This window comes from Adiantum capillus-veneris, chromosome 20 (assembly GCF_014529385.1).
Source record: "Adiantum capillus-veneris isolate H3 chromosome 20, ASM1452938v2, whole genome shotgun sequence".
Taxonomy (NCBI): domain Eukaryota; kingdom Viridiplantae; phylum Streptophyta; class Polypodiopsida; order Polypodiales; family Pteridaceae; genus Adiantum; species Adiantum capillus-veneris.
Window position 1 is genome coordinate 147,583,128 of NC_140950.1, and position 144,179 is coordinate 147,727,306.

General features: G+C 44.5%; 1 protein-coding gene across 1 annotated transcript; it reads right to left on the reverse strand.

Moving 5' to 3' along the window:
* Positions 1–303: 303 nt before the first annotated feature.
* Positions 304–97,121, reverse strand: LOC147433380 (uncharacterized). Its single transcript, XM_086492971.1, has 6 exons — positions 96,965–97,121; positions 22,375–22,414; positions 22,178–22,258; positions 21,894–22,083; positions 763–1,030; positions 304–662 (listed from the first exon to the last, which is right to left on the reverse strand). The coding sequence occupies exons 1-6, from the start codon at positions 97,019–97,021 to the stop codon at positions 453–455; spliced, it is 846 nt and encodes a 281-aa protein (XP_086349097.1). The 5' UTR covers positions 97,022–97,121; the 3' UTR covers positions 304–452.
* Positions 97,122–144,179: the final 47,058 nt, after the last annotated feature.

The window sequence follows — 144,179 nt, forward strand, 5'->3', positions numbered from 1 at the left end:
AGTTTCATATAAGTGAAAGCAATCCTTATCACAAAAATGACGCATGCAAAGCAGTTGAGAAGTACTTGCATGAGTGAAGACTTCCAAACCTACCTCCCAAATTTCTCATGATCACTATCATTTGGCATACACATGGTGACCCCAAAAAAGAAATAGCATACAACGATGTGCTGCAGGTAAAATGAATACAGTAAAGTCTCCTTTCCTCAAAAGAATGCAGTGCCAATCTCCACATTTGCAGCCCTTACAAAATAGGCCCTTCCAACATAGTAGGAAAAGAGCACTAATTGCTAACAAGGTGCGTTTGCCTTTATGCTCCAAATGTTAAGAATTCCTTTGCACATGCCTGACTTGCTGCTACCACTACAACTTTGTCTCAATCTGCCAGTAAGAGCACCAAAATCTGAAGAGCACATATACTAGACCCCTCGCCAACAGTATCATCTCAGTAGCTAATCAAAGAGCGAGGTGAAGAAATAAAGCTTTAGCACTAATGCCATGCCCAATTGCAGAAGGAAAGTGCCTGTCACAAATAACAGCCATCGATCACTCTGGCTCTTTATATGTGACCTCATGTTGAGCGCAAGAAAAGTTGCAGACGCAAAGCCTGCCAACCCTACTATCACCCATCTGAAAATTTCTATTGGAACTGCAGAGAGAAACTGCAAAGAACCACAAAACAAGCCCTTTACATACATTATAAGAGCTTTAAAAGCATCCATTTCCATTTTGCATACAATGTGAGCAAAATCACAGACTCACCGAAGCAGGAATGAAGATGAACAAGGAATATCCATACAAACACCAGAGCTGTACCAGACCAGATGCGACTCCAAAGTAGTTCAGCAGAAAATAGAATGCCAATGGAACCACAAACTCATATCCGTAAAACATGCCCGCTGACCATGTTACTTTGTTGATGTCATACTTCCAAGCCTCGTCTTTCAGCTTGTGGGAAAGATACGATGCAAAGTTGCCAAGCGCTGCCGCAACAAAGATCAATGTGGTACAGATCCAAAAAGGCCCATATCTGTAGTTCACATTCCAAAGGATGTCTTGTGTTTAAAAAACACAGATTTTCTCGCCCTCCCCCCCCCCCCCAAAAAAAAAAAAAGAAAACACTTTCGTCTTACAAGGCAGAATATCATAAAGGGCAAAAGAACTTTGGGAGATGAAGTGATCAATACAATCAAAAATTGCATCTGTAAGCCTGATGGAATGTCAAGTTGCTTCCAGGGTGGGCAGAAGAAAGAACAGCCAAGAAGGGCAAGGCACGTGCAGAATAAGTGCCTTCGGTTATGACTTCCGGGGATTTGCAGAATCTCTTTGTAACTTTATTTTTCAGTAGAAAGTCAAGTACTTAAACGTTGAGACTTTTGATTTTGTAGCAGTAGAAAAGTTGCAGTGTGTAAAAACCTTTTGAATGAGGTACACAATAGAATTGAATTCAAGAACGTCCAATAATGTAAGCAATAGGTGCAAGTGAAAGAAGATTCCGGTAGTAAGCTACTGGACTTCAGGAGTTCAGAGAGGAATCTTCTAGACTACGGGATGTATTGATGGACAGCCACTGCGAACCAAATGGATGCTCGTAGAGCGAATGGCTGAATATGCAAACGTTGATGTCCATGAAGGTTACTGGCCAGCCTATGCTACCCCTACAAGAGTAGATCGGTGAATGGGAGATGAAGATGGATATGTCCTTTGGAATGCCCACGAACCATGGCAAGTCCTTTGTATGATGTCTCATGAAACCGCCAAATAACTCCTCATAGATAGAGGCTCCTCTTGGAGCTTCGACTACATTGACTACCAGAGCAGAAGACCCAATACAATCAGATGTGTGATCTCTGTGAGATGAGTCTGTGTCTGCTACTGTTGAAGAAAGCGACAGTGGGCGTCTTCCTGCCGAAGTGAAACCACGATAGGCTTGACGGACGGACAACAAGAAGAAACAATCGGCGAAGAGAAACAGAAAAGGCGAGGGGGGGGGGGGGGGGGGGGGGGTTGCTTAATTGGCTTTATCTGACACGAATTTTAAGTGAGAGGGTTTTCTCAATGGAGACATCCGAGTACAGATATTTTTAGTGCGTCATTCAGAGTAATGACGGGAAGTATTCGACCATCCGAGAACGGACATCTCTGATGCGTCATAGGATGGGCGACATGAGCATGGCGAAGGAGATTGTACAGATATTTTTAGTGCGTCATTCAGAGTAATGACGGGAAGTATTCGACCATCCGAGAACGGACATCTCTGATGCGTCATAGGATGGGCGACATGAGCATGGCGAAGGAGATTGTATCGTAAGTTTGGTAGGAAAGGACTAGGTGATGGATATTCCTGATGCATCACAGGGTGGGTGACGGGGACATTGGAAAGGGAATATTCTATAGTCGAGAGGAAATTCCGAAAAATTTTAGAATTGTGCAAGATGAGCAAGCACTTGAATGAAGATGGGTTCAGAGAAAACTTAAAGAAAATACAGTTGCTTTCTTAGAAAGCAGGTTGCTTTTCACGAAAGCAAATGCTTTTCCGCAAGGAAGTTTATGTTTGCATTGCTTCATGCATGTGGTTGAATCAAGGGACGCGTGGGAAGTGCTATGTAAGCATGGTTTTCAACTTATAAGGTTTTATTGAGTTTTTGGACAGGTTCATACCATTTTTTAAACAAAGGTCGGCCGCCCACTTAATAAGTGGGCAGACCCTCAATTAAAATAAGCCAAAAAAACACAGCGCTGCATCTACAAAGCAGAACGTACGATCCTCTTCTCTCTCTTTCTGGCTGAAGATCGGCGACCTCTCTCCCTGTCTCTACGCCCCTCTCCCTCCCCTATTCCTGCTAGTGGCCGGGAGCAATAAAAGGCGAAGCCTCTCTCCTTCTCAGGAGGAGAAAACAGCTAGCGTTGGAAGAAAGGGGATGCTGCTGCAGAATTCCAGCGGTGAAGATGATGCCGCCGGCAAGTCCCATGGCTGCCCCGAATGTACCAGATGTCGCCAAGACCATGTAGGCGGTGTGGAGGAGCAGGAGAGAGAGCCCACTTGCTACTCTATGCAATGAGAGTGAAGGAGAAGGGGAGAGTGGCGCAGAAGAAGCTTACGTAGAGAAAAAACGTGAGAGAGAGAGAAATCGTAGAAGATTGGGAAAAGTCACGATTGTCCCATTTTGGGCTTAACCTTTGAGTATATGAGTAAGTGACTAGGGGGCCATTCACACTTGGGCCCCCTCACTTATAAGTCTTTTAACTTATAAGTTAATAAGTACAAGGCACTTAGGCCTTTATTCCCTAACAACCTCCCACCTAAAGGCAATGTACCTTGGGAGATCAAAGAATCAGTTAACTATGATACATCAGCTGATCATGCACTTACTCATCCAACACCCATCATCTGACGGCAATATGCAAACCGCTCTGCTGGAAGACTCTTGGTCAAAAGATCTGCAGGATTGTCATCTGTGTGCACCTTGACAAGTGTAATGCTCTTGTCATCAAGCACACTCCTGATAAAATGATACTTCACCTCTATGTGCTTTGTCTTGGCATGAAAAACAGGATTCCTTGCAAGCATAATAGCACTCCGACTATCACAGTGTAGCACAGGAACCGGTGACTTAATGCCAAGCTCTTCTACCAAACGCATGAGCCACAAAGCTTCTTTGCATGCCTCAGTGGCAGCCACATACTCAGCCTCAGTGGTAGACAAAGCAACACATTTTTGCAGTCTAGAAATCCAAGAAACTGCACCTCCTGTGAATGTAAACACATATCCAGAGGTAGACTTCCTGCAATCTGGATGTCCAGCAAAATCTGCATCTGTAAAGCCATGCACAGATGTCTCACTCTTCCCAAAACAAATGCACAAGTCTTTAGTGCCTTTCAAGTATCTCAAGATACACTTCACTGCTTCCCAATGCTTTTTGCCAGGATTGCTCATGTACCTGCTTACCACTCCCACCGCAAATGCAATGTCCGGACGTGTAGCAACCATAGCATACATCAAACTGCCAACGGCTGATGCATAAGGAATCTTGGCCATTTCAGCCCGCATATCATCTATGTTTGGGCAGTCATGTGCAGTCAGTTTTACATATGGAGGCAGCGGAGTACCAAGTGCCTTTCCCCCATCCATATGAAAACGATGTAGCACCTTATTAACATAATCTCGTTGAGATAGATACAGATGCCTGTTAGGTCTATCTCGAGAGATACGCATGCCCAAAATATGATTAGCATCACCAAGATCCTTCATGTCAAAGCGATTCTTTAAGTTTTGCTGTAATGCATCCAACTCCGTGACATTTTTACCCGCAATAAGCTTGTCATCAACATACAAAATCAGCAATAGACGAGATCCATCACTTGCCGTTTTGATATACAAACAGTGATCAGAATTACTTCTTTTGTATCCTTGAGACCTCATGAATGTATCAAACTTGTGATACCATGCACGGGGAGACTGTTTTAAACCATACAAGCTCTTCAAGAGTCTACATACTTTCTCTCTTGCCCCTTTGACACAAAACCTTCTGGCTGCATCATATAGATCATCTCAAGCAAATCGCCATGCAAAAACGCTGTTTTGACATCCATTTGCTTTAGCTCCATATCTTCAGAAGCAACCAGGCCTAAAACAAGACGTAATGTGGCAAGCTTTACAACAGGAGAAAAAATCTCATCAAAATCCACACCATGCTTTTGCTTGTACCCTTTAGCAACCAAACGTGCCTTGTACTTAGAAGAAGCATCAGATGTGACCTTGGTCTTGTAAACCCATTTACATGGCAGAGCCTTATGCCCTTTGGGCAAATCAACCAAGTCCCATGTATGGTTTTTCTCCAAAGACTGCATTTCCGAAACCATTGCTTTGAACCATTTCTTACTGTCTTCCCGTTGCATAGCCTCTTTATAGCAAGACGGCTCACCACAATCAGTAAGCATGACATAGTCCAAAGACGGTTCATATCTATCGGGGGGCCTTGTCACCTGAGTAGACCTACGCACCCAATGATCCATAACAGGTGGATTTTCAGCCTGTAAACCATCAAAAACAGCAGGCTGTTCAGCCGGTTGCATCGCAACAACGGGCGGTCTAGGAGCATCAACCTGTTCCCCTACCTGTGGTGCATCAATGGCAACTTGTTGGGGCTGATTTTCAGCAGCTAATGGCTGATTTTCAGCACCATTTTCAGCATGTAAAGGCTGCTGAACATTGGGCCTTCCTGGCTGTCCATATGTAACATCTTCACGAAAAACAACCCGGCGCACTTCGTCGACCTTTGTGGGCTGTTTGTGCATGCAATTCTCATTGAAGATGACATCATTGCTGCGTATGATTTTCCGTAATGCGGGATCCCATAATCTATACCCCATTTCACCATCCTCACCATATCCTAGGAAAATGCATTTATGAGACTTTGGTTCTAGTTTGGTGCGCAGTTCACTCCGGATGTGAACATAGGCCTCACAACCAAACACTCTTAAATGTGCATATGAGGGTGGCTTGCCAGACCACACCTCCTCAGGCACCTTTCCACCCAAAGCCTTACTAGGTGAGCGATTAATCAAGTGAATAGCTGTTTGCACAGCTTCTGCCCAAAAACCATGAGGTAATGCAGCATGTGACAGCATACTCCGAACTTTCTCTTGGATAGTCCGGTTCAACCTCTCTGCAACTCCATTCTGAGAGGGATTAAAAGGAGCCGTGAGCTCTCTTTTAATACCTTTAGTGGCACAAAAGTCAATAAATGCTTTTGATACATACTCCCCCCCATTGTCTGAGCGCAAAGACCTAAGCTTCTTGTCAGTTTGATTCTCAACAAACGCAAGAAACTTCTTGAAAGTATCCAAAACATCGCTTTTAGCACGTATTGGATACACCCACACCTTACGTGTAGCATCATCGATAAACGAGACAAAATATTTCTTTCCCCCTAAGGACAACTGTGGCATTTCACATACATCGGAATGCACTAAGTCTAACCTGTCAGACTTCAAAGAAAGAGACCTTTTGTGCGGTGTTTGACTGTGCTTACCATAAATACAGTGCTCACAATGAGAAAAATCAACATACCTCAAACACGGCAAATAACCACAACGAGACAGAGTTTCCATTCCTCTTTTACTCATGTGTCCCAACCGACCATGCCACAAAGAAACACTTGGCTGCTCGGTTACGGCGACAACATGGTCTCGCACACTAGATACATGCAAAGGATACAAAGTGTCCGATTTACAACCCTTGGCTATAATCCGGGCCCCTTTACAAATTTTCCACTTGCTATCACCAAAAGTGGTGTGATAGCCTGCATCATCTAGCTGCCCTGTACTAATCAAACTCTTTTTGAGTTGTGGCACATGGCGCACTTTGTGCAAAACAAAAGTCATACCATCTGCAAAGGAAAACTGGACACTGCCAATACCTGCAATGTCACATGCATAGTTATCTCCCAAATAAACAGTGCCCTGCACCTCACCTGAGTACTGTGTAAACCAATCCCTATGAGGTGTTACATGAAAGGAGGCACCTGAATCAAGAATCCAAGTATGCATGTCCACATCAGAACCCATAGCAAGGGTATGTGCATCCACAGAAGAGGCATTGAGTACATCAGTGCTGCTGTCACTGTCACAACTACTAGCAACATTGATTTCCTCAATCAGCACAGTGCTCTTCTTGGCATTTCCCTTGTCCTTTGCATCAGTTTCAGCACCCTTGTTCTTCTCTTTCTTCCACTCATAGCATTCCCGTTTATAATGCCCTTTCTTTCCACAATGATGACACACAACATCTTTCCTACGAGATTTGCTGCGTGCCCTGTCCTTACTGTCAGATTTCTCCCTCTGTTGAGACCTGCCTCTCAAGTGCAATGCATTAGAAGACCCACCTGTGGTGTTCTTCCTGTTCATCTCTTCCATCAAGAGAGAACTCTCTACATCTGCATACTTAAGTGACGCACTTGAGTTACTAAGAGCTGTCCGGAATACATCCCAACTCTCGGGCAATGTGCATAGCAGAAAAGTAGCTTTGAACTCCTCATCAATCGTGAATTTCAGCTCTGTCAGTTGGCTGAAAATAGAATTGAATTCATTGAGGTGCACTGACATGTGCGTGCCCTCCTTCATGCGGAGATCCATAAGCTTCTTAAGCCAATACACTTTACTGGCAGCACTCTGCTGTGCATACAACTCGTCTAAACGCTTCCACATACCCCATGCTGTCTGCTCATTCTCTACATTGAAGAGTAAATTGTCAGACACCGAAAGCATGATCGTGGAGCGAGCCAACTCGTCCACTTCTTCCCATTCTTCAACCTCCATATCAACCGGTTTCACACCCTGTAACTTAATAGGTTTCGCCTGTTTCTTCTGCAACATCACATTATAACATTGTTTCTTCCATATAGCAAAGTTATGGGCACCTTCAAGCTTGCGAATGTGCAACAAATTGCCACTTTCACTGCTAGAAGCCATTCTGAGTGATTGCAAACACTGAAACCCTGTTTTGCCGACCTAAACACGCCCAAATGTGCGCAATCGGGCAAAAAACAGCTTGCTGTTACAGAAAAACAGCGAGCAAATTTCACGCGAAATCACCCCAAAACGGCGTACATTCACTGCCAAACCCTTACCAAAGGTTTCCACAAGGTGTATACATCATTTGCTTGCTGAAATTCCCTGTTTTGGGGCAAAAATCAGACCTGTAAACACCTGTTTTGCTGAATTTTCAGAACCTCGTTGGTGGAAACACCTGTAAGATTGACCTGTGAGGCTTGCCCTAATGAAATTGCATCAAATTGACCCCGAAATTGGTCAATTTCAGCAGAAATAGGCTGCTGTTCGCTAGTTTTTGAAACCCTAATTTTGGGGAAACTGTCACCGGAGGTCGATTCTACACGGTGAGAGGATCCCTTCGCGACAGAGTTGATCGAAAACGGTTGAATATCCTTCCCGCAGCGAGCAAGAACAGAATTCTGATCTGTGTTGCGAAAATGGCTCTCTTGGAAACCCTAAAGCTCTGATACCATGTGTGGAGGAGCAGGAGAGAGAGCCCACTTGCTACTCTATGCAATGAGAGTGAAGGAGAAGGGGAGAGTGGCGCAGAAGAAGCTTACGCAGAGAAAAAACGTGAGAGAGAGAGAAATCGTAGAAGATTGGGAAAAGTCACGATTGTCCCATTTTGGGCTTGACCTTTGAGTATATGAGTAAGTGACTAGGGGGCCATTCACACTTGGGCCCCCTCACTTATAAGTCTTTTAACTTATAAGTTAATAAGTACAAGGCACTTAGGCCTTTATTCCCTAACAGGCGGGTACCATCATGAAGAAGCACCTAGGAAGATCAAATCCATCGCAACAAGCTGCTTTTTTTCTCTGTTTTCAGCCCATAAACGACGAGGACGGGGCTGATTTACGAGAAGGAACCCGAGAGCACACCTCTTCTATGTGTAGGATTGAAGAGAGGATTCTCCGTGCAAAGATCTCTTCCGCGGAATTGCTTTCCGAGAACCGAGTTGCATTTCGAGCGTCAAGACTTTGGAGGTAACGTTTTTCATGTTATGATCTCTAAGTATTTGATTGCAAGTGTACTTCCTCTTAATGAGGGAGTAGAAGCAGAGGAAGGTATAAGCCTCTGCATGAGAAAAGCACTCTGAGGAACTAGAGCCAGATCAGCCCAAGGGTTTCGTACCCCGAGTTTGGGAGTAGATCCACGGATCGGAGAGAGGTAGTCTCTCGAGTTGTGATCCAGAAGTTGAGATTCCCAAGGAAAGGACTTAGTGTCCAAGAAAGCAGAGTTGTTCTGCAAGAAGAAGACTCTGGGAACAGAGTCGGAAAAGAGTTGCAAGGATACCATGCACCGAGTCTGGAAGGTGAAATCTAGAGGTGAGAACCTTGATTCTTGAGGATTCGGAGTGAGGAACGAAAGTTCCTTGGAATAGGGTTTTGCGTTAGGAATAGGAAGCTAAGGCTTCCAGAAACCATGGAGTCTCATTCTAGAACGAGCGTGGTAATACGTTCCGTTCGAGTGCTTGTATAGACTTCTCCTCAGTAATAAAGATACTATTACAGGGAGGGACCAACCCATCTGTCCCCCATCTTCTGGTCCCCCGTATGGTGTCAATCTTCTCACTCTCCCTATCTCTCACTCTCTCTCTATTTCTCTCTATATCCTCTGGCTTCAATATTAAGTGATAAATTCTATTTATCCTAGTATATTTTATATTGCTATGCGCTCCCGATTGGAACGGGGGGGGATTGAAAGGTGGAGAGGGGTGTCGAGAATAGGGGCGAGCAAGGCAGGCGAATTGCGGGAGGGAGGGCAGCGGACAGTGAAGGGACAGACGGCGAGGGGGGCCGCGGGGGGGGGGGGTGCGCATGGATGAGGGGACGGGAAGGGGGGAGCGTGTGCAAGGGGGGAGCGTGTGCAAGGGGGTGCAAGCGATGGAGATGGTGAGCAGAGGGGAGAGGGCGCAGTACCAACGAACTCTCGTGGGGCGAGCCATGTCAGCGCAAATTATAGAAGTTTTACAGCAACTGCCACATCAACACTTTTTACGCATCTTTGTGTGTGTCCTTTAGTTTTAGGCCCCTCGGCAAATGTCAGTAAGTTGGTAGGGTTTGGATTATTAATTCCTTTCACGTGCACATGGCTTTGTGTAACAGACTTGGACACTCCAAGTCAAGAATCTACCGCAACAGCACAAATAACCACTTCAAAACAGTTCACAGTTCACAATTGATTCGACACTGGCCCGGCGGATTTCCATGCCTAGAGATATTGGCCCCAAAGACTGGCGCCCCTTTCCGTATTTCTTTTTGTATTGATCTGTGTTCGAAGTACAAGAGTGCGTGCAGGCACTCACACTCAGACTCTGCGTCCAGATGCTCTGAGTTGTGAGAGGCCTGCTCACATATTTAAAGTTACAAGGGATGCCAAAAGCAGAGCTCCAAAAGCTGAAAATCAAAAGCCCAAAGGCTTCTTGCTTTCCACAAGCTCTCTGAGCCAATAGAAAAATAAAGCAAGGGTTCTCTCTCTCTCTCTCTCTCTCTCTCTCTCTCTCTCTCTCTCTCAATAAAATAAAGCAAAAGGCTTTTCTCTCTCTCCCAACATGCGTAGGAAAAAGCAACATCCCAAAAGCTGTCAAAAAAAACTGTCGCCCTGCTGCCGAAAATCACACCGCAATTAGCGGGGGTCCGTACAGCTTCCACGTGTCAGTTCTGCCACGTCAACAAATTAGGGTTTTTGGTTTTCTGCAGTTAGGGTTAGGGTTTCCTACAGTTAGGGTTAGGGTTTCCTTCAAAGGGTGTTTGTGTGTATAGCGGGCAGCCACGTCATCACTTTGTGACATACCCCCCTCTTGAAAGCATTGTAATCGCCCTCGATACGCCTGCAAAACAGACAGAGGCCATAAACTGTCTTAGCAGACACTGACTGTTAGTACGACGCACTAGGAACACACATCTAGCACATGTACCAATCGACAATCACATCACATGACATTCAACCTTCATTTGGATCTTAAACCATGATTTATCGGCAATGTAGCTAGCAATCGCATCTAGATCCAGTCGGGACCTCATAGATGTCCGATTGACTAACCCCTATTGCAACCATGTCTATTCAAGATCAATTAGACCAAAATGCTGTAGTCATTTCATCTATCAGTTCTTGCACTTGAAAACAAGTCAAGAACAAATCAATTTCATATTTTTTCGAAATTCCAATTCATAAAGTCATCTAGCAGAATACTGTCAGCTCTCAGTATCCCTGAAGCTCAAAGAGACATCAGTGACTCTAGTATTCAAAAATCAAGGCATCTGTTGACAAAGGAGCAGAGTAACTCTTCTCTTGTGCAAACCCACTGCACCATATCTCCGGCCAAGCTGAATTCTGGGTTCCATTTGGAGTAGACTATGCTAAACCAAAAGCTTCAAGGTAAAGATTCACATTCCGAGGAATATCTGCTAGGTCTTCCTTCTCCATTCGCTTCGCATTCATTGCGAAGTAGGTCTTGCATTTAACCAAGAACCGTCAGTTCGCTTTACCTTCTTTCTTTCTTTCTGTGCCAATTTCTGTTCTAGAACGAGTAGTTGCTCGTGTTCGTCCAGTTCGGGTTGCGCATCTAGCTTCCCATCATCGGGCACATCGCCTTCAAAAGGCTTTAAGAGACTCACATAAAAGACATTGTGAATCCTCCAAGTACTCTGGCAGCTTCAGTCCAAAGGAGATATCATTTATCTTTTCGGAAAATCTGGAAAGGTCCACACTATCTCATGCTAAGTTTTTAAAGAAGCCGCTCCTTTCCCTTTTTTTCTTTCTCGGGCGTGCCTTCCCATAATGTAAGAGCACCCAATCCTTCTCCTTCAATTTCAAATCGCGATAATGGCGATCTGCTGCTTTTTTCTGTCTTTCCTAAAATTTCTGCAAAGCCTTTTGGACCAAGTCCCTCGTGAACTGATCGGCTTCAAAGAAAAATCTTACCTTTCGCGCTACCGAAGGGTAGAACCTTCGTAGCAAATTAAAAATCTCAAAATGGCATCTTCCCCATCAAAGAGTTAAACGTGTTTCTGTAGGCATATTCCCAAGTAGTCTTCTGATCCAACCAAGAAGATTTCAACAAATCCAGTACCACTGAATTAGCAATCTCTGATTGCCCGTCAGTCTGTGGGTGAAACGATGACGAGAACTGCAACCGCGTGCCTATGTTCTCCCAAATAGCCGTCCGAAACAAACTGGGGTCCCTGTGGGAGACAACCGTCTCAGGCATGTCAAAGTAATATGAAAACCTAGGCAATAAACAATCGTGCCTACGCTGTGTTCTCGGGAGAGATCTCCAGCCAAGCTAAATTATGGGTTCCATTTGGAGTAGACTATGCTAAACCAAAAACTTCAAGGTAAACATTCACATTCCGAGGAATATCTGCTAGGTCTTCCTCCTCCATTCGCTTCGCATTCATTGCAAAGTAGGTCTTGAATTTAACCAAGAACCGTCAATTCGCTTTACCTTCTTTCTTTCTTTTTGTGCCAATTTCTATTCTGGAACGAGTATCTGCTCGCTTTCGTCCAATTTGGGTCCACTGACATATACCCTCTGATTCCTACCCAAAAACAATAAATTCAACACGCTGTATTTACTGGTTTTTGCCGTGTTTTCAACCCCAAACAGTCCCCTAGCTATCCTCTGCCCAATAGGGCACGATCCCCAATGGTTCTGGCGTAGTCAAATTATTGCGCATACACAACGCTGAAAACGCACCTGTACGGTGAGGTTATAACCCTCGCCGGTGCCTGCTTTGGAGTAGCAGTTAGCTACCCATGTTCCTGCTCAAGGAGGCTCTTACCTCAGCACAAAAACATGAACCCACACAATTGTACATCAATCAAATGAAGAGCCCTCTTGAGGGGCATCACATAACTGCACGTAGGGGAGAGAGAGAGTAGTGTATAGCGTGTAGGGCATCACTCCTAGCACCACACTGTACATGAGAGGGAAAGAAAGCACTCCATAGCTCTTAACCTGTGACAGGTTCTCAATGAAGCATCCCCCTAGCATAAATTGAGCGCCCCATCTTCTGCGCTTGACTTGTAATGCATCTGTGAACAAATAGGTGCAAAAGGGAAAGATTTCCATGGCTGCCAAAAGCTGCGTATCGCTGAAAACGCAGCAAAACAGCCCTGTAAACACGCATCCGATGCCTTCCAATGCTGAAAATGAGCTCCTGGTCCTAGGTAAAGTCATGGGAAGCTAAAAAATGAAGAGAAATGGCTGAAAATCAGAGTTATCAACCTCCAAAACTGCTCCAAACAGTCAGTTACGAGTTCTGTTCTCCCAAACTTAGTAAATTGGCCAAAAAGTGCCACTTGGCACTCATACATGCAATTTCTACGCATTGGGCTTCCTGCTTAAAAATCTCTTAACTGGTGCATCAATTGACTTTGCAGCAGAGTAATAAAATGTTCCCCTTGTCATTCTGAAGCTAATGACGCGAACAGATTTCATGGCCCAAAATAGCAGTTCCCTAAATTTTAGGAAATGCTTCCCTTGGACTCCCATTGGTCATCTGACCATCAATGCCCACTGGGCAAAAATGCAATGTAGCCGAGCTGTAGAGTACTTTCCTTTGGTGACCCCACCTTGACATTGTACCTTTATTGAGTTCACTTCCTAGTATCCACCAACTTGCTAAGTGCGACGGGGGGACCTACATGATCTTGAACTGAGCCTAGACATCCTTTTACTGTACGAGTTCCAGTGCCAACTTCCTGTCTGCAGGTGAAACTACCATTCACATTGGCCATTCAATGTCCGACCATTTGCAACTTCAAAAAGAGGGTCTCAAAAATAAAACAAAAATCATTGGAAAGAAACCAACAACTAAGGTTAGCAGTTGCCACGTCCTCGTGACATTAGTACCGGAAATTTTGTGAACCTGTTCGCAGGACTTGCATGTCCAAACGAGTCCATTAGGTTAGGTTTTCCAGTTTTGGAACCCTCTTGCATAAATGGTTTGTACACGCGTTTTGACATATGTTATTACACGACAGTGGGCATGTGACATGACGTGCATATAGCTTTCAGTTAGAGGAATCCAACGAGCGCAGAATATATTGAGTATGGGCGATACCTGATAGACGTGGGCACCGCACATGGACTGGCCATCTTGAATGGCCTACAGAGGTTTCCTACTTCGGGATGCTTCACATGCTTCCCACACAGACATGGAGCCAGCACAGTGGACTATGTCATGGCACAACCGAGCCTCATCTCTAGTATCCAGGACCTTACGGTTGGACCCAGACCTGTTGGTGTGGCAGTGGATCATGCTCTTGTATCGCTGACCATTTCTTTTCAGTTTAGCGTAGCGCACAGGCTACGGGCAGCAACCCCTACTCGCTACACCTTCACGCGGGAGACGGACTTTGTATACATAGATGGGATCTACAGACGCTTGTGCACAAAGGAGCCAGGGCAACCTCTGGAGGAGCTTACTACCATACTGACATAGACACTACATGATGCAGCAGCAGAGGCATACCCACATACCCAGCCTGAGCAGAGACGCCGTTCGGGGAGCATGCCCCAGAACAGTTGGTATGATGAGGAATGCTGGGACACTATAGCTAGACTTCAGAGGGAGGTGCTTTTGGGGGACATCACTAATAGGCAGTCAGATTGACTTCCGACGCCTAGTGCGACGGAAGAAGAGGGCATTTTTGGCTCGCCTAGAGCAGGATCTATACGAGCTATTCTTGAGTGAGGACTCATGTGAGGCGTGGAGGCTCTTTCATGAGCACTCCCCCCCCCCCCCTTGCCATCACTTCTACAGAGGCTTGGGGCCAGTATGCATCATCTTTGTACACAGTTCCTGAGCAGCCCCCCTTCCTGACCCCCCCGATCCATGCCCACACACGTGTTTTTTTCACCGCTAAGATGATGAGGAAGGCCATTGACAGGATGAGGACTGGGAGAGCATATGATCATGACGGCTTAGTAGCTAAGCATTTCATGCATGCCAGAGATTTACTAGCAGGGCTTCTGGCAGTTATGTTTAACCGTGCCATGTGTGAGGGCTTGCCTGATACCTGGAGCCTATCTACTATTGTACCTATCTTCAAGTCGGGAGACCCTATGGAGCCTGGGAACTATCGCACTATCATGATTGAAAAGACGATGTCAAACTACTGTATGAATGTAGGAGCTCGGTGGGTATCCTTATAGCCTAAAAACGTATCAAACTTGAGTGCTTGTCTACCCTCTTTAAAATACTTGGTCTTCTCTTTTTTCTTCTCAAGATGGTCATATTGGTTCGAATGGTACCAGTGTCTTCTCTCCTTTCCAAACATTGACTCGTCTAAATCAAAACTATCAAAGAATGAGGTGTCCTCATAGGAACTCTCAAAATTGTTTCCAATGCTTCCAAGATTTTTTGTGGGATCTGCTCTTCTTGGTTCGCTTGTTCTTGCTTTTCTTGCTCTTTTGAGTCTTTCTCCGCTTTCGATGCTTCTCGTCCCTCCTCGAAGGAGTCGGAGGAAGCCTTGCTAGAGTCGAAGGAAGAGGAACTCTCTGAGCCATCAAAAGGTGAAGATAAACTAGGGTCATCCTCTTTTCGAACACGCTTCTTGGATTTGCTAGCTGCCTTGAAAGTATATTTCCGACCCAAATAGACGGGATAGTCTGTTGATCGACTCTGCGTAATCTTCATCAATTTATTGACTTGTTGCTTAGCAGCATTGTCAAATTCATCCTTCAAGTACATCTTCTGCTTGTCAGCACTCGGCTTGGCTTTCTATTTCATGGCCGACTTGAGAGGTGAGTCTGCAATTGTGAATGGATCTTATCAAGTGGGTGATTTGTCAGGAACTTTGCATATTGTGGATCCTTACAGTACTTGAGCATCTGATTTGCACAAGTGTCAACTTGCAATTGACACTGCAACTCCATTTTGTCAAGATCAGTTGGCAAAAAAGGACCATGTTGTGCTCCCGATTAGAGGCTAGCTCCCGCTAGAACCTCCATTGGTCTCTTCACTCATGTGAGTAGGTGGAACAATGTCCTCCCTGCCAAATTATCCATGTGTGCTGCAAAAAAGGGATCGGATCCTTCATAAATTCTATCTCGGCTATATGGATAATGTGTGTGTGTGTGTGTGTGTGTGTGTGTGTGTGTGTGTGTGTGTGTGTGTGTGTGTGTGTGTTGTTGGTTGGGGGCAGGGCGGGGCCTGCCGGCGGGGGGGGGGGGGGGGGGGGGGGGGGTGGGGGGGGTTTATGCAACGAAAGCTGAAAAACCCTGTTTTCTTATTTGTATGGCTGCCAGATGTGTTTCAGCACTTCCTAGCCAGCTGAGATGTTTCGTATACTATGAGGAGCCGCCGAAGTCCTTGTTGAGGGTAGTATGTGATCGTGAAGAGGCAAAAATCAAAAATTGGCTGTGTCCATCCATCTAGTGGGTGCTTGCCAAATATGACGAGTGAGCAAAGAACAGCCACTGAACCATCAATAGATATTACAAGCTTTAAGTGGATAAATCTGTGTTGGTATATGATAGCCTGAAGTGCTTGGACATGTAAGGGTGGGGTAGAGAGCTATAGCTGACTGAGGGCAAGACAAGACAGTCTCTTGTCTAGGTAAAAAAGTGTAAGTGTGTGTGTGTGTGTGCGTGTGCGCGCGCGCGCGTGTGTGTGTGTGTGTGTGTGTGTGTGTGTGTGTGTGTGTGTGTGTGTGTGTGTGTGTGTGACAGAGAGAGAGAGAGAGAGAGAGAGAGAGAGAGAGAGAGAGAGAGAGAGAGAGAGAGAGAAAGAAAGAAGAAAGATTTTTAACGTCTATGTCAGGCCGAAATCGGCCTATGAGACAAATCAAATGTACATTGTGTGTATGTCATCCGTCTATCGGAAAGACAAATGAAACAAAATTGATACAAAACTGAACTGAATGTAGGTAGTGGAGTATCTGAGGAGGGATGGAGCTCTATCTCTAGGGGTATATGCATGTCTGTATGCTCAAGGTAGTACAATCATGAGAATGCATCAAGCTATCTAGCTCCATCCTGTACTAATGGGGGGATGTAAGATGTGGTACATGGGTGGGTCTGGTGCCAAGGCTACCCGGATGAAAGCTGTCGGGTCGGCCCTCATCTGAGCCACTCGCTCCTCAGTGACACGGCGCTCCCGGGCTCGGAACTCCTCGATCTGTCGGTGGTGGGAGCTCGCGCCCCTGTAGCCTGTGACTCGTGGTCGTCGTCTAGCTCGGTTCACCTCCGCCTGTGGGAGTGTCACTCCCCTCTGAGTGTCTGGTGAGGGGGGGGGCGGAAATCCTCTGAAAGAAGTCTGTGAGCTGCGACTGTCTCCCCTCTGTCTATGTAGCTGTGTGTGGCTGTAGTAGTGTGTCCCGATGGCTCTGTATCTCTAGTAAGAAACGTCCGAGCTGTCTCTGATCTCGAGATTCCATGATCTCTCGGAGAGTGGGCTGTCCTCTAAATAGGGCCTCATACCTGCCTCTGATCTCAGTGTATGCTCTGCATCTACATACAAAGTGCTCCTCACTCTCCACCTCCTCTGTGCAGGCTCTGCAGATTCGCTCCCCCCTGGGAACACCAGTATGTCTCCCGATCTCAATCTCTAACCTGTGTGAAGCCACTCTCAGCTGACCAATCGCCACCCGTGAGCTATGTGGCATATATGTGTCCATGTAGCGTGGTCTCTGTATGAACCCCCCAGACAATATGGTGAGAAACTGGTCTCTGTAATCTGGCATCCTCGTCCCCAAGCTAGGTGCCTCCCAGACTCTCCTAGTGTATAGCTGCCACAGATCCTGTCTCAATACCAAGTTCCTCTCACTGCGAGAGAGGTGAACATATGGTGAGTGGGGGTCGTACTGGAATGGTGGTAGGCTCTCCATGTCAAGACCGTGTCCCTCAAACCATGCTCTGACCTGTGAGTACCATGCTCTCTCATGCCCACTCTCTGATAGCTGTATAGCTGCCTCAAATGCTCTACGGGTAAGTCTGTCAGGAGGTAGCTCTCTCATCCTCTGGATGAAGCAAACTGTCTGGAATAGTGCCTCTACAACCATAGGTGGTGTGGCGAGCTCGGCTCTAATAATGTCATGTGGCACTGTCTTCTTGCTGCGGAGCAAGCGTGAGATCATATATACCTGTGGTCTCTCAAGCAGTGTCCACTGGTCAGCTGTCAATCCTGGTGTCCATACTGCCGCCGAGTACATCAAGGCCGGGGTGACTAAGGTGTCGAAAAGCCACCCCTTCGTGCGAGGCTCCTGAAAGTGTGCCTGGTGGCACCTCCGCTCTAGCATGGCCAGAGCTGCATATCCTCGGGTGAGCCTGTCAACAGTAGCCTGCCTCATAGTGAAGGGTCCTGGTAGGCTGGTGAATGTGATGCCAAGGTAGACATAGGAGGTGACTACATCAACCTGTCCTCCTGCTGCTATGAAGGTGGCGGCGCTCCTCACTGCACTGGATGTGTGAAAGATCATAACCTTGGTTTTGCCAAGGTTCACAGTCAACCCCCTGTGTGTGCTGAATTCGTCCAAGGCCTCAAGATGGCGTTGCAAGCCCTCGGGTGACTCTGAAATCAACACAATATCATCAGCATATAACATGATGTGGACCGGAGTACCTGCCAAGTCGCTCCCCTCTCCCCCTGCTCGCAGTATGTAGTCGGAGATCTCGTCGATGTATAGCCCAAAGAGTGTCGGGGAGAGTGGGCATCCTTGCTTAACACCAATGGTGCTAGCAATGGTCTCTGAAAAACCGCCTGGGCAACGAACCCGACCCGTCACCCTCTCATAGAGAGCATATATGGCCCAAATCATCTCTGTTGGTACCCCAATGCTGTGAAGGCGCTGGAAGAGTCTCTCGCGTGGGACTGTGTCAAAGGCCTTGCGGAAGTCCACAAAGCAGCAGTAAAGCCTCTTCTTCCGCGCCTTTGCCCCATCAATGAGGCAGCGCAGAACGAAGATGTGGTCAATGGTGGAGAAAGCTCGTCTGAAACATGCCTGGCCTGGAGCTCGTAAACCCTCGATCTCTGCGTAGCAGCTGAGCTGTGCCTCAAGTACTGCTCCATATAGCTTGGCCATCGTGTGGCCAATCATGATAGTCCTGTAGTTCCCTGGGTCCAGGGTGTCGCCAGATTTGTGGATAGGCACTATGGTGTGCTGTGTCCACTCCTCTGGGAAGCCCTTCCCTATAGCCCGGTTGAAGACATGTGCAATCAACGGGGCTATAGTGGAGGCCGCATAAATGATGTGCTCACTCTGTAATCCAGTATGGTCAGCTGATCGTCTGTGTTGCATGCGGCGTATGGCCCTCTCTACCATCTCTGCTGTAAAGAAGGAGGAGCACGTGGGGCGTGGCTCGTGTGGTTGTGGGATAGGAGGCTGCCCTGGCACTTCATAAAGTCGCTCTGCATAATCATGCCATATCTGTGGATCCTCAATAGCTGTAGTCGGACGTGGCTCGCGCAGGGTGCGCCATGCCGTCGCGCTATTCATGCTCATGAATAGGCGGTATAGCTCAAGCTCCTGTGCCTCTTCGAATGCTCGCCGCTTTTGGCGTGTCAGCGTCTTCATATGCCGTCTGGCCTCTCTCTCTGTGATCTCTCCTAAGGCTCGCCGTGCATGGAGGCGTCGGTATAGCTCTCTGCACTCATCATCATACCAACGGTTCTGAGGCATAGTCCCGGGGGGGGGAGTGCGTCCTGTGTGAGTGGTGTGTGGAAAAGAGCTAATAGCTGAAGTGTGGAGAACGGAAGAGATATGTGATGTGAGAACTGAGAGTGGTGTGGATGGGTGGAGGAGACATAGGCCATGTTCGACCTTGGCCGAGTAAATAGAGGCTAGCTCATGTGTGAAATGGATGGTGGTGTGTGGAGTGTGTGTTGTGGAGCTGTGTGGGATGGTATCTCCGGTGATGGAGAAAGAGAGGTATGTGTGGTCGGCTCCGATGGGTATGGGTGGAATGGTGAAGGATGTGATAAGGTGTGTAGCCTCCCTGGGTCCCAGAATATAGTCGACTGTACTCCCCCCTCCTTCTGCAACTCCATGTGGCATACAAGTCAGGCCCCCTGAGGTGGGCCACTGGACCATCCCGTTATAAATAACGAGACGGTGCTGGGAGCCAAGTCGAAGTAGATGTCGTTTGTAAGCTGTGACTGGAGCTCTGTCTGCTGTGTCTCTCATAGTAGCCTCCTCATCTAGAGTGTGTAGTGTCTCTGGGTCCTCATGGTCATGTGTCTCACACTGCTCACTGCGCGTACGAGCATTGAAGTCTCCCATAAGGAAGACTTCACCCAGTCTGGAGTACTCCATAATCTCCTCCGTGAGGCATGCGTACGGTGACTCCTGCTCAATAGGGGCGAATCTGGAGCCTGTGGGAGCAAAGTAGCAAAGGGCAATGTAGACGATCCTGTCTCATGAGAGCTCGAGGCGAATCCACATGTAGCGGGCCTGTGGGTCCCGGGCAACAATCTGTAGTCTGCTGTGAAGCCCCTGTCTAAAGAGTATGGCCACTCCTCCTGAGCCGCGAGTGGTGTGCTGGCGCATACATCCTCGATGTAGAGACTCCCACTGGAATCCCTGTATCCGTGGTAACCCTCTCTCCGGGCTCTCGTGTGTCTCTGTAAGTAGAATGATGTCTCGACCTCTCATCACCTCCTCAAGTCTCTCTGGGTGTGTCCATAGGTCTCCATTGCAATTCCAAACCGTGACATGAATCTCCTCGTGTGTCCCACAGGCCGCGAGTCCCTATGCGATGGTCTTGCCATCAATGATAACCCTACCATCCCGATATACTACCTTCTTCCCTTCTTTGCGGGCTTGGTGGACTCGAGGCATGCACGCGCGACGGTGATCTTGTTGCATCTTTGTGAGGTCATCATCAAGATAAATCGGGGGGCCGTCTATCCCTCTCAAGATGACCCTCTTTCGGAGGAAGGAAGTTCGAGACTCCTCGGAGGCGAATTGGAGGATGAGAGCTCTTTTCTTTGGATCTTTGCCGGCTCTCCAAACTTTGGAGAAAGGGATCTCTTCTTCCTTGTATCCCACTTTCTTGCATAAAGCTTTCCCATCGCTTTCGGGTGTAGACCCTTCTTCTTCTTTGATGCCGGTCACTCGCACATTGAGACGGCGAGCTTGTCGCATCTTCTCCTCTTCGATGGTTGTGTGTACTCATCTTTTTGGGCTTCCTCTCTTGCTACCTTCTTGATGTTCTTTTTGACCACTTCGACCCATCCTTCTTTGGTGGCCTCTAATTTGTCCTCAATGCTTGCGGTGAGGGCTTTGGTGATCTCCTCCTTGAGGGCTTCCTTAGCCTCCCCTTTAATCTCTCCTTCCTCGGGGGTGAGGGATGTGAGGGAAGCATGAAGGAGATCGATTTGTGCCTTCATCTCTTCTTGCTCTTTCCTCCATCTCTCCCTCTCCTTCTCGTTCTCCCGTTCCCTTCTCTCCTTCTCCTCTTTGAGATTTTGGATTTCCACTCTCATGTCCTCCTTCTCTTCGTTCCATAGCTTGATGAAGGTGGCTTTCTCCTCCTTCCATATTTCTCTCTCCATCCGCCATTCTTTCATGTCCTTCTCCAATTGTGCAAGCCTCTTATTCGTGAGCATGAAGGACGTTATCTTCGTTGTCGGTGTCGGCGTCTTGATGATGGGGGAAGACATGGTTGTCTTCGTAGCTACCCTCTCTTCATATTGTGAAGAAGAGGGGAGAAGGGGAAGAGAACACTCAGCTTGTGTGTATGCAGGGGGCAGCGGGCAGGGGATGGGGATGGGGTGTGTGTGTTCAGTGGATGGGCTGGTCGTCTTGGCGTGCAGGGAGCAGCGCACAAGGGGGGGGGGGGGGGGGGGGGGCAGCGCGCAGGAGGGAGCAGCACACAGGGGTGGGGCAGCGCGCAGGAGGGAGGCAGCGCGCAGGGAAGCAGCGCGCAGGGGAGGCAGCGCGCAGGAGAGAGAGAGAGAGAGAGAGAGAGAGAGAGAGAGAGAGCAGCGTAGGGGAGGGCAGCGAGCGGGAGCAGGGCAGCGAGCAGCGAGCAGCGAGAGAGAGAGAGAGAGAGAGAGAGAGAGAGAGAGAGAGAGAGAGAGACTTAAGAGTTTTATATATAACTAGATGAATAGTAAAAGCCCAAATTCATGCAGGTTACCTGTGGGAGTCAATCACAAGATAATATAACCATCGGCTCCAACATGCATAGTATTGGCTAGATATTATTGATGTATCCATGCCCACTTATGAGGGCAGAACTACGTAGCCATATATGGGCCTCTATACAACATACACACACGAGAAAACATGAATCCAAAGATCTGCATATTGAGTTTTTATCAGCTCCATACACACACAGCAGATTATGATCTTTCTATGATGTTCCTCGTGGAAAAAATACTTACATGTCTGGATTGTGTCCCACCTTCTCCACAAAATCCCCTTTGTAAGGAAGAAGAGAATCGCGTATTCTTTCTAAAACATCAGATGTATCCACGTTGAAATAAGGACTAAAACGTGAGATAGTGAAAAAGCCCTGCCATCCTCTTGATTCTCCCTCTTGAATAAATCCTGAAGCTGGCTTAGAAAATGAATCTGCCAAAAAAATTGAGCACTGACAACATTAAACATCAAAGAAAAGAGGCAGTCATAAACTGAAACTGTGTGCAAGCATGGAAGGAGGCTTTACCATCAGCATCTGTTGGTGGCCGATAGGTCCCAGTGAGCTTGCCTTTTGTTTCACCTGGTGAATATGTTTGTAGTTTTGATTCTGCAGATCAGCAACAGTCGAAAACATCTTTTTGTGGGTGTGACTTAAATACCAGATAACCAGAATTCAAAAGTCCTAAATGCCTCAAGAAAAGAGATTAGACTCTTATTAAGTACCTGGAAAAGGCAAAACCATGTGGTCACCCTCTGAAGCAACCTGCAAGCATATATTCAAAAAGATAAGCTATTTTTCGCAGTCTCATATTGCAATATCCAGCACAAACAAAGCCTTGAAGAGTAAAGCACATTGTTGTAACTTTCCCATTGATCCCTCCGTTTCTTCTTCTTCTCACTCATCCACGTCTTAACCCGCAATCTGCACCTTACTCAAAGCCAGGCCACCCTCACCGCTGCCTTTCCTCACCTCTTCCCAAACCTTTGCTGCGGCCTCAAAAAGGCTCTCCCTTCCGTAAGTACAAGGAGCCCTTGAGCAAAGTTCGGAGCACTCATCCTGAGCACTATCACCATTCACTTCCGTTGATCTTACATTGGTATCAGAGCTCTTTAGCAGTGTTCTGTATAACTCAAGAAAAAACCACATAATTTTTCTTTTGCTTGTAGCAGTCGCACGTAACCCAAGTCCACTTGAGTGTGTCGATTCCTAATCATGTTTTTGAAGACTGGCGGGTAACCCAAGAAAGAAGGGCTTGTCCAACCTCCCTTTGTTCCTCTTTTCACTCACTGAGAGCGGACCGTGCACTTAGCGGCCGGCCAATCGACGTGAGGTGGGAAAAAGCAACTTTGGTGTGAGGGCAGGCCGCCAAGGGGTGCGTCCGCAAGGAAGAGTCGAGCTCGTGTAAGAGAAAAGCCTTCTCAAACACAGATTGCAAGCTAAGAACCCAAGTACCCCAGATCTCAGTGTATGGTCATCACCCGAAGCGGAATAGATACTTTGCGTGAAGGTGATCAGAGTGGAGTTGGAGAAGAAGTTTCTACACCAGAAGGATTGTTCCCTCATCCTCCCCCGTCCCCATCTACGCCACGGATTGCACCAAATCCTATGGAAGCTTTGATCAAGTCAATGATGGAGATGATGCTACAACAGGAGGTGCAACGTGCCGTCTTAGACGAAAGAAGGGCAGCCATGGAGCGTGAGCGTGAGCAAGCGCGCAAAGCTCAACCGATAGCGGCCGAAGGAAAAGGAAGATGGAAACGCCAAGTGTTGGGGGTGTATGGCGAGGATCACCTTGATGAAAAACGCCAAGGATGGGATCTTGCTTGGAGGGGAAACCACCAAGGTTCTTGCTTGAGAAGTTGCCTGTTGAGCTTGGCTCCAGTTGCCTCTTCTGCCATTTAGTGCTAGTCTAGGTTTGCTTATATAAAAACTTACTCATTTTGCCCTACCTACTTTCCACCAAAAGTCACTTAAAAATAATAAGTGAAAAATGTCAAAAATAGGTAAAATAGGCTAAATGCATTGGAAAATTCCCCTGAAGGATTCTGATGAGAATGCTTACGATCATGCTGTGTGCAACCAGAGGATATGCATCTACACTAAGTGCCTGGACATGCATGGTCTGCGAACAGACTCACAAAAGTGTCAAATCACTTCTAAATCTAGACTGACGGGACTCATTGAACCCTTATCGTGATGTAGCTTGTCCACGGACACATAGGGTTGGATGTGTCACCTGACATCCCCTCCTTTTCAAAGTGAGGTACTGGTACCGAACTGTATGGCGTCGAGGGAGATCACCAATAGCATCCGGAATCCTGGAAGGGACTCTTCGCCGGCCCACTCTGTTGTGCGGTACTTGAACTTCATAAAGGTTTGCAACGCTTGCTTCTTTGGGCCGCGCCAAAAGCAACACAAAGTCTTCTGTGGCTCCTTCAATGCTTCGACTTCGTCAAGAGTCATGCTTCTTTCTTCTTCAAGAATCTCCATGGCTGAAAATTCTTGATACCATTTCCAACACAAAACCATGAACATACCTATTCCATGTAAACAGACACACCTCAAGTGCTTGCATTGATGCTGGGCCCACCTCTTGAACAAACATCACAACACATGGTCCCTAGGGCCCAAAAGATTCTTCTTCGCCTCTCTCATGCTAATCACCTCTAAGCAAAGTATCCATTCCGCTTTGAGTGATGACCATTCTGAAGTCGTGGGTTCTTGTGGTCTTGGGTTCTTAAGTTCACGAGGAACTTGGGTTCTCGTGGGTCTTGAGGTTCTTGAGGGTCTTGGGGTCTTGAGGTTCTTGAGGTTCTTTTGCTTGCAATCTATGTTCGAGAAGGATCTTCTCTTCACCCGAGTTCTGCTCTTTTCTGCGGGCGCATCCCTTGGCGGGCTTGCACCCACACCAAGGTTGCTTTTTCCCACCTCACGTCGATTGGCCGGCCGCTAAGTGCACGGTCCGCTCTCAATGAGTGAAAAGAGGCACAAGGGGAGGCTGGACAAGCCCTTCTTTCTTAGGATTCCTGTCACTCTTCAAAAACACGATTAGAAATCGATACGCCCGAGTGAACTTGGGTTCGTGCGACCGCAACAAGCAAAAAAAATTCTTGTGATTCTTGTGGTTCTTTCCTTGAGTGATACAGAACTCTGCCAAAGCTCTAATACCAATGTTAGGTGCAGCGGAATGAATGTTTGAACTTTGCTCAAGATAAGTGCTCCAAACTGTGCTCAAGGTTCCTTTTGTTCTTATAGAAGGGAGAGCCTTCCGTTCTTAATGAGAGAGTGCAATGATCACAAACAAAGTGAATGAACACTATGCGTGCAAGTGTATGAGACTGAGAGATAGAGAGAGAAGAGAATGCGACACCAGAGACGTAAAACCCTCCTCCAAAGGCCCCACTCTCATCAGCGAGAGTGGTCTACTTATGATTGCACAATCTGGTACAAAGTGAATGCATGTGACTGATGCAAGTCTGGGCTATGTCGGAGTCGACGACGGTGATGGCGAGACCGACCTAAGGGCTGAAATCTGCAATCTTTTATCTGCTGTCCAAAAACGGTATGGGCTGAAATCTGCTGCAAATCCAAAACGCTGGTTTTGGGGCTGATTTCTGTTGATCTTTATCGCTGAAAATCTGCAGGTTTTAGGGCTGAAAACTGATGTTCTTAAGGGCTGAAACTGGTGGTCTTTCCGGGCTGAATCTACTATTGCTTCATTGCTGAAAAACGCCAGCCAGAAGGGAGGGCGATCTGGGTTGAAAAACGCTAGGGCTGCAATCTGGAAACGCTAGGTGCTGGGACTTCTTGCGGTGAAGATCTGCTGCAAACGCTATGTATCTGTGATGCTAGGCGATGAGGAAGATGGAAACACCAAGTGCTGGGGGTGTATGGCAAGGATCACCTTGATGAAAACGCCAAGGATGGGATCTTGCTTGGAGGGGAAACCACCAAGGTTCTTGCTTGAGAAGTTGCCTGTTGAGCTTGGCTCCTGTTGCCTCTTCTGCCATTTAGTGCTAGTCTAGGTTTGCTTATATACAAACTTACTCAATTTTCCCTACCTACTTTCCAACAAAAGTCACTTAAAAATAATAAGTGAAAATGTCAAAAATAGGTAAAATAGGCTAAATGCACTGGAAAATTTCCCTGAAGGATTTTGATGGATTCTTATGGGAATGCTTATGATCATGCTGTGTGCAACCAGAGGATATGCATCTACACTAAGTGCCTGGACATGCACGGTCTGCGAACAGACTCACAAAAGTGCCATTATCACTTCTAAATCTAAACTGACGGGATTGACTGAACCCTTGTCGTGCTGTAGCTTGTCCACGAACACGTAGGATTGGATGTGTCACGTGACACATGTATCTTGCCGTTGATGCCATTAATTGGTATTACGCATGGCAAGAGGCACAGTTGGCCGCGCACCTGATGAAGGCGTGTCCCTTTCTTTCAATCCGGCCGACTTCCAAGACAAGCTCAAGGTGCGGTTCATGCCGCCTCAGTACCTAGCCGGTTAAAAGAAGATTGGCGTAACCTTAAGCAAAATGGTACTCCAATTATGTCTTTTTCAACCGTGTTTTGTAGCTCGGAACCCAATTACGCAAATTGGATGCGGAACGCAAAGAGGCCTTTCTTTTCCGGTTGGACGAGTATATCAAGTTCGATGCCGAAGTCCTCGACCCAATAAACCTCAACAAGGGGGTAGCGATTGCTCTCGTGCAGGAGATGAAGCACAACAAAGGAAAGCCTAAGAAAAACAAGTCTTCTCACAGTACCTCTCAGAATCCTCAGAACCCAGAGAATGGTAAGAACGGTAAGAATGGTCATTCTTCTAACCCATCTTCCTCTACTCTTACGGAAAAAAACTCTCAAAATGAATCTAAGGGTAAAGCAAAAACACCTGCTAAACTTAAGCTAACCCCAAATGAAAGAGTTGCACAAGGAATTATAGGAGGATATATAACACCCCAAGAATAACTCACTTATGCGAAGGAAGGTCGATGTTTTCAGTGTCACGTTAAGGGTCTTATGAAAAAGGCATGTCCTAAGACGACACCACCTAGAGAACCCACAGCTACCACAAGCACTTCAGTAAACCACAATGATTCTCCACATGTCTCTGACACACACATTGATGAGTCTCTCTTTAAATGCTATGGTCATGTGAAGGGTCAGCGTCTTGTCATCTTGTTTGATTCAGGCAGTATGCATGATGTGGTTAGTGATTCTCTTGTAGAAAGAGCCCGCTTGGAGATTAGCCGAACAACTCCTGTCGAGGTGCCTGGTTTCGTTCCCGGTATGAACTCTCCTCATTACACAAGAGTACCTTGATGTGTTAGTCACAAATCAACAAGCTTCCTTCCGTAGAAGATTTATTGTGTCTCCTCTCTCAGGATGTGATATGATTTTGGGCATTCGATGGTTTCGTGAACATAACCCTCTCATTGATTAGGCAGACAATACGCTCACTCTAAATGCCAAAAGTGACTCTTCCATGATCATTCGTGGTGAGGATGGTCTTCATTCTTTACCTCTTATTTCTCATGTGCAAGCGAAGCGTGAATTATGAAGAGGAGCACAAGTGGCATTCATTTATGACTCAGAACCTCAAGGCTCCAGAAAGGTATTCACGTTTGTTTACAAAGTATGAGCACCTCTTTTTGCAAGATGATCTTCCCTCCAGTCTCCCTCCCTAGCAGCCGGAGGACCATTGCATAGAACTCACGGCGGGGGCACAGCCAGTCAGTAAGGCTCCCTACCGTTTGAACAAGACTCAAGAAGAAGAGTTAGAGCGGCAACTCACGGAGTTGGTGGCCGAAGGATTCATACACCCTAATGTAAGTTCTTTTGTGGCTCCTATTTTATTTGTCCGAAAAAAAGATGGTTCATCTTGTTTGTGTGTTGATTACAGGGCTTTGAACAAGATGATCGTCAAGAACAAGTTTCCTGATGCGAGCAATGTCGCCATAGGTGTTGTGCTTCAATAGCATGGCCATCCATTGCATTTCTCAGTCGGAAGCTAAATAGCACTGTTAACCCTCACGGCTCACGGACACCCCATCACCTATGACGGACGTGTATTATGTATTTGGTAGAGTCAGGTACCGGGCTTGTCGGACCAATAGGAAAAGGGTAAGAGTGATCGCCGATGAGAGGCGCACTCTAACTGGGACATTCAAGGGATTAGTTGGCTAAGCATGGGCGCCCAAGTGTGAATGGGGTGAGCTCATATAAAAGCCAACTAAACCTAAAATTCACTGATTCTCTCATTTGTGCAATAGAAGAGTGCTCTTGCTCCATCTCCATCTCCATCTTCTTCTTCTTCACCTCCTTGTGTGTGTGTGTGTGTGAGAGAGAGAGAGAGAGGGAGAGTGTGTGTGCGATCGAGCATTACGACGGCACGACGGCGGCAAAGCGGTTGAGCGCAGCACGACTGCAGCTTCTTCTTCATCGCGGCGAGGAATCCACCACGAAGGCGAGCGTAGAGCGGTGAGTGACACACCCTTTGCTCTCTTGAGCTTGCTAGTTTAGGCTTGTTGTGTGCTTGGAGCCATTTGTGGCTCGCACACGGTGTATCGGCAACTCCCTTGCTTCGACAGTGCGGCAAGGAGCGCACATTTTTGGCACCGTTGCCGGGGAAATGCCCTACACTAAGCTCGGTTAAGCACTTTACGCTTTCTTGTGGTGCAATTTCTATCATAGGAAAGGCAGGGAATGAGTGTGTGTAGTTGTGTGGAGATTTCTGTTTGTTTGCATTTTCTACGTTTTCTGGTTTGCACTGCACAGTTAGCATTTCTTGCGTTTTTGCATTTTCTGCATTTTCTGGTTCTGTCAAGTTTCAATTTCTGCATTTTTCTGCATTTTCTGTGTTTTTTCAATTTTCTGCATACCTAGGGTTTTTTTCAATTTCTGCATTTTCTGCATTTTCAATTTTTGTGTTTTCAATTTCTGCAATTTTTTTTTTTAATTTTAAATTTTTCAAAAAAAAATCTTTAAAAAAAATTCCGAAAAATAAAAGCATGAGTGAGGAGGAGGTTAAATTTTCGAAAAATAAAAACGGAGGTATAAAAACGGGCGGGTTGGTTTGTATAAAAGATAGATCGGGATCGGGATCATTTCCCCAAGCCCAAGCCCAAGCCCAAGCCTAGGCCCAAGCCTCAGTCCTCAGTCTTATGATATATACTAGACTCACTCTTATATATATACCCTACTCCCTCAAGAGGGAATGAGAGCATGTGGGACAAGTCCTCCACTCTCCTCCTTTCTCTTCCCACTTGCACCCTTAGACTTTCTAGTTTGGGCCTAATTCCCTACTGGAAATTGACAGTTTTAGGGATTCCGAGGGCATAGAGTGACCAAACGGAGGGCTGTAAAGCACGGCACGACCCTCTGACCGAGACGCTCGTTTTGAGCTATCATACGCTCTATTCTATAGCCGGGTCAAAAAAAACGGACCAAAAAGTCAAATTAAGGAAAGACTTGGGTTGCAAAACACCCAAAAATACTAGGTGAGCAGCCTTCACGGGCACTCACTGACACTTCTAAGAGATCAAGTCATATGAACTTACGCTCTGGACGTGTTAGAGCACGATCACATTGGTAGTGCCTCTGTTCATACGGACACCCATTACCCATCCACGATAGGCTCTAGACCCTCAGCGGGGACACAAGGTAGCACCACCCAAGACCCTAAAATAGCCGCTAGTGATTCCTCCTCCGACTCAGAAATCATGGAAGCATACCCTACCCAAAACACTGAGAGAGAAGGCCATGCACCTCCCGAAGCTCCACAGCCTAGTACTAGTATGTTTAGCCGTTTCATGGAAACATTAGGTAGAGCTACTCGCTCGGAACCTGATGCAAATGAAGCACACGAAGGGGGTGGGGAAGTGGACTCTCCTTTCACATCGCACGTGGACCCCACACCCCAAAAGAGTGTCCATGTGGATATCCTGCCAACTTCTTACCAAGAAGGCCCTGTTGAGCTGCCTCCTTCAGAAGTTCTCTCTAGAGTACCGTTGGTGACAAGTAAAACCACGGGGAGCAACATTGCTTCTACCTCACAAGAAACCGTTAACACGTCGACTCTAGAAGGATTGTTCATTAACGATCATTGGACATACGACCTCCACACTGAGGTGTTGACGGATCTACACTCTGGCCACGCCTACCATGTAGGATGGATAGAGATTGTACAATCCACCTCTAGTGCCACGAGCATCGAAGATCAACAGAAAATGATCTGTAATGTTATCCATGGCATTATTCAATCAAAAAGGCAAAACCGAGGGGTAAATATACTCTCAACTGGCCCCATGAGATTTCTGGATACGAGCAAGGCTCAACAGCCTACTCTATCACAAATGGAGACTCCTCTAATAAGTCCCATGGACCCATCTTACGTCATTTCACCTGGGGTCTCTATGCAATCTGAGCCTCCGAGCGACAACTTTAGCTTCCCTAACTTGGCTCAACTCTCTATTAAGGAAAACACAGTGCTCACTCCAGGGATAGGCCTGACAGAGAATGTACCGATGACATCTACGGTTAGCGCAGTGCCACTACCTAGTGTCGTAGTACCTAATATGGGGCCTCGATCGTATGTGCCTCTAGCCCCTTATGCACACATGGTCCCCACACCTCCAATTGTACCACTTGCTTATGCTCCTCGAGTGCCGCTCCCTAGCCCTTATCCGAGTGGACCTATGCCCGGTTATGTTCCATATCCTGCATCATCCACACATATGCCAAGACCGGTACCCGTCCCTCTCCCACTTATGATTCCAAGAGTACCTCCACCAGCCCTGCCTCCTCACATAGGTGACTTGGCAGCGTTTGCTCAAACCATAGGTCGATCTATCGCGGAAAATATGCGTCATGCATCTGATAGAGAGCCTAGAAGTAAGGCAGTACAAATTGCCAAACTCACGCAAAAATTCAATGGGGACGAAGATGCTAGAAAACACATTGAAGTGTTTGAACAAGTACGTGATTCCTTAGGGGAACGCAACGATCTACATAAGTGCAATGCCTTAAGCTTGACATTAAGTGGGAAGGCTGGAGATTGGTATAGAACCCTAAGGGTGGACAAGAAAACAATCTACCCTACCCTTCGAAGGTTGTTTCTAAAGGAGTACATACGAGAAGGTGTGCTTTGGGGTGTAGCATCTCAGCTACAGAAGGCCGAACGTAAGGAAGGAGAGTCAGTAAGGGACTTCATTAGTCGTCTAAAGCACTTAAAACTCTCGTTGCCCTGTAAATGAGCGCTTCAACAATAACCAACTGCTTGATCGATTCATTCGAGGGTTGAGGAATGAAGGAATCTATAATGGACTAGTGATTAGAGGTATCACAACCTGGGAAGATGTCACTGCCAATGCAATCCAATTAGAGGACAACTTGATGATAGCAGGCATGAGGGTGTCTACTGACACGAGATCCACTAGCTCACAAGCCATTGAGTATGAACCCATGACTGCAAAGCCCATTGCCAATGAGCCAAAGGTATTTGAGACATTCTTGACAGACCTCACCAAGGCAATCCAAGAGTCTCTTAAGGATAATCGATCCCCTCAAAATAGTCACATGTATCCAAGAAGGGAGCAACAATGGTGTTCCATTTGCTTAGGTCCACATAGCACTAGTGAGTGCCCTACGTTTAGAGTAAAATTTAATGGAACTTACAACTCATGTGGTAGGTATGGTCACCAAGCTAAGGATTGTTTAATGATCAAACGTATGATGGCAAATAGACCACCTGTAGCCTGGACGGATGCACCTCGAGCTCCTGTATTGATGCCTGCTCCACCTGTTGAGCAACTACCACAACACATGGTCCCTAGATCTCAAAATGTTGTACAAGCTACACCGCTACCACCTCCTGTGCTAGGACCGCAGCCCCCGCATCCAAGAGTCGCCCCTATGAACCAAGTGGGTTGCGAGCCATCAAATGCTTATGCAGATGGCTGTGCGGAGGAAATAGACACTAGTATTGCCTACGGACTTGATACATTGGAAGAGAGTCCCATATACTACATGGAAGATTGTTGGGGGCAAGTCAAGCCGGTTTATCAAGCTGCTGCTCTCGCATCCAGAGGTCAAAATATCAACACCCAGGCTAGGAGGCCACCTCTTCAATGCTACGAGTGTGGTGGACCACATCGGGGAGCGGAGTGCCCTATTAGGCTGCAAAAGAATGCTGCACAGATGCAAATGAATCAAGGGAGCACGTCTGCAATGCCAATACTCACATGTAATCGTTGTGGCATAGATCACTTGATTGCCCAATGCCCCTATAACCCAAATGCGCCTAAAATCACACCCCTAAATTTGGTCAAAATTTCTAGTGTGACATCGCCAATACCACCCGTCGCACCCGCTTATGCGATTACACGGTCCATGCTTCAAGGGCCAAGCCATATCCTCGAAGAGAGAGATACCGCGTCAGTTATCCAAGCAAAGAAAAAGAAGACACGAAGGAAGAGATCGCAGAATACGGGAAATTCAAAGCCAAGTTCCAAAACAAACATAGGAACAGGAGATGACCCCGTGTATATGAATGACCTCGAGGATGATTCACATTCAATCGAGACAATGGAGACTAGAACCAATACCACAAAGAGAAAGACCGACAAAGAAAACCGTAACATGGAACCAAATGAAAACCGAATAAGAGAAAACCATAAAGAGCCTTTGAAAACACCACAAGTGTTTCCAAATCCAATCCAAGATCCCCAAGATAAACCGCAGGGGCAAAAAGGGAAGAATCGTAAAAAGAAGATTGGGACGTATCCAAACCCAGTAGACGAGATTGAGCAGGTGAAACATCTAAGAGGTTTAGTGGAGAAGACTCAAAGGAAACTAGAACCAGAACCCATGCATGTCAAAATTCATGACACAGTGTTTCCCACGCAAGTTCATCCACCCCACATGAACCATAGACCGTTAGCCATATCTAGTATCATCCAAGAAGGGAGTGAGGACGGGACATCAGAAAGTGAGCATACACCCTTCTTGTTGGAAAGGATGTTTAACGAAGGAATACCTGATCCCATTGAGAAATATGAGATTCCATCCTCACCAATTCCTAGTCAAGGACCTACACCCTGCAAAATGCCAATGAATGTTGCCAAACTAGTGGACTTCATGTCTTCTGAGGTCCGAACCATGATCATAGCAAAGTTGTATGGAGATCCTGAGTTATTCCTTGCACTTCGAGCATTCCTTAACGGAGAGCTACGAACGGGATTATCGCAGTTTGCGCAACCAAATAGGCCTGACTCGATTATCATTGATGAGGAAAATCATGTGCAATCACTTGACTTAGATGGACACGAGTCTGTGATCGAGGTACCCATTAACGAATTAGGGCAGTATTTTGAAGGCGACAAGTCTAATGCGACCCTACCCATCACTACCAAGGGATTAACTATAAAGGGAATTCTTGATGGTGGTGCGGGAGTTAGCATCGTTACAAAAGATTGTTGGGAATCCATGGGAAAACCCCGCCTCAGTGTTACTAACATTGTGGTAAAGATGGCAAATGGTACCATAGCCAAACCTATGGGGATGCTCAAGGATCTTAAGATCAAAGTTCTAGGACACAAGGTACGACATACGTTCATTGTAATGGATTTCTCTAAACACCTTATGTCATATGAAATGATTTTAGGACGACCATTCATGAGGGAAGCACAAATGGTTCATGATTGGTCTAAAAATCACGTCTATTTGCAATTCCAAGACTCTGTCCTTAGAGTGGATTTGGTGACTGGTAAGGTACACCCCTTAGGGAGTAAAACCATTATTGATCATCGCTCTGACACCACAGTTCACTCGGCCCCACTACAATATTGTTACACTTGTAAGAAGGATACAGACATTGGCCAAGATTCTCCTTATATGGATATCCTACCTGGGATGACTGAGTCGGACAATGTGGATTGGGTCCACCTAGCAGCAACCATAGACACTTGGGGAAATAGGGGGACGACCTGGGTAACACCTGAGGGGGATAAAATGCCTGTACCCTTAAATATACTACAAGCAATGCATATCGCTTCCAACAAGACTCATCCTAATGTAACGAAGAAAACATGCAAGTGGGTCCCTAAAGCTTCTTTAGTGACCATAGCTAGTGCTAAAAAACAGAAGCCTTGTAAGAAACGTACCACTCGCTCCAAGAAAAGTAAGAAAATGTTGCGATGGATCCCTAAACGACTATTGGAAGCCCAAGGATACTATCAAGGAAATGATCAAATCTGGGTGCCAAAACGTAGATTGTGCTCTTACCTATCACCTGACCCAAGTGAGCCCAATCCCGTAGCTCCAAAACGAATCAATGATCGTGGAAAGAAAAAAATCACAGAATGCTACACACCCGCTCCCGAGCTAGTTTGGGTACCAAAGAAAGAACGATTTGTTCCACCTAGCTCAGGAAGGGGGGAGTTCCATGAAGCTTCTAGCTCCTCATGTAATACATCCATAGAGGTAAAAGCTTCTACACAACCTCCATCTATAGTAGTGGACCTCCATGAAGCTACCAAAGAATCCACACCTCCCAGTGTTCAAGAATCACCTGATAAACCACTTCAAGTTCGATCCTGGGAGAGTACCTTACCACCCTTGCAACTTGACGAGGCACCTAGGGTAATAGAAAACTACTGGCAAAAATCCTCACCTATTACCAACTGGAACAATTGGTTTCAAAGGGTGACAAGCTCATTTCAAACGGTATGATCTACCCAAGGAAGGAGGGAGTGTTTGTGGACATCCATTATTCACTTGCTTCCCTCTCGACCTTTCTCCCTGACCTCTATATCTCCCAATCTTAGGGAATATACATATAAAGCTTTATACTCACAAAAAAAAAATAAAGAGCAAGAGCAATTAGCAAACGAGTATGCACATTAAAAGTCAAAACATTGACTCAGACCTACACATGTCACATCTGGTACAGTGAAACAGAAACCTATGCCATAAAACACCTTTGATCCTCATCACTTGAGTGATGGAGGGTAGGTAAGATTAGTACGATAGGAGTGTTTCTGTTTTAGAGTTGAGAGATTAGCGAAGTTCTCTTTTCCCACTAATGTGCCTCCTGGAGGTATTCCTTTTGTTTCCTAGTGTGTACAGGAGCGTGTTGCTATTGATAGGATTTGGATCTTCATGGAACCTTTCTCTCGTTCACACTTCAAATCAAGCGCGACCATCAACACAAACAGGTGTTTTATGTCCATTAGCATTACCCTTATCTTTTTGCCTCCATGTTTGTCTGCCTTAATTGTGATTGGTAGCCTAATATTCAACGCATTTGCTTAGTATCAAACATTTAATTTAATGTAATGTTTTGTCATAATCAGTTGTCTAGGTTTAAAACTCAAGCAGTCCGACTAAGCTAGTTTGACCAAGCTAGGTATTAGAAATCTTCTTTTAATACCATGGGGAATGCCTTCCTAATAAGCAATGGTTACTTAGGTTCTTAATCCGATTTAGGCAGCATTATGTGAAATGTACTAGGGCTTTCTAGTGGGCTTAACCTTATTGACCTTTAGCTTAAGTATTATAAAGGGAGTTTACTAATGTGATGAGCCTGGGGAGGATAACAGTGTTATATGACCCCCCAAAGTTATAAAATTAAAATGTTGAAAATGAACAAACAAAAAATCAAAGTGCCACAATGTAAAATTTTAAGCTGGAAGAGAAATCCCTGCTTAAATTGGTACTTCACTCACATGTATCGCCTATGGTACTAGAGCCCTAGAGGTTCCAAGTGTGGGCGCTTTTCCTTGAAAAGCAAAAAACCCAAGGCATACAAAATAAGCACACACATCATAATTGAATCAATGTGAAAAGACTTTGGGGGGTCAAAGAAAAAGTAATCAGTCAGGCGATGATTTCATGAGACATTCCTTTTATGGTAGCTTAACTACAAGGTCTTCTAGATATAGCCTTTAGTCAGCCCTCGAACATGAATACTTCGCTCTCGCGATTAAACAACTTAATTGACCACAGATAATTAAGAAGCTTACCCATGGTATTAATATTTGATCTCTAATGCCTTTCGACCGTCAAATTAGCGACCCCAGACTTGTTTAATTTTTTACCTTTACATCTGTTTATGCATTTGATTACATTGCAATTTAATGTTCATTGCTAACACATTGTTTGAAATTCTTTTACCAATCAATTTGTCTACCTAAAACTGCATATGCTTTTTAAGAGAATGCAATTACTGTGCCAATGTTGTTTGATTTTGCAGTGACTGAAGAAGGCTAAGGACATTCATCTCAAATGCTCTTCCACCTCGACGAACCAGCTTCAACTCAATAGCTTCCGAGGACGGAATCTACATCAGGAAGGGGGGCATGTTAACCCTCACGGCTCACGGACACCCCATCACCTACGACGGACGTGTATTATGTATTTGGTAGAGTCAGGTACCGGGCTTGTCGGACCAATAGGAAAAGGGTAAGAGTGATCGCCGATGAGAGGCGCACTCTAACTGGGACATTCAAGGGATTAGTTGGCTAAGCATGGGCGCCCAAGTGTGAATGGGGTGAGCTCATATAAAAGCCAACTAAACCTAAAATTCACTGATTCTCTCATTTGTGCAATAGAAGAGTGCTCTTGCTCCATCTCCATCTCCATCTTCTTCTTCTTCACCTCCTTGTGTGTGTGTGTGTGTGTGAGAGAGAGAGAGAGGGAGAGTGTGTGTGAGATCGAGCATTACGACGGCACGACGGCGGCAAAGCGGTTGAGCGTGGCACGACTGCAGCTTCTTCTTCATCGCGGCGAGGAATCCACCACGAAGACGAGCGTAGAGCGGTGAGTGACACACCCTTTGCTCTCTTGAGCTTGCTAGTTTAGGCTGCTTGTGTGCTTGGAGCCATTTGTGGCTCGCACACGGTGTATCAGCAAGTCCCTTGCTTCGACAGTGCGGCAAGGAGCGCACAAGCACCGAAAAGAACTATTCAGTTTATGACAAAGAACTTCTGTCTGTTATTCACTCTCTCAAGCATTGAAGGCATTTTCTGTATGGTAGAGAGTTCACAGTCCGCACAGATCATCAAGCCCTTAAGTGGTTCCAATCTATGCCTAGTGCACATTGGAGTGATCGCCAAGCACGGTGGTCACAGTTTTTTGAGCAATTTGGTGGTTTGATTGAGTATGTGCCTGGTAAAGCTAACCCTATTGCAGATGCGTTAAGTTGCAAAGGATAGATCTTTGCACTTGAATCAAGATCCACAATTTCTATTCAGGGTGTCTCTTTCGAGAGCATGAAGAATCAGTATGCAGATTCCAAGTTTGGTAAGCAATGGTTGCAGGCTCTTGCTTCCCAAGGACTTATCAACTATCTCATTCGTGAAGGTTTGTTGTATTTTCGTCACCGTCTATGTGTGTTGCCCTCTTTCACGACAACCATATTGCACAATACTCATGACTCTCTCACGGGTGGGCACACGGGAATGAACACAATCTTGGAAAAAATCAAAAGATCCTTTTATTGCCTAAAATGCGAAAAGATGTTCCGTTATGTCTCACACTGCACCATTTTTTCAAAAAGTAAAAGCCCCTAGGGGTAGGCAGCAGAGTCTCTTGATACCGTTGCCTATTCCCGAAGGACCTTTTCAAGATATCTCTATGGATTTTGTGACTAATCTTCCACCTAGTTTCCATGCAAGGAACACACAATGCTTGACAATCGTTGATCTTTTCAGTAAATTTTGCATGTTAATTCCTTGTAAGATCACAGTTCAAGAGGCCAATGCAGAGAGTACAGATAATCTTATAAAGCCTATTCTAATTGCCCATCCCAACCATATTGGAACATCATGCTCAATTGGCGTTGGCGTTGATGAGAAGGAGGAGGAGGAGGAGGACGACGACAACGACGATGCCGTTGATGATGATGATGATGATGAGATGAGCTATGGTGAGAGTTAGCTCACTGCTCCTACTTCCAGCCGCCTCCACCCTTGAATGTCTACTTATGTTTTTGCCTCCCCCTCTACACTCCATGGTTTTTAGATTGCTTCTACGGTTCTATGGTCCATCGATTAAGAGTTATGGCATCTCAAGTGAACTCCCAATGTGATCCCATTACTTATTTTGGCTTTTAGGTATTTATTTTACTTATTTATCAAAGTTTGGAAAGAGCAATTTACTTAGCTGGGTATATATGCGACCCTTTGTCCCCATCGTATTATCATCACATTGCCAAGGTTAATTCGTTTAGCAGTCTCTCTTATTCTCCCCATTCCTCTACGCTTCCGCATCGTCAACTTTGACATGGTATCAGAGCAACGTGTTCGTTGATCGCAAGGGAGAGGATCAGCACCCGTTGAAGAAGAGGAAAAGGCAAGCAAGCTCCTTGGGCGGTGACATCCTAAAACGATGGCAAAAGTGGCTACTAGATGGCTTGGCGAGGAGGAGCTTTGGTTGGCGGGCAGCATCTCAAAACGCTAGCTTTGGGCAGTGGCGGCGCCGTGGAGTCAGCGTTTTGAGAGGCACGCTCTCCTCTCCTTAGCGGCAGGTGTCACAAAATGATGTCGTGTCATGTCCACCCGGAAAACAGACAGACTTCAAAGCTTATAAGTTGTTCCAACTTGTAGGCTACCTGTCCGATGGGGCACTAGGGACACTAGAATAAATAAAAAAGCCAAAACACGTGGACATGCTGACATGACAGGGTTGTACAGGTGCTTCCGCGTTTTCTGTTGACTGTTGACGTGGCACTGTACGGAATTCTGCGATTTGTGCTGCCAAATTTTGGACCACATGCTTTTGAACCGATTGCTTTTGGGACTCTGAACATCTGGACGCAGAGTCTAAGAACAAAGATCCCTCACGAGTTGTACTTTGCAATGATGAATGATAAAGAAATACCGAAAGGGACGCCAGACTTTGGGGCCAATATCTCTGGGCACGAAACTATTCTCTCTCTCTCTCTCTCTCTCTCTCTCTCTCTCTCTCTCTCAAAGTTCGGTAATTTTGAAGTTTATGTTCGTGTGTTGCTATTGATTTCTCGCTTGGAGTCTCCAAGCCTGTTACAGAAGGCTTTTTGAAACGCCAACTCCGGCGCTAGCCAAAGGAACCCTTGCAACGAGCATTTTGAGATGTAAGCTTTATAGAGAACGTGGCCAATTGCTGCGCAAGAGAAGACCGTCATTGAGGACGGCTACCAACACCAGTGGACTACAAGGCCTTCGAGCGTTTTGATATGCTATCTGAAACGCAAGGTCAAAGGAGCCGCCATAGGAGGCAGCGACTTGCAAGGCGAGCATTTTAGCTACGCTCTTGGTAGCAGCATCTTGAGATGCCCCATTTCGGTAAGATCAAAACGGGCTCAAATGGCCATGCTTTTGGCAGCAAAAGCATAGAAGGAGGTTGTTCTCAAGTAGCCTCGACATTAACAAGAATTTAATGCACGGCTTGGATAGTGTGTAGCTTTTGGAGTGCGAGAAGGTACTAAGCCCAGATCTTGCATCTTCAACATGGGCCCCTCCTGCTCGAGCGTTAGCAACAAACTGAAGGGCGATAACTACGCCCATTGGAACTTGATTATGCAACTCTGCTTCTCACGGAAAGGCTTATGGGACATGGTTGATGGCTCGGAGCCCCCTCCTACGAGGGATCTTAACAACAGATACACCATGTCATAAAATATAATATCTAACTTTACTAAATGATTTTCTCATATTAAACTGAGTTAATATGGAAAGATAAAAGGGAAACAAGAGTTAGAATAAAGATATGTGCTTCTAAACCTATCTCAATAGGGGACCAAGAAGAGATATGGTTGCATTTCAATAGGGGTTCAAAAGGAGACGGTCTACCAAAGAGCAATGTACAATAAGTGCTTCTAGACTTACCTCAACAAGGGACCAAGAAGAGAGATGGTTACATCTCAATAGGGGTCCAAAAGGTGGCAGTTTATCAAAGAGCAACGTGCATGTAGTGGAGCTTAAAAGACCTTAGGGTTAGCTTCATTAAAGACCTCCAAAAGTTAGTGTTAAAAAGTCCTTTGACCTTACACACGCTAGGGCTAACCTCGAGGTGGGATCCTATCCAAGCATGAGGTGCTAAGATGCTTAAAGTGGTTATGGAAACCTTGCCCAAAGCTTGAGGTGGTTTTTATGCTTAAATGACTAACGTTTTTGAAATGTTAAGTTCAAAGATAAATTCTCAAGAGGCATAAACGTTTCCATGATTAATTGACTAAGGCTTAAAGTATTCAATTCAAACGAAATGACTTAAAAAGCATAAAAGACACACGCTTGATTGACTAAGTACTTAAAGTATTCAAATCAAACCAAATGACTTAAGAAGCATAAAAGATACATGTTCAAAAATTTCTCCACATGTGGGCCTCATGATATGCTTGAATCCTATTGGATAGGCTTTAAAGGGGTCCAATGATAATTTAGATGCATAAAGATAAATAATTATATTCTTTCTCTCAAAGAGGAAAAAGAGGACACGTGTCCAAATGAAATAATTAAACAATATAAGAGAGAGAGAGAGAGAGAGAGAGAGAGAGAGAGAGAGAGAGAGAGAGGTGGACCAAGCTTGAGAAGCGCAAAGTGCAAGAGCTCCATCTCCTTCTCCAAGCTTGTTGAGAAGTGGAGACCCTACACCAATACTCTTGGCTATGGAATGCAAATCCAACCAGGAGCCATGCTTCAATGCTTAAGCTTGCCATCTTCTTCATCTTCACTACTATGCTATTATGCTATGCTAAGCAAGAAGAGTGATGATAAGTAAGGAACTATTTCTTTCTCCTATGAATGATTCTTCTTCCTCTTCCCTACCCTCATTCCCCGCTAGCTCTCTCCACCTTCGAAGGTGTTTGAGGCCTTGGGACTGAGGCTTGGGATAGTTAATGCTTTTTGCAAAGTTTAATGTTATGCTCGTGATGCATGAAGCTTTCCATCTCTATAGCATTACCAAGGTCACAAAGAACACAAAGATTGTATTGTACCAAGTCTCTCTTGATGGGAGAATCTATAATACAAACGCCTTTTGGAGGGGATACCGGCTCTAAGTAAATCCGGTCCTCAACTATTGTCACGTTCTCTAATACTCTCTCTCTCTTGCAAAAGTATTGTTCATGCCAAGTTAATTAAGTACTATGTTTATGTTGCTACCATCAATTAAGTTCGCCCTCAAAGTGATCTCACAGAAATGCTCACTCTGATTCTCTTAATTCCACTATTCTCAAAATTCATAGGCCATTTCCATTACATCGGTATCAGAGTATTTGGTTTCTCTTTTCTTGCTTAAGAAGAGGGGTCCTTAAGTAGCCTATTAATGGTTGATTTTGTTAATTATATTAGGGTAAGTGGGATTGGGATCTATTATCAGTTTTGTTGAGCCCACTGTGGGGGATACGGTGCACACCTCGGGAGTTTTGGTCTTAAATAATGGGGTCTTTTTAGCCTTTCCTACGGCTTTACCATTATTGACCCATAAAAAGTACGAAAGGAGCTGTCCCTCGGCAATTCTGCTATGATAGACCGACTCCACTACTCTCTATAATTAACCAATTCGAGCCATGGGTGTAGATACTTAAGTGCTTATTTTCAAAGGCTAAGAGAAGTAGCAACTGAGGTTTTGAATTGCGAAAGGATACACTAAGTAAACACATAAGTATAATTAGCATGGCTGACAATAACCAAGAGAGTAGAATGAACATTGATAGCTTTGATTTTGCACATGAAGGTGCTAACGATAATGCCCCCATGTTTATCAATTATCTTGTTACTAGGTTGCATCAAGCTATGGGTAACCCTACTTTGCAAGCCAAAGTTACCCAACAACTTCCTGCTTATGAGAATTCCCTTCCTCTCCAAAAGGAGAGAGAGTTTAGGAGGTCTCTTGATGAAACTCCCAAAAGAAGACTCTCTCCCATAAGAGAGGAGGAACCCAAAGAACGAGAAAGAAGTGAATCCCTAAGTTCCTCTAAAGATGTGGCTCCATGAAGACCGCGGTCTAGACTATCGCCAACTCCTCCCAAGAGGAAACGGTCAACCCATAGTCCTTCTCCTCGTCATTCCAAAAGGGAAGAGAGGAAACAAAGGAAGAAAAAGGCAAGAAAGAGGTAAACCTCTTCTCCTTCTTCTTCACCTTCCTCCTCTTACGACGAAAGCAATGGTTATTCTCCTAGAGAATACAAGAGGAGAGGACATCACAAAACTTACCCAGCATGGCGAAGGTCCCAAAAGCTCAAGAAGTTCAAAGAGGGAGGAAAGTGACGGCACCTTTGGTGCCACCAACAAAGTATTGGCCTTCATCCAACAATTTAATGTGGCCTTTGGAGACGAGGGCTTCACGGAGTCCTCCAAGCTACACCATGTAGCTATGCACTTTTAAAAATCTACTCGTCAATGGTGGGCTAGCCTTCCTGGCAATGGCGAGGCCCCAAAGACATGGAGAACTCTACGAGTTTCCATCATGAAGATTGCAATTCCTTGCAAGCGATACCAAGGACAAAGTGCTCACCGAATGGCGAAGTTTGAAGCTGCTTTTCAAAGAGTCTATCCACAAATATGTAGACAAGTTTTGGGATTTACATCTCAAAGCTACAGCCTTTCAAAGGATAGACTTCTCTGAACAAAAGCAACAATTTTATGCGGAATTACCTGATGAAATGGCCGAGTATGTCAACTCACAACAGCCTAGCACTATCACTGAAGCCATCCACCACACTATGGTTGCTTCAAGGATCAATTTCCAACAAGGGGCGAGAAGAAATTTCAAACCCATGGAAAACAAGGATCGAATTGAAGCTAAAGAGAAGAGAAATGCTCAAAACTCTTTCCAAGGCAAGCGTATTTACCAGGGTATGGTGTTTTCCGACTTGTTAGCATCTATGTACATGCTCTTTTTCCTGTATGTGAAGTAGATTCTCCTTTTAGGGAACTTCATGTTGGTAGCCATGCGTTTGAACCATGGTACCCCTAGGATAACATCCTCATGTTGGAGAGGAGAGAGAAAAAAAAGTCTTCTTTGTCGACGTAGCTTTGGACATGAAGCCTCAACTTCCCAATCAAGGGAGTAACGGAGGCTTGATATCCCTTGAAAGCTATGTCAGCAGTTACAGTATCTCCCATCTCAAAAGCTTGGATGCCCAACTTGGTGGCCAACTCCGTTGATATGAAGTTGTGAGTAGAGCGAGGATCAAACAAGATGAAGGTATCATGTTCCCTTACCTTTCCCCAAGCATAGGAGAGGAACGAGCCTTTGCAATGAGTATCCTCTTTTGGAGCTTCAACCATGGAAGCTCTAGGAGAGTCATTGAGTACATTTCTTTTGGGGTAAGAACGATAACCATGTTCTTGCTTCCCACACTTCAATCATTTATGGTCTTTACGAGAGGCCTCTAATTCTTCGAGAGAGAGCTTATTTTTTACCTTTGTAAGATCCTTTCTCCTTGGCCTACGCTTGCTTTTGATAAGTCAATGAAAAGCTCTATTTTTTGCGTATATGATTTTTGTTAAGAGAATCTGTAAATGATTCTAATGTTTTCACAAGTAGCAATAAAGGGAATCAAGAGGAATTAGAGTTGTCTAATTTCCTAAATGGATTCCAAGATGTTTTCATCAATGACATCCCTAGTGAGCTACCTCCAAAACGAAGGGATGATGACCATGCAATAGAGCTTCTACTAGGAAGCTCACCACCTAATAAACCTCCTTATTGAGTTTCACAAGCTCAACAAGAGGAGATCATGAGGCAAAGTGCATGAATTGGTGAAAAAAGGGATGGTGAGGCCTAGCTGCTCTCCGTTCACCAGTATTTTTAGTGCAAAAGAAAGATGGCACATATCACATGTGTGTCAATTATAGAGCACTAAATAGGATCACTATAAATAAATAAAAAGATTTCACGTGTCGCAGGTAGAAGGTCTATTTGATAAGTTACAAGTTTTGGCCTGAACAATGCTCCAGCCTCATTCAAATTCACGATGGACAAAAATCTTCAGGCCACTCAAATTCTCTTGAGGAGTACAAGTGACACCTCCAGGTAATCTTTCAAGTTGTGAGAGAGAATAAGCTTTTCATTAATCAAAAGGAAAGTGTATTTTTCCTACAAGAGATTTAATATTTAGGTCACATTATCTCTCAAGATCGTATATGTATGAATCCATCAAAGTTTGAGTTAATAAAAGCATGGCCTAATCCAAGGAATCTACATGAGGTAAGAATCTTTATTAGTATGTGTGCATACTATAGACACTTCAGAGCAAAATTCTCTCAAATAGCAGAACCATTGCATGACATAACAAAGAAGAACGTTAAGTACGCATGGACTGCTAAAGAACAAAATGCTTTTGATAAGCTCATGGAGAAGCTTACCTCCCAACTAGTCTTTATGCTTCCGGATCTCTCAAAGCCATTTGAGGTCCAATGTGATGCTTGTGGTGATTGCCTTGGAGCAGTTTTGCTTCAAGAAGGGCATGCCATAGCATATGTGAGTTGAAGGCTCAATGCCGATGAGCGGGTCTTGGGCATATACGAAAAAGAGCTTTTAGTTGTTCTACAAGTCCTAAACACATGGAAGCACTATCTCTTGGGGGCTCCATTCATCCTACGAATGGATCACAAAGCCTCAAGAACTTCATGACGCAAACCAAGCTTTTCGACAAACAAATGAGGTGGGCAAATTTTCTTTCGCAATTTAAATATCATATTGCTCACATTGCTGGCAAGCACAATCAAGTGGTCAATGCACTCTCACAACGGCCAAGGGTAAATGTGGTGTCTATAGCAACTCACAATGATCTATCTTTTATGATAGATAGTGTGCTTGTCACAGGGACGTGGCAGCTGTTAACTATGTCACGAGGACGTGGCAACTACTAACTTTAGTTGTTGGTTTCTTTCCAATGGGTTTTGTTTTATTTTTGAGACCCTCTTTTTGAAGTAGCAAATGGTCAGACATTGTATGGCCAATGTAAACGGTAGTTTCACCCGCAGACGGGAAGTGGTCGGCACTAGAATTCGTATAGTAAGAGGATGTCTAGGCTCAGAGCAAGATCATAAAGGTCCCCCCATCGCACTTAGCAAGTTAGTGGATACTAGGAAGTGAACTCAATAAAGGCCTAAAGTCAAGGTGTGACTACCAACAGAAAGTATCCGACAGTTGGGCCACATTGCACTTTTGGATGCGGTCCCAATGAGGATAGATGGTCAGATGACCAATGGGAGCCCAACGGAATCATTTCCTAAAAATTAGGGAACTGCTATTTTGGGCCGTGAAATGTGTTCGCGTCATTACCTCCGGTATGACTAGGGGAACATTTTACAACTCTGCCGCGAAACCAACTGAGCAACCAGTCGGGAGATTTTTAAGCGGCAAACCCGAAACGGGAAAATGCTTGTAAATGCGCCAAGTAACACATTTCTATGCACTTGCTTAATGCAAAGAAGAAGTGGCGCTGAATTTATAGTTGGGAGGCTCAGTTGCAAGTTCCCTGCCACAAGTTAAGAGCTATGGAGTGCTTCCTTTCCCTCTATGTACAGTGTGGTGCCAGAAGTGATGCCCTGCACGCTGCAGTTATGTGATGCCCCACAAGAGGGCTTTTCATTTGACTGATGTACAGTTGTGTGGGTTCATGCGCGATTGCCGAGACAAGAGCCTCTTGCACAGATACTGGGTTAGCTAGTGGCTACTCCCCCGCAGGTACACGTGAATCCGGAGAGGTTTCACGTGAGAAATCTCGTCCGATTCAAAGGGCAAGTAGCCCTACAGGTGCGGGCTCGAGGTCTTGCTACAGATGCGACCGGCACGCAAAACGGAGCCTAAAACAGGGAATTACAGCCTGCTGTGTATTTTTGCAGGTTTAGGGTTTCGGCCCTAAACGATCCCTAATACCCTAGGAGGTTCAGGGACGCGAGGGGACCGCTGTACAGGTGATCTGGCCATAGTAACAGGGAACGGGCGGAACGGGGCCCTCACGTTCCCGGAACGCGTTCCCAAGCCAGGCGCCTCCTCAAAACGGGAACGGGACCGGGACGCCGTTCCCTTCCCAGGCATAACCGGAACGGGGCCCGGAACGGCCTCCGGAACGCGGAACGGAAAATCCGGAACACCAAAATTTTAAAAAATGACAGTTTGGGGCAGTTTTTTTGAACTTTTGGGGGGGTGTTATTTCCATCCTCTCCTATGTAAAGAAGGGATTTAAACCCTCTCTCTCTCAAGCTCTCTACCTCACTCTCTCCCTCAAAGCTCTCTCTCCCTCTCCCTCTCCCTCTCCCTTTCCCTCAAGGCTACCGTTCCGGCCTCCATTCCCGTTCCGCCACCCTGATGGCCCCCCGTTCCCGTTCCCCGTTCCCGTTCCGTGTAACTATGGATCTTGCGCATTTTCGGGGCAGAAAACAGAGAATTCAGCATGCTACAAATTCTCGCCAGGTTTTGCAAAGTGTCCGTATGCGTCGGGAAAGTCATCTATTGCGTGGGGATACTGACTGTGAAGCGTCCTAGTACAGTTATGCTGCCAAAATCGGGCCAAAACAGGTGTTTCTTCGCCTGGATTGTGCGGGGCAGCTCGTAGGAGATCACAGGTTTTATTCCCTCTGTTAAAGAATAAAGAAATACTGAAAGGGGTGCCAATTTTGGGGCCTACAGGTTGTCGGCGTCTGCTCGGGGCATTCTAGCTTCCGAGCTGTGTGTGTATTCAAGTGTTAATTCCCATCACAGGTTTCCTTTGCACGTTCTCTCTGTGTGTGTTTAAAGTAAAGAATTTCGGGTGAAAGCCAACGCTTACCGCCCTACGGGCCGGTTTCATGGTTCCATTGCCGGGATATCAATCACTTTTTCCTCAAAGAGTGAGCCTCGGTTGTTTTGGGTAAAGACACAATGCAGGACCGCGCGATTACATTATGGCCGACAAAGGGAAGGGAATTATGGAAGAGGGTTCCTCTTCAAAGGACAGGCAGGAGATCCCTATGGTCTTTGACATTGGCGAGAGCTCACGGCCACGTCAATCTGTACCTCCTGTCAATGTGAATGTCCCTCCAGTAGTACAGGGCTTTATGACTGGGCAACTTGAGGATGATGCGTTCAAGACTCAGTTAGTTGCCGCGGTATATGTCTTTTCGCAACTGGTGCAGAATCCAAGGTTTATGGAGTTCTTGCAAGCGCCACCAGTGCAACAGCAAAATGGGCAACCTACGCCGCGTACGGAGCTTGTTGAGGCTCAAGCCCAGGTACTTCATGCGGCTCAGGAGGATAGGGAACACTCGCATGTTGCGGAGTCAAGGGCTCCAAAACAGGTTCCTCCCGTCCTTGAACAGGTGGCTAGAACGCCTATTCCACAGGTTATGCCAGTTCAACCCGCCACCTTTCAAAGCTAGCACGCTGTCTTGAATGGACAAGGAACTGGATACCAAGCTATGCACCCAGTTTTTCCACCACCCACGGTACATCCTAGGTATTTCGGGGGTGGATCAGTGTTCCAAAGTATGGCTGGTTATGTGCCTGGAAGTCAGCCGTACATGCCAGGAACAGTGTTTGGGGGTATGCAAGGCATCATGTCAAACCCCATGTATGGTAGTATCGACATCCAGCAAGGTTTTCACTGCAACCAGGGACAGTTTGGGGTGCCACAGGGTCATTTTGGCATGGCTGGTTTTTCTGGACAGCAGCTAGATATCGCACCTCTGATGCAAAATGTCAATGGCCAAGATGTGTCGATCATGCCTACTACAGTGCCCATGTTGCAGACCATCCCTTATGACAACTTGGGGGCACTAGAGAAGCCGAAGGCTTACAAAGAAGGTGGTGCAACTGTAAAGTTCAGTACCTTGAGTGGTTTCGAGGATAAGACAAAGGCTCTTTCCTTCCTCTTGCAGTTTGATACAGCATATGCAGGAGGGAATTTTACAGGGGCGCCTATTTAGGGGCCAACCTGGTGTTGGTCTTCTCATACAGGTGCAATCTAGCAAATTGTATCCCTTTCCCCTTTGTTGTGTCTTGAAAGTACAGGTAAAGTGGGCGACAAATTAAATGGGTGAAAGCAAATAAGGTTTAAGTCTAAGATCTACCGCCCTTTTTGAAAGTACAGGCCAGTTTCATGGTTCCATCGCCGGGATTAAATCACTTTTTCCTATAGAAGTGAGCCTTGGTCAGTTTGGGCTTGAGGACACAGGGGATCATAGACCAGACACAGGGAATTGCAATTATGGTTGACAGACTAGATGATGTGACTGAAGAGGTTTCCTCTTCACAGGGTTAACAGACACATGAAGTGGGTGAGTTTTCAAGACCACCACAGATGGATGATGATATATTCAGGACCCAGTTGGCTACTGCTGTGGCTATGTTCACACAAGTAATGCAAAACCCGAGGTTTTTAGCCTTTCTGCAACCTCCTCTTCCGTCTCAGGAAGTTGGGTCACTGGATCATATTCAGAAGCCTGTTAAGGCTCAAGCACAAGTGATTCATACTGCAGAGTCAATGGAAACACCTGTACACTTGACGAAGAACATGCAGTCTCCACAACCTGTGCCTAAGGTGCAAGAACAGGTGGCTGAAATGCAAGTCTTTCAAGCTGTACCAGTTCAGCCAGCCACCTTTCAGCAGCCTATAGCTGGTTCTAATGGGCAGGGAAGCAACCTACAGACTATGCAACAAGTCTTCCCACCACCTTCAGTACACCCTGGCTATTTTGGAGGTGGATCGGTATTCCAAAGCATGGCTGGTCATGCACCTAGAAGTCAATTTTACACGCCAGGAACAGTGTTCGGAGGTGCTGAAACGATGATGCCTAACCCCATGTATGGTGTCATGGGCATGCAACCAGGGTTTCAAAGCACTCAAGGCCAATTTGGGATGCCACAGGAAAATTTTGGTATGGCTGGAATTACAAATCAACAGCCAAATATGGCATCTCCAGGTCAACTTAATAGCGGCCAAGGAACACAGATGAACCCTAACAGTGTTCCCATGTTTGAGTCACTTCCATATGACAACTTAACGCCGCTAGAGAAGCCAACTCCGTACAAAGAAGGTGGCAAAGGTGTGACATTTACGACCTTTAGAGGGTTTGATGACAGGAAGAAGGCTCTCTCATTCCTCCAGCAGTTTGACAAGGCCTATGCGGTGGGAAACTTTACAGAAGCTTCAAAGGTCCGCAAGGCAGCCACTTTCTTGACAGGGAATGCAGGACAATGGTGGACAACTTTATTGCTTCAAGGGCAAGCTCCGTCCACATGGATTTACTTCAAGCAGATTTTTGCAGCAGCATGGTTATCTGATGACTTTGAAGCAGATGTCATGACAGGATGGCACCTGCTTAATGCTGCTACTTGCAAGAATCTGGATGTCTACAATCGGAAGTTTTGGAAAGCTCTACTTCCAGTAACTTCCTATAGGTTTGTGCCATTGACAGAACAGATTGAAAAGTATTGTTGTGGCCTACCCAAAGCATTGAGAAAGTACTGCACGAAGACCAAAGTCACTACTTTGACGCAGAGGTAGCAAACACTGGCAATGGTTTGCTCAAGGGAGAAGATTGTGAATTTAATACTGACGTCAAGGAAGGATCGGCCAAGAAAAATTCAGCGAAGAAGTACGTTCCCAATGAGGTTCCTAAAGGGACTCAGGAGCCAGCCAACGCAAGGAAAGGCAAAGCTACCGCTGAATCAGAAAAGGGACCAGCAAAGAAATGGAAAAGAAGTTTTCCTCGCATGTCGGAAGAGCAAAAGAAGGTCCTGAAGTCAGAGAACAAATGCTTTATCTGTGAGCAGCCTGGCCACATTGCTCAAAATTGTCCTCAAAAGAAAAGGCCAGCTGATTCTGAAGACAAGGAGTACAGGAAAGGAAAGAGGCCCATGGCTGGTCAAGTGCCAGATATGGTGGGCGACAAGCCAAATTCAGATGTAAGTGAGCTTTGCAGAGCATGGGGAAAGGTCAGGGATCAAACAATGCTTATCTTCTTTGATCCAGGTGCCAAAGCCAACTTCATTTCCCCATAATTGGCTTCAAAGTTGGGAATCAGACCTGAAGAGATGGGCCCATGTATACAGCAGAGGCAAGTTTGGCATGCCCTGGCCATACAGAGGCTGTGACACCCATCATCGGAAAGTTGCGCCTACATATCCAGTCCTATGTAGATGCTGAAGAATTTTACATCATGCCACTGGACGGATGTGACGTGTTGCTAGACATTCCTTGGTTGTATCGTGTACAGGGAATCATGGATGCCTACAACAAAAAGATCACTGTACAGAGCAGGGGAAAGACTCACATTCTGGATTTAAAGCTTAAAGGGGAGTCTATTCCCACTGTATCAGCTTCTGCTATTACTTCTGTAATGAAAAAGCATCTTTCTACGTACTTGGTTTTTGCACGTGAAGTGTCAGATTGTGATGAATCAAATTTATGTGTGTTAGATAAAGAAAGGTCAATGTTTTTACAACAGTATAGTGACTGTTTTTCCGATTGATTACCATCTCAATTACCGCCAGAGAGACCCGAGGACCATGCGATAGATTTGGTGCCAGCAGGCAGTAGCCCACCAAATAGGCCTCCGTACAAGGTTAGTGCGGTTCAGCAAAAAGAGATAATGAGCCAAGTACAGGAGCTGTTAGAAAAGGGGCTGATTCAGCCTAGTTCATCTCCATTTTGTTCTTCAGTCCGTTGGTGCAGAAAAAGGATGGCTCATGGCGTATGTGCATCGACTACCGTGCACTGAACAAGAATACCATCAAGAATAGGTTCCCTATACCTAGAATTGATGATATTCTAGACAAATTAGAAGAAGCAACTATGTTTAGCAGGATAGATCTAAAGAGTGGGTACCACCAGATCCGCATTAGATCAGAGGATGTGCACAAGATTGCTTTTAGAACGACGTTTGGCCTTTACGAATGTTTAGTGATGCCCTTTGGTCTCACAAATGCTCTTGCTACGTTCAATAGGATGATGGACAGAATTTTCCGTCCACACCAGCAGTTTGTTGTACATTCTTTGACGACATGATAGTCTACTCAAAGAATGAAGAGGAGCATAGGCATCACTTGGCCATTGTGTTCAAAGAGCTACGCAGCCATAGGTTGCTCATCAATGCAAAGAGAAGTGAATTTTTTCTGGAAGAGATTCATTTTCTTGGACACATTTTTGCCTTGTGGGAGGAAAGATTGATCTCCTTATGCTTCACGAGCACCATCTGTGTGAGAGCCACATTCGGCGATGTGGTCAGATTTTGCGTGGACGATATGATACCTTTTGGTCAACTGCTTTTGGACCTAGAGGCATCCAGGGTGGGGTATGTATGACTATTGCGGATTCATTGCAACAGGCCATTGTGGGCAGAGGGATTATTGTGCCAGGCAGGGCTCAGTGGATTACTATGCAGGTTCAGGGTGGCCTTGTGGGCTTCCTGAACATCTATGCGCCCAATGTGGCGAGTGCTCGTGCAGAGTTTTGGTCACAAATTGTTGAGTCTTTGCTGCAGGCTGACCATTGGTGTGTAGGAGGGGACTTCAACATGTTGGAGGACCCTTCTGACAGGACTGGAGGCAGCCATGCTACTGTGCATGGAGTCGAGTTAGCAGCTTGGGAGAGGTTGTGTATGACTTTGAGGGTCTCGAATACATGGTAGCACTCTGGCTTTGTGAGGCCTCCAGCCAGTCTTGCCTTCTCTAGATCGGACCGCAGAGTGGGAGGAGTGAATCTATCGCGGATAGATCGTTTCTACACTAGTGACCACTTCAGTGACTTGGGGGGATCAGTGGGCATCCTGGCGGGGACATCCTTCTCGGACCATGCACCAGTGATCCTCACAGTGGCAGACGGGCACAGGAGTGGGAGCACGATGCTTCGCATCCCAGAGCGGGTCTTGTTGGACTCGGCACTCAGAGAGAGGGTAGAGGCTCTCTGGATAGAGGGCCTGGATATTGTTGGACTCAGCACTCAAAGAGAGGGTAGAGACTCTCTGGACAGAGGGCATGGACAACCAGGTTCTACCTACAGACAGAGTGGCCTTAGACCTAGCTCAACTTAGCCACTTTTTTCTCCAGGAGTCTCTGGCTCGCCGAGCTGCAGCGAGAGAGGAGGAGCAGCGTCTCAGACGAGGCATTGCTTCACTACAGAGGATGCAGAAGCAGCATCCTGACAGTCCATGGTTGGAGGAGCAGTTATAGCAGGCTCGACATGAGCTTGCTAGCACGGAGGAGAGGCGTCATGAGTTTGCCTTTCACCGACAGGCATCTCAATGGACTCAAGTGGGTGACAGAGTGACACGTGCTTTTTTTGAGACAGTGGGACCTCGGCACTCGCATGCCAAGGTCAATCAGTTGAGGAGACCCGATGGGTCAGTTGTTTGTGAGCCCGAGGATATGCGTGCAGTTGCTACTGACTTCTACCGTGAGTTACTGTCGGCTGAGCCCCAGTCAGAGTGACAGGATGCATGCATGGAGCAGGTTTGGGCACAGATGCCTTGTCTTGTGACTGAGGAGATGCGCCAGAGGCTAGAGATGCCACTTCAGCTTGAGAAGCTGCACACGGCTCTTAGGGCCCTCCCTCGTGGTAGTTGTCCAGGTGAGGATGGGTTCACTCCCAGCTTTTTCTTGGAGTACTAGGTCCTGCTTGGCCCAGATCTTTGTAGTGCCTTTCAGTACATTTTGCACACAGAAGTGATGTCGGATAGCATGAGTGAGGGCCTGATTTACCTCATTCCAAAGGAGGGTGGCTCCTTGGATGAGATTTGACAGTGGCGCCCCATCACCATCCTCAACTCAGCCTACAAAATTCTTGCCAAGGCTCTGAGTTTGAGGATTCAGCCACTCTTGGAGAGCCTTATACATGGGACTCAGACAGGTTTTGTCAAGGAACGTTGTATCCTTGACAACATCTTCACTTCTGGGAGGCTTCTGCCCTGGCACGGCTCCGTGGGGAGGACCTTGTGATTCTTCTTCTCGATTTTGAGAAGGCGTACGACAAAGTTGACTGGGACTTTCTAGAGGGCACTCTACGCAAGATGGGCTTCTCAGATGCTTGGATCAGAGGGGTGTCAGCTTTGTACAGACAGGCTCACAGTCAGGTGCTTTTGGCAAGAGGTAGGGGTGAGCGCTTCATGCTCACACGCTCGGTCAGACAGGGTTGTCCTCTTGCCCCCTTTCTCTTTCTGTTCTATGCGGAGGCGATGAGCAGATTTTTGGTGTCACAGCACGTTGGTCTGAGGGCCTTAGCACTCCCTATTCGGGGAGATGAGCTACTGGACGTTGAGTTTGTCGATGACTCAGCCTTGTACTTAGAGGGCCAGGAGGCCAATCTACACAGATGTGAGCAGGCTTTGGAGACCTTTTGTTGTGCATCGGGCGCATTGATCAACTGGAGAAAGACAGTGGCTTTCTCGGTTGGCAGTGCTCCTGTGCCAGATTGGATGCCAGAAGAGGGTTTCAGGTGGATTCCCCCAGGGACTGCAGTTCGGTACTTGGATTGTCAGGTTGGTTTGGACTTGTCCCCCGAGCAGCAGATTGCTCCTCTTCTCCTGTCCATCAGGAGAAAGCTGTTACATTGGAGCTCAGCACGACTTTCGTTGGCTGGTAGAGTAGTAGTTGCCAACCAGGTGTTGTTGGCGACTATGTGGTACATCACTTCTTGTTGGATCTTCTCGAGTGCTTGTATCAGCCAGGTAGAGAGGCTGATCAGGAACTTCCTTTGGTCAAGTCGTGACACTCAGATTGCCCGAGCCAAGGTGGCTTGGTCCGTCATCACACTTCCTTATTCTCAGGGAGGGCTAGGGAGGGCTTGGGATCATTGATCCAGCACAGCAGAGCAGAGCCCTTCTTAGGAAGTTCGTAGTCAGAGGACTTCTTCCAGGAGAGGAGCCCTGGAAGGAGTTCTTGCTGCAGAGGCTTCGTGCCAGGGTGCCTCAGTCAGGAGGCCCTTGGCAACCTTCCACCAGATGGATCTTTACAGAGTTGCGCCGAGTTGGTTTGAGTAGGAGACTGGAGGACCGCTTCGCTGTGAGTTTGCTTCGATCTTGGGAGCTCTTACGACGTGGCCTAGAGCAGAGACAGCCGATGTGCACGGAGGAGCGCCTACGGCAGCCCCTCGTCTGGAACCCCATGGTTAGCACTCAGAGAGGCCACTTGGTTGGTAGTCGGCCTCATGTTTCTTGGGGTCCCATGGCAGCTGGTCCAGCGCGCTCTCTAGGTGATTGGCTAGAGTTCACAGGTTTGTCAGAGGAGGTGCAGGGTTTCCAGCTACAGGGCATGAGAGGGGTGCAGAGCATGTGTCACGACATCTCAGAGTCCGTTCCAGCTGAGTGGCTCACGCCTCTCGAGCCAGTAGCACCCCGATGGATGGGAGCCTTCACACGACTGGAGGTTCTCATTTCAGTTAGGGCCTGCTCAGAGTCTGTCTCAGCCATGTTCTTCGAGCTTCAGGGTGGGGGACGTCTATAGCGAGTTGTAGTAGAGGCCCCGCAGGTAGCAGAGTGCTGTTTTCAGAGGATCCGAGTAGTGGGCATCTGTGGGCGGACCTGCGTCATAGACCTTGACCCAGCAGTTCTTGAGACAGGACACTGGAGGCTATGGGCTTGGGAGTGTTGTCCGTTGGCACGAGTACAGTGGGATCCTGGTGAGTGGCTATGGAGGAACCCCTTCTCTTCTGCAGACCACCCAGGAGTCCCGTTCTTTCAGTACACTGTTCGACTGGGACGTCATATACTAGCAGCACAGAGAGAGGCCCTCCCCGCTGCAGCACGTCATTGGCAAGAGGAGGGTCTCACAGTCGAGTTCTTGGCAGACTTTTGGGAGAGGTTGTGGGACTCCAGACAACCGAGGCGAGTCACCTTGTTTCAGTGGCTGGTCGCACATAGAGCCACAGCAGTAGGGAGCTCGCTAGTGCATAGTGGTCTCTCGGCCACATGTGCAGCTTGTGACCATTTGGTGGAGAGTCAGCGTCACTGTCTTTGGGACTATCCCTCGGCCCAGCAGGTGTGGCTACGAGTTCTTCGACTGATGCCTGCTCTCTCCACGACTCGACAGTACACTTGGGGGGCAGCGGCTTGGTCCACCCTCCCGGGCCCGACACTTCAGTTTGAGCTCTCTTCCACCAGCAGGATGATAGTGATGCAGGGGGGGCAACCTACACTTCAGCCTGCTACAGAGTTTACTCCACAGGAGTGGTGCAGTGAGAGAGGAGTGTTGGGAGCTCATCAGTGGCCTGCCACTTTGGTTCATCTGGCAGGCCCGCTGTTTCCGCATCTTTGAGGCTCGCCCTGTGCCACCAGCAGAGGCTGTTCGTGACTTTTGGCTAGAGCTGACAGCTTGAGGGACTACAGGGCAACTCCGACCGCATGCGGGAGCACCGCGAGGCTTTCCTTCGACTCTGGCGCCCTGGGCCTTTCTACACCATAGTCCAAGGGGTGCTCAGATGGCACTACTGTCCACCTGTGTGGCTCTTCCCTCCTCCCATCTCTTGATTTAGCCTCATTGTATATATGCTGTTTTTTCATTGGGAGAGTCTCCCCATCATGCTTGTTGTAGCCCTCTCTTGCAGAGGTGGTTGTAGCCCTATGAGCAGTTTTCATTAACTAATAGAAGGATCTTTTTCTCGGGAAAAAAAAAAGGATGGTGTCAGAATGGATCCTGCTAAAGTCGAAGCGATCAAGTCATGGCCAGATTTGAAGACGGTGCACGATGTCCGAAGCTTCTTGGGACTATGCTGCTATTACAGAAGGTTTATCCGAAATTTCGCTGAGATTGCTTCACCTTTACATGCTCTTCAAAAGAAGGCAGTCACCTTTAGATGGACACCGAAAGAGATTTCAGCATTTAATCTCTTAAAGGAAAAGATGACTTCAGATCCAGTCATTGTGTTGCCAGATCTTAGGAAGTCATTTGTGGTCCACTATGACGCCTGTGGTAGTAGCATTGGTGCAGTGCTAATGCAAGATGGCAGGGTAGTAGCCTACGAGAGTAGAATCTTGCAAGGGCCAGAAAAGACTATGCAAGTCTATGAAAAAGAACTATAGGCCGTGATTCATGTGCTCTTAAGTTGGAAACACTATCTGCTAGGTGCAGATTTCGTTGTCCAAACGGACAATCAGACCTTGCGATACTTCTTGACACAGGCAAAGTTATCTGAGAAGCATATGCGATGGGCAAATATCTTGTCCATGTTCCATTTTCAGATTGTGCATGTGGAAGGCAAGAAGAACGTTGTGGCTGATGCCTTGTCAAGGAAGCCACAAATTTCAGCTGTGTCAATTCCTTATCATCATGAACTTGATGATATGAGGGAACAGTATGTAAATGATGAAGATTTTGCAAGGGTCTTCGAGCAACTAATGGATGGACAACATCATGAACACTATCTTCTCAAAGATGGGTTCAAGATGATGCATGGCAGATTGTGTGTCACAAAGCCATTGCGACGCAAAGTTATGGAAGAGAGTCATGTCCCACCGTATACAAGGCATCGTGGTATCGATGCTACAGTTAAAGCGGTTGAAACATTCTTCTACTGGCCTACATTGAGAAGAGATGTGGATGCCTTTGTGCGAGAATGCCTAATATGCCAGAAGGTCAAGTTTGACAGGCAGAAGGCACCAGGGTTATTACAACCACTACCTATTCTAGATAAACCATGGGAAAGTATTGCTATGGATTTTATCTTTGATCTTCCGAGGACGTAGACAGGAAATGATGGTATTTGGACCATCATTTGCAGATTCAACAAGCAGGCTCATTTTATTCCTGTCAGGAAGAAGATAAAGCCAGATCAGATGGCACGCTTGTTTATGAGCAATATTTTCAAGTATCATGGCATGCCACAGTCGATTGTTAGCGACCGTGATCCACGCATGACAAGTTTGTTCTGGAGAGGCTTGTTTGAGAATATGGGCACCACGCTCAAATTCTCTTCGTCATTTCATCCTCAAACAGATGGGCAGCCAAAAGAGGCAAATTCTATTGTCCTAGATCTGCTGAAGTGCTATGTGTCAGAGCATAAAGGAAAGTGGGAGCATTATTTGCCATTGGTGGAGTATGCATACAATAATACAATGCATTCATCGACTGGCAAGGCACCTTTTGAGATAGTTGAAGGTGGCAAGAAAGTTCCTCCCATACTGCATACAAAGGACAAGATATTTGAAGCAGACAAGTATGTTCAGGACATGGATGAAATGTACAAGAAGGTCAAAGTGGCCTTAGAAAAGAGTCAGGCAAAGCAAAAGAAAGCAGCTGATCGTCACCGTCGTGAAGTGGTGTTTTCACTTGGTGATTGGGTGCTTCTACGCTTTGAAAAGGCAAGGTTAAAGAAGATGAAGGGCAAGGAAAGATTGTTTCCAAAGCTCAGCATGCGTTACTATGGGCCTTTTCAAGTATGCGACATAATCAATGATGTTGCATATAGGCTGAAATTGCCTGAGAGTTGAAAGATTCACAATGCGTTTCATGTGAGTCTTCTCAGACCCTATGTGGGTGATGTGCCAGAAGATATGCCAACTGAAGATCAACCGGAAGTCCAAGAACTTGACGAGATCTTGGTCCCGGAACAGATTTTGGCACATAAAGAAAGAAACGTGAAAGGCAAGGTTGCTAGGCGTTACTTAGTGAAGTTCAGAAACTATCCACCAAAGGATGCTAAGTGGATGGAAGAAGGTGAACTTGCAGAGCCACCAACTATGTTATCACTTTAACTTGAAGCCTTCGATTTGCAACTTACCTTGACCCCTTGAGTTTCAAAGCTACATGGATTGTCAGTGTGACAATGGCTTCTGAAAGAAATTATGTACATGGTATTTAAAGTGAGCTCAAATGAAGTACATGATACATGAAAGCTAGAGCTGTACAGATTGTCAGTTTGGCAATTGCTCTTATGGAATGTCCAAAAGTTTGGTTAGTGCTATAGAAGTGAGTATTTCTTGTCAGTTTGTCAAGAATACAGTAATTGCTTCTATTAAAGAGTACATGTGTAACTGCATTATTAAACTGTCGGTTTGGATATGCTCGAAAGTGTTACTGGATCCAACGTGTACTAAAAGACAGTGGCAAAATGCGTAGCTACCATTTTGTCATTGGAAAGTTAATGACTCAAAGCAATGGCAGAGTGCGAAGCTACCACTATGTCATTGGGACAGGGTTCACACGCAGGAAATACATGTGTCGACGAGGTGTTGAATACACCAGGGTTGACAATGAGTATGTATGTGTCGTACATGTGTCGACAGGTGTTGAATGCACCAGTGTTGACTGTGAGCATGTACGACATAGATGCAAACGAGGACGTTTGAGATTTCAAGAGATGGGTATGCGACTAGCGTGTGACTACTATCTATCCTTTTTGTTGATTCATTTCTTATTATTTATTCATTTTCACTTTTTGGAAACACCCCTATGGAAATCTAATTGCCTTGCATTGCATAGCTAGTGTGGAATTGTTCAGAGGGAGTCCAGGCCCGAGGGCAAGAGAGCACTAAGGTTGGACAAGGACTATGGTTAGCCAAACTGGGGTCATTGACTAGCCAAAGTGGAATCCTTTGCTACAGAGGCTACATTTCAGTTCTTGGTGTGGCTGCAATGTACAAAGAGGGTCAGATGACCTAGCAAGATACAATGGCAGCATCTCCTAAAATTTAGGGAACTGCTATTTTGGGACCTGAAAATGTGTTTGCGTCATTACCTCCGGAATGACAAGGGGAACATTTTATTACTCTGCCGTGAAGTCAACTGGGCAACAGGTCGGGAGATTTTTAGGCGGCAACCCCGAAACGGGAAATAGCCTGTAAATGTGGCACATTTCTGTGCACTTTCCTCATGCAACAAGAAGTGGCGCTGAATTTATAGCTAGGAGGCTCATTTTGCAAGTTCCTATCACAGGTTAAGAGCTATGGAGTGCTTCTTTCCCTCCTATGTACAGTGCGGTGCCAGGAGTGTGCCCTGCACGCTACGCATTGCCCTCTCTCTCCCCTATGGCAGTATGTTATGCCCCTCTAGTGGTCTTTTCAATTGACCAATGTACAGTTGTGTGGGTTCATGCGCGATTGCCGAGGCAAGAGCCTCTTGCACAGGTACTGGATTAGCTAGCGGCTAATCCCCCCCAGGTACAGGTGATTCGGAGAGGTTTCACGTGCGAAATCTCGTCCGATTCAAAGGGCAAGTAGCCCTACAAGTGCGGGAGCTCGAGGACATGCTACGGATGCGACCGACACGCAAAACGGAGCCCAAAACAGTGAATTACAGCCTACTGTGTATTTTTGCAGGTTTAGGGTTTTGGCCCCAAACGGACCTTAATACCCCCAGGAGGTTCGGGGACGCGAGGGGACCGCTGTACAGGTGATCTGGCGCATTTTCGGGGCAGAAAACAGAGAATTCAGCATGCTGCAGATTCTCGCCAGGTTTTGCAAAGTGTCCGTATGCGTCGGGAAAGTCATCCAATGCGTGGGGATACTGACTGTGAAGGGTCCTAGAATAGTTATGCTGCCGAAATCGGGCCAGAACATTTGAAATTCCGCCAAGATTTTGCGGGGCAGCTTGTAGGGAACCACAGCTTTTATTCCCTCTTTTAAAGAATAAAGAAATACCAAAAGGGGCGCCTATTTAGGGGCCAATCTGGTGTCGGTCTTCTCATACAGGTACGGTCTAGCAACCTGTATCCCTTTCCCCTTTGTTGTGTCTTGAAAGTACAGGTAAAGTGGGCGACAAATTAAATCGGTGAAAGCAAATAAGGTTTAAATCTAAGGTCTACCACCCTTTTTGGAAGTACAGGCCGGTTTCAAGCACAGGCAAAGAAACAAAAAAGGAAGCCTTTTGTGCGCAAGTCGCTCGAGGAAAAGAAGGTCCTAATGGCTGAGAACAAATGCTTTATATGCGAGCAGCCTGGTCAGGAAAAGACCAGCTGACTCAGAGCATAAAGAAGACCAGAAAGGCAAGAAGCCTAAACCCAGGGCAAGTTTAGTGCCAGACATGGTGGGTGACAGGCCCAGCACAGATGCGAGTGAGTTATGCAAGGCATGGGGTAAAGTTAGGGATCAGATGGCACTCATCTTCTTTGATCCAGGTGCCAAAGCCAACTTTATCTCACCAGAGTTAGCTATGAAGCTGGGCATAAGAGCTGAAGAGATGGGGTACACAGCACAGGCAGGGTTGGCATGTCCTGGCTACTCAGAGTGTGTTACTCCCATCATTGGAAAGCTGCGTCTGCATATTCAGTCGTATGTGGACACAAAAGAGTTCTACATCATGCCGCTGGAAGGATGTGACGCCTTGTTGGGGATCCCGTGGATGTTCCGAGTGCATGAAGTCTTGGATGCCTATAACAAAAAGATCACTGTACAGCATAGGGGCAAAACTCACATCTTGGATGTAAAGCTTAAAGGAGAGTCAGTCCCTATTGTATCTGCTTCTGCTATCACTTCTATAATAAAGAATCATCTTTCTGTGTACTTGATTTTTGCACGTGATGTCTCAGATAGTGATCAGTCTTCATTATCTGTGTTAGATAAAGAAAGGTCAGCATTTTTGCAAAAGTTTAGTGACTGTTTTTATGATTCATTACCGTCGCAATTGCCGCCAAAGAGACTGGAGGACCATCGTATAGATTTGGTGCCAGGGTGTAGCCCACCAAATAGACCTCCCTACAGGGTTAGTGCGGCACAGCAGAAAGAAATTATGGGCCAGGTTGAGGAGTTATTAGAGAAGGGGCTGATTCAGCCTAATTCTTGACCCTTTTGCTCCCCAGTGCTCCTAGTGCAGAAGGATGGCTCATGGCGCATGTGTATTGATTACCGTGCGTTGAATAAGAATACCATCAAGAATAGGTTTCCTATTCCTAGAATTGATGATATTCTCGATCGCTTAGAGGGTGTTGCAATTTTCAGCAGGATAGACCTTAAGAGTGCGTACCATCAGATTCGTATAAGGCCAGAGGATGTGCACAAGACTGCGTTTAGAACGACATTTGGTCTTTATGAGTTCCTAGTGATGCCGTTTGGGCTAACAAATGCCCCTGCCACGTTCAACAGAATGATGGACCGGATTTTCCGCTCACATCAACAGTTTGTTGGGACATTCTTCGATGACATGATAGTGTATTCGAAGAATGAAGAGGAGCATAGGCGTCACTTGACCATTGTGTTCGAAGAGCTGCACAATCACAGGTTACTTGTCAATCCTAAGAAAAGTGAATTCTTCCTGGCAGAGATCCACTTTCTTGATAGTCTCAAAGGATGGTGTTAGAATGGATCCCGCAAAGGTCGAATCTATCAAGACATAGCCAAACTTGAAGACTGTGCACAATGTGAGAAGCTTCTTGGGATTATGTTCCTACTATAGAAGGTTTATCATAAATTTTGCAGAGATAGCATCGCCTCTTCACGCTTTGCAAAAGAAAGAGGTCACTTTCTGATGGAACCAAAAAGAGATTTCAGCTTTTAGTCTCTTAAAGGAGAAGTTGACTTCAGATTCAGTTATTGTTTTGCCAGATCTCAGGAAGTCATTTGTGGTCCAGTGTGATGCATGTAGCAGTAGCATCGGAGCAGTGCTAATGCAAGACGGACGGGTAGTAGCTTATGAAAACCGAATTTTGCAAGGGCCAGAGAGGACTATGCAAGTCTATGAAAAAGAGCTCTTGGCCATGATTCATGCGCTTTCTAGCTGGAAGCACTACCTCTTAGGTGCTGATTTTGTTGTCCAAACAGATCATCAGACCTTGCGATACTTCTTGACACACTCAAAGTTATCCGAAAAGCATATGCGATGGGCAAACATTCTTTCCATGTTCCACTTCCAGATTATGCATGTGGAAGGCAAGAAGAATGTTGTGGCTCATGTGTTATCAAGAAAGCCACAAATTTCAGCTGTGTCAATTCCTTATCATCATGAGCTAGATGACATGAAGGAACAGTATACTGCTGATGAAGATTTTGCAAGGATCTTTGAACACTTACAAGAGGAGCAACATCACATGCACTACCTCCTCAGAGATGGTTTTATGATGATGCATGGCAGACTTTGTGTCACTAGGCCACTGCGACATAAGGTCATGGAAGAGAGTCATGTCCCACCGTATGCAGGGCATCGTGGCATTGATGCAACAGTTAAAGCGGTAGAGACATTCTTCTATTGGCCTACCTTGAGGAGAGATGTGGATGCCTTTGTGCGAGCATGAATAGTTTGCCAAAAGGTCAAGTTTGACAGGCAAAAGGCACAGGGTTGTTACAACCACTGCCGATTCCGGATAAGCCATGGGAAAGCATTGCTATGGACTTTATCTTTGATCTTCCAAGAACGCCAACAGGGAATGATGGTATATGGACCATTATCTGTAGGTTCAACAAGCAGGCCCATTTGATCCCTGTCAGGAAGAAAATAAAATCTGGTCAGATGGCACGCTTGTTCATGTACAATGTGTTTAAGTACCATGATATGCCATAATCGATTATCAATGATCGTGATCCTCGCATGACTAGTTTGTTCTGGAGAGGATTGTTTGAGAACATGGGCACTACGCTCAAGTTCTCGTCTTTGTTTCATCCACAAACTCATGGACAGTCAGAAGAGGCTAATTCTAATGTCTTAGATCTGCTGAAATGCTATGTGTCAGGTAATAAGGACAAGTGGGAACAGTATTTGCCTATGCTTGAGTATGCGTACAATAATACGGTGCATTCGTCTACTGGCAAAGCACCTTTTGAGATTGTTGAAGGCAGTAAAAAGGTTCCTCCCATTTTGCATACAAAGGACAACATTTTTGAGACAGATCGATATGTTGAGAACATGGATGAGATATATAAGAAAATTAAAGTTGCCTTGGAGAAGACTCACGCAAAGCAGAAAAAGGCTGTTGATCGTCACCGTCGTGAATTGCTGTTATCACCTGGTGATTGGGTTCTGTTAAGGTTCGAAAAGGCAAGGTTAAAGAAAATGAAGGGCAAGGAACGGCTGTTTCCAAAGCTCAGTATGCGTTACTATGGGCCTTTTCAAGTGCTTGACAAGATCAGCGATGTGGCTTACAGGCTGAAATTGCCTGATGCATGGAAGATTCATAATGCGTTTCACGTGAGTCTTCTAAGACCCTTCGTGGGTGATGTGCCAGAAGCTATGCCAGATGAGGATCAGCCAAAAGTTGAGGAACTTGATGAGATCCTGGTACCTGAGCAAGTTTTGGCACATAAGGCCTGAAAAGTTAAAGGACAGGTTGCAAGACGCTATTTGGTGAAGTTCAAGAACTATCCACCTATGGATGCAAAGTGGATGGAAGAGCATGAACTGTCAGAGTCACTAAATGTATTGCAGCTTTACCTTGAAGCCTTTGGGTTACAGCCTACTTATGCCCCAACCCAACGTGTGCAAAGGAGGGGTAATGATAGAGCTAGTACCATAGTTACCGGGGAACGCCTATATGGGGCCTTGGAACGCCGGAACGGCGTTCCGGCCGATCAAAAATTCAGGGAACGCGTCGGAACGGACTGCCGTTTCGATAGGCAGGCCATCATCGGAACGGACCGGCTGGAACGGGGCGGAACGGGGCGGAACGGCAGCAACGGGCAGAAACGGGCAGTTTTTCAACTTTTAAAAATATAGCTGTTTGGGAGATTTGGGCAGCCAACGGCCATTTAAATTTTACAGCCCTATATAAATCCCCCCTTCCCCCATTCTTCACCAAAGCATCAAGGAAGTTTGAAGGGGGCCATCTCTCCCTTGCTCTCAACTCTCGAGTCTCGACTCTCAAGCCATAGGGGCCTAGCCTCTAGCTCTCAAGCCATAACCTCTCTCTCTCTTGGGCTAACCCTCAAGGCTCAAGGGTCAAACTCTCTCTCGGTCTCAACTTCCAAGAGGTGAAGCCTCTCTCTCGAGTCTCAAGCTCTCTATCTCAACTTCTCATTGCTCAAGCCTCAAGCAAGAACGGAATCAAGCCTCTCTCTCTCTCTCAAGCCCTCTCTCAAGCTATCTCTCTCTCTCAAATCCTCAAAGATCAAGCTCTCTCTCTTTCACGGATAATCCATGGCCTCTTCTTCTCGTTCAACCCCCTCCGTTCATGCAGGCAACACTCAAAAGGCGAAGGAATGGTCGTGGTGGGATGAAGTGACCTCGAAGGGCACCTTGTCGGCAGCGGGAGGTTCTCGTGCATGGGGATGCAAGCTATGCTCTTACACACGGAAAGGGGGGCATGACAAAGTGAGGGCACACTTTCTTCGAGTGCCGGGACATGAGGTGAAATTTTGTGCCAACGTAACCATCGAGAAGAGGAAGGAGCTCGAGGAAAAGGATAGGCAATTTAACCATAAAGCCAAGCCGGCACGCAAAGGTATTGATCCAAAGACCCTCATTTTCCCTTCTTCCTCTCTACCCGGTGTAGGTGTTGGTGCATCTTCACAAGGTCCAATTCGTCGCCAAAAGACCCTTGCCACCTCTTGGGACCCAAAGAAGAAGGAAGAGGTGGATGCGGCCGTGGCCCGATTCTTCTATCACGACCATATCCCATTTGTCGCAGCGAGGTATGTTCATTGTTTTATGATTTATCAATCTTCTCTCTCATTTCTTTCGTTATCGTCGGTTCCACTTTTTTGATACTAACCTCTTCTATGTTTGATCGAAATAGGTCGGAGTATTGGAAAGTCATGGTGCAACGGATTGGAGAGTATGGCACCGGCTATGTGCCGCCATCTTCAGAGGCTCTCCGAACCACCTTGGTCGATCGAGAGAAGGCTATTGTGGAGCAAGCAACCCTCAACATTCAGCGTCTTTGGGCAAAACATGGTGTTTCCCTCATTGCCGACGGGTGGAGCAATACAAGGAAGAGATCTATCCATGGTCTCGTCGCATACTCCAGTGGAGAGATGTACTTTGTGCACTCTCATGATGCCACTGAGGGTGGCAAGTCCGCCGATGTCCTCTCTGCAGAGTGGACAGCGGCCATAGAAACCATCGGTGAGCAACACGTGGTGGCCTTTGTCACAGATGGGGAGGCATCAAACAGGGCAGCAGCAGCTATCATAGAGGGCCACTATCCGCATGTGACAGTATGCTTTTGCATGGCACACTGCTTGAACAACCTTCTAAAAGACATCGACAAGCTAGACTGGATTGCTCCAGTCATTGCTGATGCAGTGAAGATGGTTACTTTCATCAACAATCACAACTTGGTTCGGAGTGAGTACCTCAAGAGGTCGGGCGGCAAAGTGCTTCTAAAGTATTCAGATACCCGCTTCGCATTCAACTTTCTTCTCGTACGCAGGCTGTCTGAATGTCAAAATGCGGTCCGCCAGGTCTTCATCAGTGATGAGTTCACCACCTCCCCCTATGCAAAGACAGTTGCAAGGATTTTGTGCAAGGATAAGGCAGAGGATCTTGAGTTCTGGAAGGAGCTCAAGAGTCTAGATGCACAGGTAAAACCGGTGGTTCATTTGCTTCGAGTTCTGGATGGCATGGATCCTTGCATTGGCAAGATTTATGAGGCAATGGACCACATGATTGAGCAGCTTGCACAGCTTGAGCCGAACGCAGAGCGATATGAGGAGATCCATGCGCTTTGCAGCTCGAGGTGGAATTCATATACCTCTCCTTTACACGGGGCAGCGTACATGGTGGATCCAGAGTTCCAAGGTGCAGGGCAAGAGACAGATAGGGAAGTCATGAACCAATTTACAGAGATCTTAAACAAGATGGTTCTAGACAGAGATGGGCGACGCATTGTCAGAGATCAGCTGAGACAGTACAGAGAGATGCGGGGGTCATTTGGCAGTCCAGATGCTCAGATTGATCGCAGGAAAATAGGTTCAGTGCTTTGGTGGGAGGACTATGGCTATGATGGCCCTGAGCTTCAGAGATTGGCGATCCGTATTCTCAGCCAGTCAGTTAGTACCTCATGCTTGGAGCAATTGTGGAGTACCTTTAGCCACATTGCTTCCAAGAAGAGGAATCGGCTTGGAGTGGAGAAGGCTAATGATCTTGTCTTCGTCAGCGCAAATTTGAAAATGCTTTGCAAGAGTACAGACAAACAGACAGATCCTTTTACACAGTGGGAGATGGAGCAAGAGGCTTCTCAGGCGGATGGAGATGCACATCCACCAACACCAGGTACTTCATCTGTGGCTGAGATCGAGCCGGACCTAGACCTTGATGATGAGGAATGGGAGGATGTGCATGATTTATAGCCGGCTACTACGGATTGGGAGGCCTCTCAGGCTAGTGGCTCTTGAGTCTTGAGTCTTTGCCATTTATCCTTACCTTTTTGTATGGCTGCTTGAGCCTTGCCCTCTTTGCCATTTGTAGCTACTAGCATCTTTATGGTATTTGTCACCTTCAGTCTTTTGGTATTGTGGTCACTGAAGTCTGGTTTGAACTTTGCCCCCCTTTGGTTTTTTTGTAGCACCTTGGCCGCTGGCGGCCCTTGAGGCTTGTTACTATGTTAGCCATAATTAATTCCAAAGTGTTATCTCTGACTACTACTCTTGCAATTATTTGAGAGCATTGTGTATGTACTATGGAAATTGTGTTTGCTCATTGTTGTTCATCTGGCTATGTACTCTGGGCGCCTCACATCCCAATCAAGTCATAGTAAGGTTAAATGGTCTTCGAATCGTGTTTTTTGTGGGTATTAGAGTCAAAGGACTCTAATACTACTTGTATTCAAACACATAACGCTAAAAAAAATAATATTTGGGTGTTTTTTTAGCCTGCCGTTCCGCGCCGTTCCCGTTCCGGGCCCATTCTCGTTCCCCCGTTCCGCAGGGAGGCCCGTCGCCGTTCCCGTTCCACGTTCCGGGTAACTCTGGCTAGTACATCAAATGTACATATGAATTCAGTGTAATAGTAGATGGAAATGACAAAAGTATAAAGGTCTCATTGAGTCATTTGTATCTATGTGTTACGACCTTTCTTGCGGATACATGAGATGATAAAAGAGTGTTAATAGCACAAGATCATCAGTGGCGTGTATTTATGGTATGCAATCGAGGACGTTTGCGATTTCAAGAGGGGGGGTATCTCACGGGGACGTGGCAGCTGTTAACGTCACGAGGATGTGGCAACTGCTAACTTTCGTTGTTGGTTTCTTTCCAAGAGTTTTGTTTTATTTTTGAGACCCTCTTTTTGAAGTAGCAAACGGTCAGACATTGTATGGCCAATATGAACGGTAGTTTCACCCGCAGACGGGAAGTGGTCGGCACTAGAATTTGTATAGTAAGAGGATGTCTAGGCTCAGAGCAAGATCATATAGGTCCCCCCGTCGCACTTAGCAAAATGGTGGATACTAGGAAGTGAACTCAATAAAGGCCTAAAGTCAAGGTGTGACTACCAACAGAAAGTATCCAACAGTTGGGCCACATTGCACTTTTGGATGCGGTCCCAATGAGGATAGATGGTCAGATGACCAATGGGAGCCCAACAGAATCATTTCCTAAAATTTAGGGAACTGCTATTTTGGGCCGTGAAATGTGTGTTCGCGATTTTACCTCCTAGGGGAACATTTTACAACTCTGCCGCGAAGTCAACTCAGCAACCAGTCGGGAGATTTTTAAGCGGCAAACCCGAAACGGGAAAATGCTTGTAAATACGCCAAGTGGCACATTTCTGTGCACTTGCTTAATGCAAAGAGAAGTGGAGCTGAATTTATAGCTGGGAGGCTCATTTGCAAGTTCCCTGCCACAGGTTAAGAGTTATGGAGTGCTTCCTTTCCCTCTATGTACAGTGTGGTGCCAGAAGTGATGCCCTGCACGCTACACACTGCTCTCTCTCTCCCTTACGTGCAGTTATGTGATGCCCCACAAGAGGGCTTTTCATTTGACTGATGTACAGTTGTGTGGGTTCATGCGCGATTGCCGAGGCAAGAGCCTCTTGCACAGGTACTGGGTTAGCTAGTGGCCAATCCCCCGCAGGTACAGGTGAATTCGGAGAGGTTTCACGTGAGAAATCTCGTCTGATTCAAAGGGCAAGTAGCCCTACAGGTGCGGGAGCTCGAGGTCTTGCTACAGATACGACCGGCACGAGAAACGGAGCCTAAAACAGGGAATTACAGCCTGCTGTGTATTTTTGCAGGTTTAGGGTTTCGGCCCTAAACGGTCCCTAATACCCCCAGGAGGTTCGGGGACGCGAGCGGTCCAGGTGATCTGGCGCATTTTCAGGGCAGAAAACAGAGAATTCAGCGTGCTGCAGATTCTCGCCAGGTTTTGCAAAGTGTTCGTATGCATCGAGAAAGTCATCTATTGCGTGGGGATACTAACTGTGAAGCGTCCTAGTACAGTTATGCTGCCAAAATTGGGCCAGAACAGGTGTTTCTTCACCTGGATTGTGCGGGGCAGCTCATAGGAGATCACAGGTTTTATTCCCTCTATTAAAGAATAAAGAAATACCAAAAGGGGCACCAATTTTGGGGCCTACAGGTTGTCGACGTCTGCTCGGAGCATTCTAGCTTCGGAGCCGTGTGTGTATTCAAGTGTTAATTCCATCACAGGTTTCCTTTGCACATTCTCTGTGTGTGTGTTTAAAGTAAAGAATTTCGGGTGAAAGCCAACGCCTACCGCCCTACGGGCCGGTTTCAGTGCTACTGTCCGAGACTTTAAGTAGGTAATTATAGCCTTTGCATTAGGGAAGGAAAAAAAAGAACCATTAACCTTGAAGGATGTTTATCTTCCAAACGGCAATAGGCTATGTGTTACTCACCTATACAAAAAGAAAGTCATGTATGAATCCCATGCTTCTTATTATGCGGGGCAAAGAAGGATTCAATAATCTAGAAATGTAACTCTATTGGTCTATCATGAAAAGTAAACATAGAAGAGTATGTTTCAAAATGCGTGATATACCAAAAGCCTGTCAAAAGACTATTGAGGAACATCAAACTACAACCCTCTTTAGATCTCAAATTTTCAAGTATCATGGCTTGCCAACATCCATAGTGTCAGACAAAGATCCTAGAATGACCAGTAATTTCTAGAAGGGTCTCTTTGAGAATCTAGGAAGTAGATTAAATTTCTCTTTCGGCCTATCATCCACAAATGGATGACCAAAGAAAAATAACTAATCTAATGATTTTTGAATCTAATAAAAGCCTATGTCATGAAAGTAGATCAACGTTCTCAATAAGAGAAGTACCTACCTCTTAAAGAGTATGCGTACAATGACATTGTACATACTTGTAAGGTGCAGCGGAATGAATGTTGAACTTTGCTCAAGATGAGTGCTCCGTACTGTGCTCAACATTCCTTTTACTTAGGGAAGGGAGAGTGAAACCGGCCCGTAAGGCGGTAGGCGTTGGCTTTCACCCGAAATTCTTTACTTTAGACACACACACAGAGCACTTCGCAAAGAGAATCTGCGACGGGAATTAGCACTTGAATACACACGCGGCTCGGAAGCTAGAATGCTCCGAGTAGACGCCGACAACCTAAAGGCCCCAAAATTGGCGCCCCTTTCTGTATTTCTTTATTCTTTAGGAGGGTAAATTACAAAGAAGATTCCTGGGAATCCTTTATCTGTATCGAGCTAGATACCACCTGTTTTGGCCAAATTTCAGCAACATAACAGCCCCAAAACTTGCGCCAAACCAATTCCCTTGCTAGAACTCTCTTCCACTGGCATAAACCCTCTGATTCCTGCCCAAAAAAGGTAAATTCAGCACGCTGTATTTACTGGTTTTTGCCCGGTTTTCAGCCCCAAACAATCCCCTAACTATCCTCTGCCAGTGAGGCACGATTCCCAATGGTTCTGGCGTCGTATGGCTGAAAAACAGTCAATTTACAGCGCTGAAAACGCACCTGTAAGGTGAGGTTATGACCCTCACCGGTGCCTGCTTTGGAGTAGTAGTTAGCTACCCCTGTTCCTGCTCAAGGAGACTCTTGCCTCAGCACAAAAGCATGAAACCACACAGTTGTACATTAGTCAAATGAAGAGCCCACTTGTGGGGCATCACATAACTGCACGTAGGGGAGAGAGAGAGAGAGAGCATTGTGTAGTGTGCAGGGCATCACTTCTAGCACCACACTGTACATGAGAGGGAAAGAAAGCACTCCATAGCTCTTAACCTGTGACACATTCTCAATGAAGTATCCCCCCAACATAAATCGAGTGCCCCCTCTTTTGCCCTTGACTTGTAATGCATCTGTGAACAAATAGATGCAAAAGGGGAAGATTTCCATGGCTGCCAAAACTTGCATATCGTTGAAAACGCAACAAAACAGCCCTATAAACACGCATCTGATGCCTTTCAATGTTGAAAATGAGCTCCTTGGTCCTAGATAAAGTCATGGGAAGCTCAAAAATGGAGAGAAATGGCTGAAAATCACAGTTATCAGCCTCCAAAACTGCTCCGAAAAGTCAGTTACGAGTTTTGTTCTCCCAGACTTGGTAAATTGACCAAAGAGTGCCACTTGGCACTCATACATGTAATTTCCCCGCATTGGGCTTCCTGCTTAAAAATCTCTCAACTGGTGCATTAGTTGACTTTGCAACGGAGTAATAAAATGTTCCCCTGGTCATACCGAATGTAATGACGCGAACACATTTCACGGCCCAAAATAGCAGTTCCCTAATTTTTAGGAGATGCGGCTCCCATTGGTCATCTAACCATCTATCCTCATTGGGACCGCATCCAAAAGTGCAATGTGGCCCAAATGTCGGATACTTTCTGTTGGTGATCCCACCTTGACTTTATGCCTTTATTGAGTAGACTTCCTAATATCCACCAACTTGCTAAGTGCAACGAGGGGACCTACATGATCTTAAACTAAGACATCCTTTTACTTTACGAATTCCAATGCCGACCAACTTCCCGTTTGCGGGCGAAACTACCCTTCACATTGGCCATACAATGTCCGACCATTTGCGACTTCAAAAAGAGGGTCTCAAAAATTAAAGAAAAATCATTGGAAAGAAACCAACAATTAAGGTTAGCAGTTGCCACGTCCTCGTGACATACCCCCCTCTTGAAATCGCAAAAGTCATCGATTGCATACCATAAATACATGGCACTGATGATCTTGTGTTGTTAGCACTCTTTTATCATCGCATGTATCATCCACAAGAAAGACTGTCAAAACATGTGTACAAATGACTTAATAAGACCTGCATACTTTTGTCCAACTGTACACTGTTGTTGCACTAAATCCATGAATCCGTGAGTACATTTGGTGTGCTAGCTCTATCACTACCCCTCCTTTGCAAACATTGGGTTGGGGCATACGTAGGCTGTAACCCAAAGGCCTCAAGGTAAAGCTGCAATACATTTGGTGACTCTGACAGTTCATGCTCTTCCATCCACTTTGCATCCATAGGTGGATAGTTCTTGAACTTCACCACATAGCATCTTGCAACCTGTCCCTTAACTTTTTACCTGTGCAAGAGTCTCTTGCCTCTGCAAACGAGCATAATTCCACAATACTGACGTACCATTCACGACTAAGCAAGCTCAAATTTCAAGATGATTTACCAATGCGTCATAGAATCCAAGCAATCGCCTCAAATAATCGACAAGCAGCGTGTCACCTGGCAAACCCACATCACTCCCGCAGGAGATCTAATGGCCAATCTACCACCGTGAGACCTCTCCCTATCTCATCTTGAATCATACTTGCAAACCCTAAAAATGCAGCAAAAAATCAGCCCTAATTTGACCACTTTTTGGCAGGGCGAACATGCGGAATTTCCTGTCTGTCCTGTGAAGAGGAACCCTCTTCCATAATGCCCTTCCCTTTGTCGGCCATAGTGTAATCCCACGTTCCTGTACTCTGTGTCTTTACACAAAACAACCGAGGCTCACTTTTTGGCGAAATGTGATTGATATCCCGGCAATGGAGCCTTGAAACCGGCCCGTGGGGCGGTAGTCGTTGGCTTTCACCCGAAATTCTTTACTTTAGACACATACACAGAGCACTTCGCAAAGAGAACCTGCGACGGGAATCAACACTTGAATACACACACCGCTCGAAAGCTAGAATGCTCCGAGCAGACGTCGACAACCACTAGGCACCAAAATTGGCGCCCCTTTCAGTATTTCTTTATTCTTTAGGAGAGTAAATTACAAAGAAGAGTCTTGGGAATCCTTTATCTGTATCGAGCTAGATACCACCTGTTTTGGCCAAATTTCGGTAGCATAACAACCCCAAAACTTGCGCCAAACCAATTCCCCTGCTGGAACTCTCTTCTACCGGCATAAACCCTCTGATTCCTGCCCATAAAGAGTACATTCAGCAAGCTGTATTTACGGTTTTTTGCCCTGTTTTCAGCCCCAAACAGTCCCCTAACTATCCTCTGCCAGTGGGGCACGATTCCCAATGGTTTTGGCGTCCATATGGCTGAAAAACAGTCAATTACAGTGCATACACAGCGCTGAAAACGCACCTGTAAGGTCAGGTTATGACCCTCACTGCTGCCTGCTTTGGAGTAGTAGTTAGCTACCCCTGTTCCTGCTCAAGGAGGCTCTTGCCTCAGCACAAAAGCATGAAACCACACAGTTGTACATTAGTCAAATGAAGAGCCCACTTGTGGGGCATCACATAACTGCACATAGGGGAGAGAGAGAGAGAGAGAGAGAGAGAGAGAGCAGTGTGTAGTGTGCACGGCATCACTTCTAGCACCACACTATACATGAGAGGAAAAGAAAGCACTCCATAGCTCTTAACCTGTGACACGTTCTCAATGAAGTATCCCCCCAGCATAAATCGAGTGCCCCCTCTTCTGCCCTTGACTTGTAATGCATCTGTGAACAAATAGATGCAAAAGGGGGAGATTTCCATGGCTGCCAAAACCTGCGTATCGTTGAAAACGTAGCAAAACAGCCCTGTAAACACGCATCTGATGACTTCCAATGTTGAAAATGAGCTCCTTGGTCCTAGATAAAGTCATGGGAAGCTCAAAAATGGAGAGAAATGGCTGAAAATCACAATTATCAGCCTCCAAAACTGCTCCAAAAAGTCAGTTACGAGTTTTGTTCTCCCAGACTTGGTAAATTGACCAAAAAGTGCGACTTGGCACTCATACGTGTAATTTCCCCGCATTGGGCTTCCTGCTTAAAAATCTCTCAACTGGTGCATCAGTTGACTTTGCGGCAGAGTAATAAAATGTTCCCCTAGTCATACCAAAGGTAATGACGCGAACACATTTCACGGCCCAAAATAGCAGTTCCCTAATTTTTAGGAGATGCTTCCATTGGGCTCCCACTGGTCATCTGACCATCTATCCTCATTGGGACCGCATCCAAAAGTGCAATGTGGCCCAACTGTCGGATACTTTCTGTTGGTGATCCCACCTTGACTTTATGAATTTATTGAGTGCACTTCCTAATATCCACAAACTTGCTAAGTGCGACGTGGGGATCTGCATGATCTTGAACTGAGCCTAGACATCCTTTTACTTTACGAATTCCAGTGCTGACCAACTTCCCGTCTGCGGGCAAAAATATCGTTCACATTGGCCATACAATGTCCGACCATTTGCAACTTCAAAAAGAGGGTCTCAAAAATTAAACAAAAATCATTGAAAAGAAACCAACAACTAAGGTTAGCAGTTGCCACGTCCTCGTGACAGAGAGCCTTCCGTTCTGAATGAGAGAGTGCAATGACACAAACAAGTGAATGGACACTATGCGTGAAAGTGTATGAGACTGAGAGATAGAGAGAGAAGAGAATACGACACCAGAGACGTTGTAAAACCCTCCTCCGAAGGCCCCACTCTCGTTGGTGAGAGTGGTCTACTATTGATTGCACAAACTGGTACAAAGTGGATGAATGAGAACTGATGCAAGTCTAGGCTATGTCGATGTCGACGATGTGGATGACGAGACCGAATCTATGGCTGAAAATCTGCATACTTGCTCTGCTGTCCAAAAACGCCAGAAGGCTGAAATCTGATGAAGCCAAAAACACTGGTTTAGGCTGAGACCTGCTGGCTGGAAACGCTGTTTTAGTTTGTCAAAAACGCTGGTCCATGTTGTGGGTGTGGTGATGCTACTGTGTGCTTAAAACGCTAGGGTGCTGGATCTGTGGCGATGAAGCTTTGCTGAAAAACCCTAGGGTGCTGAGAGTCTTGCTTGGAGGAAAAACGCCACCAAGAGGAAAAGGGTCTTGCTTGAGAGAGAGAGAGGGAACCTGCTGCCTGTGGCCTGTGTTCTCCTTGCTCTTCCGCCAAATAGTGCTAGCATAGGTTTGCTGATATATTATCTTACCCAAATTGCCCTACTCAATTCCCAACAAAAGTCACTTAAAATAATAAGTGAAAAATGTCAAAATAGGGAAAATAGGTGAAGTGCACTGGAAAATTCCCCCGAAGGATTCCGAAGGATTCCGAAGGATTCCGAAGGATTCGGATGGGAACGCTTATGATCATGATGTGTGCAACCGGAGGATATGCATCTACTCTAAGTGCCTGGGCATGCACGGTCTGCGAACAGACTCACAAAAGTGCCAGAACAATCCTAAATTTGGACTGACTGAACCCTTGTCCTGTTGTGGCGTGTCCACGGACACATAGGGTTGGATGTGTCACGTGACATCCCCTCCTTTTCAAAGTGAGGTACTGGTACCGAACTGTATGGCGTTAAGGGAGATCGCCAATAGCATCCGGAATCCTGGAAGGGACTCTTCGCCAGCCCACTCTGATATGTGGGTCCTGCGGTGATATGTGGGTCCTGCGGTACTTGAACTTCATAAAGGTCTGCAACGCTTGCTTCTTTGGGCTGCGTCGAAAGCGACACAAAGTCTTTTGTGGCTCCTTCAATGCTTCACTTCGTTTAGAGTCATGCTTCTTCCGTCTTCAAGACTCTCCACGGCTGAAAATTCTTGAATCCACTTCCAACACAAAAACATGAACATACCCATTCCATGTAAAATGAGTGGGAAAAATCTTGTCTTCCTCAAAGATTGTGCATGCAATGCAAATGAACCAATAGACGGAGTGCCAAACCGTTCATCACACACACGCAAACAATGAGATCGAATCTTGTCTTGCTGATCTAAATCAATCAACTGTGGCAATTCACAACGGAAATGCCCATGCTTGGAGCTCTTATTTTCATGTGCTCGTTCTACGAATGTGTCATGCCAAGGAAGAGAAATGGAATGTGACTTCCTTGAATGCATACTTTCAGCTTTTCATGAACAATCCACATACATTCGTGCTCATTCATGAGTGAAACGTGCTCAACGTACAATATGTCATGCCTAGGAAAAGGGATCACATAAAGACGATGACTAAAATACAGGAAACGATCACAATCAAACACTCGTACAATGCGTGCTGATAAATCACTCAAACACATAGTACTTCCTGTAAGGGTTCTTTGGACCTAGACTCGAGAGCCAAGATCGGTTCTTCGTGTTTGATTGAATCTTCCTGTGGGGGTTCTATGGACCTCGACTCGAGAGCCAAGATCGATTCTTCGTGAGTGATCGAATATGCAACCAAGTTAGGTTCGCTAGAAAAAGCATCAACTAAACCATCATCCTTGTGAACAATCACGTCTTGATCATACAAAGCATCATGCTTGTGAAAAATCACATCTTGATCATGCAAAATATCATTGGCATCCAAATCATGATGCAAATCCCGTGTGTCATGCTTTGGAGAAGAAGAGACTGAGAGAGTCTCCTTCTCCTCAATCCGTTCAATCTTCGCCTGCACATTAGCAATGAGAGATGGAAAATAAACAACTTGCTCTCCACGAATAACAATGGGAGAGTCACTTTTGGCATTGAAAGTGAACATATTTTCCGCCCAATCAATGAGAGGGTTATGCTCACGAAACCATCGAATGCCCAAAATCATATCACATCCTAAGAGAGGAGAGACAAAAAAAATTCTACGGAAAGCAGCTTATTGAACTGTAAACAACACATCAAAACACTCTTTTGTGATGAGAGAGTCCATACCGGGAGCAAAGCCAGAGACTCGAGAGGAGATTTCTGACTAACCTCTAGGCAGGCCCTCTCAACAAGAGAGGGACTGATCACATCATGCATATTGCCTGGGTCAAACAATATGACAAAACGCTGCCCCGTCATATGACCATAACATTTAATGAGAGACTCATCAATGGGAGGGTCAACAGAAACTTGGGGCACACTCATGTTGTCATTGATTGCATTGACAGAGGAAGTGGGTTCTGTAGATTCTTTAGATTCATTTGAATCAAGCTTAGGACATGTTCTTTTTATGTGACCCTTAATGTGACAATGAAAACAACGACCTTCCTTAGAATAAGTGCTTTGCTCTTCCGATGTGATGTATCCTCCTAAAATTCCTTGTGCTACCTTTTCATCTGGAGTGAGCTTAGGTTTAGCAATTGTGTTAGCCTTACCCTTAGGTTCCTTTTGAGAGTTCTTTTCTGAGAAACTATTGGAAGATTGGTTAGAAGAGTTACCGTTCTTACCATTCTGAGGAATCTAAGAAGTTTGAGAGGTACTTGTCGAAGTCTTATTCTCCTTAGGCTTTCCCTTGTTGTGCTTCATCTCTTGGGGGAGAGCAATCGCTACCGCCTTGTTGAGATCCGCTACGTCAAAGACTTCTACATCAAACTTGATATATTCGTCTAACCCAAAAAGGAAAGCCTCTTTGCGCTCATCATCCGATTTGCGTAATTGAGTGCCGAGCTGCAAAACACAGTTAGAAAAAGACATGACTGGCATACCATGTTGCTTGAGATTGCGCCAATCTTCTTTCAATCGTGCTAGGTACTGAGGAGGCATAAACTGTGCCTTGAGCTTGTCTTGGAAGTCGGCCCAATTGAAGAAAAGGGGCACGTCTCCGTCGGCTTCCTCTAGGTGCACAGCTAGTTGTGCCTCTTGCCATGCGTGGTACCAATTGATGGCATTACCGGCAAGGTACATAGTTGCCGTCAAAACCTTGCTATTTCCTGTCTTCTTAGTTGTTGCAAAATAAGCATTCAATTGATGCAACTAAGAATGAATAACACTAGCGTCCATCTTACCATCATACTTACTGAACGTCAACTTCTTGGTGACGGGGTTGTTGGAGTCTGAATCTTGGCTTGCGCCACTTGATGAACCACCAACATCTTTGGTCGGTTCAGGTTTCGAGGTGAGGACATGTAGTACCAAGTCGTTCATGTGTTGTTCTCTCTGGGCCACACGCTCTAACTCCAAAGTAGCCTTTCTTTCTTCGGTCGCTTTCCTTCTTGCGTCGGCCGCCAAGCGCGCTTGCACAAGCTCATGCTCAATAGTAGCCTTTCTTTCTTCGGCCGCCAAGCGAGCTTGCTCCAAGTCGGCCTTTCTTGCCGCTTTGTTTTCTTTCCGTTCCTCGGCCGCCAAGCGATCGCAATCCTGTTTGTCTTGGCGGTCACGTTTCGCGGCAATGCGAGTCGCCTCTTGCTTTGCCATCATGTCCATCATCGACTTAACCAAAGCTTCCATGGGGTTTGGTGCAATTCCAGGCGTAGATTGTGAAGGGGGAGGGTCAGGAAAACCTCCCTATCACTCTCATGCCCGGTGCCCATTCCGCTTCGGGTGATGACCATGCGCTGAAGTTGTGTGTTCTTAAGTTCACGAGGAACTTGGGTTCTTGTGGGTCTTGGGTTTCTTGAGGGTCTTGAGGTTCTTCTTTTGCTTGCAATCTGTGTTAGAGAAGGATCTTCTCTTCACCCGAGTTCTGCTCTTTTTCGAGGGCACACCCCTTGGCAGCCTTGCGCTCACACCAAGGTTGCTTTTTCCCACCTCAAGTCGATTGGCCGGCCGCTAAGTGCACGGTCCACTCACTATGAGTGAAAAGAGGCACAAGGGGAGGCTGGACAAGCCCTTCTTTCCTGGGATTCCTGTCACTCTTCAAAAACACGATTAGGAATCGACACGCCCAAGCGAATTTGGGTTCGTGCGACCTCAACAAACAAAAAAAATTATGTGGTTCTTGTGGTTCTTTCCTTGAGTGATACAAAACACTGCCAAAGCTCTGATACCAATGTAAGGTGCAGCGGAATGAATATTGAACTTTGCTCAACATGAGTGCTCCGTACTGTGCTCAAGGTTCCTTTTACTTAGGGAAGGGAGAGCCTTCCGTTCTTAATGAGAGAGTGCAATGACACAAACAAGTGAATGGACACTGTACGTGAAAGTGCATGAGACTGAGAGATAGAGAGAGAAGAGAATACAACACCAGAGACGTTGTAAAACCCTCCTCCGAAGGCCCCACTCTCGTTGGCGAGAGTGGTCTACTATTGATTGCACAAACTGGTACAAAGTGGATGAATGAGAACTGATGCAATCCTAGGCTATGTCGATGTCAATGACGTGAATGACGAGACCGAATCTATGGCTGAAAATCTGCATACTTGCTATGCTGTCCAAAACGCCAAAAGGTTGAAATCTGATGAAGCCAAAAACTCTGGTTTAGGTTGAGATCTGCTGGCTGAAAACGCTGTTTTAGGCTGAGATCTGCTGGCTGAAAACGCTGTTTTAGCTTGTCAAAAACGCTGGTCCATGTTGTGGGTGTGGCAATGCTATTGTGTGCTGAAAAGGCTAGGGTGCTGGATCTATGGCGATGAAGCTTTGTTGAAAAACGCTAGGGTGCTGAGGGTCTTTCTTGGAGGAAAAACGCCACCAAGAGGGAAAGGGTCTTGCTTGAGAGAAAGAGGGGGAACCTACTGCCTGTGGCCTGTGTTCTCCTTGCTCTTCCGCCAAATAGTGCTAGCCTAGGTTCGCTTATATATTATCTTACCCAAATTGCCATACTCAGTTCCCAACAAAAGTCACTTAAAATACTAAGTGAAAAATGTCAAAAATAGGGGAAATAGGTTAAATGCACTGGAAAATTCCCCTGACGGATTCTGATGGGAATGCTTATGATCATGTTGTGTGCAACCAGAGGATATGCATCTACTCTAAGTGCCTGGGCATGCACGGTCTGCGAACAGGCTCACAAAAGTGCCAGAACACTCCTAAATCTGGACTGACTGAACCCTTGTCATGTTGTAGCTTGTCCACCGACACATAGGGTTGGATGTGTCACGTGACGATACTTTTACGGGGAAAGCACCTTTTGAGGTTAAAGTGCCACAGTGTCACGTGACACATCCAACCTTATGTGTCCGTGGACAAGCTACAGCATGACCAGGGTTCAGTCAGTCAAGTCAGTCTAGAATAGGAAGTGATCTGGCACTTTTGTGAGTCTGTTCGCAGACCCTGCATGACCAGTCACTTAGATTAGATGCATATCCTCCGGTTGCACACAACATGATCATCAGCATTCCCATCAGAATCCATCAGAATCCAAAGGGAATTTTTCAGTGCATTATAACCTATTTTCCCTATTTTTGACATTTTTCACTTATTTATTAAGTGACTTTTGTTGGGAACTAGGTAGGGCAATTTTGCTAAGATAATATATAAGCAAACCAAAGCTAGCACTTTCTGGCAGAAGAGACAGCAGGAGCACCTTGCTCAACAGGCAACTTCTCAGCAAGACCGACCCCGCGACAACTCTAGCGTTTTCAGCATTGCAGAAGGCCTAGCATTTTTGCATCTGATCAGCCAGCGTTTTTGCACTTGTAGATTCATGACGATAGTAGACAGCAGATCAGCCCTAACGTTAGCAGATTCCTCCACAACAACACATCAGCCCATAGGCCAGCATTTTCAGTTTTCAGCAGTTAGAACCCGTAGAAGAAGTCCTGAACCTCGCAGATCTCACCTTCCCGTAGCAGATCCTCGCCGCACGGTTAGATCCATCGAAGTTTGCAGTTTCAGCCTGGAAAACGCAGATGCTGACATCTGCGTTTTCAACGCGTCATCGTCGCATCGTGCCATCGACATCGTCTCCGACATAGAGTCAGATTCAGCAGATAAAGATTTGCAGATTTCAGCCCTTAGAATTTTCAGATTTCAGCCCGTCTCGTCGTCGTCAACATCGTCGGCAAGTCCAAGCATTGTAGAGATTTGTGCAATCATAAATAGACCGCTCTCGCCATAGAGAGTGGGGCCTTCGGAGGAGGGTTTGACAACATTCTGGTGTCGTATTCTCTTCTCTCTCTCTCTCTCAGTCTTATGCACCTTCACGCACAGTGTCCATTCACTTTGTTTGTGTCCATTGCACTCTCTCATTAAAGAACGGAAGGCTCTCCCTTCCATAAGAACAAAAGGAACCTTGAGCACAGTTCGGAGCACTCATCTTGAGCAAAGTTCAACATTCATTTCGTTGCACCTTACATTGGTATCAGAGCTTTGGCAGTGTTTTGTATCACTCAAGGAAAGAACCACAAGAATTTTTTTTGCTTGTTGAGGTCGCACGTAACCCAAGTTCTCTTGGGCGTGTCGATTCCTAATCGTGTTTTTAAAGAGTGACAGGAAACCCAAGAAAGAAGGGCTTGTCCAGCCTCCCCTTGTGCCTCTTTTCACTCATTGAGAGCGGACCGTGCACTTAGCGGCCGGCCTATCGACGTGAGGTGGAAAAAAGCAACCTTGGTGTGAGTGCAAGGCCGCCAAGGGGTGCGCCCGCGGAAAAGAGCAGAACTCGGGTGAAGAGAAGATCCTTCTCTAACACAGATTGCAAGCGAAAGAAGAACCTCAAGAACCCCAAGACCCTCAAGACCCTCAAGAACCTCAAGACACCCAAGAACCAAGAACCACAAGAACACAAATTCCTCGTGAACTTAAGAATCCAAAACCACAAGAACCCACGACTTCAGAATGGCCATTACCCGAAGCGAAATAAATACTTCGCATGGAAGTGATGAGCATGAAAGTGGTGAAAAAGAATTTTCCCCACCAGGAGGTTTTTCTGACCCCCTCCCAAGGATTGCACTAACTCCTATGGAGGCTTTGGAATAGATGTTTATGAACAAAAAGTTAGAACGCGAAGCAAGAAATGCAGAAAGAAAAGCAAAAATAGAGCGTGAACACGAAGAAAGAATGGCAGCCATAGAGCATGAGCACAACGAAAGGAAAGCCGCCTTGTTCTGATTCTTTTCTCAAGTGCAGGCACAGATGCAAGAGACTCGGGAAAAGGAGACTCTCTCAGTCTCTTCTTCTCCAAAGCATGACACACAGGATTTGCATGATGATAAGCATGATGAATTGCATGATAATGATGAGCATGATGATTTGGATGATAAGGACAAGCATGATGATTTGCATAATGATCAAGATGTGATTTCTCACAAGCATGATGACTTGCAAGATAAAGATGAGTGTGCATACGTGATTCTCGTGCTGCTGCATGGGTAAGAGCAGAAGTGTGTGCCTTTCACGTTACAAGGTGTAACTGTGTGTACCCCTTCGTGTGAGCCCCCTTTGGCGGACTTCCTGCTCCGACGGGCTGAATTATATGCGGGCTGCTTTGCACCCCTTCGTCGGTGTCTCTTCGTTGGTGCCCCTCCGCCTGGTACAACCAACCCCAAAGGCATAGTGGACAATGTGCCTCAACAGGTACAAGCCTTTACTTTTAACTTGGATTTTGTTGTGGTTCATCTTCCCCAGGTTGACGGCAGATTTCCCTTGCTCATTGGAAGACCATGGCTGCGACACACTAAAGCACTTCATGATTGGGGAAACGACGCAATGTGGATACATACTTCTGGCTAGTGAAGCTAACCTCATTGCAGAGACGATCAATCACAAAGAACCGATCTTGGCTCTCGAGCCTAGGTCCAAAGAACCCCTTCAGGAAGAACGGATCTTGGCTCTCGAGCCTAGGTCCAAAGAACCCCCTCAGGAAGAACCGATCTTGGCTCTCGAGCCTAGGTCCAACGAACCCCCTCAAGAAGAACAGATCTTGGCTCTCAAGCCTAGGTCCAAAGAACCCCTTCAGAAAGAACTGACCTTGGCTCCCGAGCCTAGGTCCAAAGAACCCCCTCAGGAAGAACCGATCTTGGCTCTCGAGCCTAGGTCCACACATCCCTCACAGGAAGTATTATGTGTTCGAATAATTAGTCAGCACGCATTGTACGAGTGTTTCATTCGTGATCGTTTCCTGTATTTTAGTCAGCGCCTTTATGTGATCCCTTTCCAAAGGCATGCCATATTGTACGTTGAACACGATTCACTCATGAATGAGCACGGATGTATGCGGATTTCTCATGAAAAGCTGAAAAGTATGCATTCAAGGAAGTCACATTCCATGTCTCTTCCTTAGCCTGACACATTCGTAGAAAGAGCACAAGAAAGTATGAGCACCAAACATCGGCATTTCCATTGTGAATTGCCACAATTGATTGATTTCAATCCGAAAGACACTATTCGATCTCATTGTTTGCGTGTGTGTGGTGAACGGATTGGCACTCCGTCTATTTGTTCATCTACATTGCATGCACAATCTTTAGAGAAGACCATAATTTTTCCAATCACTTTACATGGAATGGGTATGTTCATGATTTTGTGTTGGAAGCGGTTTCAGGAATTTTCAGCCTCGAAGATTCTTGAAGAAGGTAGACGCATGACTATAGACGAAGTGGAAGCATTGAAGATGACTTTGTCACTTTCGGCGCGGCCCAAAGAAGCAGTGTTCCAGACCTTTATGAAGTTCAAGTATCGCATGACCCACGCATCAGAGTGGGCCGGCGAAGAGTCCTTTCCAGGATTCCAGACGTTGTTGGCAATCTCCCTCGACGCCATACAGTTCAGTACTAGTACCTCACTTTGAAAAGGAGGGGATGTCACGTGACACATCCAACCCTATGTGTCCGTGGACAAGCTACAGCATGACCAGGGTTCAATCAGTCAAGTCAATCTGGAATAGGAAGTGATCTGGCACTTTCGTGAGTCTCTTCGCAGACCGTGCATGACCAGTCACTTAGATTAGATGCATATCCTCCGGTTGCACACAGCATGATAATCAGCATTCCCATCAGAATCCATCAGAATCCATAAAGGGAATTTTTCAGTGTATTAAAACCTATTTTCTCTATTTTTGACATTTTTCACTTATTTATTAAGTGACTTTTGTTGGGAACTAGGTAGGGCAATTTTGCTAAGATAATATATAAGCAAACCAAAGCTAGCACTTTCTGGCAGAAGAGGCAGCAAGAGCACCTTGCTCAACAGGCAACTTCTCAGCAAGACCGACCCTGCGACAACTCTAGCGTTTTCAGCATTGCAGAAGGCCTAGCGTTTTTGCATCAGATCAGCGTTTTTGCACTTGCAAATTCACAGCGACAGTAGACAGCAAATCACGGAAAATCACCCAAGAACTGGGCTACATTGCATTTTTGGACATGGTCCAGAGGTGAAAGATGGTCAAATGACCAATGAGAGTCCAATGGAAGCATTTCCTAAAATTTAGGGAACTGCTATTTTGGGCCACGAAATTTGTTCACGTCACAAGGGAACATTTTTTTACTCTGCTACAAAGTCAACTGATGCACCAGTTGAGAGATTTTTAAGCGGGAAGCCCAACGAGCGAAAATTGCATGCATGAGTGCCAAGTGACACTTTTTGGCCAATTTACCAAGTCTGGGAGACCAGAACTCGTAACTGACTTTATGGAGCAGTTTTGGAGGCTCATAACTCTGATTTTCAACCATTTCTTTGCATTTTTGAGCTTCCCATGACTTTACCTAGGACCACGGAGCTCATTTTCAGCATTGGAAGGCATCAGATACGTGTTTACATGGCTGTTTTGCTGCGTTTTCAACGATACACAGATTTTGGCAACCATGGAACTCTTCCTCTTTTGCATCTATTTGTTCACAGATGCATTACAGGTCAAGCGCAGAAGAGGGGGCGCTCGATTTATGCTGGGGGGATGCTTCATTGAGAACCAGTCAACAGGTTAAGAGCTATTGTGTGCAAGCTTTCCCTCTCATGTACAATGTAGTGCAAGAAGTGTCCTGCACACTATACATTGCTCTCTCTCCCCTACGTGCAGTAAGGTTATGCCCCACAAGAGGGCTCTTAGTTTGACCTAAGTACAATTGTGTGGTCTTATGCTTCTGTGCCGAGGCAAGAGCCTCTTTGAGCAGGAACAGGAGTAGCTAACTGCTACTCCAAAAGAACGCACCGGTGAGGGTGATAACCTCACCTTACAGGTACATTTTCAGTGCTGGTTATGCTGTTTTTGGACCTTTTTTGCAGTCATATGGATGCCGGAAGTATTGGGAACAGTGCCCCACTGTTAGAGGACAGTTCCGGGACTGCTTAGGGCTGAAAACAGGGTAAATACTAAAAACCAGTAAATACAGCAAGCTGTAATTTCTGTTTTTGGGCTGAAAACGGATAATTTATGGCTTTGGAAGCGAGTTCCGGAATGGGGGTTTGTTCAGAGCAAGTTTTGGAGCCGTTATGCTGCCGAAATTTTGATAAAACGGGTGTTATCTAGTTGGATACAGGTGAAGATCCCCAAGACTACAGTTTTGTAATTTTACCCTCTAGAGTAATAAAGAAATACCGAAAGGGGCGCCAGTCTTTGGGGCCAACAGGTTGTCGACGTCTACTCAGAGCATTCCAGCTTCCGAGCCGTGTGTGCTTTGAAGTGTTAATTCCCGTTACAGGTTCCTTCTGCAAGGTTTCTCTGTGTGTTAAAGTTTAAAGTAAAGTTTCAGGTGAAAGTCAAAGTCTACCACCCTACAGGCCGGTTTCATGATCCTACGGAGCCTGGAAACTACCGTACTATTATGATAGGACACACATTGGCACGGTTGAATGCATCTATCCTTGAGCAGCAATTGAGCAGATGGGCAGAGAATGAGGGCATACGAGCAGCGGGATAGGCCGGTTTTAGGAGGCTTCTTCACTCTTAACCATATTTTGACACTGAGAGCCATCGTTGAGGAGGGTAGGGCACATGGAAGACGGATTTATTGTAGCTTTGTGGATTTCCGCAAAGCATTTGACATGGTGCCCACAGCCAGATTGATGCGCAGACTATAAAAGACACTTGGATGCATTACATAGCTTTGGGGAGAATAGTGGATTGTGTGTAAACCTTGGTTTTTACCAAGGTTATGGTGTTTAACACCACACCACAGTGGATCAGGAGATCAGCACCTACATTTATTATAATCAAGAGACTGTGGAGTACACAGATGCATACACTTATCTTGGGGTAGTTGTTATGTCCCGCTCACAGGAGAGGGGATCTAGCCCAGATGCCGTCGGGATGCGTGTCCAATGTCCAGGCGGACGTAGTGTGAACACGGCCAGTGTGGCCGGCCATTATTATAAGAGGGGGGTATGTCACGAGGACGTGGCAGTTATTAACCATGTCACATAGATGTGGCAACTGCTAACCTTGGTTGTTGGTTTCTTTCCAATGGGGTTTATTTTATTTGTTTTGAGACCCTCTTTTTGACGTAGCAAACGGTCGGACATTGTATGGCCAATGTGAACGGTAGATTCACCCGCAGACGGGAAGTGGTCGGCACTGGAATTCGTATGGTAAGAGGATGTCTAGGCTCAGAGCAAGATCATATAGGTCCCCCCGTCGCACTTAGCAAGTTGGTGGATACTAGGAAGTGAACTCAATTAAGGCGTAAAGTCAAGGTGGGACTACCAACAAAAAGTATCCGACAGTTGGGCCATATTGCATTTTTGGATGCGGTCCCAATGAGGATAGATGGTCAGAAGACCAGTGGGAGCCCAACGGAAGCATCTCCTAAAATTTAGGGAACTGCTATTTTGGGCCATGAAATGTGTTTGCGTCATTACCTCCGGTATGACTAGGGGAACATTATATAACTCTGCCGCGAAGTCAACTGACGCGTCGGTTGGGATATTTTTAAACGGGGAACCCGAAACGGGAAAATGCTTGTAAATGCGCCAAGTGTCACATTTTCAGGGACTTGCCTCTTCCAGAAAAATGGGCGCTGAATTTTTAAGCTGGGATGAGCCTCCTTTTGCATTTTGTCACAGGTTAAGAGCTATGGAGTGCTTCCTTTCCCTCTCATGTACAGTGTGGTGCTAGGAGTGATGCCCTGCACACTACACACTGCTCTCTCTCTCCCCTACGTGCAGTTATGTGATGCCCCACAAGAGGGCTACTCATTTGACTAATGTACAGTTGTGTGGGTTCATGCTTTTGTGCTGAGGCAAGAGCCTCCTTGAGCAGGAACAGGGGTAGCTAGCTGCTGCTCCAAAGCAGGCACTGGTGAGGGTCATAACCTCACCATACAGGTGCAAAATCAGCGCTGTGTATGCGCTGTAAATTCACTGTTTTTCAGCCATACGGACGCCAGGACCATTGGGAATCGTGCCCCACTGGCAGAGGACAGTTAGGGGACTGTTTGGGGCTGAAAACAGGGCAAAAACCAGTAAATACAGCACGCTGAATTTACTGTTTTTGGACAGGAATCAGAGGGTATACGCCAGTGCAAGCGAGTTCCAGCAGGGGAATTGGTTTCGCGCAAGTTTTGGGGCTGTTATGCTGTCGAAATTTGGCCAAATCAAATGGTATCTAGGTGGATACACGTGAAGGATTCCCAGGACCTTACCTTGTAATTTACCCTCCTAAAGAATAAAGAAATACCGAAAGGGGCGCCACCAATTTTGGGGCCTACAGGTTGTCGGCGTCTGCTCGGAGCATTCTAGCTTCTGAGCCGTGTGTGTGTTTAAGTGTTAACTCCCGTCGCAGGTTCTCTTTGCAAAGTGCTCTGTGTGTGTGTGTATAAAGTAAAGAATTTCGGGTGAAAGCCAACGCCTACCGCCCTACGGGCCGGTTTCATGGTTCCATTGCCGGGATATCAATCACTTTTTCCTCAAAGAGTGAGCCTGGATTGTTCAGGGTAAAGACACAGTGCGAAGCAAAGAGAGAGAGAGAGAGAGAGAGAGAGAGAGAGAGAGAGAGACTCTCACCAGCGCAAGGAGAGCTCTCTGCAAGTAGCGTGAAGAGAAGGGGCTCACTAGCGTGAGGAGGAGAGGAGGAATCGACCAGCGTGGACTCCAGAGTGGAAAAAAAACAAGGGGCTGGCTACAATTTGCGCGTGTTGGCCACAGGTGGGCGCAAGGCTTAAGTGTGCCCGATTCCCTTCTCCCGAATCTCCACGCGTCAGTCACTTCTCTCGAAAGTCTCAACGTAGCGCTGGCTGTTTTTTTCACGCTGCTCGTTGGATTTTTTTTTAATGCTGTATAGTGGGTTGTGTTATTAATTTATTGAATAAATGGCCTTTTGTTTTAACATGGCCAAGACCTTTTTTAAAGTACAGTTTGAAACCTGTACTTTATTAAAAAACTCACTTATAGAGACTTGTAAGTTGCAGAGAATTGAGTTTTTAGACTCTCCTGCTTCTCTCCCGAGCCTGCTCTCTCTCACCTGCTCGCACTCCCGCGCTCCCGCCATCACCTGCTCGCCTTCGGACGCTCACGCCGACACGTAGAGCTCTTCGAAGTTCAACTTTTCGCGACCAAAAAATGCAAAAAAGGCCCAGTTTTGCGGGAAACTTCCAGTTTTTCACGCACTTTGCCATGGATTCCTCCAGCTTGGATGGGCAACGTGACGACGCGCCAGGTAATGTTCAAATTCCATTCACGCATGCTCTCTACACATGGATTACAAGTACTTTCCAGAGTTTTGACCAACGTGTTACCGCTCTGGAAAACGCGAACGTTCAGACGAACCTTCGCTTGGCCTCTCTCGAAGGGGTCGTGCAAGGGCTCAATTCCCGACTCTCTACTCTCGAAAATATGGCTCAGTCGACGACTGCGCGTATTTCCAAGGGTGAAACCCACCTCCAGCAATTGCGGATGCAGATTGCTACTTTTGGGCGTTCACAGGGTGGTCCGACTGCCACGATTCCGTACAAAACTACAAATTTCTCAAGAGAAGAGAAGGAATGTACGGAATTGGCTGTAAATAACTTGTTGCATCAGTGGACCACGTATTTTGATCTCCATGGAGAGCATGATGAACGGACGATTCAGACGATTCCCCTCTATTTGCGCAGTAAGGCGCTTACCTGGTGGCACGACATGACAGAGAAGCCTACGACGTGGGCTGATTTTTGTGTGAATTCAAGAGGGATTTCGCCAAAATGGACCCTTTGAAAGCTTATGCCAAATTGCAGAGTCTTTCGATGAAAACTCTGTCTTTTGATAAGTATACAACAGCTTTCAAAGAAGCGCTCACCTTTTGCAAGGTCGATTCTACGCACGCTGTGCACATGTACCTGTTGGGATTGCATGAGGATTACTGTTGGGCCTTAATCAAGGACAAAGCCCCGACTGATGTCGAGGATGCAGTGGCAAAGGCCAGGACGTTCCATTTGATAAATGAAGCAAACTATGAGAAGAAAAGAACTACAGACCATCAATCCGGTGAGGAAGCGACCCCGATTCCAGCATACGCCGAGATCTTCTCAGGAGAAGAAGAAAGCCAAAAATGCTTCAATTGCTGATGCAGTGAAGAAGGGGGCTAGTAGGGGGGCTTGCTTCGGATGTGGCCACACGGGTCACCAAATCAACGATTGCCCCAAGAAGAAGACAAAGAAACCGCAAGGTCGTCCTTCGGTTCAGATTCACGAGATCTCAAGTAACTCTAATGTTGTTCAAGTTGAAATCCATCATTTAGCGCACAATTCATGCACTAACTGTACTTTTAGTACCAAAGTGTTTGATAAGCACGATCTTCTCCGTTTCCCCGAGAAGATCAATGGTCACAACATGACCGTACTCCTTGATAATGGAAGCTCACACAATTTTGTGGATGCAAAATTGGTACAGAAACTGAGCCTGCGGACGCGGGACAGTGACCATGAGTATCGCGTGAAGATGGCTCGTGGCGAGGATACGGATGTATGGAATCGGATGGTTTCAGACTTGTCGCTCGAGCTAGCTGATTACAAAGAGAACCTGGATTTCCACATCATGCGCCTGGATAGAGCAGATGTTATTTTAGGAATTCCATGGTTTTATGATAAACAACTCATTGTATATAGACTATGTACATCACTCTCTTGTTTTTGTTAAGCAAGAGCAATACCAATTGTTACTGCTTTGGAAATGTATAAAAAAATAAAGTCTCCTGATCTTGACTTTTATCAATGTGTACCATCTGCTTGGTTTGATGCATTAGTACTTGGTACTTCTGTCACTAAATTTTGTAAAAATGTTTCATGTTCTTCTATTCAACTTGGGGATTCCGACGAATCCAACGTCATGATTTCAAGGATGTTTTTCCTAATGATCTACCTCCTGGCTTGCCGCCTTCGAGAGGAGTCGATCATGGCATTGAGTTGGTGGCTAGTAGTCAGCCCTTCTCAAAGCAACCCTATCGGTTTAGTAAAACCGAAGAGGACGAAATTCAACGGCAGCTAAAAGATTATCTCGACGGGGGTTTTGTTCGACCAAGTAAGTCCCCGTGGGGAGCGCCAATGTTACTTTCTCGAAAGAAGGATAACACAATGCGCTTCTGCGTAGATTACAAGGGGTTGAATAAGCTCACTGTCAAGAACAAGTATCCGCTCCCGCGCATGGATGATCTGATAGATCGGCTCCATAGAGCGTTGTATTTTACGAAGATAGACCTGCGATCAGGCTATCATCAGATATGGATCAAACTGGAAGATATTCCTAAGACAGGCTTCCATACGAATTATGGTCATTACGAGTTTTTGGTCTTGCCTTTTGGTTTGACCAATGCTCCGGCTTCGTTTCAACAGATGATGAATGATCTGCTGAGACCATTTTTAGGCAACTTCGTTGTTGTATTTCTCGATGATATCTTGATCTACAGCCGAAGTTTGTAGCACCTAGTGCATATACGCATTGTTCTCGAAGTACTGGGAACTGAGAAGCTTTACGCTAAGGCTTCTAAGTGTGAATTCTTTAGGAAAGAGCTTCTGTACTTGGGTCACATCATTACTCGCGATGGAATTCGCGTTGACCTTGAAAAGTTGGATAAAGTGCAAAATTGGCCCATTCTGAAGAATGTACACCAAGAAATGTCCTTTTTAGGCTTTACTGGATTTTTTCGCAAGTTTATCAAGGATTACTCTAAAGTTGTTGCTCCTCTTACGCAACTTTTAAAAGGAGGGGTGAAAGGGCCAAAGACTTCGGGTCCTCATCGTAAAGGTAATCCCCCTATTGTCTGGAATGAGCGTCTCGACGAGAACTTTCGGACACTAAAGCACTTCGTGACTATTGCGTCAATATTGCACATTGTGGATCCTAGCAAACCGTTTGTGATTGAAACGGATGCTAGTGATTATGCCATTGGTGCGGCATTATACCAGGATGGACGTCCTGTTGCGTTTGAAAGTAAGAAGATGCTAAGATGCGTTATCCAACATTTGAAAATGAGCTTTACGCAGTAGTCCACGCCTTGAGGAAATGGCGGCACTACTTGTATGGCTCTACGTTTGTTGCATGGACAGATCATCACTCCTTGCGCTATATATGTGCTCAGGGTGATCTCAGAGGCCAGAAGGCTAGATGGGTTGAGCTTATGCAAGAGTTTGACTTTGAGATCCATTGTAGAAAAGGATCCAGCAATCGAGTTGCCGATGCGCTCAGCAGGATTCCTGAGGTCAATGCCTTGTCTATGGCTGAAATCTCGACGGATTTCTATCTCTCTCTCCGAGGGCTATGTCGTTCTGATAGCCATTTTGGCAAGATATGGAACGAGGTCGAAGCGGGGCATGACTCGCATACAGGCTTGGGTGGTCCGGAGACCCAAGTGAGTCGTGCTGGAGAGACGAGACAACGACAATATTCCATTAAAGGTGGACTATTGTTAGAAATGGTAAAGTCTGCGTGCCGGGAAATCGATGAGATTCGACAAAGGATTTTGTGCGAATGCCACGATGTTCCTAGCGCTGGGCACCCAGGCATCCAGAGAACTTTGGCTTTGGTCGAGCAATATTTCTATTGGCCAAGGATGCGCTCTTACATAGAGAGCTATGTGAAGAGATGCGCTCAGTGTCAGGTCAATAAGGCCGAGCGCCTTAGGAAAGCTGGCCTGCTACATCCATTGGAAATCCCAGATGCCAAGTGGCTCGGGGCAATGACACTATTTGGGTTATGGTCGATAGACTCACAAAATTGGCGAAATTTATACCAACGAAGTCGACAGTAAAAAGCCATGAGTTGGCGGTTTTATTTGTCGATCAGCTTTATAAGCTGTATGGTCTGCCAGAGGATATCGTCAGTGATCGAGATACTAAGTTCACTGGCCGATTTTGGCGAGATGTGTTTGCTCATCTTCAGACAAAGTTGACTATGTCGTCTCCTGATCATCCTGAGTCCGACGGAAAAACTGAGAGGATGAATCAGACATTAGAGGACATGTTGAGAGCCTATGTCTCTCACAGGCAGTTTGATTGGGAAAGGTATCTTCCACAGTTAGAATTTGCCTATAATAGTAGCAAGCATTCTGCTCCTGGATTTAGCCCGTTCATGCAGATGTATGGATTTGAGCCTAAATCCCCAATTGCTATTGGCTTAGAGAAAGTCAAGGAACGCCAAGCTCGTGATTTCCTGTATGACATGCAAGAAATGCTCGAATTGGCTAAGGATAGTATAAGGACGGCTCGTGGTCGAGTCACTACTTATGCTAATCAAAAGAGATCTCCAAGGACTCTAGATGTGGGACAATGGGTCTATCTGAAGATACCCAAGGATTCCAAGACTATGTGAACAGGAAAACATTATAAGCTTTCAGCTAGATATTGTGGTCCGTTTTTTATCACAAAGAAAATTGGCCAAGTTGCCTATAAATTGGCTCTTCCTTCGGATGTTAGTGTACATCCAGTGTTTCATGTCAACCGCCTTAAAGTGAAATTGGGCGAAGCCGACATCGTTGTGCCTATCGAGGAAAATGTCTGGCAAGATATGCAAACTGAGTATATTCCTCGAGAACCAGAAGTAGTTTTAGATCATCGTACCCGTCATTCGCGCCAAAAGGCTTATGACGAGTACTTAATTAAATGGAAGGGTCAATCTGAAAGGTTTGCTACTTGGGAACCTATTAGAGCTTTGAAGGCTCAGTATCCGCACTTCATTGATGAGGACATCAATGGTTCTTAAGGGGGGAAGTATGTTATGTCCCGCTCACAGGAGAGGAGATCCAGTGTCCAGTGTCCGGGCGGATGTAGTGTGAACACGGCCAGTGTGCCATGTGGCCGGCCATTATTATAAAAGGGAGGCCAAGGCCTCATTTGCAATTATCGACCCCCACTGGCAGAGTGCCACTGGTTAGCCCGCGAAGCTAGGAGTGCACGAGGTCACCTCGAGGAGGTGAGGCCGGGTGGTATGGGACGCTCAGTCTTACAGGTGCACACCTACGTCCTCGGACGCTGGCCCCAGCACGAGGGAGCTGCCGGATGGTGGCTATGGTCGGGTGGTTTGTCCGATGCGTGTCTGTAGGCGGTCCGTGTAGCCGGGAGATCCTCTCCCCTCGTTTGTTTCAATAGTCTTCACTGGGCCAAAGTTTTCTTTGAAGAGAGCAGCAGAGACTAGACTGACCAGAGTGTATGCATCCTTGGGAGGCTTGGAGAGGATGTAACAGACTTGGACACTCCAAGTCAAAATTCTACCGCGACACGAGAGAGAATCACTTAAAATACTTCACAACTTTAAAATCACAGTTCAATTTGGTCGACACGGCCCAGCGTAGTTCCGTGCCACAAGAGATTGGCCCCAAAGACTGGCGCCCCTTTCGGTATTTCTTTTATATTAATCTTTGAGCAAAGTACAACTCCCACAGGAACCTCTACTCTCAGACTCTGCGTCCAGATGCTCTGAGTTGTGAGGGCCCAACCCACCTATTTATTGATTACAAGGGATGCCCAAAAGCAGAGCTCCAAAAGCTTCCTTTTAAAGCTCTTCAAACATAAAGCAAAACTCCCAAAAAGCTACTCTAAACATTGCGTAGGATTTAGCCTGCTTTTCCGTACAGAATCGGCGCAAAAAGCGGAATTCCGTACGCTCAGCCATGTCAGCAGCCCAGCGGAATTTGCGTCGCAAATCACGGGTTTCCGTACAGCATGCCACGTAAGCAATTCTACGTATTTTCCGGGAGCTAGCCAACTGGGTGTGTATCTGCTGCCGCCATGACACGTCACCAGTTTGTGACCGAGGATGTGTTCGCAAGTTCAATTCCAAGAACCTCGAACAAAGCTCTGCCTCTTTGATACCTTGGTAGCTTCAGCTATGCTCCATGGGGTTCAGGTTTGGGGACCCTCTTAGGTCAGGATGGGTCAAGAGGTATGGAGAGGCCCTTGTATATATGATCTCTCGCCTGATTAGAGCCAAGGCCTCTGTGCCACACGAGATCATTAGAGCGGAGTTAGCGGCACCCCCTATGAAGATAGAGGCGCTTACCAGATCAATCTCCTTTATGCACAACTTATGGGATACTACCAGAGACAGATATGTCAGATTGGCCCTTGAGTCCTCCAAACAATTAGCTTACTGGGGGACACATCATGCTGGTATGCACAGATGTCATCATGGTTCCAGATACATGGCTTCAGCATGGACAGCTTGCCGCCCTTCCAGTACTCCCTTGATGCACTATCGTTGTCTCTTACACGGGTGGAGATTACTAGACTCATTCACCAAGACCTAACCAAGTTGGACACCAAGAGGACATGGATAGAGCCGACACAGGAGTTGGGCACGAAGATGGCTTTCTATAGAGAGCATCTTCTTCAACTTACAAGGGATGGGTCTGTGATTCGTCCCAGCTATATGGATACTGAAACCGGCCCATAGGGCGGTAGGCTTTGGCTTTCCCCCGAAATTCTTTACTATAGACACACACACAGAGCACTTTAGAAAGGTAACCTGCGACGGTAATTAACACTTAAGCACACACAGAGCTCGAAATCTAGAATGCTCCGAGCAGACGCCGACAACCTGTAGGCCCCAAAATTGGCGCCCCTTTCGGTATTTCTTTATTCTTTAGGAGGGTAAATTACAAAGAAGAGTCCTGGGAATCCTTTAACTGTATCCAGCTAGATACCACCCGTTCTGGTAAAATTTCGGTAACATAACAGCCCCAAAACTTGCCCGAAACCAATTCCCCTGCTGGTACTCGCTTCCATTGACGTAAACCCTATGATTCCAGCCCAAAAGCAGTAAATTCAGCACGCTGTATTTACTGGTTTTTGCCCTATTTTCAGCCCTAAACAGTCCCTGAACTGCCCTCTAGCCGTGGGGCACTGTTCTCGATAGTTCTGGCGCCCGTATGGCTGAAAAACAGTCAAATTACAGCACATAACCAACACTGAAATCGCACCTATACGGTGAGGTTATCACCCTCACCGCTGCCTGCTTTTGGAGCAGCAGTTAGCTACTCCTGTTCCTGCTCAGAGAGGCTCTTGCCTCAGCAAAAACGCATATAACCACACAGCTGTACATGAGTGAAATGAAGAGCCCTCTTGTGGGGCATCACAACACTGCACGTAGGGGAGAGAGAGAGAGAGCAGTGTGAGGTGTGCAGGACATGACTTTTTGCACCACACTGTACATGAGAAGAAAAGCTTGCAGTCAATAGACCTGTAGTAGCAAGCTGCTAATGAAGCCCTCTCTAGCAGAAATCGAGCGCTACCTTCTCTTGCATGAGGAAAGTGCACCAGAGAGTGCCACTTGGCACATTTACAGGCCATTTCCCGTTTCGTGCTTGCCGCTTAAAAATCTCCCGATTGGTTGCCCAGTTGACTTTGCAGCAAAGTTCTAAAATGTTCCCCTTGTCATTCCGAAGGTAACGACGCGAACAGATTTTGTGGCCCAAAATAGCAGTTCCCTAAATTTTAGGGGATGCTTCCATTGGACTCCCACAGGTCATGTGACCATCTATGCCCATTGGGACCGCATCCAAAAATGCAATGTGGCCAGTTGTAGGGTACTTTCCCTTGGTGACCCCACCTTGGCACTATGCCTTTATTGAGTTCACTTCCTAGTATACACCAACTTGCTAAGTGCGACGGGGGACCTACATGATCTTGAACTAAGCCTAGACATCTTCTTACTATATGAATTCCAGTGCCGACCAACTTCCCGTCTGCGGGTGAAACTACCGTTCACATTGGCCATACAATGTCCGACCATTTGTAACTTCAAAAAGAGGGTCTCAAAATTTAAACAAAAATCATTGGAAAGAAACCCACAACTAAGGTTAGCAATTGCGACGTCCTCCGAACATAGTTAACAATTGCCACTCCTCGTGACACATACACAACTATCTCATGGGTTACAGTGTGCCATTGGTCAGATACGGACATCTTCACACCAGCTTGAGATTGAGACTAGTAGATTTAGAGGGATACCAGTAGCTAGCAAGATATGCCACCTATGCCAGAGACGGAGACACATTATATATGTCAGTGCACAGTGTATTACGGGATACGGGGTCGCTTCCACTGTCTATTCAGAGAAGGCTTCGGACCCTTCTCAAGAGTCATGAGCTATCAGGACCAGAGATGTGTTGGCATGTATCTACTTAAGTTACACAGACACAGAGATAGTTTATTGAGGAGATCTGGAGAGAGACAATCCCAGAGAAAGATTACTAATTTCTTCACACCAAACACTGGACAAAATCCAGATAGAGAAGCGACCACCACTACAAAGCTCAGCTTATACACACACCCGCAGTACTCTCATTGATCGAGCATTGGAACTGAGGAGAGGAGCTTCACACCATCGACGGAGACCACAACGAAGGATTCGAGCCATACTATCTCGACACCCAGAGTACAGATGAGGATGGATCCATCATCCGTTGTATCTCTCTTGTATTGGGCACCCATTGTATCAGTGATCACACATATCCCACACCATTCGAGCTAGTAGCATTTCTAGATTCATTTTAGTATTTCTTTTTTTGTACTCAGACACGGTACCAGATTCAGAAGTTTGCAACGCATTGGTCTCATAGGTCATTTTGGCCTTTTGGAAACGTTAATACACCATTTCACTTCATATCTCTCTCTCTCTCTCTCTCTCTCTCTCTCTCTCTCTCTCTCTCTCTCTCTCTCTCTCTCTCTCTCTCTCTCTCTCACACACACACATATTCTACCCATTGCTGACTTTGACACCATCATTGGCTAGAGCCTACTTTATTACTTTGAGGCTCCATTTCTCCACTTCTTGTTCTTGGTCTACATGCCACTAGCCACTCACATTTGTCTAGTCATGATGGTCATTGATTCATTGATATGTTCTATGATCATTCATGATTAATCTTGGATTGAGCTAGAGCCTAGATTCTAAATCTTGATCTCCAAAATTTCTATGGTGTTTAAACTTCCTATGGTTTTGTGCTCCTCTCTATTGTTTTAAACTTTAAAGTGTCATATGCAATCTTTTAAGTGTCATATGTAGGTTGTTTTTAGTATACCGTATGGAATCCGATGTATGGAATTCTCAAGGGGTCTAAACTGTACTTATTCTGTACTTTTGTTCCCGTTTACCCAACGTATGGTTGACGTATGAAAAAACTATGGCCCCAACCCTAGATGAAGTAGCACAGTGGTGAAACTATAACATTATTCACTTGGCTCATGATCTCTTCTTGTTGTTCTCGGCTAACTTTGTACAAAGCTTTGTTTGGAGGTGAACTCCCCAGAAATCAAGATGAGCAGCCCTTCGATTGAACTGACGACTTGGAGAAGGAAAGCTTTGTCAACAATTGGCATTGTCATCTCTCTACATGAAATTTGTGTCAAAGTCGACGATGCAAAAGCGTAGAGCCAAGAGAGAGAATGCACGAGAGAGAGAAAAAGAGAGAGACTAGTGAACCAATCAACTGGTTAATAAAATAGATGATAATACAATGGGGGCTATGTGTACTTATGTATAATTATTTACAGCATGTTTTTCCTGTACCTTATGGTGTTGTATGGAGTTTGTGGGGCCCAAATCTCCCGTCCAAATTCCGTACCTGTAAACGTTTGCTATATGGCTGTGCTCCAATCTTAGGTTAATCTTCACTGTAGCTCACATGTAGATGATAACCCCTCATAATTGGCTTGCATAAGAAAGCTGTCGTTGCACGTCTCATTCTAAAACTCTTATGAATAGCAGTGGAACCGTGCACCCTCCCAACGTTCCACAGACCACCTCAATGGGAAAATGATAACACTTGCTTACAGCCTATATTTGGCCATTTTCTCAGCCATAAAGAGAAGAAGAGCCACACACGTAAAACATTGCAGTGCTCATGCTCGATCGATGGAGGGACGTTGGAAAAGCAGGTTCAAGTTTCAAAGTCCTGCCCCTTCTGTCAAGGTATCTCTAGGCCGGTACAAAGCTAAACTGCTTAATTTCAATCTTTGTCCCTCATTAGAACAATGTGCGTTGCACATTGCTATGTAGCTAGAGAAAATGGGGATTCATGCAGAACTCCAGTTGATTAGCCATTAAAATTCTGGTGAGAACAGAAGGAGAATTTTCTTTTTTGGGTGAGATCGCAGCTTTTAGATTATAAATTCACAAGTGATACGCATATGAAGCCATTAAAAAAAAAAAAGCCTACCGGGACAGATCCGGAAACATTCTCGGAGCCGAGGTGAGTATAGCCCGTGTTCGACATGCTTCGCAGGTCCCTCACGTTGGCTGCCGAAAGGCCTAGCAGTCTCGACAGTTTTCACTTTGGGAATGAAGTGGAGAAGAAGAAGAAGATTGTTTTAATGTCGTAGGAAACTATCCCAAGAGACCTCAAAGATCTAGCCGACGAGGAGAGTTGAACTCGAGACTTGTTATGCAAGAGGGAAATCACACTTGGGTGATAGAAAGGTTATACCATTTTACTCTTTTTATTAGCGCGCGCACACCACGAGAAGAAGATTATTTTAACGTCGTAGGAAACTATCCCAAGAGACCTTAAAGATCTAGCCAACGAGGAGAGTTGAGCTCAAGAGCGCGAGAGAGCAGTGTTTCAGGGACTAAGCCACATTAAGCTTCAATTTGTCGCCTTAATGGTGCCCTTAGTTTTAGTGTTGTGTATCATTTTTTAATAAAGCTTGTCGTTTTGAGCTACATGGTGGAGTCTTCGGGAAAGGTTTTAGCCTAGAGCCCATCGAATAAATGATTAGCACTAGGAGGGATGCAAATGAGCTAGAGCGATTGTTTGCTATGGCATGTGGATTAGGGTGCATTGAACGCATGACCAGCCATGGTGGATGGTTCAAGGACTTGCAAACTTTGGACAATCCTAGTTCTCTCAAAGATGGGGATGATATAGCACATCCTATTGCGCATACTAGACAAATGGCAAAGTGAAATACTTGGCTGATGTATTGCATGTACCCAACATTACAATGAACTCGGTGCCTATTGGGCAAATGGGTGAGAACGGTTTGCAGGATAGGTTCGATTCAAATGGTTCATATGTAGAGGAATACGAGAAGAATGGGAGGTTAATTGCCTAAGAAGAGAAAGTGGCCAAGGGTTCACCCCATGTAGATGTACTCAAGGTGAAAGTTGCCATGTTTGCACAAGGTTTATGGGTTGTTGTAGATATTGATATTTTACATCTATGTATTGGACATGTGATTGTGTAAGCAATGCACAATCAAGAGCTTGTTATAGATTTTCTAGTGTTAAGGTGATTAAATGCATAAACGAAGCAATATAAGCCATCCACCATCCAAATGCTTCTACCAGGGCAAAGCAAAGCTTCATGTGGTAGAAGAAGGAGATAGTTACTATGTTTAAGCTTCAAACCTTGATATACTTAGGTGTTTCTATGTTTTTGTTCTAACTTGCCCCGTCAGAGTACGAATCGTTGTAGTCTTTTATACGAGACATGTTGTCTCAAGGGACGTTTTCATGATGTCATCTTGTTATCCAGCCATGTTGTCAGTCACAAATTAATTCTATAGGAGGATTGTTTTGAGAACACCTTTGTTCCATATGTGCCCTCTCTACTTTCGAGTACATGATGAATTGGTCATGTGTATACCCATAACTTGTGCACCCTTTGCCACATGGAGCCTTTACCTACTCTCCCATTTTCCCCACATATTGAGGTTCAAGCCTACCCACCCAAATTAGCTCCTTGATTCTCTATGTCTATCCCTTCATGTATGGAAACCCTAATCTCCATATCTCATCTATATAGGGTCACCTCCTTACATAGACTTTGTGTGAGCATTGTATCTAACCTTAATCAAGGTGATTAGTGCTTGTATTTGGCCGACTTTTATGAGTGTCTTAAGTGACTAATTATTTAAGTTTAAGTTATGTCACTTTACACTATGAATGCATCTCTAATTTATCCACCCTAATTTACCAACAAAACAGTGCCAAGCAATCAGCTCAGCAACATGAGTAGGTTGCCATTTGTCTGCCTTTGCATAGGCTTTTTGACATGCATTGTGGCCATCTTTACCTTCTAAAGAATTCTATTATTGCCTTGTATGTAGAGACATTTTGAACTACATCAACATGGGAGAACTAACCTTGGAATTTATGCCACATCGATGCTACCACATTGAATATCATAGCATGTCATATCACACAGTAACATTGATGTGGAAAACTTGCTAATCTCGTAGCATTAACCATCGAGTGCATGGTTTGAATACCACAAAGTAACATTTTTTATTTCTTTCTTTTTTGTCACGTGGCATTGGAGCCATATTAAGTGTGTACCATTTCTTTAGGCCTTTTTTACGCTCCTTGCTCTCTCACTCATGTTCTTTCACGCAAATCCTCACACTCTCTCTTGGATTTTCCTTTCTCTGATTCTCCTTCTTTCCCCCATGCTTGTACTACCTCTCCCCCTTCTCTCTTCGCCTCCCCTTCCTACACCCCTCCCCCCTGCTGGTGGGTTCATACCACCTCATAGACCCTCTTCCTCCCTCTTTCCCCCTTCTTTCTTTTGGCCCTCCTTGTTCATACCACCTCTCCACCACCCTCTTTCCTTTCCCTTCCCCCTCTATTCCCCCTTCCCTTCTATCTTTCACCCTCCCTTTCCCCCCTTTCTTCTTCTCTCTTTGCGCCCCCCCCCTCTCTCTCTCTCTCTCTCTCTCTTCTATTATTTTGCCTTCACGCTCCTTGGCATCAAATCTTTTAGTGTCTTGCAACCTATCTCTCTTTCTCTCATTCAGTTTCTTGTCTTGTCCTCTCCCCCTCCTTCTCTCTCTCTCATCTCTCTTTCTTCTTTCTCAAGCACCTTAACATCCAATCTTTTAGTGTTTAGGGCCAAAGACTCTATCTCATTCATTTTTCCAATATCTTCTCCTACTCTCTCTCTCTCTCTCTCTCTCTCTCTCTCTCTCTCTCTCTCTCTCTCTCTCTCTCTCTAATGAAATTGTCCTATTTAATTTGAGAGTAGTGGAAATTAATGACAGTACTTTTGAGAAATGACTTTGTGAGCATAGCGGGTGAACATAATTAAAGATAGCAACATAATCATAGCAATTAGTTAACTTGGCATGAACAATACTTTTGCAAGAGAGAGAATTTAGAGAACATGACAACAGTTGAGGACCGGATTTATGTGGAGCCGGTCCTCCCTCCAATAGGCATTTGTATTATGATTTCTCCCATTAAGAGAGACTTGTTACAATACAGTCTGTGTGTTCCTTGTGACCTAGGTGATGCAATGAAGATGGAAAGCTTCATGCATCACAAACATAACATAAACTTGAAGAAAGCTTTAACTATCCCAAGCCTCAGTCCCAAGACCTCAAACACCTTCGAAGGTGGAGAGAGCTAGCAGGGAATGAGGGTAGGGAAGAGGAAGAAGAAACATTTCGTAGGAGAAAGAATTAGTTCCTCACTTAGCATAACTCTTGTTGCTAGCATACATAATAGCATAGTAATGAAGAAGAAGGATATGGCAAGCTTAAGCATTCAAGCATGGCTCTTGGTTGGATTTTCACTCCATATCCAAGAGTGTTGGTGTAGGCTCTCAACCTCTACTTGCTTGGAGAAGGAGAGGGAGCTCTTGCACTTTGCATAGCACACAATGAGAGTGTTTGTGAGTGTGTGTGGGTGAGTATACCCCCTAAGCAACCCCCTAGCTTGCTTGGGTCGACCCCCCCTTGTAGCTCATGCTTGAAGCTCATTGGACCCCTCCAGGCCTAGCCAATCACAAGCAAGAGGCATTACAAGCAGCAAGGGTAGCCTTGAGACAAGTGTCCCCTTTTCCCCTTTGAGAGAGAGGGCTAGATAAATGCTAAATCAATTAATTAAATCTCCTAAATTATTATTGGACCCCTTGGGTGGCCAACCAATAGGCTTCAGGCACACCATGAGGGCAACATGAGGAGGAACTTGACAAGTGTCCCTTTTGCTTTCTTTGTACCATGCATGCCTTGTGTGAGTGTGTGGGTGTTCTCTCTCATCCCCCCTCATGTAGGGCTCGCCCCCTCCTTGTAGGGATTGAATCTTTGACTTTTTGACACATCAAGCCCCTCATGCATAGGCCCAGTTCCCACCACAAGCTTGGCTCATAAGCACTTTAAGCTTGGGCTGGGTTCTCACCTCAAGCGCAACCCTAGCATCTCAAGCATGTCAAGCACCTCAAGCATCTCAATAATTAAGCACCTCAATCATCAAGCACCTCAAGCACCTTAGTCATCAAGCATGACAAGCAGGGCAAGCACCTCAAGCTGGGTCGGGTTCCCGCGCCTCAAGCTCTCAGCCCTAGCTTACCTAAGGTCAAAGGCCTTTTACACACATTATTGAAGGTCTTCAATGAAGCTAACCCTAAGGTCTTATGATCCATTTGTTAGCCTTGCTCTTTGATAGACCATCTCTCATTTGGGCCCCTTTACCATTGGCCCCGTGTTGAGATAGATCTATAAGCACATGTCTATATCTTAACACTTGTTCCCGTTTATTCTCCCACATTAAGTGATCAATTTAATATGAGAAAATCATTTGGGTTGGTTAGATATTAGATATTAGATTTTGACACACCCTCTCTCTCTCTCTCTCTCTCTCTCTCTCTCTCTCTCTCTCTCTCTCTCTCTCTCTCTCTCTCTCTCTACCGTTGTTCCACCTTCACGCACGTTGGAGAGAGGGGGGGAGAGGGAGAGAGAGAGTATGAGTCAGAGAGAGAGAGAGAGAGTATGAATAAAAAAGGATAGAGATAGGTAGTGAGATATAGGGAGGTTCGAACATAGACAAAGATGTACCACCTTTCAAATTGTTTCAAAACAACAAAGACAAGGGTACTTGAAAGATGAACATCCATTAATCATAGAAAACATTACATTTTATTGCACTTGCATTACATAGATAACACTTTAGGATCACCCAAAGCGTTCATCGTCTAGAAGCCCCAGGATTTGCAGCAGTGCTCCCCTCAAGTGGCAAAAGAAGATTCACCACATTCCCTAGCTGCTTCTTCATTTGCTCCTCATCCTCCTCTGTGATGAGTCCAACCTTCTTCCAACAAGAGAAAGTGAATTGTCCCTTCTCGTTCAAGCTTAGCAAGGTGCGCATATTGAGGTCTGTGCGGCAATGATAAAGGCGATACACATTGATCGTTGCCTTGAGAGCCTGCTTAAACCATTCAGCTCCATACAATGCCTCACTATTGGGAATGGATTCCATGGCATCCCACACAGACTTTTTTCTATTCTCAAGATCGTCGATCGTCGTGTAAAGAAAGAGAAGTGCACTACTGTAGCTAGTGGATGGTTTCACAAAAATATTACAAGCCCAATCAATTTATAGCAATTGTGGGAATATTAGATTATTTCTATTTGCGTTGGTCACGATGTGACACATAAACAACCACAATTATTGAAAAAACTGCAAAACAGTGCACCAAAATGTGGCCATCATAAGATCAAATTAGAAACTTGGTAGTATTGTCCACTTCGTGATCTGACATACAAGAAATTGGAAACGGCCAATGCTATGCATCCATGCCTGAATAGGTCCTACCTCGGCTTAGTGCCCTAAATATATCAGCATCTACCAGAACTGGTTGATGGATAAACATGTTCTCATTTTGGCTTAACCCTAACACACATAGATATAAATTTTTACATGCAAGATATGGTTTTTTGCTTTGTCACCCATTCCATGAAGTCTGGACATGTGCACGATGGTTGGTTGCAAATACAAACATTGTACAACCCGACACGACCATCTTCACTTTGGGTCTCTACTTTGAAGACCTCACGAACACCATCTTCCCTACATATCTCTTCTACAACCTTTGCTCTCCGCACTAGCGCTAGACTGATCTTGCAAGCAGCGTCCTCGGAAATGGAAGACCAATACCGTATACGCATACCATCTCGCATTGTGGCTCGTGCACTGCCCTGAGAAGAGGATATATCTTTTGACTTGAAAGGAGTATTGGTTTGGTTTTGTGTAGGAGAAACTGGTGTTACAGGAGAGCTTCCTTCTTTCTTAAACTCCACTTGATACCCCCTTCATGAAATATTTGCACTTCATCCTTAGTTAGGTTGGTGCCCACACACATAGGCCAAATGTGTGGCAGATGGTGAGGCTGCGACTCAATGTTCTGGTCTACTATGTGGCAATGCAAGACATGATCCGGACAAAACTAAAACCACACCTTTGGGATGCTTTTGATATCCTTCAGGCATGCCACTACATGTGATTACTCCATTGTGGAGTTCATCGTATGGACCACATTGCCTCATTCACCTTGCGTTCCGCTACATACTACTCTCCTGAAGCTGTACTTCGTTCTGGGGTTTGTGATGTCCCTTCTTGTGCAAACTTGATCTTACGGGGTCTTCCACACTTCTTGAGATCTTTGGTAACTGAGTTGTACTCAGGCCTATGCGATGCATCATCATCCACATTGATAACCTCATTTGGCTTGCGTTTTTGCCTTGATGTCTCCTTATCTCCTGTCAATGGAGTCGATTGTTTATACATTGGAGTGCCCTCGGTAGCCTCATTCACTGCTCTTATTACTTGACTGGGACGTTTTTCATGGCGCTCCGCAAGCTTCTATATCAATGGATCCTTCCCAATGTGTTTTCCATGGCTATATGAAATGGCCTTTGTGCTCTGTTAGATTGAGTTTGTTAGGTCAATTGTACATGCATCTTATAATGAAATGCGTTTATAAAAACCCTCCCCTGCTAGCCAACTACCATGCTTGCTCTTGGCGAGGTTTGTGCGTGGAGTGTTTGGTCCATTAGAGCTTCTTTCTACACACGTCATAATGCCACCCCAATGTGCAATACGAATTTCCCACCAGCTAAGCCATGAATCCATGTATGGAATGTTATAGTCTATGCAATGGCTGTAACGCCACCATTGGCGTATTAGACGAGCCTCTGCTGCTATAGCCTCTTTTGTTGGTGCTTGCCTCCACTTCTCACACATTTCTTTGTGTATGTGTTGAGAAGTTTGCACCACAAACTTTGTTGTATGTTGATTCAAGCTTTGCTTCCAATGGTAAAGACAAGAACACTCTCGACCACTCATTGTATTTTTCTTGTCTCCACCATTGAAAACAATTTGGATTGCATTCAAATTTGTTTGAGTTTCATTCACCATGAAGCCAAAAAAGTTAGCTCTTTCACACCCACATGACATCATTACATCATTGAGGCACTCCCAAAACAGACATTGCTATTCCGTGTCCTCCTCTTTCATTTCACAAGTTGCAATAGTCAGAAGGTCCTACATGTTGTAAACAAATCATTAGAAGGAAAGTCAAAGTCAACCCACATTGCTGTCAAGGTGCACCATGTACCTTGGATCGTAGACATGACATGCCATAGTGACCCAATCGTTCACGCATCTAGTGTGAACAAACTGGATCCACGCACGTCGAAGATCGCCATCCCAGTCTTGTCTCATTCAGTTCACCAGGTCCACATCGGATGCTAGACCTTCTGTGAACATTTTGAAGACATACCATTTGTCTCCCTCCTTACCTTGACCAAGAAACCTAATTCCATGGAAAAAGTCATATGTGCAGACTCGCTTGAGCTTAAGGAGTGCATCAATGCCAAAAGATTCTTTGTCGCCACCTCTCCGTAAACTAGACACTGATCTTCGAAACCTGTCAAAGTTCATAGTGTTTAGAGCAAAAATAATTTAGCATAGAGTTCTGCATTGAAATAATAATTTGAGAAATTCACATACCAATTATCTTCCACCAATTGTCCTCCTTCGTGATTGCAAATAGTTGTTGCTCACCTAAACTTCCCTTGCCTGTGTTGCTGCGAAGAAGTGTTGTACTTATAATTTCTTTTGCAAGACACATTTGAACCTTCCTGGCTCCTGCATGTGGATCTACGGTCAAAATCCTTTGCACCATCACCTTGGTGCTATCCGTTAGTGTTTTGGATGTACCGCTGCGCACATCGTGTCTATGTGTACCACGATGATCATGACTCTGGTTATCGTCTCATCTAATGGCATGACATAGTATACTACACAGTCACATCTTGGAATGTAGAAAGCAATTGCCTTACAAAAGTGGCATGTAAGGCTCTTATCTCCAATCTTACAATATTGTCCGGGTGCAGGTGCCTTTTGTATGTACCCATTGGAATGGCTTGTATCGGGAATATGATAATTAACAAAACGTGCACATTGTTCATTCATGCATTTTAGAGATCCTAGGCAATGATTAAGACACACTACACCTGGGAAAACTATATTGGATGTTTGAGGCTTCAACCACAGATGAGGATCATACTTATGCTCCATTGCATCCATATGGTGCAACCTCCTTATGGTGGGTGGAAATTCTAAAACAAGATCACCATTGTAAGCTCTTGGAATCTCTGTAACCTGGTCCACTTCTTGTATTTTCATTAAGAGCTTTGTGTACCCGTCTTTTCGACGTGCAGAAGTTTTTGCCTTGTACTCCTCTTGAAGCTATTTGAGAGAAAAACTTGAGGCGGGGTGCAAAGATCTACTATTTTTTTTTGAGCTAAGTGCATCTTTGGGGGACTATCCACAATGGGAATGGGAGTCATGTTAGGTGAGCCTGTAGAGTGTACAACATGAGATATGTTGACTTTGTATTTACGTGAAAGCTGTTCATCTAGTACATAGGTGATTTCACCTAAATTGTTGAGCGTCCTTTCAAGAGGCAAAGTCATCTCAATATCACCAACTTCGATCACTGCATCTAAAGTTGTAAATTGCATTCGATAAATCATTTGTAAAAGAAATGATATTGATATTATAAATTTGCCATTGTAAAAAGGATAAGAAAGTTCTTTATCGAGAAACAATAAATAACAAGCCATAAGAATAAGCTAAACAAACAAATTAATCTTAAGACCTTATTATAATAACTAGCAAATTGTTCATATACTCACGTGTAATAATATAACTGTTATAATTTTAAATTTAATAATATTTTAATATTTCAACATGTGTATTTTTAAAAAAAATCCAAAAATTTGTTCAAAATATATGTGTGTACTCTCCCTAAACTGGTTAAATGCGTGTACCCCTCATATAAACCACCCCTGCCCCTCAATCCCGTGTACCCCTCCACCCTCCTCACACGTGTCCCCTCCCTCACTCAAGCTCGCTCCCCTGTGCCCCCCCCCTCCCCCCCCACACACACACACCATGCATCGTGGCTGCCACGATGGCGTGCCCAAAGGAAATGTGGCACGCCATGTGTACCTAAAAAGTATGCCGCAATGGTTATAAGCTTAATAAGCTTATACGAGTGGGCTCACTTTGTATATTGTAAGTGGTGAGAACCAACCCCTTATGGTTCACGCAATAAGTGGTGAGAATCACAAACAAACCTTAGTTTAAAAGAGGGGCCTCTAACTTTTGGCACTACTCTACATTAATAATTTTTCAACTCAAGTGTGCCGTGGAGTTTTGGGGTCTATAATTTTAGGCCAATCTTGTGCAAAATTCTCTTTTTCTCATACTCTATGCTATAATGAGTGTGTATAATGTTGTCACCATCTTTGTTCTTACAAGCTTTCAATATCTCTCACTATGTTATTTGGATGTATGCTTGTGTGTAGATTGAGTTACTCTTTGTCTACTTGTGTGCATACTTGAAAAAGGGAGAGCTGATGAGAGGTGTATGTGTGTGAGGGCTTGAGAATTTGACTACCATCCTCCCCTTCCTCCACTAGTAATATCAAATCTGGGATAAGAGCACTCGACAACAAGAAACTCTGGGTTATGGAAGGCAAGACTTGATTATTGACACTAGAATGGGAAAATTTGAATTTCGATTGGCACTGTTTAAATCTACAATCATCAAATTTTTACTTCAAATCACACTTATCAACAAGGGAAACCAATATGGCAATTGTTCAAGTCAAATTTGCTAGTTTTCATTGAGTCCTTGAAGAACAAGAGAAGCAAGCTGGAGGAAATCGAAGATGAGTGGCCGATATTGTAACACTTTCACCAAAAGAGTAAGATCTCATTTGTTGGAACTTGCTGTCAATCCTATGAAGTCTATGCATGTAGTATGTGGTGAACTATTGTGCAAAGAACTTTGAAGTGCCTTCGCTTTGGAGCATGGTGATGAGGCATTGAAGAATGTCTTGAATTCCCACATAGATTTGGCTCTTAGAGAGTGGTCGGAAGCACACGTGTTTTGGCTCCATTTGGATGACGAGGTCTGCTCAATAAAGAAGAGTCTTGAAGGTGGCAAATACACTAGGAGCAAGCTATATGCAAAGTTAAGCAAAGGAGTTGAGTGCAAAAATGTTACAGACTCAAGTTGAGAGTATGGAAAAGATATGTAGAAGAGAGGAAGGATTGAGAGAGTTAGAAAAGCATGGGAATCAGTTCTGTTGGAGATATAAAGGCTGGAGTACCCAAGCAATGATGTTAGAGAATGCTTGAGCCAGGAATGATGTGGCAAACTCCAAATGACTATATAAAGGCTTAATCTCTAATAGAAATTATGCATTTCTCTTTAATCTACATTATCTCTGTGTGTGTGTGTGTGTGGCTCGTAGACCTCTACACACTATGAATGCTACACTAGTACACCCTCCATAGTTCCTTGCATTAATAGTGGTATCAGAGTGTAGGTTAGGGTGTGCTTAGTGTAGATTTAGAGCTCGATTAGAGCTTTCAAAGAGGTTATTCATACAACAACCAAAGGTTTTTCAAAGGGATAATTCACAGTCAACAAAGACTTCCAAGGGTGAAAATAATAAACTTAGGGTTGTTTCATGTTCTCTCTCCTCATAAATTTGTGCAACCAAGCAACGTTCAAATATCAAATGGATGTGTATGTTATCAGTATTTATGGGTATGATGTGATCATTATGCCTCTTTCAAGAGTTTAGACACTGGTGAGCTCTTGGAGACTTTTTGAGAGGAGGTTAGACACTCAAAAAAGGCTCAAGAATAAAAATAATACACAGGGTTGTTTCACATTCTCTCTCATTATAAAATTTGTGCAACAAAGAAACATTCAAAATTCAAATGGAAATGTATGTTATCATTATTTTTGGGGATTATGTGATCTTTATGCCTTTGTAGAGAGTTGACACTGGCAACCTCTTGGAGAGCCGCAATGATCGTTAACACCACCCCATAAGTCACCATGGGTGAAAAGAATGTAGAAAAATTTAATGGCCAAGGTTTTCATACCTAGCATACCAAAATGAGAGGTTACTTGATGAAAAAGAGCCTACACTCAATTGTGAAAGCTTCCCTAGATAAACAACCTAAGCTAGATCCTACACAAACTAGAGCATCCTCTTCCACATTTACCTCCCAATTGGTTGATGAGGATGAAAAAGCCTCGAAGAATTTTATTATGACAGAGAGGTTGTAACTTGCCTTAATGAGACCCTCTTCTTGAGGTCAAAATGCATTAGCCAACAATACAACCACTCTCTCTCTCTTTATTTGTTCCTTATGTTATCTTGACTCTCTCTTCCCTTTTCTATCTCTTCCCTCACCCTTGCTGGAATAGTTCACACACTTTTTAAAAAAAACAAAGCAAGAATTCAAAAAAATGTTTTTTGTTTTGGCTCTCTCAAAATCATGCTCAGAGAGGACTTTGAGGTCCCTTCGATCTCTTGGACTACTCACTTATATTGGCATATTAATATTTTTTCTTATATTACTGACATGAAGTGATGCATGTGTGTTATCATTGTTATTATGCATGATGCCGTGTGCTTTATGCAGTGATGGTATGCATGGCTTATCATTGTTAGGATCATCATACATGTGCGCTTGAACTATGGCATCCATTAAAGTCTTGGGATCTTGTGCCTTGGTTTTCTTCTTAAGTATTCTTAACTAATTTTGATTTCAAAAAGGTTAGAGGGGTATTGCTAAGGTGCTTTTGACCTTCAACAATGATTTTGAGCACCCTAGAAATGATGGGTCACGATTTTGCACATGCTCAAATTGATGTTTTACCAAGTCTAGCATAAATGGTCTAAGGCTAACTCCCCTTTTATTTAGTTTCATTTCAAGCTCTTTTGCTCATTAAAATTAAGTGTGTAGTTAAAATTTTCTGTGTTGGTCTTGATTTGCTATTTTTGTTTGTTAGTTCATTAGTCATTGTGGATATGCCGTTCTAGCATGCTTGATAAGCTGATGTATTCTATGTGCCCCAACTAGGTCGATTTCTTGTGTAGTGACATTGTTATGTTAGTGCGTAAACAACTATGTTGCATCATCCATCGCATCGATCCGCTAACATTTTTACCATTGTCAGAGATTGACTCTAGGTTGGTCGAGTGATCTATTCTTAGCTTAGTGACCCTCTATATTAGCTAGAGGACAATTTCCATTTACACCTATGACAACCAAAACTAGGGTTTTGATGCTTATGGAAGCCGAGAGGATGTGATGCTTGCTAGTTCTCTTATTTGGGAGTTTTCGAGTGTGTTGTTAGTGGTTTTGGGCCATAAAATCCATGTCCATTAAATTTTCCCTCATGTGCCTCTAAATTGTCATTATGATTCTATTTCCATCAGATTTTTTCACATCTTCTTCATCCTTTTAAGCTCTTTTAATTATGTACCTTTAAAAGTAAGTTAGGCAGATCAAAATCCATGTCTTGCTTGCTGTAAAGTGCCATAAAATAGTAGAGATGACCATAACTTTGGACCAAAGTCCATAACTCTAAAACTTGGGGAAAAACTACTAAAGAAAGTGCTAATTGGTGATTTTTTTTGCATAAATTTTTTGAAAAGGGCATTAATAGCCATTAGAGAGGAAATTTGAAAAGTCATGTCTACATCTGAGTGTGTCCATGAATATGATTCATCAATTCTCACAACTTGACATGAGGCTTTATATAGCTACTAAAGCATGCCCTAAAGGTCCCATAGCCAAAATTTCATGTACTTTGGATGTCATTTGGGAATTCAAAAGGCCAAGAGACCATTAAATCATAGAAACAGGAAAACACTCTGCATAGTGTTTTGATGTGGGTTTCGATCATTCTAGGGAGTTGTTTTTGTGCTCCACCTTGTATCTTGCATCCGTTCACTACATTGGATTGAGAAAGTTTAAAAATTTGATCTAAGGTATAGAAGATCTACTATTTCAAAGCCTAAGCACAAGTCAGGGAGTTCAAGGGCTATTTGGGAATTTATTTTGCACAAAAAGATACTATTGCGCTCAAGGGAGCATAAGGAAAAAGTTTATAAGTTTCAATGCCAGCTTCCATGGGCCACCATAGTTGACAAAGAGGTTTGAACCTTAGCTCCCAAAGAGACTTGGCAACCCAATCCAAACACCATTTTGCATTTGGATCCTATTTGCGTAAAAATGAAAAGTAGGACAGGCTTGCAAAGAATGCAAAGAGCAAAATAGACTCTACAACTTCAATTTAGAAGGGTAAATCACTTTCAAATTCCTTGAAACTTTGGGAAACTAATATCAATAGGTAGGGCAAGACATCTCTGGAGTTAAAATTGTGATTGCTAGATGTGTATGGATTAGGATCCATGGACAATCATGAAAGTGAGGTTTGTATTAGTTCTAACCATAATGTAAGGATTGCAACCATGAAAGCATATGCAATTTTGAGCTAATTTGGGTGAAAAAGAAGCTAGAAACAAGTCTAGGGGCTACAAAATACAAAAGAGTGGTAAAGTCACTTTTCAAGAACTTCAATGTGCATGGATCACAATTCATCACCCACTAAATGACATGAAACTTTACCATCTCATAGATCTACCAAGTGTTTGGTGAATTTATATTGAAAAAAAATCACAAAAAGTTTTTTAGAGGCCAAAATTTGTGAAACTTAAACCGTTTAAGTAAAATGCCCGGTTTTGAAAGAAATGTTGGTCCAAATTCAACAAACCCCATACCAAGGTGTAGCTAAAGACTATAAAAAAAAATTCATCATGTCACATTTTAAATTGAGAGAACACATGATCATGATCGTATTCTCCTTTATAGTGGTGATCTAATTTTACATACATATAGGTATCACTCAAGAATAAACTTTGGATTGACTGTTCTTGATCTTGTTCAATGTTCATGAATTTGTTTTAATTGCACTTGACCAAATTTAGTCTAATTGATTTAAGGTACATAAAGACTTGAAATACTCAATGAAAACGATGACCTAGCCTTTAGTACCAATACCAACCCATTTTAGTTTTGATAGAAAATTCCAAATTAAGTCAGGTATATCTAGATAGAAAGCTTGCAATTTTTAAATGGGATTCCCAATTTGGAACTTGTAGGGTGTCCAGCATAGATATCCAAAGACTTGAGGACAACTAAGAGCTAACTATCTAAAGTCTTAACAAGGGCAAAAGGCACTAGGTTCACTAAGCCAAGGTGGGCTAGTCAAGTACTATCTTGAGGGTTTAGAGTGATCGTATACTCTTCCAAACCAGCCATTTCCAGGGTCTCTAACTCAACTAAGAGATAACACAACACCTCTAAAGTAAATTTGAGAAGAAATCAAGAATGTATCCTTCAAATCAACCTATGCCTAAGAGTTTGGCTTATGGATCTTTAATGAGTGGTTATCAGACTCTTATGGAGCCATCCCAACCATTATATCCATCTTCTTTGATGCAAAAGAGCAGGGATTTTATTACAAAAGATTAGATTGATGGGGGAAACAACAACACAAAACCAAATCAACAAAGTGACCAACAAACCAACAAGGGGCCAAATGGGTTAGAATTGGATACAAGTTGGTTCAAAGATCTAGGATTGGGAATGCCAAATACTAGAAGAACTAGGTTAGACCATACAAGGAAACTAAGATGGTTGATTCTAAAAATTGGGTAAGATAGTAGGATAGGCTAAGGAATCCTTATCATCACTATGCAAGATTACATTACCCATGTCATATAGATTATGATGTGACCATCTAGTGATTGCATATCTCCAACACTACCAAGATTAAGGGACAATTGCAACATGAAGATAAAATAAAAGAACATGCCCTGGTTCGTGTCATGCCCTATGGAGGAAGTAGCTCTTCCATGCCAAGTAATGAATCTTGGCACATTCCACATCCTATGGTAGACCCATCTAGTCACATGTCAAAGAGAGTGAATCCAACTCACTTTAAGGCCAACAAGGGCATGGGGTAGCCACTTCTTAAGCCTCAACCAAAACAATGGGCAAGGGGTTGTTATTGTGGAGCCCGTGATCAATGGAAGAATGAATGTCATGAGCCAAATTAGAACTTGGTACCCCAATATATTGTCGAGATTGTAATAAGAAAGGGTACAACTTTCTAGAGGATCATTGAAGAAACCCAAACTAAAAAAACAATATGGTATTTAGCGTGGTAGATGCAATTCTATCACCCTCATGTGAGGATGAACCCATGAGTTTCGATCAAGGTGATTGCAAAAGCACATGCAAAGCTCCAAAAACAAGAAGTGATTGAGGGATCATATTGTACTAGGAAGTCTTTAAAACAACTTGATGAGCCAAGAGGCATAGATAATGGGAAAATAAACAATAGAAAATTGAAGGAGCCAAGGCTAACTTTGTAGAATAGCTAGAAAAGGTCAAGGAATTAGATTTAAACAAGGCAAAGGAATCACTTGTGCACTCAAGAGGTTCTCTGTTGATTGAAAAGGTCTTGGAGTCTATCAATGTTGCATTAGAGGCATACCAAGTAGGGACTCAAGTTGGTCAAAACCTAGAAAACAAATGGAAATTTTACCTAGATCCTAAATTAAAAGCTTTCCTAGTTTGGTGAGAAAGAATTAAGAGCTTTTGTAAAAGCATAGATAGGCATCAACAAAGAAAAGTTTGGGAAAAGAGAAGAGACTCAAAAAATTTGATGGAGAGCCTAAAATAATGCAAGGAGGAAACAAGAGAAAAAAAGATAGCAACCAACTTCAATGGTGCTTGACAATGACAATGGGATGGATAAAATTCTATTGGTAGTATAAGACTTGCTTGATCACATTTGGGAAGCACCCGAGAAGAAATTAGAGATACAAAGGATGGGACTAAGACCTTAGATGCAACATCCTTTGAAGAACTATGCCTAGAGGCTCCTCCATTGGACTTAGATATGCAATCTCTATATGGTGATGTGGGTTCAAGAAAGTCACAGGCTTCAAAAGCCAACACCTAGAAAACCCTACCATCATTTGTAGGGGACTACAAAGAGAGATCTCAAGTATAAAAAACCACAAAATTTTGTATCACTAAAGAGAATTGGGATGTAGGTTATGTACATTCAATGTTGTCAACAATTATTGGATACACTACACATTGAGTGAGATATTGAAGTTAAGACCCCATTTTATGAAAGATCCTAACATGTACTTGGAGAAGATGGGAATTAAGGGTCAACATTGAATGGGTCCTACTCTAAAACGTCTAATACAAATTCAAAGAGAAAGATCTCCTCATAAAGAGATCAAACCAATTCTAGTAGAAAAAAAAGTGGAGATTATTGTGAGGCAAGGATGTAACACTACTTCTTGAGTATGCTAGAGTCAAATCATCTTGCTACACTTGACAGTGGTGCTATTATTTCCATTACAACAAAACAAGTATGGGAATCATGGGAAAAGCCATAGTAATAAAAACAAGAATGAAACCTCACCTTGCTGAGTGCCATGTAGAGGCATGAAAGCTAGTAGAAACAAGATTTTCTTGGAACACCATGGATGCAAAAGCACAATATGCATGAGAACTAGGCCGTATGAAACTATTTTTACTCCATTGATTGACAAAATTACTAGGGAACTAAAAATGGAGTCAAGGGCTTCCAAAATAGGACCAAAGAAATTGATAGCTGACATGAAGGCTATTGAAGGGGGAACATCCAAAGAGATAGTTTTTGGTGAAGTAAGTGGCTCAACCATCTACAACATGTGTGATCTATTTGATAACAACTGAGTTATTTTCAATCAACACCCAAGGGTAAGGTTCAAAATGATCTTGTCATTGGTTTACAAAACTTGGAATAGAAAACCCGTCTATGAGGGTGTGTATATAAGAAATTTATCAAGGTATGTGGCATCTATCCAAACATAAATAAATTTTTGGTAGCTTGCCAACAAGATCAACAATAAATCGGTGTGGATGGATCCATCTACAAGATGATTTCAAATGATGGCCAAGATACATCTAAGTCTAACTAGGTAGTCCTTTACTTCATACAATTGCAAATTGGAAAAATATTCATAGGTTAAGGCTCAATCAAATCTCAAGTACTAGGTCAATAAGCGAACCAGGATATGGTTAAAGATGTGTCAGATATGTCTTGAACTCAAGACATATTACACTCAAGAGGGAACTATAATAACCAATATTCTATCACATGAGAGAGAGAGAGAGAGAGAGAGAGAGAGAGAGAGAGAGAGAGAGAGAGAGAGAGAGAGAGAGAGAGACTTAAATGCCATATTACATGGGTAGAAGATAAGAGTCCACAATGGGTATAGGTGCTTAGAGAATCCCTGCTGCAAACGCTCCCATTGCACCTGCCTGGTCGAGCCTTGACACTAGTAGGTTGTACATGAGAAGCCTGAACGCTGACAAAATCTGCATAAACATGGCTTTACTGGCATCCCCTACACTATCTGCATGTAGTGCATCATCAGGACTACTCATCGCTCATTGTCGTGCTGCTCCGCTTCCATGATGGGAAAAAGGGCCAGGGGATGCAAGTTTAGCTTCTTTGAAGTCTATATGTATATTGAGCAGTGGCCGATGCTAAATGTATGCTAGATGCAGCTTTAAGGGGTCGTAACCTATGCTTTTGATGCTAAAAAGTGGGTACGTTTGAGGTGTTAAAAAATGGAAGTTTTTGGACTGGAATTCTAGTACTGAAGGTGCTCTATGGGCTTGTCTTTACGGCTCGTCAATCGGAGCTACGGTGAAGAAGTTATTCCAGTTTGAAGTTGGGATTGATTGCAGATCTATACCGGATTGGGCAATTGCACATCAAGGTTCATGGATGAAGTACTCATCTTGTGGAGCACGTCGGTCTTTTCAGATTGGCAATTAGAGCTTTGATTGCCAAGATATTAGTGGTTTAAGTTTCACCGGGGGCCGGTTTTGTACTAGTGTGGTCGCCTCAATGAGTGTGCCAACTGGGAGTCTTGGGTGTTGACCAAGTTCTCGGATGCAGTGCACTCAATAGGGCAATAAGCGATCAAGTAGCATTTTGCCCAAAATGTCATCTCTTGCAGTGCATTGATAATGGGGTATGCTTCTAGAGTTGTGCTCAGCACTACGGTGGACGGTATGTATGCGAAATGTGATGATCGTCAGTGCTTGGTTGGCAATAATGGAGCTTGGCAGCAACATTCGAGTGGATGTACACCAAGTTGATATTTATACAGAATATTATACACTTCAGAGAGCACACTAAGTGCTAGAGGAGCTTCCGAACTGGGATGTAGTCTCTTGGAATGGCTAATATATATATTTATATAAACCGAATGTGAAGGGAAGACGTTTAACTGAATGCAATCACCTATACTTGCATCTTGAGGACATGTGGCGCTATCCAAGGAATTAAGATGGGCGATAAAATTCACGATGGTATTGTGAGTCATGGATGCTAAAAATTCAAGTCAATGCCTTGGTCATATATGTGCCAATTATGATGGCAATTAATGGCCGCTCCATAAACATCCAATGGCCTCCTAAGTAGAGCTTGCTGAGTGGCCACCCATAAAGCACCACTGCTCACCACATAAAGGCCGGCTATGGCCGCCCAAAGGCATACAAAGCATGGCCGCCCGCTTTAAAAAAAAGAAAAGGGGATTTTATAATGTGAATGAGGAGGAGACGATGGCGTGAAAACAGCGAGCATGGGGCACAGAGAGGGAGAGAGAAGTGATTTCAAAGACCTATAGATGCGTGGATGGCATTGGTTGTGAAGCAAAAAACACTCAAGAGGCCATTGTGCAGCAATTTGGAGCCATTGGCTGTGTGGTGATGTAGTCGGCTTGCCACGTCATATATTCGCTTCCCACCTAGCAATGACAGCTAGCGAGTGGGAATAAGGCGTGCAAGTAGGACAATAGGGAACAGAGGGGAGTCGGAGCTCGTAAGAGGGGAACAAAGGGAGCCTTGGAAGAGAAGGAGCTCGAGAGCACGGGCAATCTCTCTAGAGCTCTCTCTCACAATATCCCTCTCGACCTCGGTGAGCAAGAGGGGTAGGGCATTGAACGAGAGGAAGGAGGATATGATTGAGAGGATACGATTGAACTGGAGGAGAAGATGAACGAGTCAATCCCTCTCGATGAAGCAAAGGGAGGAGTGTGAAGCTCGAGGTTAGCAAAGAAGAAGAAGGAGCTCGACGACACTCTCTCGCTCTCTCTCTGTCTCTCAATCTTGCTTTCTCACTCAACCTCAGCAAGTTGAGGGGCTTGTCCTATCTCTCTCGGAATGATCAAGGAAGACATGAAGAAAGTATTGGGTGGAAGGGAAGAGAATAGCAGGTAGATACGAAGTCGTAAAACATTATCATTCTCTCTCTCTCTCTCTCTCTCTCTCTCTCTCTCTCTCAACTAAGCTCACTCACAATTTGTCTCTATCTTTGTTGACTTAGTGAAGCAAGCAAAGGCCAATAAGCTCCACAATTAACCAAGGACATAAAGGAGTGAGGAGGACACAAGAAAGAAAGGTGGCTATCTCATTCTCTTGATGTGGGATGGGTGTCTGACCTCACTCTTATCTTATTGCAGACATAGCAAGAACCACGAATATAATTGTCAATCCATGGGACAAAGCTGACTTGACTAGTGCATAGAGGCTACAAGAGGTTGTCAATCTCTTGGAAAACAATAAACAACTCTCATCTAACTCAGGCTACACTCAAATGACTGAAATCACCAAAAGCTAATCGCTTATCGGCAAACAAATCACATCTGTTACAGCATCAAATGACATCCAAACGTTATGAAACTTCTAGGACATGTTTATAAGACCTAAGCACACATGCTTATTGTCTCAAATCTCACTTTAGGTCAAGTGCAAAAATCGCGATTATTAACAGCAGTGAGTTTTTGACCTAGTCGTTTTTGACCCAGAATGCATCTAAATGCTTAGCAATGATGCCCCAATACCCCACCTATACTTAGTTTTTGGTTTTTAAGCTTAAATTCCTACTTATGATGAAATTAGGCCGCGGGTCGGCGACGCCAAAAGCTACGAAATACTGTAAAATGCTTACATCAATGCGTCGACCTCTTACCTGCAGCTGCAACGCAACAGACGCGACTGTAATGTGACAACCGGGGGGGAGTAGGAAGCATGAGAAGGAGAGAAGTGAGCACCGTTAGCTCACACTGTGTTTCTATTATCCAAAACTTGTGAAAAACTTACAAAAATTGTCTTTTATACCTTAGCCAAGGTTTTTGGTGGTCAAAACTAATAATCTAGGAGCTCTAACTAAAGACAGGTTCATACAATCTGGAAGCTTGTAGCCCCGACTTAGCTTGCTGCTAACATTCCTCCCCTCCTTGCCTGTGTCGTCCCTTGATACAACTTTATGGGCTGAAGTAATCTTTGGGTTGACGGTTGGTGAGGTGGTCTTTAAGCGCATGGAGTGCTTTTTCATATCTCTGTCTTCCCTCTTTGTCAGGTACCTGCAAGAACTGCATGGTGATTCGGTTTTTCAGCCAATAAATTTGGATGTTAGGTTGCTGATCACTGGCCCAAATATCTTCGTTCGCTAAATAAAGAACCCTGTATAAAATGCTTCCTCAAACGCCATCATATTTCTTGAAGGCAAAAACATGCATTGAGCATAGAAGCCGTAAGGAACTTCTTCGGAAGGCTGGCCGCTTAGGTCGTAGGAGAGACCCTTATTGCCTTCAAGGAACATCCATGGTGCTCCTGCTTGCTCTGGCTCGTGAAAAGCTTCAATGCATGTGAGAAGCATTCGGCAAAGTTTGTAGAGCATGGCACATGAGAGATCAGGGAGACTTTTGAAGAAAGTCATGGTGCCTGTTAGGGTTTTCACCATGTATTCCTCTGTTGGTGTTTCCTGCTCTAGAGCTGGCAATCTTGGATAGTTTAGCCATGTAGGCCACTTCTTAGTCATGGTACATGACAAAAGGCCGGGTCTTTCTGAAGGGCTGCAAGTGCTCTTGTGATCAGAATCAAATATTTGGGATTCTTGTTCAACTAGCTCTTTCTCCACTTGGGGTGGACATCCTCTGCACCTTCTGCCTGCATATCTTTGTATAATCTTTCTTTGACCTGTAAAAGCTCTACCTTGATCAAGGGATATGGCAATGATTGTTAATGCCATTGTGCATTGATTTGGTTGGAAGTGAGTTGAGTGACGGTGACTGAATGGAGAACTCGCAACTCTTAATCCATCGCTGCTTTCCATTGTTCATCTGTCTCCTTAGCAACCCGTTCTTTGTTGAGTGCATCTTTCTCAGCTTTAGATAGATGGACCATGGGCACTTGCTCGGCATCTGTGAGTGGTATCTGAAACTCTTCTTCTTCTCCTAGCCCTGCTTGTCGGCTGTGTTTCTATCTCAGCAAAAGAGACTGATGGAATTTCAATGTTTGGTTGCTCTGAGGTACTAACTTCTTCTTTGTCTCTGGCTGTCCCTCTCGCAGCAGTTGATTGACTCTTTTTGGCTCGGCTATCTCCTTGAGCAGCTGTTCTTCTCGCTGTACCTACATCAGTGCAAGGTCTCTTCTTTGGGATTGCTCTAGCTTTAGCTCTAGCTCAAGATCCTTGTTCTTCTTTTCCAATGCCTTATATACTTCATCTGTACCTTTGATCGAGGCAACGATAGGATTTTTTCTTATTTGTTGCAAAAATGTTGCTTGATCATTGATCCTTTGCTCTGAGTATTGCAGAGATGCGTTTGCTACGTCTAGCTGCACTTGGATCTTCTGTACTGACAGAGTCGTGGTTAAGAGTTCATTTTTTACCTCTATCAACTGTTGGTCTTTGGTATTGCATGCATCTGATAACTTTGTTAAAAGTTCTCCGAGCTCCTCCATTTCCTTTTGTTGCTTCTCTTTGGCTAGCTTGTGTTGTTCAACTTCAACTTTCAGCTCTTGGACTTGTCTTTGCAGATCTGTAATGACATTCATACTGTCCTCTAGCTCTCCTTGTAGAGCATTGATGACCATTTCAAGCTCTCTAGCCTTAGCACTGCGGCTAAGTGTTGCTTCTCTCAAATTTTCAATCATCTCCTGTATCTGCTTGGCATATTCATTAACCTGCAGGATGACTTCGTCATTCATCTCCCATGCTTCATGCTATGTAGGCTGCCTAGATGTTTCAGCCGTTCCAGCTTGTAGCTCTTTAGGTGGTTCTGTGGCTGCTTGTGGTTGTGGTGGGGGTTCTACCTCTCCTTTAGGCTATGCGGTTGCCTCGACTACTTTTGCTTCTTCAGGCTTCGTGGATGCCTCGGTCGTTTCTTGTTGGGTGGTTGTAGAAGGGGTGGCCTCTGTCTCTGTTGCTTTGGGCTGCTCAAAACTTGCTGTCTCCTGTGGTTCATGCTCATTTTCTTTGGCTTCCTTGCCCTCAGTGGGTCTAATTGTTGGTGAAGGTGGAGGGCTTGGCATTGGGTGGTTTGCCTGTTCCTTAGCAAGTGAGGTAGGCTCCGGAGACATTTCCTCCTAATAGTGCCGTGTCTCGCTCTTTGCAGTAGCCTCCGCTTGTCTTTGTTGCTCTGTTGTATCTTCTCTTGCTTTTCTCTCATCTTCTTGAGCTTCTTTTAACTTGAGGGCTTCTGCCTCTGCATACATCTGTTCAAGAAAGTCTGTGGGGCCCTCTGCTTCTTTCCTTGCAGGGTTCTTAGTTCTGGGACCCCTTATCTCTTTTGGAACCCACTTTGCCGGGTCCTCACATGCAGCTTGGAGGCTTCTTTCATAAGTTTGTTTTTCCCTTTCAAACCTCGCCTTTTTCTACTAAGGTTCCTCTTGGTGTGTAGCCATTGGTTTCTTCTTCATCTCTTCTATTCTGGCCCTCCTCTCTTCATTGTCCGAGCTTTCACTGCTATGCGCTTCATGAGAGCTCTCTGTCGATTCTTCATCTGACTTGTAAACTCTTTTTGATGAATGGGTGGTTCTTGGAGAAGGCTGTGCAGACACAATCCATGTGTTTTGATCTGGGGTTGGCGGCAAATTGTTTGCCATGCCAATAGCATGGTATGCTATTCTTGTCAGTACTTCAGGGGCACCCATATAGGTGATTTTACCTTCATTTTTGGTGCCCTTCAGCGTTGTTAGCACATACTGTGCGTGATCGATTGGTTGCCTGGTTGTCGACTTCAACACTTGGGTGAATGTAGTTGCAACTGCATGATTTGGTGTTGTGTACCATGGCGGTCTCTTTGCTAGAAAGTGGAATTGCTGGTGGTACAGACGTGGTGGTTCTTCCACTTGCCTTTGGATGAGGTCGGTAAAAGTTGCAGCAGCAGTCTCCTTGGTGAAGGTGCCTGCTGTCTTTCTGTCTTGGGCCCTCATTGTCATCCCTTCAGTAGGCAACTTCAGTGCCTCGGCCACAATTTCCTTCGTGATCACCACTTCTACTTTCTGTCCATGTTGGTCAGTAATTTGGGATGATCCATCCTCTTTAATTGTAGACAACAACTCATACTAGGCTTTTTGGAAATCTATGCCACATAGTTCCTGGTCGTAGAAGTCCCTGAGGTCGAGCCTTCTGTTGGCTTCTTTTGTGTTGGCTTTGCTGCAACATCATAGATCTCTTTTGGAAGCATCTATAGCTCTACTTGGTGTCCTTCTTCACTTTTGAACCTGCCCGTGAAAACTGTGGTGTTTGTTGCTCTCTTCAAGTTGTTCTCTAGACAAATGTGTTGCTTTGGCTGTCTTTACTGAACTTGGGTCCAGTTGGTAGGGTGGTAGCTCTTGCAGCTTTTCTTTTTGGGACACCCTCTTCTTGGCCTTCTCCGCAGCTTGCATTGCGCCTGTTAAGTGAATACAGTGTCAAAATTAGAAAATTTTTACAATTTCCGCTCTGAAATGCCCTTAAGTCTGAATTGCTAACAATTGAGTCCAATTTGCTTCAAATCAATTTTGGAGCATGCATAGATGCATAAAAACATATAAAGATCAAAATCATAAAATCCAAGCAAAAATTTGCAATAAAAGTAAATAATCGCGATTATTTATAGATGGGGATTTTTTCCAACTTTTTGCATTTTTGACACGATAGGCTTGAAATATATAGCAATTAGAAACTTTGAGTGAAGTGTGGGCTCATTTGAGTGCACAGGGTGGACATGGTGCCAGATTTAGGTTTTCAGTCTCTAAAACAGTAGATATAAAGGGATTTTGAGATTTTGAGATCCAAATTAGCTCAAACTTGGTGAGTGGGCTTGGGACATTATGTGCTTTGGTCCCATAAGGTCAAAGTTGCAATTTTCTCCCATCTTGGCAAGAAAGTAAATAATCATGATTATTAACTTTTTCATCAAAATGTATATTTTTTGGTGCAACTTGGTTCTAAGCATGATGTAGACCCTGTATATGAGATATGTGGTGATTTGGATCAAAAAATGTGATTGATAACTCAACAATTGGTTTGGAAAGACTTCTTTGCGTTTTTTTGACAATTTTCCAAGTTTTCCTTGATCATTTTGGCTTATACTTGAAATGTAGCATGTAATAGGTTTGTACAAATGCTAGGTGAAGTGAAGGTACCATTTTCAAGCCAAAAAAGTGCAAAAGTCAATAATCACGATTATTTACGGCAACAATCAACTTTTTTTTTGCTAAACTTGACAAATTATGACCTAAACATATTCAATACACCTAAAACAAGTCCTAAATTGAATTTGGTAAAGTGTTGTCTTGTCGGCATGACTTCGTTCTTTGTCGACTCTGAAATCACCGTTTTTTGTGACTACATGGCCTGTGGAGTTGGTTAGTCACTTTTGAAGATATGGACTTGTCCGCTAAATAGTCCTGAAGCTACCCATCTAATTTTGGTCCATTTGGAGTCAGTTTGACTTCGTATGTCAAATTTGACGCTTTGTAGCCTTCGAGTTGTTTTTTGCTTTTTGAGAGCTCACCTTGACTATTTTTATGAAACCATCCATGTACATTGTGTATAGACCCAGTCTATAAGCTGTCTGTGGAGTCAGAATCCACTTCTGGCATCTGGCAAAAACCTAGCTTTTCTACTTGCGACCCCCCTTGACCCCTGTCAAATAGTCAACTGGTGATATAGAAGTGTCCTATTATATGGGGGCATGCTACAGTTCAAGTCTCATCCGATTTGGTTGAGCTGACAGGCCGCTATGGTCAATTTTTGGTCGTACGACTTTGTGCACTTCTCTGGTTCTAGGGTTTTTTCCTTGGACTAGCTACTGGCCATACATGAGTCATCATTGATAAGTATAGAACTTAAGCTTCATGTCTTGTGTAAGATGGCGCTATAAACAGACGATTGTCGACTCCGAAAATCGCGCGCGAAGAAGGTCGAAAGCTCTCTCTCCAAGGGCAACAAGTGGAAATGAGGTGATTTTGGGCTACCTCGGATATCTATTGTTAACCCTCACGGCACACGGACACCCTATGATCTATAAACGTTGTATTATTTAGAGTCAGGTACCGGGCTTGTCGGACCAATAGGAACAGGATAAGGGTGATCGCCGATGACAGGCGCACTCTAACTGGAATATTCAAGGAGTTAGTTGGTTAAGTATGGGCGCCCAAGTGTGAATGGGGTGAGCTCATATAAAAGCCACTAAACCTAATTTTTACTCATTCTCTCATTGTGCAATAGAAGCCGCTCTTGCTCCATCTCCACCTTCTCCTTCACCATCTCCCTGTGTGTGTGTGTGTGTGTGTGTTCGTGTGTGTGTGTGTGTGTGTGTGTGTGTGTGTGTGTGTGTGTGTGAGAGAGAGAGAGAGAGAGAGAGAGAGAGAGAGAGAGAGAGAGAGAGAGAGAGAGAGAGTGAGAGTGTGTGTGTGTGATCGAGCGTTGCGGCGGCATGACGGCGGCGAGGCGTTTGAGCGCGGCGTAGCGGCGTCTCCCTCTTCTTCGCGGCGCGGAAATCCTTCATTCGCAACTACGCAGGAAGGTGAGTGACACACCATTCTCCCTTGTGAGCTTGTCTGTTGTATGACTGTGTGCTAGGAGCCTTTGTGGCTCGCACACGGCGCGTAGCAAGTCCCTAGTCATGACATTTTTGGTGCCGCTGCCGGGGAGCTGCTGCGCGTGAAGCTCCAATGGCGACCTGTAAATTGTATCGAAGCTATTTTTTATGTAGGAAAGGCGCGGCTTAAGTTTGATTATTGTTGTTATGCAAAAACAGTAGAGAAAGACACAATGTTGTTGACTGCATTCAAGTTTTTTGTGTTCTGTTAAGCTCTGTTTTGCTAGTTCTATTAAGCTCAGATTTCAGCTTACACAGTTAGCATTTCTTGCGTTTCTACGTTTTTTGCATTTTCTGGTTTGCACTGCACAGTTCTGTCAAGTTTCAATTTTCTGCATTTTCGGTGTTTTCTGGTTTGTGCATAGTTAGGCGCACAGTTAGTTAATTAAGTAGGTTAGTAATTAGGTGAACCACTGATTAGCAGGTCAGTAGGTAGGTGAGACAGTAAATAGTTAGGTGAGGTCAACGCGCACCAAAACGCGTACCAAATAATATCCAAAAAAAAAAACTTATAATAATAATAATAAAATTTTCAGAAAATAAAAACGTGAGTGAGGGGGAGGTTAAATTTTCGAAAAATAAAAACGTGAGTGAGGGGAGGTTATAAAAACGGATGGGTTGGTTTGTATAAAAGTGAGATCGGGATCATTTGACCCAATCCCAATCCCAATCCCAATCCCAATCCCAAGCCCAAGCCCAAGCCCAGGCCCAGGCCCAGGCTCTCTCTCTGTCTTATGATATAGGGTAGTCTCACTCCTATATATATAGGCTAGACTCACAAGGAGGGAGTGAGGGATGTGGGATAAGTCCTACACTCTCCTCTCCTTCATTGCACACTAGGACTTGCTATTTGGAGCCTAGTTCCCCAGCTAGGAAAAGACTGTTTCGGGCTTTTCTGGAGCAAAATAGAACCAAACGGTGGGCTGTAAAGCACAGCGCGTCCCTCCTAGCGATACGCTCGTTTTGAGCTATCACACGGCCCATTCCACGACACGCTCTAAAAAATCTAGCAAAAAAACAAACAAAAAACACTCAAAAAACTAGTCACAAGGCCTCCTGGAGCAGCTTTTTGACACCTTAGGGTATCAAAAGCACATGCACTTACGCTCTGGGCGGGTGCTAGAACACGAGCATATTGAGGGTGCCTCTATTCATACGGACACCCATTACCCATCCACGATAGGCTCTAGACCCTCAGCGGAGACACAAGGTAGCACCACCCAAGACCCTAAAATAGCCGCTAGTGATTCCTCCTCCGACTCAGAATTCATGGAAGCATACCCTACCCAAAACACTGAGAGAGAAGGCCATGCACCTCCCGAAGCTCCACAGCCTAGTACTAGTATGTTTAGCCGTTTCATGGAAACATTAGGTAGAGCTACTCGCTCGGAACCTGATGCAAATGAAGCACACGAAGGGGGTGGGGAAGTGGACTCTCCTTTCACATCGCACGTGGACCCCACACCCCCAAAGAGTGTCCATGTGGATATCCTGCCAACTTCTTACCAAGAAGGCCTTGTTGAGCTGCCTCCTTTAGAAGTTCCCTCTAGAGTACCGTTGGTGACAAGTAAAACCACGGGGAGCAACATTGCTTCTACCTCACAAGAAACCGTTAACACGTCGACTATAGAAGGATTGTTCATTAATGATCATTGGACATACGACCTCCACACTGAGGTGTTGACGGATCTACACTCTGGCCACGCCTACCATGTAGGATGGATAGAGATTGTACGATCCACCTCTAGTACCACGAGCATCGAAGATCAACAGAAAATGATATGTAATGTTATCCATGGCATTATTCAATTAGAAAGGCAAAACCGAGGGGTAAATATACTCTCAACTGGCCCCATGAGATTTCTGGATACGAGCAAAGCTCAACAGCCTACTCTATCACAAATGGAGACTCCTCTAATGAGTCCCATGGACCCATCTTACGTCATTTCACCTGGGGTCTCTATGCAATCTGAGCCTCCGGGCAACAACTTTAGCTTCCCTAACTTGGCTCAACCCTCTATTAAGGAAAACACAGTGCTCACTCCAGGGATAGGCCTCACAGAGAATGTACTGATGACATCTACGGTTAGCGCAGTGCCACTACCTAGTGTCGTAGTACCTAATATGGGGCCTCGACCGTATGTGCCTCTAGCCCCTTATGCACACATGGCCCCCACACCTCCAATTGTACCACTTGTTTATGCTCCTCGAGTGCCGCTCCCTAGCCCTTATCCGAGTGGACCTATATCCGGTTATGTTCCATATCCTGCATCATCCACACATATGCCAAGACCGGTACCCGTCCCTCTCCCACATATGATTCCAAGAGTACCTCCACCGGCCCTGCCTCCTCACATAGGTGACTTGGCAGCGTTTGCTCAAACCATAGGTCGATCTATCGCGGAAAATATGCGTCATGCATCTGATAGAGAGCCTAGAAGTAAGGCAGTAAAAATTGCCAAAATCACGCAAAAATTCAATGGGGATGAAGATGCTAGAAAACACATTGAAGTGTTTGAACAAGTATGTGATTCCTTAGGGGAACGCAACGAACTACATAAGTGCAATGCCTTAAGCTTGACATTAAGTGGGAAGGTTGGAGATTGGTATAGAACCCTAAGGGTGGACGAGAAAACAATCTACCCTACCCTTCGAAGGTTGTTTCTAAAGGAGTACATACGAGAAGGTGTGCTTTGGGGTGTAGCATCTCAGCTACAGAAGGCCGAACGTAAGGAAGGAGAGTCAGTAAGGGACTTCATTAGTCGTCTAAAGCACTTAAACTCTCGCTGCCCTGTAAATGAGCGCTTCAACAATAACCAACTGCTTGATCGATTCATTCGAGGGTTGAGGAATGAAGGAATCTATAATGGACTAGTGATTAGAGGTATCACAACCTGGGAAGATGTCACTGCCAATGCAATTCAATTAGAGGACAACTTGATGATAGCAGGCATGAGGGTGTCTACTGACACGAGATCCACTAGCTCACAAGCCATTGAGTATGAACCCATGATTGCAAAGCCCATTGCCAATGAGCCAAAGGTATTTGAGACATTCTTGACAGACCTCACCAAGGCAATCCAAGAGTCTCTTAAGGATAATCGACCCCCTCAAAATAGTCACATGTATCCAAGAAGGGAGAAACAATGGTGTTCCATTTGCTTAGGTCCACATAGCACTAGTGAGTGCCCTACGTTTAGAGTAAAATTTAATGGAACTTGCAACGCATGTGGTAGGTATGGTCACCAAGCTAAGGATTGTTTAATGATCAAACGTATAATGGCAAATAGACCACCTGTAGCCTGGACGGATGCGCCTCGAGCTCCTGTATTGATGCCTGCTCCACCTGTTGAGCAACTACCACAACACATGGTCCCTAGATCTCAAAATGTTGTACAAGCTACACCGCTACCACCTCCTGTGCTAGGACTGCAGCCCCCGCATCCAAGAGTCGCCCCTATGAACCAAGTGGGTTGCGAGACATCTAATGCTTATGGCGATGGCTGTGAGGAGGAAATAGACACTAGTATTGCCTACGGACTTGATACATTGGAAGAGTGTCCTATATACTACATGGAAGATTGTTGGGGGCAAGTCAAGCCGGTTTATCAAGCTGCTGCTCTCGCATCCAGAGGTCAAAATATCAACACCCAGGCTAGGAGGCCACCTCTTCAATGCTACGAGTGTGGTGGACCACATCGGGCAGCGGAGTGCCCTATTAGGCTGCAAAGGAATCCTGCACAAATGCAAATGAATCAAGGGAGCACGTCTGCAATGCCAATACTCACATGTAATCGTTGTGGCATAGATCACTTGATTGCCCAATGCCCCTATAACCCAAATGCGCCTAAAATCACACCCCTAAATTTGGTCGAAATTGCTAGTGTGACATCGCCAATACCACCCGTCGTACCCGCTTATGCGATTACACGGTCCATGCTTCAAGGGCCAGACCATATCCTCGAAGAGAGAGATACCGCGTCAGTTATCCAAGCAAAGAAAAAGAAGACACGAAGGAAGAGGTCGCAGAATACGGGAAATTCAAAGCCAAGTTCCAAAACAAACATAGGAACAGGAGATGACCCCGTGTATATGAATGACCTCGAGGATGATTCACATTCAATCGAGACAATGGAGACTAGAACCAATACCACAAAGGGAAAAACCGACAAAGAAAACCATAACATGGAACCAAATGAAAACTGAATAAGAGAAAACCATAAAGAGCCTCTAAAAACACCACAAGTGTTTCCAAATCCAATCCAAGACCCCCAAGATAAATCGCAGGGGCAAAAAGGGAAGAATCGTAAAAAGAAGATTGGGACGTACCCAAACCCAGTAGAAGAGATTGAGCAGGTGAAACATTTAAGAGGTTTAGTAGAGGAGACTCAAAGGAAACTAGAACCAGAACCCATGCATGTCAAAATTCATGACACAGTGTTTCCCACGCAAGTTCATCCACCCCACATGAACCATAGACCGTTAGCCATACCTAGTATCATGCAAGAAGGGAGTGAGGACGGGACATCAGAAATTGAGCATACACCTTTCTTGTTGGAAAGGATGTTTAACGAAGGAATACCTGATCCCATTGAGGAATATGAGATTCCATCGTCACCAGTTCCTAGTCAAGGAGCTACACCCTGCAAAATGCCAATGAATGTTGCCAAACTAGTGGACTTCATGTCTTCTGAGGTCTGAACCACGATCATAGCAAAGTTGTATGGAGATCCTGAGTTATTCTTTGCACTTCGAGCATTCCTTAACCGAGAGCTACAAACGGGATTACCGCAGTTTGCGCAACCAAATAGGCCCGACTCGATTATGATTGATGAGGAAAATCATGTGCAATCACTTGACTTAGATGGACACGAGTCTGTGATCGAGGTACCCATTAACGAATTAGGGCAGTATTTTGAAGGCGACGAGTTTAATGCGACCCTACCCATCACTACCAAGGGATTAACTATAAAGGGAATTCTTGATGGTGGTGCGGGAGTTAGCATCGTTACAAAAGATTGTTGGGAATCCATGGGAAAACCCCGCCTCAGTGTTACTAACTTGTGGTAAAGATGGCAAATGGTACCATAGCCAAACCTATGGGGATGCTCAAGGATCTTAAGATCAAAGTTCTAGGACACAAGGTACGACATACGTTCATTGTAATGGATTTCTCTAAACACCTTATGTCATATGAAATGATTTTAGGACGACCATTCATGAGGGAAGCACAAATGGTTCATGATTGGTCTAAAAATCACGTCTATTTGCAATTCCAAGACTCTGTCCTTAGAGTGGATTTGGTGACTGGTAAGGTACACCCCTTAGGGAGTAAAACCATTATTGATCATCGCTCTGACACCACAGTTCACTCGGCCCCACTACAATATTGTTACACTTGTAAGAAGGATACAGACATTGGCCAAGATTCTACTTACATGGATGTGTTACCGGGTATGACGGAATCAGACAACGTAGACTGGGTACACCTAGCTGCAACCATAGATACCTGGGGAAATAGAGGAACCACTTGGGTCACACCAGAGGGGGAAGAGGTACCACAAATTGCACCTCTGAACATGATAAGTGCCATACATGCATCTTCTAAGGGCAAGGCAATTGTAGACCAATCTGACAGTGACACCGATAGCTCAATAGAAGACTTTGACCAACACGACTCAGACACTGACTCCCAGAGTGAAACGGATTCTGAATCTCATGAATTAGAGAGTGGAGCAAGTTCAGAGTCAAAACATTCGGAAGGACCGAGCGCATCAACCAATGATAGCTCCTTCGAGAGTGAAGAGGACACCAACGAGGACTCCTTTAGTGAGCCAGATCTAAATGCAAATCAAAAGCATGTCTCAAATAAGAAAAAGAAAAACTTTAAGAGGCGTCAATATCGAGCCAATGTACGTGCTAGGATAAAAAAGAAGAGATCCTCAGCAGAATGGCTCAGTTATATAGGAGCATGTGATGCTCATCGAAAATTGGTAGACGATTGGGGCGAATATCTCCAAAATGTTATGTGGTGTAGACCACGACCCCATGACATAGCCCAATTAGAGATCATAGACAAGCCAAAGTTGAGCCGCACTGCAAGGAGGCGTCAAAACCAAGAGTTAGCTCGACAACACAAGAAAGCAGAAATAGAAGCACAGACCAAAGCACAACCAGAATTCACAGACTTGCATCCTGCACCAGAACATTTCAAATCTTACACCACAGGGGAAGCAAAGGTTGTGTACACAAAAGCCCAAAGAATACCTATCGATGGGAATAATGGAATCTATGATGGTCCGGCAATAGTTAAAGAAATACAATTAGCCGACCCCGGTGAAGAATCAAAACCTTTTTTTATTGCCCAAGACCTCACAGAAGTTGAACAGACGGTCCTCAAAGAGCTTCTCAAGGAATTCAAGGATATATTCGCTTGGACATACCATGATATGAAAGGTGTTCCACCTTCTGTGGTCCAACATACAATCCCTATGATTAGCACTGCGAAGCCCGTACAACAAAGACCCTACCCGATGAATCCTAAGTACGCAAAGATCATTCAAGAAGAACTAGAAAAGCTTATCAAATGTGGGTTCATATATCCTATTGAACACTCTGAATGGGTGTCTCCAATAGTTATCGTGTCAAAAAAGAATGGGAAACTCAGGGTGTGCGTGGACCTCAAAAAAGTTAATGCAGCTACTAGAAGAGACCATTACCCCCTACCATATTCCGAACATGTACTCGAAAGAGTTACAGGCAAGGAAGCTTATAGCTTTCTAGATGGGTACTCAGGCTACAACCAAATCACGATAGCGCTAGAGGACCAAGCTAAAACTGCCTTCATCACAGAATTTGGCGTGTTTGCATTTCGTGTGATGGCTTTTGGCTTAACAAATGCCCCTGCTACATTCCAACGATTAATAAACACTGCTTTTAAAGAATATTTGAGAGAGTTTTGTAAAGCTTTCTTAGACGACCTTTGTGTTTACTCTTCTTGGAAAGAACATCTATCATGTTTGCGGAAGGTGTTTGAAAAGTGTAGGTTATATCGTATCTCATTGAACCCGTTCAAATGCCAATTTTGGGTCAAGCATGGAGTTATTTTAGGGCATATAGTATCTAAGAATGGTATCTCAACCGATGAGAGCAAAATTAAAGTGATTCTAGAGTTATCACCACCAACCAATTACAAGGGAGTTCAAAGGTTCATGGGACACGTCGGTTATTATCGACGGTTTATTTTATTTTTCGCTGAGATAGCATGTCCTTTGTACAAGCTTCTCATTGAATTTAAATGGACTGAAGAGTGTGACCAGGCCTATGAACAATTGAAGAAAACACTAGCAAGTGCTCCGATTTTAAGGACACCTAACTGGGATGTCATTTTCCATGTGCATATTGATGCATCAAACTTTGCTATTGGGTGTGTTCTCACTCAACCAGGAGAACATAAATTGGACTATCCCATTAGCTTTGCAAGCCGTCAATTGAACGATGCTGAAAGGAACTACACCACTACAGAGCGAGAAGGTTTAGCAATGGTTTATGCAGTAAAGAAATTTCGCTACTACCTTCTGGCAAACAAGTTTGTATTTTATGTGGATCATCAAGCGTTGCTGTATCTGGTAAACAAGCCATGCTCCACAGGAAGAATCACACGATGGTTGTTAATTCTTCTGGAGTTTGATTTCACGATTGTAGTGAGACCCGGTAAAAGGCACGTCATGGTTGATCATTTGTCTCGCATACCCAATGGTGAAGCCCCTATAGGAGTTGATGATGAATTACCCGATACTTCCCTATTCATAGTTGAGACTATGCTTGAATGGAGTGAGAACATTGTTAACTTTTTAGTTAATGGTTTTCCACCCAAGGAACTTCGTAAGGATATCGCTCGAAGGCTAGTAAAAGAATGTGAACCCTATTGTTTGATTGCCGGAACTCTGTATAGACTAGGCAAGGACGATATTCTTAGGCGTTGTGCCCGCGAGGATGAATATTTGTATATCTTGCAAGAAGCACATATGGGCATAGCAGGAGGACATTTTTCAGGAGACCTGACTGCTAGAAAGGTACTACAATCAGGCTATTGGTGGCCAACTTTATTTAAGGATGCATCACTTTTTACAAAAGGGTGTGACGAGTGCCAACGTTACAAGACCACACAGCGCAAAGACAGAATGCCCTTACATCCTATTAAAGTAACCCAACCATTTGAAAAATGGGGATTAGACTTTGTAGGCCCAATTAATCCCGCAGCTCGCAACACTCAATCTCGATATATTCTAGTTGCTACGGACTATGTAACAAAGTGGGCTGAAGCTATTGGGCTGAAGCTAAGGCTTCACAAAAAGCTGACGCGAGGACAACAACTAAGTTTCTTTTTGAGAACATTATCACAAGATTTGGTTGCCCTTTTGAAATTGTTAGTGCTAATGGTACCCATTTTATAAATGAGGTAATAAGAGAGCTTATCACGACCTTTATGATATCCCACCATAAGTCTACACCTTATTACCCGCAAGCTAATGGACAAGCCGAGAGCACCAACAAGACTCTAATCTCTATTTTAACCAAGACGGTAGAAGCTCATCGCACTGATTGGGATTTGATGTTGACATCTGCTCTATGGGCTTATCGTACTACTTATAAAGTGGCTATTAATTGTACGCCATTCAAAATGGTATACGGCCAAGAAGCGGTTATGCCTTGGGAGTTTGTCATTCCTAGTCTTAGGGTAGCTTCGCAAGAAGGATGGAATGGTAACCCCTTAACCGAGCGTTTGTATATCTTAGAAAACTAGACGAAGAGAGACAGTTGGCTATGCAAAATGCTCTTGTGGAAAAGGATAGGAGAAAGAAGTGGTTTGATCGCCATGTGAAGGACAAGGACATCAAAGTTGGTGATAAAGTCCTTATGTATGGAGTACGTAAAGGAAGAAAAAGTTGAAATATGCTGGTAAAGGACCATATAGAGTATGTGAAATTACCCCACAAGGTTCCCTTCGTGTGGAAACTCTTGATGGAGTTGAAACCATTGGATTCCTCAATGGGAGTAAATTCAAAAGATATTATGATCCTTTAAGCCAAGAAGAACTACGGGCCATTCATCAAAAGAAGGCCGCCAAAGCACAAACCGAGTTAAAGAAGATACAAGCTCAAGCTGAGGCTAAGGAGCGACAACAACGTATAAGACAAAAACGAGAGGCTAACCTTGGAGTCACAAATGCATTCCACATGGAAATCGAAGAGGATTGGTTGGACTCTGACACACCTCTACGATACCCTATTGAGTTAAATAGTGCCTATGGAAAAGTGCTATATAATGCCTTATTGGACACGGGTGCTAAATATAATCTGCTATCCTATGGGGTGTGGTGTCAGTTAGGGAAGCCACCTCTATCTGAGAGTATTATCCAAGTCAAGGGTGTCAACAAGAAAAAAACTACGGTTTTTGGAATCTGGCACACTTCTGTCAGTTATGACAATGGAATTGTAGCTCAAGACTTTTTGGTCATGCCTACTGGAACTATGGAGGGTAATATAAACCTAGGACGCACGTGGATGATAGCCACCAAATGCACTATTGATTGGGGGACTGGGGGTGTCACAACGCAAAAACCAACTCTTATCCCTACCACTCAAGCCATAGTCCCTGAGATATTGCCTAAGGAAATAAAACCCAAGACATTGCATGTCCAGGAGGTTGAACCATACGTCCCCATAGCCCAACTCTCTAGATCTTCAATTGATGTAGTTGAAAGAAAGCTTGAGACACACAGGAACCATCCTAATATAACAAAGAAAGCATACAAGTGGGTCCCTAAAGCTTCTTTAGTAACCATGGCTGATGCTAAAAAACGGAAGCCTCGTAAGAAACGTCCCACTCGCTCCAAGAAATGTAAGAAAACGTGGCGCTGGATTCCTAAACGACTATTAAAAGCCCAAGGATACTATAAAGGAAATGATCAAATCTGGGTGCCCAAACGTAAATTGTACTCTTACCTGTCACCTGGCCCATGTAAACCCAATCTTGTGGCTCCAAAACAAATGGAAAATCGTGGAAAGGAAAAAATCACGAATGCGACACACCTGCTCCAGAGCTAGTTTGGGTACCAAAGAAAGAACGATTTGTTCCACGTAGCTCAGGAACAAGAAAAGCAAATGAAGCTTCTTGCTCTTCATGTAGTTCCTATACGAAAATAGAAGCTTTGACACAACCTCCACCTACCATTGTACATATCCATACAAGCAAGAAAGAGTTTGCACCTCTCGTTGTAGATTCACCACCTCCAACAATGTTGCAAATAAAATCATGGGAGAGTACCTTACCACCCTTGCAACTAGATGAAACACATAGGGTGATCGAAAACTATTGGTTAAAGCCTTTACCCATAACAAATTGGAACAATTGGTTTCAAAAGGTGACGACATCATTCCAAAAGGTATGATCTACCCAAGGAAGGGGGGAGTGTTTGCTGACATCCGTCATTCACTTGCTTCCCTCTCAACCTTCCTCCCTGACCTCTCAATCTCCAATCTTAGGGAATGTATATATAAAGCCTTATACTCACAAAAACAAGATAAAAAAGTAAAAGAGCAAGAGCCATAACACAAAATAATAAAAACAAATTATGCACAAGAACACGACCCTTGTAATATTTGCACTCTAACCATCATCTATTTGCGTGTACAGATATGGCTAGTACGCTAGAGTCATCCACTCCTGCCTTGGGTGAGAGGTACCCTCGTTACTTTTCACAAATGTTTCACATGGTCTTTCCAGTGCTTGCATGTGAATGGGATTTGATAGGTACGCTAGCATGTGAGAGGAATTTTGAGGAGTTAGAATGGTTGATACGTCTCTTGACCACGTCTGATCCATACTTAGTAGAGAGCGTTTCTCCCATTGCACAAGCCTACCCTTTTGACCAAGATGACTATAGGCGTCTAGTGACCTTCTTAGTAAACATGGGCACCTATGATGAAGAAGAAAATTTACATGACTACACGGATGGCACATATGGTCTCATGGATGATGACTTTGTTTATCTCGACGATGAGGATAGGGGTTTAGCCTTAGGGTTTCCCCCCAACCTCTACAATATCCTATTCCCTTGACTCTTTAGGGGGAGTGCAAATAATTAGGTTAGGGTTCCTTATGTTTTTTGTTGTGTTCAATAAGTGTTGGTACCTTTTCTCACTAATGTGCCTCCTGGAGGTATTCCTTTTGTTTCCTAGTGTGTACAGGAGCGTGTTTCTATTGATAGGATTTGGACCTTCATGGAACCTTTCTCTCGTTCACACTTCGAATCAAGCGCGACCATCAACACAAACAGGTGTTTTATATCCATTAGCATTGCCCTTATCTTTTTGCATCCATGTTTGTCTGCTTTGATTGTGATTGGTAGCATAATATTCAGCGCATTTGCTTAGTATCAAACATTTAATTCAATGTAATGTTTTGTCATAATCACTTGTCTAGGTTTAAAAATCAAGTAGTCCGACTAAGCTAGTTTGACCAAGCTAGGTATTAGAAATCTTCTCTTAATACCATGGGGAATGCCTTCCTAATAAGCAATGGTTACTTAGGTTCTTAATCCGATTTAGGCAGCATTGTGTGAAATGTACTAGGGCTTAACCCTATTGACCTTTAGCTTAAGTATTATAAAGGGAGTTTACTAATGTGATGAGCCTGGGGAGGGTAACAGTGTTATATGACCCCCCAAAGTTACAAAATTAAAATGCTGAAAATGAACAAACAAAAAATCAAAGTGCCACAATGTAAAATTTTAAGCTGGAAGAGAAATCCTTGCTTAAATTGGTACTTCACTCACATGTATCGCCTATGGTACTAGAGCCCTAGAGGTTCCCAGTGTGGGCGCTTTTCCTTGAAAAGCAAAAAACCCAAGGCATACAAAATAAGCACACACATCAAAATTGAATCAATGTGAAAAGACTTTGGGGGGTCAAAGAAAAGGTAATCAGTCGGGCGATGATTTCATGAGAAATTCCTTTTATCGTAGCTTAACTACAAGGTCTTCTAGGTATAGCCTCTAATCAGCCCTCGAACATCAAATACTTGGCTCTCGCGATTAAACAACTTAATTGACCAGAGAAAATTGAGAAGTTACCCATGGTATTAATAGTCGAGCCCTAGTGCCTTTTGACCGTTAAATTAGCGACCTCGAACTTGTTTAATTTTTTACCTTTACATCTGTTTATGCATTTGATTATATTGCAATTTAATGTTTATTGCTGACAAATTGTGTAAAATTCTGTTACCAATCAATTTGTCTGTCTAAAATTGCATATGATTTTTAATTGTATATGAGAATGCAATTATTGTGGCAATGTTGTTTGATTTTGCACTGATTGAAGAAGGCTACGGACATCCATGTCGACTGCTCTTTCATCTCGACGAACGAGCTTCAACTGGATAGCTTCCGAGGATGGAATCTACATCAGGAAGGGGGGCATGTTAACCCTCACGGCACACGGACACCCTATGATCTATAAACGTTGTATTATTTAGAGTTAGGTACCGGGCTTGTCGGACCAATAGGAACAGGGTAAGGGTGATCGCCGATGACAGGCGCACTCTAACTGGAATATTCAAGGAGTTAGTTGGTTAAGTATGGGCGCCCAAGTGTGAATGGGGTGAGCTCATATAAAAGCCACTAAACCTAATTTTTACCCATTCTCTCATTGTGCAATAGAAGCCGCTCTTGCTCCATCTCCACCTTCTCCTTCACCATCTCCCTGTGTGTGTGTTCGTGTGTGTTCGTGTGTGTGTGTGTGTGTGTGTGAGAGAGAGAGAGAGAGAGTGAGAGAGAGAGAGAGAGAGTGAGAGAGTGAGAGTGTGTGTGTGATCGAGTGTTGCGGCGGCACGACGGAGGCGAGGCGGTTGAGCGCGGCGTAGCGGCGTCTCCCTCTTCTTCGCGGCGCGGGAATCCTTCGTTCGCAACTACGCAGGAAGGTGAGTGACACACCATTCTCCCTTGTGAGCTTGTCTGTTGTATGACTGTGTGCTAAGAGCCTTTTTGGCTCGCACACGGCGCGTAGCAAGTCCCTAGCCATGACATCTATACTCAAGCTTTTCCAACTATTTTTTCTCAAATTTCCCTGTTAGTCCTAACAGGCCGTGAAATATATGTTAGACTGAAAAATTTTCTCAATTGGATTCGTGTAGCTCATTCTGCAAAAAATTGCGAAAGTAGGCCTTTGCCGCCTAATTTAACCTTCCCGCTTCCATGTGTCGATTTGATTGAAAGTTTTTGCGCCTGTCCGTCTTGTCGTTTTGATCATCAGCATATCTTCAATTTTTCCATCTGAGCTCATTTGCTATTTATTATTAATTTTTGACTTGTTTATTAAAAAATCAAAGAAAATAACAAAATGCACTAAAAAAGAAAAGTGAAAATCCAATAATTAAGAAAATCCATTGAAAAACACAGCTTTATTGTCTTTTGTTGGATTTCTCCATTTTTAAGTCCTGATATCAAGAAAAATGATGAAAAATAACAAAAAAGACAATTTTTTGATGATTTTCTCGTAGTATATACACTATTTACACTCATTGGGGAGATGTTATCAGTTAAATTTCCCATGTTGATGATTTTTAAGGATATTATTAGGCAATCTTGTAAAAAATCACACATTAACATCAATCTTTTTCCTCCCTCTTCAAACATTGCCCTTAATTACTTAGTTCCCTTCCACCCCTCCTAGATGGCGTACTCCGGGACGACTGTGTGCATGGGTTGAACAATCGTGTCTATGCATAGCCTTGGTTAGATCTACCATGCTTTGAAGATCAATGCAGTTAAAACCATTATAATGTGCAAGAGTTGGGTCTTGAGTGGTTAACTCAAGGGTTTCTGATGTTGAGGTTTTCTTTTGCTGTCTTGCAAAGAGAAAATCTTGTAGCTTGTGTGCTCTTTGCTTTATTGTACTCTCAGGATGCTTTGGCACGCTGATTTCCTGAACTGTCGGTATCACTAATGTTTGTTGTCGAACTTTTACCTGCCATTGGTATCTTGTTTTTTCTTCAATGAAATGTTGTGGTCGAGTGTTTTGAGACTTAACTCTCAGTTGTTTCATTGGTTTGACAGTTTGCGGAGAAGATAAGTGCTCTTTTTTCTTCCGAATCCAATTTTTCTTAGGTTCCCTGCTCGAAGATGCTCCTCTTTGTGTTTTGAACCTTGGAAATATCTTTCGTATGGTAGATGACGTTTTGGGCACCCAAATTTGAATCGGCTTGTTCTTAAGTTGTGCTGTATGTACCCAAATTTGCCCTACTCCTTGCATGCTACTTGGAGCATTTGTTTGTCTATAGGATGGAGAATATTGATTGCTTCGTGGATTGCTCTGCTGGTAACCCCCTTTCCATTCCTCTTTGCTCGATGCAATTGGAACAATGAGTTGTCCGCCTTTAGGTGATAGCTTGAGCTGATTGGTATCCCAATCTGGTACTGCCTTGTATGTTTGCATCCATGAGAATCCCAAGAATCACTTTTTCATTCATGTGTTCATCTGGTAAACATACAAACTGATGAGGACATGAACATCCATGTACTATCACATTTAAGTTGACTACGCCCAATGTCGGTGTCGGGTTCTTGTTGCATCCTTTAATAGTCGCTATTCTTGCTGTCAAAGACTGACTTGTTGCTTTCTTGTATATGGAATAACTGACTGCATTTACTCGAGCTTCTGTATCGACCAATGCATTTGTGCTATGATTGTTCAGTTGTACTTTGATGCGAAGGTCCATTCCATCTAACCATTCATCATCTGTTGATACTGCATCTTTCTGCAATTCCCATAGTCGGTCATCTGGTTCCAGAGTGTTGATGGGAATAGGGATTTGTTGGTTTTTAAGAGAAGTTTTTCTTTTGATTACTCGAAGCTTCCTCTTGAGCTTCATCAATTACCTTCTGTCGTTTTAACTTTCTTTGCTTAGTTGTATGCATCTTTTCTAGCAATTCATTGGTTAGCGGCAAATTGTACTTCTTTAAACGACATCCACTAATCCAATTAGCCATTGGTTCACCATCTAGGGTGGACAACTTAACTGCTCCACTTGGAGATACATCTTCAATGATAAATGGTCCATTTCCCTTTATCCTAAACTTGGGAATGTGTTGCTTAAGGGAATAGACTAAAACTAAGTCCCCTTTTTTGAAGATTTTTGTAACTAGATGGGAATCAAAAAACTATTTTTGTTTCCGCTTTTGTGCATAGATGTGAGCTACAACAGTTAGCCTTTGCTCATCAAGATTTTCTAAATCGTTAAGTCTCTCTGACAATTCATGTCCTGTCCACTTAAGATCCTTAGCTACCCTTAGTGTCGGCAATAGAAATTCTATTGATAGTATGGCGTCAAGGCCATAAACAAGGTTAAAGGATGTAGCATTTAAAGCTATTTTGAATGAAACTCTATAAGCCCATAGAACAACATGGAGATTCATTTCCCAATCCGTGTGTCCTGAACTAACCACTTTAGTCAATACCGAGCTAAGAATTTTATTCGTATACTTAGTTTGTCGATTTGCTTGAGGGTGATAGAGAACTGATTTGTTATGAATGATCATAAATTCATTAAGCAAATACTCAATTACCTCGTTGAGAAAATGAGTTCCCAATCACTGACAATTTCTATTGGCAGTCCATATCTTGTGAACACGTACTCATACAAGAGTGCGGCTGTGGTTCTGGCATCTCTATTTTGAGTTGGTTTAGCCTCAGCCCACTTGGTCAAATAGTCCGTAGCTACAATAATATATCGAGCTTGGATTCTATAAGCAGGTGGATGTACTGGTCCAACAAAGTCTATATCCTAGTTTGCAAAAGCTCTAGCCCCCATCATTGGTCTTAAGGGCATGTGATAGCGGAAAAAAGAGCAGTGCAATTGGGTGGCCTCTGTAGTCGTGCACACTCCACAAACCACGCCTCATGCAAACAAGAAAAGAACAAAACAAAGGGGGCACCACCCTAAATTAAGAGGTTTAGGGACCTCACACATAGTGCACATAGGCAAGTGAGACTTCTGGCATTATGATGACATCAAAACATATGGCAAAACACATAGAAACGAAGCTTAGGGACCTTATGTAGCATATATATACACAAGACATTAGCTTAACAATACAACGGCATCTGATCATACATAACAAGGATATAGAGAAGCAAGCCAAGGATGGCATAATCCCTTGTCAAAAACAATCAACCCAGCAAGTAGGTATGATCCTACTAGCAACACATCAATATCTTAGAGAATGATGGCGAGGATGGTGGCCATGGAGCATGAGAGAAGACTCCTTATTTAGGTTTTAGGGCTAGTAATGTAGCATACTAGAGGGAGAGAGAGAGAGGGAGAGAGAGAGTAGAGCTCCATCCATAGCTCCTCGTTGTGAGCAATGTCGCCATAGCTTCATTGCTTGGTGAAGTGGGTGAAGTGTTGTTTTTTGAGTGAGAGAAGGCCTCCTTATATAGGTTTCTGAGAGGGTTTAGGATTAGGGATAAACATGCTTAAATCCGCTGATTGGGGTTACTTTTTGCTTAGGGTGGTCAACAGATTGAGGTCACCTGATATGTCATCATCAAGATATTCTCTAGAGTGATGTGAGAGGGGAGGGTAAATGCTGATTTTTCTGATTGTGACACATGGGGATAAGGCCTTGACCAACATTTAAGAGCAGGTAGGTGGCTGTTGAAACTGGAGGTTCTGCACATGTCAGCTGGGTCCTCCTGAATATCAAATTCTCAAAAAATCCTCAACCATGGCTTCTTTTGACATGTGTTCTTTGAAAAAATCAGCATCTCTCTTTTCAACTCAAAAGTCTTTATCCTTGTTGACTCACCTTTACCATAAGATTTTCCCCTTTTCTCCTCCTGTAACTGCATTGTTGATGCCCAATCACTGCTTCTAGTAACAGTGAACTGTTACCTACCAAATACTTATGGTGCAGTAAAAAATATTTACCATGGGTAAAAAAAGTTAATGTAGGTAAAAAGTGATTTGTATTTACCATGTAGGTGAAAAATATTTACTGCAGGTAAAAAATATTTACTGTGGTAAAAAATATTTACTGTCGGTAAAAAAGTGAAAACGGAGTATGCTGTGCTGTGAGTCCACACGAACATCCTCGTGTAAATTTCAGTAGAAATTCACACCTAGAATGGGCTATTCTGTAAGATATAGGTTGTAGGCATGCATAAGAGCTCGTTCCCACGTATCTTCTGTCCATGGCACTTTTTACTCTTTGGTGCTTGTGAAGTAGATTTTTCTTCTCTTTCGAGATCCCTTGGACTAGAGTATCCTCATCTCCCCAACAACTGACTGTGCCTTCATTGCATCTTCAGAAGGGGTCCTAAAAACCATGCATCAGCATGCTATCTACACGGTTGGCATTTTTTCTCGTTGACATGCATCACACCTTTGAACATATTCCTTGGCATCTGCAAAAAGTGCTGGCCACCATATGCCTGCCATTAAGATTGCTCTTGTGGTGGTGTCACTTGAAAAGTGACCTCCAGCTAATCCAGCATGTGCTTGTTCTATAACGGGAATATATTCATCTTCATGTGCACAAAGACACAGATGTTGATCTTTTCCTCTCCGAGACAATTGGTTCTCGATAAGAGCACAGTCTCTTGCTTCAGTTTCAATTGCTCTTTGACGGCGTTTACTCATATCCTCGGGAAATGTTCGGTTTGATAAGTAAGTAACTAGATAATTACTCCACTTAGGAACTGGTGACATTTGGAACAATGTTACATGAGGTATGGGTGCTTTTTTTGACATTGAGGACATTGTTTTACAAATGAGTGAACATCCCTCCTCATAGCTGGCTAAAATACTCCAAGTCTCAAGATTCATCGCATAGTTTGGTCTTCCGCAAAGTGAAGTTCTACTACGGTAATATGTGCTTGACTTAGGTATTGGGTCTTCTCCTCAGGAGTAATGCATAAAAAGCAATATTTTGTCTTGATTTCTTTTTGTACAACATTCCCATTGGTAATTGATACATAGCCGATTGCTTAATTAATCCAGACATAATAGGAAGTGGTATTTGCGAATCCACTCGAGCTATGGTCATCAATGATACCATGTTTTCCAACCATTGAGGTATCATTTCCACAGAGAAAAAATATGCATCATCATCTACCCCGTTAGGTGGTTCTCCTGAAATAGTCCTTGACAAATGATCTGCTATTTGATGAGTGGTGCCCTTTTTCACAACTACAGTGAAATCAGATTCCAAAAGAATGATGAACCATCTCACTATTCTTCCTGTGTTGCATGGCTTGTTGACCAAGTACAATAAGGCTTGGTGGTCCACAAAGAACACAAATTTGTTAGCTAATAGATAATATCGATACTTTTTCACGGCATAGATCATTCCTAGTCCTTCTCTTTTAGTAGTGGTGTAGTTTTTCTCTGCCATATTCAAGTGTTGGCTAGCATAAGAAATAGGAAAATTAAATTTTTTGGCTCCTGGTTGAGCTAGGATACACCCAATGGCAAAATTGGAAGCATCTACATGTATGTGGAATATATTATTCCAATCTGGTGCTTTCAATATTGGAGTTGAAGTGAAAGCTTGCTTAAGATTCATGAAGGATTCTTCACACTCACCGGTCCATTCAAAGTGTGTAATCAAGCTATACATGGGTTTTGCAATTATAGCGTACATGTAAATGAACCATCTTTAATATCCACAATGTCTCATGAAGGCTTGAACCCCTTTGACTGTTGTTGGTCTAAGAAAATCAACAAGGAAAATCAGCAATAACATGAATTTTATCCATATCAGTAGCTATGCCATTTTTAGACACTATATGTCCAATAATTTTTCCTTGTCTGCCCATGAATGTGCACTTTTCATGATTTAAGCAAATCCTATAAAGTCTACATTTTTTGAATACCTTTTTGAGGTGTTCAAAATGATCAGCCTGGATTGATGAATGTACACATAAGTCATTTATATATACTTCCAAGAAATTCCAAAGATATTCTTTAAAAGCATGGCTCATCAATTTTTGAAACGTGGCAGGAGCATTAGTTAACCCAAAAGGCATTATCCGATAGGCAAAAATACCCCATTCAGCTGTGCAAAGGTAGTTTTCTACTGATCTTTGGGGTCAACCAAAAGGTGATTGTATCCCGAAAATCCATCTAAAAAGTTGTAAGTGTCTCTTCCTGCAACTCGTTCTAAAACATGCTCAGTGATTGGAAGAGGAAAGTTGTCTCTAATGGTAGCTACATTCACTTTCTTGAGATTGACACACACCCTTAATTATTCATTTTTCTTGGGTACTACCACAATTGAAAACACCCAATCTGTGTGTTCAATTTCATAAATGAATTCGGCTTCCTTTAGCTTTTTTATCTCTTCTTTGATCTTCCTGGCAAAAGTCTCATTATACATGTATGACCTTTTCTACTTGGTTTAGCATCATCTCTTATCGGTATGGTATGTTGACAAATTTTGGATCAACACCCTTGAGATCCTTATAAGACCAAGCAAAGATATCTCGGTGTTCTTTTAGTAAGCTTAACAAAAGTTATTCTTCTTCTTCTGTTAGATCGTTTGCAATGTAGGCAGGTCTAGGCTCTTCTCCTGGTTCGACCAGATCTATCTTTTTTGTGTTTTAGGTTCTTCGTAGGACTCACCGTGTTTTTGTAGTTCCCTGACAGGTTGTTTGATTTTTCGGTCTTGGAGAGTGTATTTCTTGTAATGGGATGGAATGCTCATTACATCTTTACCATCCTCCTCAGTGGTTTCCACTTCAATTGTATATATCTCCTTCAGAGCTTTTTTCAACTCTTGATATTTCTTTTTTCGTTCAACTCGTGTCATGGTTGAATTCTTGTCCTGGTGTTTCGGTTTTGCTTGAGTTTCCTTTCTCATTTTTTTCAAAGTTTGCGATATTTCCTACTTTTTAAGTAAAGGATATCTACCAGTGATTTTGTCCTTGACACAATCATGTACATCTATGTGCATCAGAAACTTTGTTCTGCTGGAGACTGATGGCATAGGTCTAGCTTTCACGTTTCTCGTGTCTCTTCTTCTTCTATACCATTTTTATCTTTTTGGTTTCTAGTTTGGAAAGTCAAAAAACTTTTCCTCCCCTCCTTTCATGAGTATTTTAGCTCTCACATGTTCTTTTTCCAACCCCGAATGATCAGAGGTAGCTGAATGTTCCTCTAACTCATCTGTTGCATCATAGTAGGGGTCTGAAAAGACTTGTTGAGCTTTCATTAAGTCCTTGGATTCTTGAATTTCATCTTCAATGTGAAGAGTTGAGATCATTTGTATGAGAATTATGTCATGGCTGTCTTTATTGCAAAATTGAGTAGGCATAGACATATTTACATATACATCCATTGTTGCTAAGATTTGAGTCCACTCGAATGGCTCAAACAAATGCTCTGGAAAGGGTTCAAGTACATAGAATTTGTCTGTGCAATCCCTTTCTAATATAAATTCTTCTCATTTTAAGCTCCCGTTTTCTGAGGCTTTGCACATCCAAATACGTGTGTCTTTATTCAACCAAGATGGAAGCTTAGTTTCAGTCAAAGAGACTGAGTCAAATTCTTGTACGGGTGTTTTCATGACATCTCGATAAGTGTGATCTTTGAGATTAAACCTTGTTATTGATCCCACTTGCTTCAAGTACAGATAATTGTTACCCCAACCTAGATAAGTTGTACTTGTCGCATGAAAGGTCTTCCCAAGATGATTCCGTAATTGAGTTTCTTTACAAAGTCCACTATGGCAAAAAGTGTGTTGATGTTCAATCCCATAGAAATAAACTATCACTTTTCAAGCAGTCCTAAGGGACTTTCGATGTTTCCATCAGCCGATTTCAATTTCATTCGAGTTTGTCTAATGGTTGGTTGTCCCCATGATTCCTATACTGCTTTCGTGGCTATAGCTATGTCTACCCCACTATCCAGTATTGCCATGGTTTCTATATCATTATATCTCACTGGAAGGGTTGTGTTTCCTTCTTTCCCTTCGTAGCATTCTTTAACTTTGTTCATTGGAATGGATAGAATCTTCTTGTTATCTAGTTCGTGTTTCAGTTTTTCCATATTTTTTGCGATTAGCCCTGTTATCCCCACCTTCTCTAGAGTTTTCTGTAGATCATTTCATAAATATGGTTTGATTTTTAACAGTTCTCTTAAAGTACGAGTGCATTGGATGGGTGTAGACATGATTGAATGAATGTTGTCTAC

Coding starts and splice junctions, on each gene's coding strand:
- LOC147433380 (XM_086492971.1), bottom strand. CDS start 97,021: ATGTCGAACACGGGCTATACTCACCTCGGCTCCGAGAATGTTTCCGGA. Junction 22,415..96,964: donor ATGTTTCCGGATCTGTCCCG/GTAGGCTTTTTT, acceptor ATATGCTTGCAG/GTTGCTTCAGAGGGTGACCA. Junction 22,259..22,374: donor CATGGTTTTGCCTTTTCCAG/GTACTTAATAAG, acceptor GCTGATCTGCAG/AATCAAAACTACAAACATAT.